The following is a 144,179-nucleotide window of genomic DNA, read 5'->3' as shown; positions in this document are numbered from 1 at the left end:
ATCCAATTCTGGTCACCACAATATAAAAATAGAGGTTGAGACTCTCAAAAGAGTGCAGAAAAGAGAAACAAGAATGATTAGGGGACTGTAGGCTAAAACAAACAAAGAACAGTGAAAGGAATTGGGTATGCTTATTCACTTGTCTAAAATGGTATAGTTCTCCTGCTTGAGCAGGGGGCTGGACTAGAAGACCTCCATGGTCCCTTCCAGTTTCTATTCTATCCTATCCTATCCTATCCTGTCCTGTCCTGTCCTGTCCTGTCCTGTTCGGTTCCATTCCGTTCCGTTGTTCCGTTCCGTTCCATTCCATTCCATTCCATTCCATTGAAAAGAAGGATTAGGAAAGACATAATAGCAATGTTCCAATATTTGAGAGGCTCTTACAAAGATGATGGGTCAAACAATTTTCCAAAGCACCAAAAGGCAAGATAAGTAAGAATGGACAGAGACTAACCAAGGAGAGAAGCAATCTAGAACTAAGGAGAAAATTCCTAATGGTAGCAATCAGTCAATGGAATACCTTGCCTTCAGAAGTTGTGAGTGCTCCATAACTGGAGGTTTCCAAAAAGAGACTGGACAACAATTTGTCTGAAATGACATAGGGTCTCCTGCTTGAGCAGGGGGTTGGATTAGAAGACCTCCAAAGGCCCTTCCATCTCTATTATTCTATATTATATGAAATTTTCTCTATTTTTATGAATAAGTTGAAGTGGTGAATTCACACAATACTCTTGCCTTCTATTTTCAACCCTGTAAAATAAGATCTGGTGAGAGAGAGAAACTGACTGAAAGTCACCCAGCCAACTTTTATGCCTAAGGTCAGACTTAACAAGCTTAGTGCAGCAAAAAAAGTTCCTAAAAAACAGTGCAACTCATTTAACAAACACATTAGTGATGTAAGTCTCAATTTGGTTGTAAATCAAGGACTATATATACTGCAAAATTTGTCCCAGAATTTCTATATTTACATTGCTATTTTTTAGGAAAGGGAGGGAGGGAGGGAGGGAAGGAAGGAAGGAAGGAAGGAAGGAAGGAAGGAAGGAAGGAAGGAAGGAAGGAAGGAAGGAAGGAAGGAAGGAAGGAAGGAAGGACCTATCAATTTGTCTTCTCAGAAATAGAGATGCTGTGAATGAACAAAAGACTTCCCCTAAACACACTCCCATATCTGGCGCTATCTAACAAAATGAAATTCAGTGCTGAAAAAAGTAAAGTTCTACATTTAGGCAAGAAAAAAACAAAATTTCAGGTATAGTTTTGGAGGTACCTTGCCCAATAGTAGTAACTGTGTGAGGATTCTCAGAGTCCTAGCGGACAATCACTTAGATATGAGCCAGCAGTGTGTTACAGCTGTCAAAAAAGCCAACAGAATGTTAGGCTGCATTAACAGAGGGATAGAATCAAGATCACATGAAGTATTAATACCACTTTACAATGCCACACCTGGAATACTGAATCCAGTTTTGGTCACCATGATGTAAAAAAGATGTCGAGACTCTAGAAAGGGTACACAGAAGAGCAACAAAGATGATTAAGGGGCTGGAGGCTAAAACATATGAGAAACGGTTGCTGGAATTGGGTATGTCTAGTTTAACGAAGAGAAGGACGAGGGGTGACATGATAGCAGTGTTCCAATATCTCAGGGGCTGCCCCAAAGAAGAGGGAGCCAAGCTATTCTCCAAAGCACCTGAAAGCAGGACAAGAAGCAATGGATGGAAACTAGTCAAGGAGAGCAGCAACCTAGAGCTAAGGAGAAACTTCCTGACAGTTAGAACAATTAACCAGTGGAACAACCTGCCTCCAGAAGTGGTGAATGCTCCAACACTGGATGTTTTTAAGAAGAGACTGGCCAGCCATTTGTCTGAAATGGTATAGGGTTTCCTGCCTGAGCAGGGGGTTGGACTAGATGACCTCCAAGGTTCCTTCCAACATTATTTATTATTATTATTATTATTATTATTATTATTATTATTATTATTATTATTATTATTATTATTATTATTATTATTATTATTATTATTATTATTATTATCATCATCATTATTATTATTATTGTTGTTGTTGTTGTTGTTGTTGTTGTTGTTGTTGTTGTTGTTATTATTAATGTCCCTGAGCCCCAAAGAACTGGGAATTCTGGAGTATTTCTGAGGTCAAATAGAAAAAAACAACAGTCTGTTTCATGGAGTTATAAGTTTCAGAGATGATATGAGGTTCCTTCCTCCAAGTTACCTCCTACCTCTCTTCCAACATTATGCTCTATGGTTCCACTGGAAAATGTTGATTGTTTCTAGTTGGCTCTCGTCACTCATAATGATGGTGTTTGTTTATCAAACTTCTGTTTGTGAACCTTTATAGAAATCCTAAATAGGATACATAGATTATATTAAAGAATTTTTCAAGAATTAAAGTATCTAGAAGGGTGCTTTTTAAAAGGCTTTCTATGTCTCCTCTACTTGTGGAATGAGATACCTTTTGTGTGATTGTTTTCCAGTCTATGGCAGTGCCTCCGGTTTCCCAAGATTGTCCCCACATGTCTTTTAAAATACCTATGTCTATGTCTATGTCTTTTTCTTTTTCTTTTTTCTTAGCTCACATATGGCTCTGCTCCAGTGATTGATAACATGTTTCATACAGCTTTCTTTCATCAGATGTTTCCAAATGAACATCTCCAGATTATGGGAATCCTCCAATTACTGCTACATTTTAAATGGATCTGGATTGGGGTGATTTGTCTAGCAAATGAGACCGGTGAAAGATTTTTGCGGCAAGTTCTTATCCTGTTTTCGGAAAAAGGAATCTGCTTTGATTACATTGAAGAGCTTGTGCTAGAGGTTTTCTCAAGTGAGCTGGAAGAGAAAATGGATAACTTTCTTAAAATATATGAAATCATTATGACAAGTTTGTCCAACGTTGTGATTATGTATTGTGAAAACGAGAGCATGGTTCTTTTCAGAATGATGTCCTCTGTTTCAGAATATTTGGATACACAAGTTGAGAGAAAAGACAAAATCTGGATTTTTCCAGCCCAGATGGAGTATACTTCAGTTCCATTTCAAAGAGAAAGCAGGATGGACATCATCCATGGGGCTCTTTCTTTTGCAGTTTCATCCAAAGAATTAATAGGATTCAATAGATTTTTTCAGACAAGAAACAGTGTTCTAGAAAATGAAGATAGCTTTTCAAAGATCTTTTGGGAACAAGCCTTTGGATGTTTTTTCTCAAAATCCACTTTAAACCCAGAGTCAGATAAAAAATGCACAGGGGAAGAGAAGCTGGAGAATCTTCCAGACTCTGTTTTTGAACTGAGCATGACTAGCCAAAGCTACAGTATCTATAATGCAGTCTATGTTGTGGCACATGCTCTCCATGCCATGCTTACATCCCACTCCAAACACAGAGCGATGGCTTCTAAAGGAAAACCGAAGCTTCTCAATCATCAAGTATGGCAGGTAATCTCCTGTATTTATTAATTTAGCAGATGATATTGCTTTCCTAACTACATGTGTCCAAGATTATAAAAACCAATTAAATCTGAGGCTGGAAAAAAGAGATAGATCATAATGTCCGCATCTTCTCATATCAAATGGTGGTCCCACAAATTTCAGATATTTTGATTACTGTTCCTATTCATATTTTACATAGACTTTTCATAGCACTGATAACTGGTTCCAGTTCTGTTTTGTAACAATACAACACTTGAGTTATGTGCTGAATAAAGTGGGCTTACTATTACTGTGCCTCCTCCACCATGTTATTATTTAGTTAAATTATATGTGAAGATCCTAAAAAGGAGACATCACCCATGGAACGTTCTCTTTAGTGGTATAACTAACAGATCTCAGACAGAGCCCTGATATTTAAAAATGGTATGAGAAGTATTATTTTCTCTGAAGAAATTTAGACACATTATGCATCCATTTTCTCTCTCAACAAACATAATAGAGACTCTAGAAAGAGTACAGAGAAGAGCAACAAAGATGATTGGGGGACTGGAGGCTAAAACATATAGGGAACGGTTGCTGGAATTGGGTATGTGCAGTTTAATGAAAAGAAGGGTGAGGGGGGACAGGATAGCAGTCTTCCAATATCTCAGGGGCTGCCACAAAGAAGAGGGAGCCAGGCTGTTCTCCAGAGCACCTGAGAGCAGGACAAGAAGCAACGGATGGAAAATAGTCAAGGAGAGAAGCAACCTAGAACTAAGGAGAAATTTCGTGACAGTTAGTACAATTAATCAGTGGAACAACCTGCCTCCAGAAGCGGTGAATTCTCCAACACTGGAAGTTTTTAAGAAGAGACTGGACAGCCATTTGTCTGAAATGGTATAGGGTTTCCTGCTTAGCAGGGGGTTGAACTAGATGACCTCCAAGGTCCCTTCCAACTTCTTCTTCTTCTTCTTCTTCTTCTTCTTCTTCTACTTCTTCTTCTTCTTCTTCTTCTTCTTCTTCTTCTTCTTTTTCTTCTTCTTCTTCTTCTTCTTCATCATCTTATTATTATTATTATTATTATTATTATTATTATTATTATTATTATTATTATTATTATTATTATTATTATTATTATTATTATTATTATTATTATTATTTCTGAACAGCCATTTTTTCTTTAAAGATGGATGCATAACTATAAAAGGAAAGAACAGGACAAAATGTTGCTTCCTTCAGGCAGTAGGAATGAATATTACAATACAGAGACCAGGGGCATAATAGAGAGGTCAGAGATACAAGAGGATGGTGTAAGTGTCAAATAGTTGTACGGCTTATGGTGATAGAAGTGATGATTTAGTGAGATTCAAGGTACTAGTAATGGTGTTTAAAGCCCTACATGGCAGGGGTCCGGAGTACCTTAGGGAACACCTGCTGCCGGCGTCTACTTCCCTCCGCCCTGTGCGTTCCCACAGAGAGGGCCTCCTCAGGGTGCCACCGGTCAGAAAATGTCGACTGGTGGCCCCCAGGGGGAGATCCTTCTCTGTGGGCGCCCCGGAGCTATGGAACCAGATACCGGTTGAGCTCCGGACGGCGCCCGATCTTCGCTCCTTTCGCCGCGATCTAAAAACATACTTGTTCGAGCAAGCCGGCCTGGCCTGAGGGGGGATTGGTGGGGTTTTTATAATTTTTATTGGGGTTTTTAGTATGTATTAATTGTATTTTTTAATTGGACATGTATTTAATTACTTTTTATCTTTTGTAATTTTTGTGTTTTATGCTTGCCCTGTACACCGCCCTGAGTCCTTCGGGAGAAGGGCGGTATAGAAATATTAATAAATTAAATTAAATTAAATACTTTGTGACCAGAATAATATATTCTGGAATTATACACACACACACACGCACACACACACATACACACACTATTTCAGAAGATATTTTTCTGGTCACAAAAGTATGTTAATAATAGCACTAAATCACCAGTATGATATAATATACAAGCCATTTTTGTATACCTATATTAATTACTAATTAATTACTGTTATGTTCTTCTCTTGAGCTTCATCACTACCTCAGAAAAGTCTCATTTAACAACAGTGCTGGAGAAAACATTTTCTTTGACCAGAATGGGAAGATTGCATCTGGCTTTGATATTATCAATTGGGTCACCTACCCAAATCAATCCTTTTCTAAGATCAAAGTTGGAAATGTAAATCCATCAGCTCATTTAGAAAGCCTTCTGTCTCTATCAGTGGATAATATTGTCTGGCCCAACCTTTACAATCAGGTATTTTTATATATATTTCATTTATCAAGGAGTATTTCACTGCTTATTCTTCAGCTGAATTCCAAATAAATGAATCAGATATTTGCCAACAGTTTTAAAACTACTATATAGTGGGAGAAAAGTACATAAAAAGCAATATTTTGATGCATAATCAATAGTCTTTCGTATCTCTGCATTAATTAGCCCTAATCCTTGAGATGTATCAGAAGGATACAAGTTCCATTTACATGAATCACAGAATTATATTTTAAGAGAGATGACAAGCTTTGCACAGTAGCATAGGATGTTTGATAATTTTAATAAAAAAGGAAAGAAAAGATTCCTCAAAGATGGCAATCTCTAGATAATGTTTAAAATCCATATGTATTGCACTTTTATTTATAACCAGACACAGCCTCTTTCTTTGTGCAACGATCCATGCACCTTGGGTTACAGCAAGATCAAAATAGAAGGGAAGCCATTTTGCTGTTACAAATGTCTTCGTTGTCCAGAAGGGAAAATTGCCAACCAGACAGGTGAGAAATGTTGTACAAGAATGTTGATATCTATTCGCTGTGAATAGGTCAAAGCACTACCAGGCTTCAGATAGTGGAGCTTTTACCCCTACGGACTCTGGGGTTAGGAATGGTTGCAACAACAGGGACTTCCAGCTTTGCATGGTAGCAACTGGTCACGGCACCCCCACAGCTAATTTTGCTCTGCCAAGGGACCCTAAACTGAGCCTTGGTGGAGCAGTGGGCTAATGCCTCCTTAAGTAACACCAGCTGCCTGCAATTAGTGCAGGTTCGCATCCCACCAGGCTCAAGGTTGACTCAGCCTTCCGTCCTTCCGAAGTAGGTAAAATGAGGACCCAGATTGTTGGGGGCAATTAAGCTGACTTTGTAATAATGCCGCTGGGGGGGGGGGGCGAAAGCCCTAATAAGCAGGCATATACATAGAATGAAGGCTATTGCTAAGCACATTGGTTTGTGCTTAAATTGTAAGCTGCCCTGAGTCTTCGGAGAAGGGCGGGATATAAATGGGATAAAAATAAATTAAAAAAATAAATAAAAATGGGTCTAAGTTGCCCCGGAGAGGCGACAAAGAAAGAAGGGTGCTCCAGCAATTCTGGAATGGCAGTGGCCATTCCGTTCGACTTGGGGAAAGCCTTCTAACCCGACAGGAGAAAGGCTGGCCGTATTGCATGGCTGGTAATATCTGAGGGAACACCTGCTGCCGGCATCAAATGCCCTTCGCCCAGTGCGCTCCCACAGGGAGGGTCTGCTCAGGGTCCCGCCGGTAAGAGACTGCCGGCGGGTGACACCCAGGGATAGGGCCTTCTCGGTGGGAGCGCCTGCCCTCTGGAACCAGCTGCCGGTGGAGCTGAGAACTGCCCCCGACCTTCGATCATTCCGCCGGAGCCTGAAGACCTGGCTCTTCGAGCTCTCGGGCCCAGACTGAGGAGGAATTTTTAATTTGGGGTTCTTTTTAACTGACTACAGGGTTAATTTAATATTTTTTAATTTGGTTCTTAATTTTTGTATTTTGGATTTTTAATTCCCTGTAAACCGCCCTGAGTCCTCAGGGAATAGGGCGGTATATAAATATAACTAAATAAATAAATAATGGGAAACAGAAGCCTCTAAATCCTCAAGTGTGACAGGTAATTTCCTGTATTTATTAATCTAGCAGATTATATTGCTTCCCTATCTGCATCTGTACACGAATAATATGGAAATCAAATTAAATATGAAGATGGAGAAAAGAATTAGAAGGAAGAGAATGTCCGCATCTTCCAATCCTATATCAAATGATGAGCTTCTTCCAGATTGTTTTTTTTTTCATGACATAAAGTTCCAGATGTTTTGATTCTTCATATTCATATTTTTCATAGACTTCTTATAGTATTGTTAACTGGTTCCAGTTCTCTTTTGTATCAATGAAAATTTTTAGTTTTCTGGTGATCAGAGAGGGCTTACAACTATTGTGTCTCCTTCTTCATGTCATTATTTAATTAAATTGTAAGTGAAGACCCTAAAAAGCAACGCCTCCCATGTCCCCAGTATTTTTTTAAGAATGGTGCAAAATGCATTATTTCCTCTGGAAAAAAATCACACAGTGCATCTATTTTGTCTCTTGACACATAGAATAGAGAATTTTGAAAGGTCACTGGTATCTTAAAGATGGATGCATTAGAGGGAAGAACAGGACAAAATCCTGATGGCTTCAGGCCCTGAATGTCAGCGTTGCGACAACTGAGAAATTAGCCATTTTCATCTTTTGCTTTTATTGTGGGTTTTTTTTCTGTTGTTTGGTATGAGAAAGGAGTGGGAAGAGGGAATATTTGAGCTGGTTTAGCTAGCCATAACAATTGCAACTGTATAATCATCAAGGTCAATTCTAGATAAAGTTTGGGTGGTCTGAAAATTTTGGAGGAGAGTCCATGTTTTAGATTAATTGGTGAATGTGGTTTATGACAGCCTTTCTGGGGTGGGAATTGCAGCTTGTTACTTTGTAGCGGGGGGGGAAGGAACTTTAGTCTTGGGTTCAACTATGTAAGTGCTGATCCTTTGTTTCCTGAATAAAATGTTCTTTGAGGAAGAAATCTTTGCCTTGAAGTTCTTTTAACTGGTTTCATCTATCGCAGACATGTAAAACACAAGGCCCGGGGGCCAGATCCGGCCCGCGAAGTGGTTTCATGTGGCCCGCGAAGCCATCCTGGAAACAGTGAGGGAACGGCCCCCACTGCCTTGGCGCTGGCCCTGAGACCCTCCTTCTGCCAGAGACCCTCAGATCTGTCCCACTCCTGCCCAGGCCCCCATAGGCACCCTTGATGCAAACGATGTAGAGCTGGCCATGCCCACCCAGTAGGCCATATGCACTCTAGCCACGCCCACCCAGTAGGCCACGCCCACCCGGCCCTCTGAGGGCAACTGCAATGCTGATGCGGCCCTCAATGAAATTGAGTTTGACACCCCTGATCTATCGGAACTATGACATTGAGAATGAAAATTATAAGACAGAAAGAAGGATAGGTAGGGGTGAGAATGGAGAGTATAGTGTAAAATGCTAGTAAGGAGGTGAACATGGTTGTGCTGCTGGTGATGTCATGTACCTCTGAGTGATAGACAATAAATAAGATCTGTTAAGGTCTCTTAGCAGAAGTCTCTGTGAGTGAGATGAGTGGTTTCTAAATTATATTTATTTTAAAAATACATAAATAAATGAATAGATAAAAAAGTTAATGCTGTGGACTGCCCAGGGTCAATTGGATTCAAGTAAACATAAAGTGTTTGGTTATGGTAATGTGTATCCAATGCCAGAATTGACAAGTATACAAAAATCCAAAATTATTATCTAATGGGTATAAAAATAAGCTGATCTATTTATCAACCACCATTATAGAGATATTCAATTCAAAGATGATCAAATAAAGGTGGAAAGAGTATACCAAAATCATGGGAAGCTGAAATGCTAAAATCCCCCATGTTCTCTTCTTAGAAGAAATAAAGTTCAGTCCAGGTTATGCCAGCTTATCTGGAGAACAAAACAGAAGCCAACAGATTGGAGGAGGACAATATTCATTCCATTACCAAAACAAGAGACTTAAAAGAATGTCCAAACTGTTCTACAATAGCCTTTATTTCACTACTAACAAAACAGTGCTAAGGATCATTCAGGCCAGAATAGATCAATATATGGAAAACAGAAGTGAGGTGTTCAGGTTCAAGGCTCAATTCAATTTTAAACATGCACATACAATCAAATGATATTTGAAAGTTAAATTTGAAAGTTTGAATGTTAAATTTCAAGATTCTGTTCTCAGTCAAATTAGCATTGGCTTTAGCATTTAGGCTTGTAGAAGCATCATTTACATGTTGCCCCCACCTCATTTTAATGCCCTTGCAAGGATGAAAGTTTGAGTCAACCTTAGCTCATCAGGAGCAAGTTCCAAGCTGTGGGCAGAGTTTGCCTGCAATACTACACTTTAATCACTGCACCACCAGGACTCACAGTTTAATTTTAGGACTTTCCTGGTCCATAGCTTTAAAAAATAATTTAGACTTCAAATTCCTAACTTCCCATGCTGTATGATGATAGTCTGGGAATTCCAAGTACTGAAGTACAATTATTTAGAATGTTGGGGAAAACTGAGCCAACTGTGGAAGTGCTTAACAACTCTGTTTCATCTTTCAGATTTAGATGATTGTTTCCTGTGTCCTGAAGAAAATTATCCTAACAAGGACAGGGCTCTTTGCATTAAAAAACTCATAACATTCTTGTCTTACAAAGAAACCTTGGGAATCACCTTGACCAGTGTTGCTTATTTCTTTTCTGTCATCTCAGTTGTGGTGCTGGGGATCTTCATTAAACACCAAGACACTCCCATTGTCAAAGCCAACAATAGGAGCCTCACCTATACTCTTCTCCTTGCTCTCCTGTTCTCTTTCCTTTGCACACTGCTCTTCATTGGGCAACCTAATCAAGTGAAATGTCTCATGAGACAAACTGCTTTTGGCATCATTTTCTCTGTAGCCCTTTCTTGCATATTGGGCAAAACAACCCTAGTGGTTCTTGCTTTCATGGCCACCAAGCCAGGCTCCAAAATGAGGAAATGGGTAGGGAAAAGAGTAGCCAATACTATTGTGTCATCTTGCTCCCTAGTGCAAGTAATCATTTGTATTGTGTGGCTGGCAATTTCTCCCCCATTCCCAGAATCAGATATGCATTCCATGGCTGAAGAAATTGTCCTGGAATGTAATGAAGGTTCAGCCATCATGTTTTATATTGTTCTAAGCTTTATGGGGTTCTTGGCTGCTATCAGCTTCATGGTGGCCTTCCTAGCCAGGAAGTTACCAGATACCTTTAATGAAGCCAAGTTTATCACCTTCAGCATGTTGGTTTTTTGTAGTGTCTGGGTGTTGTTTGTTCCCACTTATCTGAGCACCAAGGGAAAGTACATGGTAGCTGTGGAGGTCTTCTCCATTTTGGTTTCTGCAGCAGGATTACTGGGTTGCATCTTTTTCCCAAAATGCTACGTTATTGTTCTGAGGCCTGATCTGAACATAAAAGAGCAGCTGATAAACTAATACAAGTTATTTCCCATTTTTGTTATTATTATTTAATAATTGTCTTACTCTAGTTAAGTCTCATTCTGATGAGATGCTTTCAATTTGCTAAACATTATTTCCCCAAAGCAATCAACAGCAACATATGCACTGCACAAGAAAGACAATGTATTCTTTATCTGAGCAGTGGATATATTTTCTTTTTGAGGCATAGGAATAACCTTATATTGAAGCTACCTATAAAAAGGTAAAGGTAAAGGTTCCCCCGCACGTGCATGCTAGTCGTTTCCAACTCTAGAGGCTGGTGCTAATCTCCGTTTCAAAGCCGAAGAGCCAGCACTTGTCTGAGGACGTCTCCGTGGTCATGTGGCCGGCATGACTAGACGCCAAAGGCACATGGAACGCTGTTACCTTCCCACCATAGTGGTCCCTATTTTTCTACTTGCATTTTTACGTGCTTTTGAACTGCTAGGTTGGCAGAAGCTGGGACGAGTAACAGGCGCTCACTCTGTTACGCGGCACTCGGGATTCGACCTGCCAAACTGCCGACCTTTGATCCCAAATATTTAGTGCAGAAAAATGTTACCACTCTAGAAAATAAATAATCGTATGATTTGTAGTCCTAACTGATTAGTTTTCAAAATAAAATTCTAGAGAAAAAATGGATGCTAAATTCCAAAATTTTGTTCCAAAAAATTGGCTACATTGCATTTTTATCTTGCCTAGTTTGTACTGTATATTTTTATGTTTATAATTATTATATAGAATATATATTACATAATATATAATATATATTATATAATATATTATATATTATATATTATATAGAATCAAGATCAAGTGAAGTACTAATACCACTTTACAATGCTTTGGTAAGGCCACACCTGGAATACTGCATCCAGTTTTGGTCACCACGATGTAAAAAAGATGTCGAGACTCTAGAAAGGGTACAGAGAAGAGCAACCAAGATGATTAGGGGGCTGGAGGCTAAAACATATAGGGTACGGTTGCTGGAATTGGGTATGTGTAGTTTAATGAAGAGAAGGGTGAGGGGTGACATGATAGAAGTGTTCCAATATCTCAGGGGCTACCACAAAGAAGAGGGAATCAAGCTATTCTCCAAAGCACCTGAAAGCAGGACAAGAAGCAACGGATGGAAACTAGTCAAGGAGAGAAGCAACCTAGAACTAAGGAGAAACTTCCTGACAGTTAGAACAATTAACCAGTGGAACAACCTGCCTCCATAGGTGGTGAATGCTCCAACACTGGAGGTTTTTAAGAAGAGACTGGACAGCCATGTGCCTGAAATGGTATAGGGTTTCCTGCCTGAGCAGGGGGTTGGACTAGATGACCTCCAAGGTCCCTTCCAACTTTATATTATAATTATAATTATAATTATAATTATAATTATAATTATAATTATAATTATAATTATAATTATAATTATAATTATAATTATAATTATAATTATAATTATAATTATTATTATTATTATTATTATTATTATTATTATTATTATTATTATTATTATTATATAAAGCACATATATGTCAAAATGTTCAATGAATCCAATGACAGACATGATGATTTAAAACTAGAAAAGGATAAAATACGACAATTAATATAATAACCAAATAAATGCAATAACGTGAAAGTGAATATGGGTTTAAAAACAAAAGGAAACAATCAGGGTGTTTCAGCCCAACAACAAGCAGAAGGAAGGATAACAGTCACTTCCTATCGTTCCATCTTTTTTTAAAAAAAATGTAACAAGCGGGATATATTTTTCAATAGCAAGCAGAAGAAAATATGACACTATTTTCCTTCCCGTCTAGATTACATAAACCACACAGAAAAACAAATCCTTGGTCCATGAGTACAAGAGAGGGGAAAGGAAAAGAGTTTGATTCAATTCTCCACCATTTTCTGCAATTCTTTCAAGCCATTTTTAAAATCCATTTGTTCTCTTTTCTCACATCCTGCTTGCGGCTTTTTACTATATGCCTATCTTCTGTAATGCTGCATCCCTTCCTGCTTGAAATAAAAGTAATTCAATTGAAAAAGAATTGTCAATTAATAAGAGTAATAGCAGAGAAATTGTTTTAGGGTAAAATTATAGCTTTCTGTGGGGAACCCTGTGATTCTCTCTCTATGATAAGTTGGCTCTGTGTGAGAAATGAGTTTGCCTTTGAACTGTACCTAGAAAGACATTAAAATGTCATGCAGCACCTGCACAGAGATAATATTATATCTACAATATTATAGTATAATAACATTGTAATAATAATATAATATCTTGCAGTAGACAGCCTTGCCTGTCAGCAGGTGAACAGCTTTGTGCTGCACCAGTTACTATTTCTTATGCATCTTTTTTTTATTAAAGAGTTTTACAAAAAACAAAATTTTACAATATATCCCCAAATCCCTCCCACCCCAAACCCACCCACTTCCCCCCCCCACTTCCCAGAGCTAAATACAGGATTATAGTTACAATAATCATATTCTAAATAAAAATTATGCATAATATACAATTAACCAAATTCATAATGCGCTTTAACTCTCTTTTAACATAACTACAAACAACGTACCAATAACAATATCCCACTAAAATCTACTCATAAGCTAAATGGTACTTTGTAGTCCCATATTTGTTTTGAATATAATTTATCCATCTCCTCCAAACTGAAATATACCTTTCCTGTGAATGATCCTTCAGATAAGCAGAAATCTTAGACATTTCTGCAAGATTCGAAACTTTAAACACCCATTCTTCTACAGTGGGCAAACTATCCTTCTTCCAATATTGTCCCACCAGTAACCTTGCTGCTGGTATCATGTTCAACATCAAGTTAGTTTCTTTAACATCACAATCTACAACAATGCCCAATAAAAACAATTGCGGGGAAAACTTTATCTTTCTCTTAAAAATCTTTTGAATGTTCCACCAAATTTTAATCCAAAAAGCTTTTATATTTCTACAAGTCCACCACATGTGAAAATAGGTAGCTTCTAAACTACCACACCTCCAACATTTAGACTGTAAATTAGGATACATGTTGGACAACTTCTTGGGATCCAGATGCCATCTATTTCCTCCCCAGCAGAGGGGAGGAAATAAAAACCAAACACCCCCCACCCCACCTGTTGTGTTCGGATTGACGACACACACACAGCGAGGCAGTTGTATTTGTATTTGTATTTAATTAAATTTTTATACCGCCCTTCTCCCGAAGGACTCAGGGCGGTGAACAGGGCACATCTTAAAACTACAAAAGTACAAAAGTTAAAAAGGAAATAAATTATTGCCCACAATAAAAACAGTAAAAAATATATATAGATATTAAAACCCTAAGTAATTCCCCATCAGGCCAGGCCAGCTTGTTCAAATAAATGGGTCTTTAACCCGCGCCGGAAGGAGCGGAGATCCGGTACCATCCGGAGCTCAACCGGCAGCTGATTCCACAAAGCCGGAGCGCCCACAGAGAAGGCCCTCCCCCTGGGGGCCACCAGCCGACATTCTCTGACTGGAGGCACCCTGAGGAGGCCCTCTCTGTGGGAACGCACGGGGCGGAGGGGAGTCGATGCCGGCAGCAGGTGGTCCCCGAGGTATTCCGGACCCATGCCATGTAAGGAATTAAAAACCATCACTAAGACCTTGAACCTCACCCGGAAGACAACTGGTAACCAATGCAGCTCGCGGAGCAAAGGTGTAACATGGGTGTACCGGGAAACTCCCAAGACAACTCTCGCGGCCGCATTCTGTACCAGTTGGAGCCTCCGAGTGGTCTTCAAGGGAAGCCCCATGTAGAGAGCATTGCAATAGTCAAGACGAGAGGTCACGAGCTCATGAGTGACCGTACACAGGGCATCCCGGTCTAGATAGGGTCGCAACTGCCGCACCAGGCGAACCTGTGCGAAAGCCCCCCTGGCCACGGCTACTACATGATCTTCTAAGGTAAGCCGTGCATCCAGGAGGACTCCCAAGTTGCGAGCCCTATCTACGGGGGGTAAAGACTCACCCCCCATACAAAGTGATGGAACGTTTTGAATGTCCCGGGATGCCGGAATGTACAGCCACTCAGTCTTGTCAGGGTTGAGTTGAAGTCTGTTCCTCCCCATCCAGACCCGAACCGCCTCCAGGCAACGGGACATCACAGCGAGGGCATCACTGGGGTGGTTTGGGGTCGAAATGAAAAGTTGGGTATCATCAGCATATTGATGATACCCAACTCCAAAACCACGAATGATCTCACCCAGCGGTTTCATGTAGATGTTGAACAGGAGAGGCGAGAGAACCGAACCCTGAGGAACTCCACAAACGAGAGACCTAGGGGCCGATCTCTGCCCCCCTGCCAACACCGACTGCGAACGTCCCAGGAGATAGGAGGAGAACCACCGAAGAACTGTGCCTCCCACTCCCAATCCCCTGAGACGTCGCAGCAGGATACCATGGTCGATGGTATCGAAAGCCACCGAGAGGTCTAATAGGACCAGGACAGAGGAATATCCCCTATCCTGGGCCCTCCAGAGATCATTCACCAGAGCGACCAATGCCGTCTCCGTGCTGTACCCGGGCCTGAAACCCCATTGGTACGAGTCCAGATAATCCGCTTCATCCAGGACCAGAGGGAGCTGATGCGCCACCACACTCTCAACAACCTTCGCAAGAAAGCGAAGGTTGGAGACTGGACGAAAGTTGTTCAAGACAGCTGGGTCCAAGGCAGGCTTCTTGAGGAGAGGTCTCACCACCGCCTCCTTCAAGACGGTGGGGAAATTACCCTCACTCAAAGAAGCAGATATCACCGCCTGGAACCAGCCTCGTGTCCTCTCCCTGGCTGCATAAACCAGCCAGGAAGGGCACGGATCCAATAAACATGTGGTGGAACTCAACCTCCCCATAATCCTGTCCACTTCATCAGGGGTCACAGAATCAAACTCCTCCCAGATAACATTGACAAGACCGCCCGTGTCCTGATCGTCAGACTCTGCCCAGCTGGAGTCCAAACCGGTCCGAATCCGAGCGATTTTATCCGACAGATGTTGACCAAACTCCTCGGCACGACCCTGCAAGGGATCCTCCCTCACCTCCTGATTAAGGAGGGAGCGAGTCACCCTAAACAGGGCGGCTGGGCGATTATCTGCGGAGGCGATGAGGGCAGAGAAGTAATTGCACCTCGCTGCCCTCATCGCTGCGAGATAAGACCTAATATAGGTTCTTAACCACAACTGGTCGGATTTGGATCGGCTGGAACTCCACCAGCTCTCTAGGCCTCATTTCTGACGCTTCATCTCCCGGAGCTCCGCGGAGAACCATGGAGCTCGATGGGATCTGCACCGGGTCAGGGGCCGCAGGGGTACAACTCGGTCCAGTGCCTCAGTGGCTGCCCTTTCCCAGGCTTCCACTAAGGCATCACAAGTTGCAACAGTGTAGTTTATTGGAACACGTGGAGAGAACTGGGGAGCCCGGTCTGGATAGCTAAATATATATGTCCAGCAGCCGCTGGACGCTAGCCAACCCCGTGTCCGGAATCTCCTGCCAAAGAAACAACACCCAACCCAGTGTCGTGGATTTCCCGCCGGTGGAAGACCACTCCCCTGCTAATCTACATATACAACACCCCTTCCCCCCCACATGAGAGTTATTATTTGACATAGTCTTTTAGATAAGTTGGTGGCCTATGGGCCCTGGAAGGGTATCTCCCTGGAGGGCTGTCTGTCCTGTGTTTCGCTTCCCCGTCAGGCCTTGCTGCCAGTTGAGGGACTGTCGCTGGCTGGGGTTCTGCTGTTTGTTGAGTTACTGGTGGGCCTGTTGATTGTGGTGTGGTGGTGGTGGTGCCCTGATGTGGAGGCTCAAACCCACTTGGTTGTGACCCAGAGGCCCCATCTGATGGTGAGAGGGCTCTCCAGTCAAGTCTATTGTCGATGTCAACTGTTAGGTGACCCCTGCCCGTTGCCGCTGGCAAGAATTCAGGGGACCTTTTTCTAAGCTGGTCAATGTGCCTCCTGATTTGACGTTCCCCTTCCCCCTCTATGATGTAGGATAGTGGCCCCACCTTGTCAACGACTACCCCTTGTGTCCACTTTTCCCCTTGCCCATAGTTCCTGGCCCACACTAAGTCTCCAATGTTCAGGGACCTGGTTGTGCTGTCCTGTTCCGTTTCAATGGGCAGCCTCTCTGGGTGGAGTCTGTCCAATTTAGTAGTCAACCTTCTGCCCCACCTCATTTCCGCTGGGCTTTTCCCTGTTGTGGTGCACGGTGTTGTGTGTTGAGCCAAAAAGAACTGGGCTAGTCTCTGGTGCCAGTCTCCCAGAATGATTCGCTTTAGTGCTTCCTTGGTAGTCCTGACGTTCCTCTCGGCCAATCCGTTGGATGAGGGATGGAAGGGGGCCGACGTTGCGTGTCTAATCCAGTTGGCCTTGAGGAAATCCTGAAATTCATTAGATGTGAATTGAGGACCATTGTCAGAGACCAGAACGTCAGGTAACCCATGGGTGGCAAAGAGTCCCCGCAAGACCTGTATTGTCTTGGCAGATGTCATACTTTTTACAGGCACTACCTCCAACCACCGGGAATAACTATCAACCACTATTAAGAAGGTCTGGCCTTGGAAGGGCCCTGCAAAATCTATGTGTATGTGGGAACATGGGTTGTGAGCCACCTCCCACCTGTGTACTGGGTTGTGTGACTGTTCCGGTCTAGACTTCTGGCACTGGTAACACCCTGCTACTATGTCCTCAATTGCCTTGTCTAGCCCCGGCCACCATAAATGGCTTCTGGCTAGAGCTTTCATGCGAACGATCCCTGGGTGCCCCTCGTGTAATTCAGTGATGACTGTGTCCCTCTGCTCCTCTGGTACTACCACCCTGTTTCCCCACAGTAGACACCCGTGATGTGAAGACATTTCATCCTTCCTCCTGTAGTATGGTGTGAATTTGGGGTCTGGGTTTTCATTGGGCCACCCACCCCACTTGGACCCATGCTGCTATCCTGCTGAGTATTTGGTCCTTGCTAGTGGCCTTGGTGATTTCTCGAGCCGTTAATGGGCATTCCGGCAGTTCCTGAAGTGATAGAATTTGGCTCGCTGGAGCCGGGTCTGTACCTGTGTCTACTAGGGGTAATCTGCTCAGTGCGTCAGCGTGACCCATCTCCTTCCCTGGTCTATGCTTGATGGTGAATGTGTATGCAGCTAAAAAGATTGACCACCTGAGCATTCTTGGGGACATGATTTGGGGTGTCTGTTTGTCAGTGGTGAAGAGGCCTAACAGTGGTTTATGATCTGTGAATATTGTGAAGTTCCTGCCATTATGGTAGTCGTGGAACCTCTTTACACCGGCCACTATGGCCAGTGCCTCCCTGTCAATTTGTGCATAATTCCTCTCTGCCTTGGTTAGGGTTCTGGAATAGTATGCAATTGGCCTTTGCTCCCCGTGGTCGTCCATGTGGCTTATCACAGCCCCCACCCTGTATGGTGATGCATCACAAGCTAGGTAAATTGGTTTGCCTTCAATGAAATGTGTAACTGTGGATTTGCTTAACAGTATGTCTTTCAGTGTTTGGAAACTCTGTTTGTGTTTTTCTTGCCACTGCCAAGGTGTCTTTTTGTCTAATAGCCTGTGTAGGGGTTCCGCTAAGGCTGCTTTGTGTGGCAGGAATGTGTGGTAGAAATTTATGAGACCTAAAAATGCTTGGAGTTCTGCTTTATTTTTTGGTTCAGGAGCTAGTTTGATTGCTTTAATTTTTCCCTCAGTAGGATGTATGCCTTGAGCATCAATCCTGTATCCTAAAAATTCAGTGGATTTTACCCCAATAAAACACTTTTCCTTTTTTAATTTAAGTCCTGCATCTCTAAATTTCCCCAGTACCTTTTCCAGTCTGTCAGCTAGGATCCCTTCAGTTTTTCCCGCAATCAGGACATCATCAAAGTAGGGGCATACTCCAGGTATGCCCTTTAAAGTCCTCTCCATCACTTCTTGGAAGATGCCTGGAGCTGCTGCAATTCCAAATTGCAGTCTGTGGACTTGGAACGCCCCCTTGTGGGTAACTATCATTTGAGCCTCAGCAGCTTCCTTGGAAACAGTGAGTTGCAAATACACCTGTGCCAAGTCGAGCTTGGCAAAGATGCCACCGTCCTGGATCGTCGCGAGGACCTGCTTCACTGTCGGGACCGGGTAAGCATGTTTTTTCATTGCTAAGTTCAGTGTGGCTTTGTAATCAGCACAGATCCTCACGTCCCCGTTAGGTTTAAGGGGCGTGACGATCGATGTCTCCCAGGGGCCACCTTTTACTGGTTCCAGCACGCCCTGGCCTACTAACTTTTCTAACTCGGCCTCGATTTTTTGTTTGAGTGCGAAGGGTACCCTTCGGGCCTTAAGCCTGATGGGTTTTATCGCTGGATCCAGGTTAAAGTTAATGGGGGGGGGCCCTTGTATTGTCCTAATGAGCCATCAAATACGTCTGCGAAATTATCGCAGATGGATTTGAGGGTTCGGTGGTGTACGGTGTTAATTCCCCCCACCCAAATGCCTAGGGCCTTGAACCAGTTGAGGCCTACAAGGCTGGTTCTCTGGCCCTCGGTGACCAGGAGTTCTTATAACCAGGAGTTCTTATAACTGACGAGGATGGTGACCTTCCCCTTGATTTTTATGGGCGATCTTTGGAAATTGGCTAATTGGATTCGGGTTTGTTTAAGGGGAATCCTATGCCCGCTCCTGGCTTCGCCTGGGGGTCTCTTTGCCACTATGGCAGGGGGTTACCTTACCTGTGGCCCACGCGTCGATATCGTGCAATTGGCTACGGCAGATTGCTTGAATGTGTCCAGTTTTTCCGCAGTTCCGGCATTTAGCGTTTCAGAACCTGCAGGTTGATCGGGGGTGACTGCCACCGCAGCTACCGCACCTTGCGTCGAGGTCTCTTGGTCGGTTTGAGTTCTCCCTCTGGGATCTTTGTTGTAGTGGTTGTTGTTGCCTTCTGGAACGATCTGTGTCATCAGGGCTGTTGGACCTTGTCGGCATCTTCCCGACCTTCCGGGTGATCTCGTCTATGTCCGATTCCCATGGGTAGTCCTCCTCCCCACCGTCCACATGGCTCTCCTGGTTGATTTCTGCTGTGGCGCCATTGCTATTGTGGGGGGGGGTCGTGTCTCCCTGTCGACTCATAAGTGAGTAGCTCGTCCAAGACCTCCTGCAAGTTTCCTGTGGGCTTCGCGATTATCCTAGTTTGTAGTTGTTCGTCTCGCAGCCCCAAGACCACCCTATCTCGGATTCAGATTTCTAGATTGTCATACTTGCAGCGCAGGGCGGCCTCCCTTACGGCGGCCACGAATTGGGTTATCGACTCACCCGGCTTTTGGTTCCTTTTCTCGAATATTCGCCACCAGTAAAGTTCCGATCGCTTGGGGGTGAAGTGCACTTTCAACTTAGCCAGTAGATCGGCGTACGACATGCTTGCCACCGGTGCTGGTTGACACAGTCCTACCGCAACTCAATAAACCGGTGTGCCGCTGATAGTAAGGAGTGCTGCTGCCTTTTTCCAGTCGTGTGTTATGCCGTTCACGAGCATAAATCCCTCGACCTGGCCGACGTACTCCTCCCAGTCTTCAGGGTAGTTAGGGTCAAATTCTTTCAGAGATCCTACTTGTGCCATGTTCGCCTTTCTGTTGCGGAGATCGGCTGCTGTTCGGCTGACGGCGATTCAAATTTCCCGCGTCGTGCGCTGCTTGCTGCCGCCTGTTCCTTCGCTGTTCCGCCGAAGATCCCACCTTCGTCGCCACTGTTGTGTTCGGATCGATGACAGACACACAGCGAGGCAGTTGCAACAGTGTAGTTTATTGGAACACGTGGAGAGAACTGGGGAGCCCGGACCGGATAGCTAAATATATATGTCCAGCAGCCGCTGGACGCTAGCCAACCCCGTGTCCGGAATCTCCCGCCAAAGAAACAACACCCAACCCAGGGTCGTGGATTTCCCGCCGGTGAAAGACCACTCCCCTGCTAATCTACATATACAACACCACCCCCACTGCCAATCCTCAACAGAAATGCAGGAGGAAGAGCGCCACCATTGTAACTTCGAACAGTCACCAAGCGAACTATTGTAAGTCGAGGACTACCTATACTTCATTTTTTTTCCTTTTTTTTGGTCATCAAGTTTTTGACACCTTGCTAGGTGACTGGTGGTACTCAGATGTTGCCATATCCTAAAAGTGGTACAATGGGTGAAAAGGTTGAAAAGCCCTGTCCTACAGCACTATTAGCTATGTATTTGCAGTAAGGAGGCTGTGTGAACTGAGTGGTAGATATTAGAAACAAGATTCTGTTCTGTCTAGAAAGATGGATAGAAGATAACTTTTTTAAAAAATGCAAAGTTTTGTAAATAACGTCAATGACACATTTATTTAAGACATATTTACATATTTCAGAGATCACCTCTGAAGTGGTCCAAAAGAATGTAGGCTAGTTCTGAAGATATAAATCCACTTTGGACCACTGTAGTGTTAGGGCATAATAGGTTTTCCTTTCAACATTGTAAGTTCTCCATCAATTAAAAAAAATGCTTTATTCCAAAGACTACACCTGATTTTTAAAATTTATTTCTCAGCAATCTTCTCTATCCCCAAGTTGGCACCTTCTTATGGGGTTCTTATGGCCTTAGGCGTGAAGGCCCATTGGGTGACTTTGAATGAGTCATTCTCTTTCTCAGTCCAACTTTCTCACAGTTTTCTGTAGGGAAAATCGGAGGAGGAAGGATCATTAGGTATGTTCATCAGAATTAATGGAGTTGTCTAGCTTGACTTTGCACTAAAGGATGACTCCAAATTTCTCTTTTGAGGTTCGCTAAACTTCTTTGTGTAATTCTTTAGATTTCCATTTGGTGCTTTATATTGATTTATTGTAGGAACCTACACTTGATTTGGTTGGATATTTTCAATCATTAAACTGAAAAAAATCAATAAATTATTTAATTTATCTAATCTCTGCTAAACAGTGCACAGTTCTATGGGGAAACAAGTAAGGAACAACTTTTCTTTTTAGATTTCAAAAAATTAAATTTGAATTCTGCATTGTTTTATGCCATTATTTGAAACATGCACCGTCCAAACAGACTAGAGTTATCAGTTTGATCCCCTGCTAAAAAGGAAAACAGAGTAATTATGCCTGCAATTTTAAAAATCATGTTGTTTCTTTCTTTTGAAGAGAGTCTAAACTTGTTTGGGTCTAAAGTGTAAATTTGAGCACGTGGCCAATATTTTTCATCTCAATGTGACTGCTTATTTTAATTTTCTTAGAAATCCCTGGATATTGGTTATTATCAAAAAGAAAAGTCTGGTATCCTGAATAAAGAGAAAGAAAGAAAGAAAGAAAGAAAGAAAGAAAGAAAGAAAGAAAGAAAGAAAGAAAGAAAGAAAGAAAGAAAGAAAGAAAGAAAGAAAGAAAGAAAGAAAGAAAGAAAGAAAGAAAGAAAGAAAGAAAGAAAGAAAGAAAGAAAGAAAGAAAGAAAGAAAGAAAGAGGGAGGGAGGGAGAGAGAGAGGCAGGTAGAGTGGGAAGGAAGGAAGGACAGAAGGAAGGAAGGAAGGAAGGAAGGAAGGAAGGAAGGAAGGAAGGAAGGAAGAAAGAAAGAAAGAAAGAAAGAAAGAAAGAAAGAAAGAAAGAAAGAAAGAAAGAAAGAAAGAAAGAAAGAAAGAAAGAAAGAGGGAGGGAGGGAGGGAGAGAGAGAGAGAGGCAGGTAGGGTGGGAAGGAAGGAAGGAAGGAAGGAAGGAAGGAAGGAAGGAAGAAAGAAAGAAAGAAAGAAAGAAAGAAAGAAAGAAAGAAAGAAGGAAGGAAAGAAAGAAAGAAAGAAAGAAAGAAACTTTAGTTCTTACTAAATTAAAAGGGGGAATCAACCATAATGTCCTTTTTTCATTTTCTACAATGGAAATTAAGTTCAAGAACAAGAACTGGAATTAACACAATGTTTTCACCTTTTCTGCATACAGTAACTCTCTCATCTGTAATTACCAAAATAAGCATTATTATCTCTGCTTCTTGTCTGGGTGGTATCTATGGCAGTAGTAGCATAAATTTGTACTGAGACTAAAATGTGCTGTTAATTTCGACACATCACTGCAAATATTTTAGATTTGAACCTTAGTTCAGTTTCTAGAATTGGAGAACAATTTGCTATGCCAAATACCCCCACTGTCTGTTCAGAGTTACAGTTATTGATGCTGCTATGATGATCCTACCAAGCAGAAAATGATAACTAGGAATCTGAAAATTCTCTTCTTTTTAAAAAGAAAATCATACAGATGTCTGGGGAGGTATGGCAGAATAATAATGTATATCTTCCTTACACCATACCTGAGGAACTTTGTAGAGGCACAATATAGTTGCCATGTGAAGAGCTATGTCAGGTCCCCCAATGACTGCAGCCAAAGGTTTTGGGATCCCACACTTGTAGTTAGGGATGAATTTTCCCTGAGTGAAAGGCAGCAACATTGAGGCAAAATAAGTCCAGCCTGGATTAAAATGGCTGTCAAAAATGTGAAAGCCCAGTGTTACATTGGGTAGAAGCTGGGAGTTTTCATTAATCTGTTGTACAGTAAACACTAAGGCCAGGATATGCTGGTAATTCTGTAAAACAATTCTGTAAAACCAAAAAAAAAAAAAATCACAGCTAAGAATGCATTAAGAGTTGTTTGTTTCTTACTATGGCTTTTCCAATTTTTCAGTGCACTATGTTTGTGGGATGTGTTTCAGTGGAATGTGTTTAAGATCCTCAAAAATGCAAAGCAAAATTCTATATAGCACATATATATACCCTCCCAGGAACAGGAGTTTATGTTTAATAAAAATCAAATAAAGGCTTCAAATTGGAAGCATTATTTCTTAATTATTATTTTTTTTGCGGGGGGGATACGCTGAGCAGTAGGGCAGTGTATCAGTTTAAGTGCTATTGCTATCTTCATAAATGAAGACATACATCACTCTATATTCATATATATTTAGATGGGATTTTTTTTTACAAAAGGAGATTTGGCCCTTTTTCAACTTTACATGGAAAACAAAGCAGAATATGTTTTCACATAAAATAAATCTAGCATCTGGTTTAAGATGCTTCTTTCCGAAGATATTGTCATTAAAGGAAAACACTAATACTGCATGTAAGTTGAGATGACCAGTAAAGAGAATTTAATAATTCCAATGAATTCTGTATATTTAGTGTTAGACAGTTATTCATAACAAAATTATAAACATTCGCATAAGGAGGAACAACTCCCATTGTTTTGTAAAGAAAAGTAAGAATTCTTGCAATCCTTAGCCCCACTATATACTGATATATGTCAATAAATAAAGTTCCACTGTTGCTGGTTTATTTATACAATTTGTTCTGAGATATCCAAATCTCATGGGATAGGTAAAATGGAATATGAATCTATCTGCACATTGTTTTTCGGGTTAAATGTCCAAGTTCTTCAACATGTAGAAATCAAGAATATCAGAGAAGCAAACAGATATCTTAAAACTTTCTTGTCATGAGCTGATGTCTGTTGTTCAGTTCAGGTCTCATCAGAATGATAAAGCACTTGGGGAAAAAGATGCACACCGATAATCCAGCACTGGAAGAGATCATGGAGAAGATCTCCACGGCCAGCATATATTTTCCCCTTGTGCTTAAATAGGTTGGAATAAAGCACAGCCAAACACTGCAGAAGACCAACATGCTGAAGGTGATGAATTTGGCTTCATTGAAACTGTCAGGCAACTTCCTAGCTAGAAAAGCAGCAGAGAAGCTAACCAGAGCAAGAAAACCCATAAAGCCCAGAACACAGTAGAACATCACCGATTCCTCTTTGCACTCCATGATGACCTCTTCAGACATTGACTGCATATCAGCATCTGGGTATGGTGGAGAGGTAATCAGCCATGCAGCACAAAAACAAATTTGAACAAGGACGCAGGATAGAAGAATGAAGCAGACCATTCTTCCCCCCACCCATTTCCTTAATTGGGAACCAGGTTTGGTGGCCATGAATGCTAGAACCACAACAAAGGTTTTGGCCAATACACAAGAAACTGCCAGAGAAAAGATGAGGCCAAAAGCTGGTTGTCGAAGCAGACACACAATCTTTTCAGGTCTCCCAATGAATAGAAAGACACAAAGGAAGGAGAGGAAGAGGGAAACTAAGAGAGTGTAGGTGAGATTCCGGTTGTTGGCTTTGACGATAGGTGTGTCCTTATGTTTCATGAAGATTATTGTTACCAAAATTGTCATTAAAGCAAAGCAAAGAGAAAGAGCAGTCAGACTGATCCCCAAGGGTTCTTCATAGGACAAAAAGGTGATCCGCTTCGGAAGGCACATATTTTTCTCAGAATTGGGATATTGATCTTTGGGACATGGAGAACAATCATCCTTGTCTGAAAAAGAACACAGTGGAATAGTTACAATTGGTTATAGACAGTGTTGTACGCTCATATACCTAGGGTATAATGAGGCTTAGTCCCATTATATTTGGAAATTTCCTACCCTTCTCCTTTGAAATTTTCCCCTCCGGACACACAGAGCAATCATAGCAGCAAAATGATTCCCCTTCTTTCTTAGCCTTGCTGTATCCTGTCTCACAAGGCTCATTACACAAAGAAAGAGGCAGTTCCTGTCAATGAATGAAAAAGTTAGGGTTAGAAAGCATCACCACCAGATGGATTGACAGCTGGCTGACTGGCCATTCTAAATATTTGTTCCTCAATGGAACTTCATCTACATTGAGGGAAGTGTGTAGTGGGGTGCCCCAGGGCTCTGTTCTGGGCCCAGTGTTCTTCAACATCTTCATCAACTATTTGGATGAGCGGATTGATGTGGAACTCATCAAATTTGCAGATGACACCATCAGTGTGCTGCAGCTGACAAAAAGCCAACACAGTGTTTGGCTGCATTATCAGAGGGATAGAATCAAGATCACGTGAAGTGTTAATACCATTTTACAATGTCTTGGTAAGGCCACAATTGGAATACTGCATCCACTTTTGGTCACCACAATGTAAAAAATATGTTGAGACTCTAGAATAGGGGTGTCAAACTGCCAGCCCATCGGCCAGAGATGTCACCAGCAAACCACGCACACCCCATTGCCGGCAATGGGGAAAAAGCTCCTATATGCTGCGCGACATCACGTGACGTGTCGAGTTTGACATGTCTGCTCTAGAAAGAGTATAGAGAAGAGCAAAAAAAAAGATTAGGGGTCTGGAGGCTATAACACATGAGGAACAGTTGCTGGAATTCGGTATGTCTAGTTCAATGAAGAGAAGGACTAGGTGTTACATGATAGCAATGTTCCTATATTTGACGGGTTGCCACAAAGAAGAGGAAGGAGTCAAGCTATTCTCCAAAGCACCTGAAGGCAGGACAAGAAGCAATGGATGGAAACTAATCAAAGAGAGAACCTAGAACTAAGAAGATATTTCCTGACAGTTAGAAAAATTAATCAGTGGAATAACCTGCTTCCAGAAGTTGTGAATGATCCAGCACTGGAAGTTTTTAGGAAGAGACTGGACAGCCATTTGTCTGAAATGGTATAGTGCTTCCTAACTGAGAAGACAGTTGGACTAGATGACCTCCAAGGACCCTCCCAACTTTATTATTATTATTATTATTATTATTATTATTATTATTATTATTATTATTATTATTATTATTATTATTATTGTTGTTGTTGTTGTTGTTGTTGTTGTTGTTGTTGTTGTTGTTGCTGTTGCTGTTGCTGTTGCTGTTGTTGTTATGTATTTTAAGATACAAGGAGGAAAGGAAGTGCTTGGAGAGATACTGGTAATGTAGACTCAACAGAAAAAAAATAGACTGACAAGTGATGACACCATTTTGAGATGGAATGGGTCTGAAATAAAAATTCATTAAATATTTATCTTGATTAGCATCTGTGGCCTTTCATAACTATCATCCCAATTTTCCAAAGACAATTTCTGTACTGGTTACCTAAAGATGGTTTTCTCAGGTTCTGAACTTGAACTCAAGAGACTGATGAAATGTAATACACTGGATTTCAGTGTTTACTTCTAAACAATGCAAACATTTGTTCATAAGTAACAGGGGCTCAAAATAAAGGGTACAATGCTGTTTACCAACTATTAGAAAAGTAAACAGATAATATTTTCTTTTCCCAGGATATTTCTATTTAGTACAAACTTTATTCAGAGATGATGCTCTGAGACTTTCATTAATAATAACATTTTTATAGTATATAAATGAAGACAGACAAATCTAGATTCAAACAGCTAACCTGATTAAAGCCTACTGGCCACCTGATGGAATCGACAGAAATATTGAAAAACTTGTCTGCCGGAGCTGTGGGATCTACCATTCCTACTTTGACCCTTAAAAAAGACTGGTTTGGGAATGTGATCCAGTTGATAATATCATATCCACCAATGAATTCTCCATTTTTATCAAAGGAGATCATTTCACCAACACTGTTGTTGAATCTGACTCTTTTCAGAAAGGAATGAACCTGAAATACATCAACATGGAAAGAGGGACAAAGAGAGAACAGAACAGAGGGAGGCAAAAATAATTCATTTGTTCAAAATACATATATGGATGCCTCTTTATGGAAAGAATATATAAAACATTTTTTTTAGTTGTAAGCCAAACAAATAACATAACAATCATTCAAAAATAGAAGAGGATGTAATATATCAGATTACTGAAATAAAATTAGCGTAAAATTGCAATATAAAAAAGCAAATAAACTGCACTTTGTACTTTAATAGTAAAAGCAACTTAAACTACCTTACTACATTTCTTACTTCTAATGACTTGTTAAAATGGAAGGTTCTAAAGATATAAAAATATCACACAAGATAAATTGTTGTTGTTGTTAGTTGCGACGTCATGTCCGACTGATCGCAACCCTATTGACAACTTTCCTCCAGGCCTTCCAGTCCTCTACCATCTTCTGGAGTCCATTTAAACTCACGCCTACTGCTTCAGTGACTCCATCCAGCCACCCCATTCTCTGTCGTCCCCTTCTTCTCTTGCCCTCAATCTTTCCCAGCATTAGGCTCTTCTCCAGTGAGTCCTTCCTTCTCATGAGGTGGCCAAAGGATTTGAGTTTTAGCTTCAGGATCTGGCCTTCTAAAGTCAGGGTTGATCTCCTCTAGGACTGACCGGTTTGATCGGCTTGCAGTCCAAGGAACTCGAAGGAGTCTTCTCCAGAACCATAGTTCAAAGGCCTCAATTCTTTGGTACTCAGCCTTTTGTATGGTACAGCTTTCACTGCCATACATTGCAACTGGTACTTAAACTACCTTACTACATTTCTTACTTCTAAAGACCTGTTAAAATGCAAGGTTCTAAAGATATAAAAATATCGCACAAGAGAAATTGCTTCAGATATTTTTCACCTTTAATATAATATATAAACCATACAATTCAGTTTATTGTTTTTTCAATGGAATTGAATTTGAATACTTTTTGTGAGGGGGCGTGTAAATGAAAATTTAAAAAAATGTAGAAAATGTGGTTGTGTGATATGCACAATGATAAAATAATAATTTGTTCAAGTGCCTTTTGATTTTATAACACCATTCAGTCTTTTGCATGGCACATTTTATCTTCGTAATCGATGCTCACTCTTCCATGGCAAAGCAGTCCAAATCTGTCATATTGCAAGGGCTTCTCCTTGCATTGCCCTCTTCAGCTCAGCCCACAGATTTTTAATTAGGTTTAATTAGATTAATTGTAAAGCTTTTAGGCAATATCAATATTCCTAGAGATATTTTCTAGAGTTTGCCAACAGATGTTGCAAATACAGATATTTTGGTTTCTACACTACACTAATTACAGACTTACCTCCCACCACATTTGATTGTCAAACTTTTTCCTTCCTTTTTTCACTATTGCTTTTTCCCTGGATTTGGATAAATACAGAGATTGCAAAGCATGTGCCACAACATGGACTGCATTGTAAATATTGTAACTCTGACCGCTCATGCGTGTTTCAAACACAGATATGGGAAGGGTCTCAAGCCTCTCCTCTCCACTACATTTCTTCTCAGGCCTCTCCATTTTTGAGTTTGCAAAGCAACAATCAAATGCCTGTTCCCAAAAATCTTTGCAAAAATGATCTTGATGGTTGTTGTTTGGACTTAAGTACTGAAGAAATTCCTGGAAATCTTGGACCTCCTTTGAGTGAACTGCAAAGGATAAAGCACCATGTAGGAAATGGATATCCCAAGATTTTTGAAAGGAAATTGAAGTATAATCTGTCTGAGCAGTTATAAGCCAAATCTTTTCCTTCCTTGGTACATCCTCCAGTTCTGAAAACTGGAGGAAATTTCTCAGAAGTGATAAGGAGTAAATTTTACCATATAAGATGATCACATTAGCTGTGCAGTTCATGAGAACGTGGTATATATGTAATCCTGCATCCATGGTATCAGTGAAATCACTGTAAAAAGCTACATTTGGGAACTCTGCTATGAATTCAGTGCAGATGCCATGCTCAGTAAATGTTGGGAGGATCTTCTCAATAAATTCCTCTCCTTTTTCATCTTTTACTACAAGAATTCCAATCCAGAGCCATCTAAAATGTAGCAATAACCGCAGAAGGCCATTACGTTGCTGGGATTCATCTGGAAACATTTGTTGGAAGACAATTGATTGAGTCTTTCCATCCATGACTTGAGCTGAGCCATAGGTCAACTAATGAAAGATAAACATATGCAATTCCAAAGGTCTACGTGAGCCTCTGAAAATGTAAATTTCCATTTGAATCTTTGACTACCGTTGAGTTTATAGTATGAAATACTAGTTATTTTTATTTTGAAATATCAGTCAAGATCTCACTTTTAAGGTATCACTAAATATCTTTCCCTGGAAGTAATCTCATTGTGAATATTTTAGATTTGAACCTGAGTTCAGTTTCTAGAATTGGAGAACAATTTGCTATGCCAAATACCCCCACTGTCTGTTCAGATTTACAGTTATTGATGTTGCTATGGTGATTCTACCAAGCAGAAAATAATAACTAGGAATCTGAAAGTTTTTTAAAAGAAAATCATACAGATGTCTGGGGAGGTATAGCAGAATAATAATGTATATCTTCCTTACATCATACCTGAGGAACTTTGTAGAGGCACAATATAGTTGCCATGTGAAGAGCAATGTCAGGTCCCCCAATGACTGCAGCCAAAATCTTTGGGATCCCACACTTGTAGTTAGGGATGAATTTTCCCTGAGTAAAAGGCAGCAACATTGAGGCAAAATAAGTCCAGCCTGGATTAAAATGGCTGTTAAAAATGTGAAAGCCCAGTGTTACATTGGGTAGAAGCTGGGAGTTTTCATTAATCTGTTGTACAGTAAACACTAAGGCCAGGATATGCTGGTAATTCTGGAAAAAAATCCTGTGAAACCAAAAAAATCACAGCTAAGATTGCATTGTTTCTTATTATGGCTTTTCCAATTTTTTAGTATAATATGTTTGTGGGATGTGTTTCAGTATAGTATTTTTATTATGCATCTAGGATCCTCCAAAATGCAAAGCAAAATTCTGTATAGCACATATATACCCTCCCAGGAACTGGAGATTATATTTAATACTGGCTTGAAATTGGAAGCATTATTTCTTTTTGGGGGTGGGTGGGAATATGTTGGTTTTATAAACTGCTCAGAGAGCAGTAGGGCAGTGTATTAATTTAAGTGCCATTGCTGTCTTCATAAATGAAGACATACATCACTCTATATTCATATATAGTTAGATGGGTTTGTGTTGTTGTTTTTTTTACAAATGGAGATTTGGCCCTTTTTCAACTTCACATGGAAAATAAAGAAGAAAATATTTTCACATAAAATAAATCTAGCATCCTGTTTAAGATGCTTCTTTCCGAAGATATTGTCATTAAAAGAAAACACTTCAAGCATCATGTCATTTAACAGCAATGTCCAGAATCTGACAATGAAAAGATGTTGTACTTACATAAGTCCATCATGAAATCCCTGAGAAGGATTTTGACTGAAATCAATGGGTTTAGAAAATGTCAAAAATACAGAAATAATGCCAGCAATGTTAACATCTCCATGCTGATGGTATGTGTGTTGAATAGGAAGAGGTTCATGAAAGCCACACTGAAGGCTAAGATCCTTGCACACCACTTGAGGCATTACTATTAACAGTAACTCCATGAATACCAGCATCTACCACGAGTGTGTGTTTGTTTGTTTTTTGTGGAAATGCCTCTGTCTGCAACAAGATCTTTGTAGCAGATCAGCTTGATCTGTATTCTTAAGATGTTTGTCAAAGAGAAATAGAGAGTGTAACATACGATCAGATCAATTCACAAAGTTTTGGGACTTCCATCCATGGGAAGGAATATCATGGGAACAACAAATAACATCCTTCATGGTCAGTTCCTTCTTTTTCCAAAGAGACCCATAGGATTTGGAAGAGACAAACAAGCTACTTTCACTATGATAGTGACACTGTCACCTATGTAAACAACATCAAAGCATCTGAAAGCCTGCTGAGGCAAAAAGGAATGAGCCAAAAGATCAAAATAAAATCTTGGGATCTATAAACCAAAATAAAGATGTAAATATCAGCATAGATATAGGAATTGATTATAGCTACTGTAGATCTATTCTGTTCTGTTCTGTTCTGTTCTGTTCCGTTCCATTCCATTCCTCCAGTACACAATATTACCTCCCACTCTCTACTCCATTCATTCCAGTAAGAATGATGCATTCTTCCAGAAATAGGTTTATTGCACTTCTTGGTTGTCATGTGGTTGAATTCAGACTGTTTCAGATTGGCATATTATGTTGTATGATGCTAATTCATGAAAACTGCATTGGGAACAGACAACCACAAGATATAGTTGAGTGGGAATGGGTTTAATAGCCACAGAACAGGAAAAAAATCAGCTTTGCTAAAGATGCAAACCATATTTTTAATTTAAAAATTGGATAATATAGGAATTGGAATACTTTTTGTTTAACTCTCTTAGAAACTGGAATACAGTGAATTAGTTCTATGCTAATCAACCATTTTACCTATGTTGTAATCTCTTCATATAACATTCTAACTCAGACATGTCAAACACAAAGCCCGGGGACTGGATCTGGCCCACAAAGTGGTTTCATGTGGCCCGTGAAGCCATCCTGGAAACAGTGAGGGAATGGCCCCCACCCACTGCCTTGGCCCTGGCCCAGAGACCCTCCTTCTGCCAGAGACCCTCAGATCTGTCCCACTCCTGCCCAGGCCCCCATAGGCACCCTTGATGCGAGTGATGTAGAGCTGGCCACGCCCACCCAGTAGGCCACGCCCACCCTGGCCATACCCACCCGGCCCCCTGAGGGCAACCGCAATGCTGATGCGGCCCTCAATGAAATTGAGTTTGACACCCCTGTTCTAACTAAAGGAAGTCCTTAACATACAGTATGACTTTAATTCAATTCAGAATTATTATCATAAGCAATGCCAATCATTCAGTGGGACAATTATGACCTTTTTTAAATGTACACATTTAGTGAAAGTCTTGTTTATTAAACAAATCCATTGTTTATTGAAATTTTCCACCAAAATAGATTAAACTAGAGTACATTAGACTAGACTAAAATAATAAAATGAAATAATAAAGTCAAATGACTGCAGGGTGCTGCAAACAGCCACAAGTGCAGGTCAATTGCCAAGCACTCAAAATATACTTGAGCCATCTGAATAGGAGGGGCTGAACAGTAGGGACTATCAAAGTTCACCCATCAGAACTTTGAATCCAGGTTGTGGCCGTGGCAATGTCCCTGTTTACTTTCTCCTGCCACTTAGCAATTCATTGTAACTCAAGAATGACCTATAGTTGCAGGAGACAGTGGTAATAAAGGGGAAAAAACTTTTTGCCAAAATTGTTTGATTAAATGCCATTTCTGGGTCTATGAAGACAACACACGGAGCACCTTCAGGAGGGTTTATATATTTTGCAAATAGTGCTGCAGAGTGATGCACTGATCCACCATACAAAAACCTGGCTTTAACCAGGATTGCTCCATTTGATAATTATGCATAGTCAGCTGCTATGACCATTGTAGCTGAATTGGTCTTGTCCTTTTTGGCATTATGATAATATTTGCCATTTTGGGGGATTTACACTGAGCAAATTAATAATTGGACATATTTCTCATTCTCTAACTAACCAATACAATCATCTTCACTTTGCAAAAGCTAGATTGTATTCCACTGCCCATGGAAAGTTTCAGGTTCATCAGACAGCTCTGGACCCCTGAACTCATAGAATATAGGATAACGGAGTTGGAAAGGATCTTCCAGTCCAATCCCTAACTTTTGCAGGAGATCCTATGCCATTTCAGATAAACGATTGCCCACTCTCTTTTTGAAAGCCTTTACTGGTACAGCACCCACAATTTCTGAAGGCAATCTATTCCATTGGTTGATTGTTCTCAAAATTAGGTAATTTCTCCTTAGTTCGCAGTTACTTCTCTCCTTTCAAAGTTTGCATCCATTGTTTCTTGTCTTGTCTTTTGGTACTTTGGAAAATAGTTTGACCCCCCTCATCTTTGTAGGAGCTCCTCAAATATTGGAACACTGCTATCATATCTCCCCTAGTCCTTCTTTTCATTAGACTAGACATACCCAATGCCGCTGTGCCCCTAGAAAGGACTCATCACAGTCTTCCCTAGCAGCACAATTATCAAATGAATTCTTGTCAAAGCAATACAAGTTAGTAGCAAACACTATGGTCTCTGTCTATTTAAATCTCATTTCTATCAGTGAAAAACTTGATATTTTCTATAGAACACTACACCCTACCTCTTCTGCTATAGCCACAAAAAAGAGACGTTCCAAAGACGCTGCAAATGTGAGCCAATGGGCAACCAGAGAAACCAGCATGATTTCATAACCTGGCATTTAGAATCATGTTGTGCCTTTCAGTCAACGGGTGCAACAAGCTCTGTACTCTATGATCATGGAACATGCTATTCTATACAGTGAAGATACTCGATACAGAGATCACTCAATTTCCTAGAAAAGACCATTGTGTAAATGGGATACTAGCATGTATGGGACTTCTGGTGGTATTCATTCATGTAAGGTTTGATTGTTTGAGAGGCAATTCATGGGACCTCCCTGTTTAACCAAAGGCTCATTTGTATTTAATCTCAATTTCTTTTACACATTCTATTCTGCATGTAAGTTAAGATGACCAGTAAAGAGAATTTAATAATTCAAATAAAATCTATATATTTTAATGTTAAACTGTTATTCATAACAAAATTATAAGCATTCGTATAAGGAGGAACAATTCCCATTATTTGTAAAGAGAAGTAAGAATTCTTGCAATCCTTGTTGTTGTTAGTTGCGAAGTCGTGTCCGACCCATCGCGACCCTATGGACAATGTTCCTCCAGGCCTTCCTGTCCTCTACCATCTTCTGGAGTCCAGTTAAGCTCACGCCTACTGCTTCAGTGACTCCATCCAGCCACCTCATTCTCTGTCGTCCCCTTCTTCTATTGCCCTCAATCTTTCCCAGCATTAGGCTCTTCTCCAGTGAGTCCTTCCTCCTCATTAGGTGGCCAAAGTATTGCAATCCTTAGCCCCACTATATAATGATATAAGCCAATAAATAAGGTTTTGCTATTGTTGGTTTATTTATACAATTTGTTCTGAGATATCCAAATCTCATGGGACAGGTAACATAGAATACCAATCTATCTACACATTGCTTTTGGAGTTAAATCTCCAAGTTCTTCAATGTGTACAAATCAAGAATATCAGGGAAGCAAACAGATTTCTTAAAACTTTCTTTTCATGAGCTGATGTCTATTGTTCAGTTCAGGTCTCATCAGAATGATAAAGCACTTGGGGAAAAAGATGCACACCGATAATCCAGCACTGGAAGAGATCATGGAGAAGATCTCCACTGCCAGCATATATTTTCCCCTTGTGCTTAAATAGGTTGGAATAAAGCACAGCCAAACACTGCAGAAGACCAACATGCTGAAGGTGATGAATTTGGCTTCATTGAAACTGTCAGGCAACTTCCTAGCTAGAAAAGCAGCAGAGAAGCTAACCAGAGCAAGAAAACCCATAAAGCCCAGAACACAGTAGAACATAACCGATTCCTCTTTGCACTCCATGATGACCTCTTCAGACAATGACTGCATATCAGCATCTGGGTATGGTGGAGAGGTTATCAGCCATGCAGCACAAAAACAAATTTGAACAATGACACAGGATAGAAGAATGAAACAGACCATTCTTCCCCCCACCCATTTCCTTAATTTGGAACCAGGTTTGGTGGCCATGAATGCTAGAACCACAACAAAGGTTTTGGCCAATACACAAGAAACTGCCAGAGAAAAGATGAGGCCAAAAGCTGGTTGTCGAAGCAGACACACAATCTTTTCAGGTCTCCCAATGAATAGAAAGACACAAAGGAAGGAGAGGAAGAGGGAAACTAAGAGAGTGTAGGTGAGATTCCGGTTGTTGGCTTTGACGATAGGAGTGTCCTTATGTTTCATGAAGATTATTATTACCAAAATTGTCATTAAAGCAAAGCAAAGAGAAAGAGCAGTCAGACTGATCCCCAAGGGTTCTTCATAGGACAAAAAGGTGATCCGCTTTGGAAGGCACATATTTTTCTCAGAATTGGGATATTGATCTTTGGGACATGGAGAACAATCATCCTTGTCTGAAAAAGAACACAGTGGAATAGTTACAATTGATTATAGACAGTGCTGTACGCTCATATACCTAGGGTATAATGAGGCTTAGTCCCATTATATTTGGAAATTTCCTACCCTTCTCCTTTGAAATTTTCCCCTCTGGACACACATAGCAATCATAGCAGCAAAATGACTCCCCTTCTTTCTTGGCCTTGCTGTATCCTGTCTCACAAGGATCATTACACAAAGACAGAGGCAGTTCCTGTCAATGAATGAAAAAGTTAGGGTTAGAAAGCATCACCACCAGATGGATTGACAGCTGGCTGACTGGCCATTCTAAATATTTGTTCCTCAATGGAACTGCATCTACATGGAGGGAAGTGTGTAGTGGGGTGCCCCAGGGCTCTGTTCTGGGCCCAGCTTTCTTCAACATCTTCATCAACTATTTGGATGAGCGGATTGATGTGGAACTCATCAAATTTGCAGATGACACCATCAGTCTGCTGCACCTGACAAAAAAGCCAACACAGTGTTAGGCTACATTATCAGAGGGATAGAATCAAGATCACATGAAGTGTTACCATTTTACAATGTCTTGGTAAGGCCACACTTGGAATACTGCATCCAGTTTTGGTCACCACAATGTAAAAAAGATGTTGAGACTCTAGAATAGGGGTGTCAAACTGCCGGCCCATCGGCCGGAGATGTCACCAGCAAACCACGCACACCCCATTGCCGGCAATGGGGAAAAAGCTCCTATATGCTGCGCGACATCACGTGACGTGTCGAGTTTGACATGTCTGCTCTTGAAAGAGTATAGAGAAGAGCAAAAAAAAAGATTAGGGGTCTGGAGGCTATAACACATGAGGAACTGTTGCTGGAATTCGGTATGTCTAGTTCAATGAAGAGAAGGACTAGGTGTGACATGATAGCAATGTTCCTATATCTGACGGGTTGCCACAAAGAAGAGGAAGGAGTCAAGCTATTCTCCAAAGCACCTGAAGGCAGGACAAGAAGCAATGGATGGAAACTAATCAAAGAGAGAACCTAGAACTAAGAAGATATTTCCTGACAGTTAGAAAAATTAATCAGTGGAATAACCTGCTTCCAGAAGTTGTGAATGATCCAGCACTGGAAGTTTTTAGGAAGAGACTGGACAGCCATTTGTCTGAAATGGTATAGTGCTTCCTACTTGAGAAAACGGTTGGACTAGATGACCTCCAAGGACCCTCCCAATTTTATTATTATTATTATTATTATTATTATTATTATTATTATTATTATTATTATTATTATTATTATTATTATTATTATTATTGTTGTTGTTGTTGTTGTTGTTTTTGCTGTTGCTGTTGCTGTTGCTGTTGTTATTATGTATTTTAAGATACAAGGAGGAAAGGAAGTGCTTGGAGAGATACTGGTAATGTAGACTCAACAGAAAAAAAATAGACTGACAAGTGATGACACCATTTTGAGATGGAATGGGTCTGGAATAATAATTCATTAAATATTTATCTTGATTAGCATCTGTGGCCTTTCATAACTATCATCCCAATTTTCCAAAGACAATTTCTGTACTGGTTAGTTAAAGATTTCAGTGTTTACTTCTAAACAATGCAAACATTTGTTCATAAGTAACAGGGGCTCAAAATAAAGGGTACAATGCTGTTTACCAACTATTAGAAAAGTAAACAGATAATATTTTCTTTTCCCAGGATATTTCTACGTAGTACAAACTTTATTCAGAGAAGATGCTCTGAGACGTTCATTAATAATAACATTTTTATAGTATATAAATGAAGACAGACAAACCTAGATTCAAACAGCTAACCTGATTAAAGCCTACAGGCCACGTGATGGAATCGACAGAAATATTGAAAAACTTGTCTGCCGGAGCTGTGGGATCTACCATTCCTACTTTGACCCTTAAAAAAGACTGGTTTGGGAATGTGATCCAGTTGAAAATATCATATCCACCAATGAATTCTCCATTTTTATCAAAGGAGATCATTTCACCAACACTGTTGTTGAATCTGACACTTTTCAGAAAGGAATGAACCTGAAATACATCAACATGGAGAGAGGGACAAAGAGAGAACAGAACAGAGGGAGGCAAAAAATAATTCATTTGTTCAAAACTTATATATGGATGCCTCCATACAGAAAGAATATATAAAACTTTTTTTTTAGTTGTAAGCCAATACTAAACAAATAAGATAACAATCATTCAAAAAATAGCAGTAGAGGTAATATATCACATTACTGAAATAAAATTAACATAAAATATAAAAAAGTAAATAACCTGCACTTTGTAGTTTAACAGTAAAAGCTACTTAAACTACCTTACTACATTTCTTACTTCTAATTACTTGTTAAAATGGAAGGTTCTAAAGATATAAAAATATCACACGAGATAAATTGCTTCCAATTTCTTTCACCTTTAATATTATATATAAACCATACAGTTTAGTTTATTGTTTTTCCCTTGAATTGAATCTGAACACTTTTTTGAGGGGGAGTGTAAATCAAAATTAAAAAAAACATGTATAAAATGTGGTTGTGTAATATGCACACTATTAAACTAATATTTTGTTCAAGTGCCTTTTGATTTTATAACACCATTCAGTCTTGTGCATGGCCCATTTTATATTCCTAATCTATGCTCACTCTTCCATGCCAAAGCAGTCCAAATCTGTCATATTGCAAGGGCATCTCCTTGCACTGCCCTCTTGAGTTCAGCCCAAAGATTTTTAATTAGATTTAATTAGATTAATTCTAAAGCTTTTAGGAAATATCAATATTCCTAGAGATATTTTCTAGAGTTTGCCAACAGATGTTGCAAATACAGATATTGTGGTTTCTACACTACACTAAATACAGACTTACCTCCCACCACATTTGATTGTCAAACTTTTTCCTTCCTTTTTTCACTATTGCTTTTTCCCTGGATTTGGATAAATACAGAGATTGCAAAGCATGTGCCACAACATGGACTGCATTGTAAATATTGTAACTCGGACCGCTCATGCGTGTTTCAAACACAGATATGGGAAGGGTTTCAAGCCTCTCCTCTCCACTACATTTCTTCTCAGGCCTCTCCATTTTTGAGTTTGCAAAGAAACAATCAAATGCCTGTTCCCAAAAATCTTTACAAAAATGATCTTGATGGTTGTTGTTTGGACTTAAGTACTGAAGAAATTCCTGGAAATCTTGGACCTCCTTTGAGTGAACTGCAAAGGATAAAGCACCATGTAGGAAATGGATATCCCAAGATTTTTGAAAGGAAATTGAAGTATAATCTGTCTGAGCAGTTATAAGCCAAATCTTTTCCTTCCTTGGTACATCCTCCACTTCTGAAAACTGGAGGAAAGTTCTCAGAACTGATAAGGAGTTAATTCTACCATATAAGATGATCACATTAGCTGTGCTGTTCATGAGAACATGATATATATGTAATCCTTCATCCATGGTATCAGTTAAATCACTGTAAAAAGCTACATTTGGGAACTCTGCTATGAATTCAGTGCAGATGCCATGCTCAGTAAATGTTGGGAGCATCTTCTCAATAAATTTCTCTCCCATTTCATTTTTTACTACAAGAATTCCAATCCAGATCCATCTAAAATGTAGCAATAACCGCAGAAGGCCATTACGTTGCTGGGATTCATCTGGAAACATTTGTTGGAAGACAATTGATTGAGTCTTTCCATCCATGAATTGAGCTGAGCCATAGGTTAACTAATGAAAGATAAACATATGCAATTCCAAAGGCCTACGTGAGCCTCTGAAAATGTAAATTTTCATTTGAATCTTTGACTACCGTTGAGTTTATATAATGAAATACTATTCAGTTTTATTTTGAAATATCAGTCAAGATCTCACTTTTAAGGTATCACTAAATATCTTTCCCTGGAAGTAATCTCATTGTGAATATTTTAGATTTGAACCTGAGTTCAGTTTCTAGAATTGGAGAGCAATTTGCTAAGCCAAATACCCACACTGTCTGTTCAGAGTTAGAGTTATTGATGCCGCTATGGTGATCCTACCAAGCAGATAATAATAACTAGGAATCTGAAAGTTCTCTTCTTTTTACAAAGAAAATCATACAGATGTCTGGGGAGGTATGGCAGAATAATAATGTACATCTTCCTTACATCATACCTGAGGAACTTTGTAGAGGCACAATATAGTTGCCATTTGAAGAGCAATGTCAGGTCCCCCAATGACTGCAGCCAAAATTTTTGGGATCCCACACTTGTAGTTAGGGATGAATTTTCCCTGAGTGAAAGGCAGCAACATTGAGGCAAAATAAGTCCAGCCTGGACTAAAATGACTGTTAAAAATGTGAAAGCCCAGTGTTACATTGGGTAGAAGCTGGGAATTTTCATTAATGTGTTGTACAGTAAACACTAAGGCCAGGATATGCTGGTAATTCTGGAAAAAAATCCTGTAAAACCAACAAAATCACAGCTAAGATTGCATTGTTTCTTATTATGGCTTTTCCAATTTTTCAGTACAATATGTTTGTGGGATGTGTTTCAGTATAGTATTTTTATTATGCACCTAAGATTCTCAAAAATGCAAAGTAAAATACTATATAGCACATATATACCCTCCCAGGAACTGGAGTTTATGTTTAATACAAATCAAATACTGGCTTGAAAGTGGAAGCATTATTTTTTAATGCACGAGAAAGGCCTAGTATCCCACCTCAGTTTTTAAATATGGATGAAATTGCTAAATATCAAATGAGAAATGTTATCATGGGAAATATATGCCCCCCCCCAAAAAAAAAATATCTTAGTGGTAGATTCTGAACCATGGTTGTACAGTGGTTGAAATGCAGTTCTGTAAGTTAATTCTGCCAACTTCCAGGACATTTTTCCTGACCAGCTCAAGGTTGACTTATCCTTCCAAGGTCAGTAAAATGAGGACCTATTTTTTTTGGGGGGGGGGGGAAATATGCTGATGTTATCAACTGCTCAGAGAGTTCTGTAAAGCACTGTAGGGCAGTGTATCAGTTTAAGTGATACTGCTATCTTCATAAATGAAGACATACATCACTCTCTATTTTTATATATTTAGATGGGATATTTTTTTTTGCAAATGGAGATTTGGCCCTTTTTCAAATTTACATGGAAAATAAAGAAGAATATAATATATTTTCACATAAAATAAATCTAGCATCCTGTTTAAGATGGTTCTTTCTGAAGATGTAGTCATTAAAGGAAAACACTTCAAGCGTCATGTCATTTAACAGCAATGTCCAGAATCTGACAATGAAATGATTTTGTACTTACACAAGTCCGTCATGAAATCCCTGAGAAGGATTTTGACTGAAATCAATGGGTTTAGAAAATGTAAAAAATACAGAAATAATGCCAGCAATGTTAACATCTCCATGCTGATGGTATGTGTGTTGAATAGGAAGAGGCTCATGAAAGCCACACTGAAGGCTAAGATCCTTGCACACCACTTGAGGCATTATTATCAACAGTAACTCCATGAATAGCAGCATCTACCATGAGTGTCTTCTTTTTGTGTGCAAATGCCTCTGTCTGCAACAAGATCTTTGAATCAGATCAGCTTGACCTGTATTGTTAAGATGTTTGTCAAAGAGAAATAGAGAGTGTAACATACTATCAGATCAATTCACAAAGTTTTGGGACTTCCATCCATGGGAAGGAATATCATGGGAACAACAAATAACATCCTTCACGGTCAGTTCCTCCTTTTTCCGAAGAGACCCATAGGATTTGGAAGAGACAAACAAGCTACTTTCACTATGATAGTGACACTGTCACCTATGTAAACAAGGTCAAACCATCTGAAAGCCTGCTCAGGCAAAAAGAAATGAGCCACAAGATGAAAATAAAATCTTGGGATCTATAAACCAAAATAAAGATGTAAATATCAGCATAGATATAGGAATTGATTATAGCTACTGTTGATTTATTCTGTTCTGTTCTGTTCTGTTCCGTTCTGTTCCGTTCCATTCCTCCAGTACACAATATTTGCCCCCACTCTCTACTCCATTCATTCCAGTAAGATTGATGCATTCTTCAAGAAATAGGTTTATTGTACTTCTTGGTTGTTATGTGGTTGAATTCAGACTGTTTCAGATTGGCATATTATGTTGTATGATGCTAATTCATGAAAACTGCATTGGGAACAGACAACCACATGATATAGCTGAGTGGGAATGGGTTTAATAGCCACAGAACAGGAAAAAAAATCAGCTTTGCTATAGACACAAACCATATTTTTAATACAGGAATTGGAATACTGTTTGTTTAACTCTCTTACAAAGTGGAATACAGTGAATTAGTTCTCCACTAATCAACCATTTTACCTAAGTTGTAATCTCTTCATATAACATTCTAACTAAAGGAAGTCCTTAACATACAGCATGACTTTAATTCAAGTCAGAATTATTATCATAAGTAATGCCAATCATTCAGTGAGACATTTATGACCTTTTTGTAAAGTACACATTTAGTGAAAGTCTTGGTTATTAAACAAATCTATTGTTTATTGAATTGGTCTTGTCCTTTTTGTCATTATAATAATATTTGCCATTTTGGGGGATTTACACTGAGCTTTCAAAATTAGTGAATAAGAAAGTAAAACCGTAATCTACCAATCAGGATTTTGTTTCAGCACTGTGGGAGGATCCTCTTTACTCAAGGATCACCCCTGCCTCACGTACTTTCTCTTTTCTTTTTCTTCTCTTTTCTGCAAGTTCGTGTTGTTGTAGTAACATTTTTTTTGTAATTCTGCTTTTCTATTTTATTTCTACTCCTAACTGATTTTGCTGCCTAAAATCCCTGATTATTCCTCTTTCATGTCCTCCTAATGTGACTAGATGGACAAAGGAAAAAAGAAGCATGCTCCGTTAATTTCAGATTAACAAAATCTTCCAGTTTCTAAACAATGAATGAGTGAATATGAATTCTAATTCCACTTTGGAACTACAAATTAATAATTGGACATATTTCTCATTCTCTAACTAACTATTAGAATTGTCTTCACTTTGCAAAAGCTAGATCGGATTCCACTGCCCACTCACAGTTTCATGTTCATCAGATACCACTGGAACCCTGAACTCATAGAACACAGAACATAGAATAACACTGTTGGAAGGGACCTTGCAGGTCTTCCAGTCCAATCTCCTACTTGAGTAGGAGACCCTATACCATTTTAGATAAATGATTGTCCAGTCTCTTTTTGAAAGCTTCTAGTGATATAGCACCCACCATTTCTGAAAGCAATCTATTACCATTGGTTGATAGCTCTGACTGTTTGGAAATTTCTTCTTAATTCTAGGTTGCTTCTCTCCTTGGTTAATTTGCATCCATTGTTTCTTGTCTTGCCTTTTGGTGCTTTGGAAAATAGTTTGACCCCCTCCTCTTTGTAGGAGCCTCTGAAATATTGGAACATTGCTATCATAACTCCCCCAGTCCTTCGTTTCATTAGACTAGACATTCCAATTCCTGTGTACCCCTAGAAAAGACTCATCACAGTCTTCCCTAGCAGCACACGTACAGAAGGAAGTGTTGTCAAACACAGGTTAGTGGCAAACACTGTAGTCTCTCTCTATTTAAATCTCATTTCTATCAGTGAAACACTTGATATTTTCTATAGAGGAAAACACACTATCTCTGCCTCTATAGCCAAAAAAAGAGAATCTGAACCAGTGCTCACCCAGAGAAACCAGATTTGCCAGATTTTTTTGTCAGAGATTTCAATTGTTTTTCCTATTGAGGAGAAGACATGTGGCCAACTGGAAGATCTTTTGAATTTATCCCACTTTTCACAGATTACCACCACATAGGATTGTACCAGAGGATCCCAGGGTTTGATTATTTCAGAAACAATTCATAATATCCGTCATCATCAGGCTGGTGGCTTCTGCTTCCTTCTTCTGGGAGAAGCATGTGGCTGTTTGTTCCTCTTTTTTAAACTGCCAGAGGGGGTGTGTTCTGTGGGTGGAGGTGTGCTCTGATTGGGTGGGGGATTAAGTGTGTTCTGATTGGGTGGGAGTGTGTTTTGAATGGTGGGTGTGTTCTGATTGGGTGGGGGTGTGTTTTGAGTGGATGGGCTGGTCTCAGCTGCCAGCCTTAGACCTGAACTGGTGAGTTGTGCTGCTTTTGTTCGGCTTGGTGTTTGTGGTGGTGCCATGTTTTTATAGTGGGTGTCAGTTTGCTTATTGTGTGGTTTGGAGGGGTTTAAAGTGGCTGATGTTGCAGCTGTAGTTAGGTTTCTGTTTTGTGGTTGTGCCTCGTTATCATTGTGGGTTCGGATTTGCTTTTTGAATGGTTGTGTGGTGGTGATGTCATGTGATGTTATCATGAGTTTGGGTCTGGTATCATTCTTGGTGGTTGGGACTCGTCTGTCAATCAAGGCGGGTTTCCAAATGGCTGGTAGGCGAGAGGTATCATCTCGTTTGTTCATGCTGTGGGGGCGTTTTTCTATCTCAATGGCTTCTCTGATTATTCTGTTGTTAAAATGTTCAATTTTGGCGATAGTTTTGTTTTTTTTTAAAATCAATTTCATGTCCCGTGGCTTCAAAGTGTTGGACCAGGGATGAAGTTTGTTCTCCCTTTCTGAGTGAGTTTTTGTGCTCTTCAATGCGTGCACTTATTCTTCTGTTGGTCTGTCCGATGTATGTGGTGGGGCAGGTGGTGCATGGGATTTCGTATACTCCTTGGTTTTCTAACCCAATTATGTCCTTGGGGTTTCTTAGGATGGTGGATATTTTTCTGTCTGTGTAGAATGCTGTTTTGATGTTGTGTTTTTGGAGGACCTTGTTGATTCTGTCTGTGGTCCCTTTTAAGTATGGGAGGAGGGCTTTGCCATTTTCTTGTTCTCTGTCTTGGGTTTTTGTGGGTGTCTCTCTTCGGATTAAGTTGGTAATCGTGTTTCTTTGGAATCCATTGGCTGTTAGTTCTGTAACTATTAATCCTAATTTGCAGCTGTTTTTAAAATTCCTTGTGTCTGAAGTGGCATTTCATTTCCATCTGTTCTAGAAGTATAAGATGAGAGCAGACTAAGAGGAAGAAGACCTGCTCTTAACACTAGGCAGGGTTCAAGGGTGCAGATGGGGTTAGAGAGTTAAGTGTCAAGAACCGAGACTACCACCAAACTGCATAGCTCTGGGTGACCTTCTCTAGCATTCTCTGGAGACCATCTGCCACAATGGTGGACAGCATAAGCTAATCCCTGGGTACTGAAGCATCTTCATCCAGCATCCCTTTCTAGACTTGTCCTGACAGGAAGGATGACAACCATTATTGTAGATAGTCTCCAGGGTTGTATCTGCTCCTCTGTACATGGAGCCCCTGAAGAGGTGCAGAGGACAAATTATCACTCACAGTAATTATTACAGTCCCAGGCTTTGAGACGTCTACAGCTACTTTTCCAGTGAATGCCTTTAATAGTCTCAAGCAACATCAGAATGCAGGATCTTGCATCACAAAATGATAAAAAAGCCTCTACTGGTGCTGAATGGTTTGCACAAGATTTAGGACACAGGCAGGGACTGTCCCGCTAAATGTACCTTTCTCTCTTTTCCAGATGAAGCTTGCTTTGTTTCTATTTGAATAAGGAAAGCTACTGGATATTCCAGTTTCTGAGAGTGCTTTGAAATCATCTAACTCTTGTTTGGAAACAGGTGATTCATTCAGCTCCATGAACTATGGACCTCTTGCTTCTCCTTGCAATGCTACTGGTGTCCCTGCCAGTCTCTGGGAAGCTTAGAATGAAGTGCCCACTAAATTTGGTGCACCTGGATAGAGAAAGACCATGGAGCTACTACAGGCCAGGAGACCATCTCATTGGTATAGTCACCAGTGCGGTAACACTAAACCAGAAAATATTATTTTTCAACCTGCTTCCTTATAGTCAGTCTCACTTGTAAGTTATTCAGTCTGATGAAATTGTATTTCTTTTATCTGCAGTTCTAACACACTCATTCTTTTCTCTTATTTGCTTACTCCTATACTTCAGGGTGTGGTTGATCAGACTTCCATAGGTTTTCTCTTTTGTCTTATTTAGTGGAAGAGACAAAATGCAAAGATTTGGCAGAAAAAATACCAGAAAGAAGTCCACGTTATTTCCCTCTCTTTATCCAATCTAGAATTCATGACTTGTTTAAAGTAGTGATTGTTGTAGTTAACCCTGACCAGCTCATTTCCATATTATTATAACTGCCAGTAGAATTTCAATGCCTGATCCTTATAGGAATAGAGGATGACTTGTTTTTGGAACAGCTTTTCTGGGTCACTAATGAAATACCCTCTTCCTTTTATGATGGTTGTACTTTAAAAAATGAATTATCTTGCAGACTGGGTACTGTGCTGATGAAAATTACTGCTGCTATAAATAATAGACTATTTGTGACTCTTATCTGTTTCCCAACATTTACAAATATTAACTGTTGATGGGCAACTATTATTTGCCTCCGGTTTTTGATCAGTATTGGCTTCAGACTCAACAGTTGTGTATTGACAAAGAGGTTGAACTGAAAAAAAAAGTATTTTATTACTCTGTTGATGATGCTTGTATTAACAAGAGCATTTTATTTTTACAGTAGTCAACCTTATACTTCCAAAGGAATAGAACAGTTTATTTTCACCATTCAAGAGATCAACAAGAATATCCAGATCCTGTGCAATCTCACACTTGGCTACAATATCCATGACAACTATTTGAACACACTTGGCACTTCAGAAGCCTTGCTGGACATGCTCTCTGTTGGAAAAGCTAATGTTCCCAACTACAGCTGTGGAAGGAAAGAGAAACTTTTGGCTCTTCTTGATGCAGCTGACAGGGACTTCTCCATCCTGATGTCAACATTAGTAGGCCCCTACAAAGTCCCACAGGTTTGTATGTGTGCTTTTCTATACAGTAAAGACAAGATGTTCCAAAAAGCAGGAGCAATGGCAGAGAACATTCTTCTCCTGGGCCCAGCCAACCAGAATTCCCTGACTAATGGGTTCTGCAGCATGGCTCCTCTGCTGGCACAGATGGGGCTGTTCAATTCCTTTGGGGGGAGATGGTTCCTCAAACTTTTGAGTTTGAGTAATCAACCACACAGTGTGTAGTCCTGAGTGGAATCACATCTACATGGAAGGAAGAATGCAGTGATTTTGTCTTATGCCCAGTATTCTTCCACATCTTCACAAATGATCTAGATGAGGGGAAAGAAGGGGAACCCATCAAATTTGCCAATGATTTGTTGCTCAGTGCTGAAATGAGAGCTTCTTGTTGCTTTCTGACATTTCATTACCCAATCTAGGTAAGTTAATCAGTGTTAGTAAGGAGTGGGGTATGCTCACAATTTTAGATTCCAATGACTTGTCCTGTAAGTGCTGGTGGATATGGTCTTGGAGGTTTTTTAATTGGGCTGTTTACTGTTAGCTTGTTTGGCAGTTTCTTGATTGGCTATTGTTCACTTCTTGATTGTTGGTCAGATGTTAATCAATATCAATTAACCAACATCATGTTAATTAACATCAATTAACATCATTCCTTATTGGTGCAAAAAGAAAGCTATGGAAACTACAGAAATGTGTCTGCTAAGAAAAGACAAAATTTCTTGGCTTATACAGCTGACAAATTGGCTTATACAGCTGACAAATTGTATGAGGAACTATGAAGAAGAGTAAAAAGATGGCTGTACAAAGAATCTGAAATATAGAAGCAGAGAAAGATGCAACAATCTTCAAAAACTAAATATAATATGGCTCTTGTTGGAACCATATACTTCAGTTAACATCTTCACATGTGAGTCTAACTGCATTAAATTGTAGGGTGATGGAGAAATATGATTTGCATTTTGATTGTTATTCTTTACTTAATTTTTTTCTCATCTTCCACTTTTATATAAAGTCTTCTTAAATTTTGTGTTTAATATTTTAAACAATGGCTAATCGGCAAACTGTTCTAAGAAGTTTATTAAAACAAAGTTTAATTTATGAAAAACTCATATTTTGCACTTGATCTGACCCTAAATATAACACAGCGTTCTTCATTGCTTTTCCAGATCAGTCACAGAATTGTTTCAGAGACTCTGAGTGATAAAAGTAAATTCCCTTTTTTCCACCGGATGCTCCCCAAAGAAGGGTTTCAGTATTCAGCAATTGTCCAACTGCTTCTCCATTTCAGATGGACCTTGATTGGTCTCCTTGCTCCAGACACAGAGGAGGGAGAGAATTTCCTGAGGATTTTTCCTCCTTTGCTTGTCAGGAATGGAATTTGTGTTGTTATATCACAACAGTTCTCAATGCCTAGATATCCAGCACCCTTCCAGGATTCCAGCTCTCAGTGGAAACAAGTCAATGTCTTTGTTCACTTCACAGAACATATTATCATTTCAAGCACATTTCATATTTTTCATTTAACACTTGACACTTTGTCAGGACCCATTGGAGAGAAAATCTGGATCACCACAACTTTGGGAAACTATATAATAACCCATCTTGGATATCACAAATACATCCATAGTATTTGGAGCTTTGAATTTATGCAAAAAACAAGTCCAAAATATGGTGCTTTCGAACCCTTTTCCATTATAGACCCCCAGTATGAAGAGAAGAATTTTCTGTGTTCTTTTTCAAAGCAGTTTTTTTCTGTCAAAGGCCGGAAAAGATGCACCCAAAAAACTCCAGTGGAGACAGAAGAGGACTTGAACGGGTTGTTTGTTGTAAACAGTGACTCTGTTTACATTATCTTTATGACTCTGGCCCACGTCATGAAGGCTGCATATTCATCCAGATCCTGGAGGAGAAGGAAGGAGGCCCAAGAGATACTGGAGGCTCCAAGGCTGCAGCCATGGCAGGTATGGGGTCCCAACAAGGATCCAACAAACTAAATTCCTCTGGAGAAGGAATCCATTAGAGAAAGAGGGGAATCATATCAAATCTCCTTGTGGTACAAAAGGCCAACAGATTTTGCCAATCTAGTTGCTTGAGGGATAATTTACCAAGGAGCTGCTATCAGATATATCTTGATATTAAACACTTCTAATTTTAAAAGGATAATTGAACTTTTAACAATATTCCTGTTTGTAGGCTTGGTGATTAGCTATTGAACAGGGGTGTCAAACTTGCAACATCACATGATGTGATGCATCATGACTTTTTTTCCATTGCCGGCAATGGGGTGGATGTGGTTTCGCTATGATGCATCTGGCCTGTGGGCCGGCAGTTTGACACCCCTGCTATAGAATTTTAGTTTTATACATTTGGAGGAGACCCTGAGAACAACTGATGGCAACTTTCAGCTATTTACTCCTGCAGAAATAGAGCTTCGTCCTTGGAACAGAGGACCATTTCATGTACAATGAGTAAAACTTAGCTCAGAGCTTTATACAAAATGCTCCTTTGTTGTTTACTACATGTCAACCTATCTGACTTCTGACACAAGATCACACTTTCACACTTGGTTGATTAAATTTCCCCTTTTTGGTATAGGACAAGGGTAGGCAACCTTGGCTCTTTTATGACTTGTGGACTTCAACTCCCAGAATTCCTGAGCCAGCCATGCTGGCTCAGGAATTCTGGGAGTTGAAGTCCACGAGTCATAAAAGAGCCAAGGTTGCCTACCCCTGGTATAGGATTACATTTGTTGTATTTAGTACAAGATAGGGGGGGAAAACTTTCTAATCTTATTATTCTGAGGAATTTCTTGCTGCATGTAATCAGTTTTACAAGGAAGGTGGCAAAGAGAGGCACATAGACAGGTAGGTGGGTAATCTAATCAGCTCTAACTTTTGGTGCCTTGTGTCTGCATAACTTGATCACTTCCTGGCTGACTTGGTGTTGAAAAATTATTTGAACCCTTTTCTTATGAATACATTATTGCTTTTCCTCCTCCTCTAGGATTTAAAAGGGACTTTCCCTGTTTGAAGGATTCCTTTATTTTATATTCTTTATCATTTTATATTCTTAAGCTATTATCAAGCTATCATAGCCTAAACCTCCTCTCTACAAAAATCCCAGTTAAATATTCTCTGACTGGTAGTTGCTCAGTCTCTGCATTAAGACAACCAGTGAAGGGGAGGCTGAACCTCTCTGGTTCACTTGCTAAGCAGTAAAACTGCTCCTCTTCTTAAGATAATTTTCTTTTATTTCAGCCAGAATATCATCACTGAGTTAATTTTACCATGCTTCACACTCTGATATAAGTTCTGTGTAACATCTTTCAGTTTTGGGAAGAGTGCCATATCCTTCCCTTCTCCAGTTAAGACACTCTGATAGAAAAGATGCTCCCAGACTCCTGAATTTCAGCTCCTGTAGATCCACATGGATCTTTTCCTTCTGGTCTTTTTCTAAGGGCTAAAATCAGCACCTTTGACTTCTTCCTTGACTTCCTTGCCCTTCCCTAAAGCCGATCCAGGTTTTCTGAAATGTCTTCTCCAAGCATGGCGCTTGCAAGGAGAGCTGATTCTTGAGTTCGGGTCTCCCCAAACTAAATGTTCAAATTCTGAGATTCTCATGGATGCATTTGCTTTGTACCTCTATCAGGAAATCACTTTTTGTACCGTATTTTCCGGCGTATAAGACAACTGGGCGTATAAGACGACCCCCCAACTTTTGAGATGATTTTCATGGGTTAAAAAGTCATCTTATATGCCAGAAAATACGGTAGGTACAAACTTGATATTTTTAGAAAAAGATCAAATTAGCTTTATCTAAGAATTGGTACAAATCTTAGACAAATAATACTTTAGCAACTCTACTGTTAATGACAATACAGAAAAATAGATGACCAAAGACAAATTGTTATTTATAACTACCTAGTTTCATGATAAAGATTAAAAAGATTAAAAAATATTTGAGTTTTTATCCAGTTAATTATCATACTATCCAGCTATTAGTTAACTTGGTTTCTAATCATCACATAACTAAATCATTTGCTAGTACAGGTGGTCATTGACTTATGACCACAACTGAGCCCAAAATTTCTGTTGCTAAGTGAGACAATTGTTAAGAGAATTTTGCCCCATTTTATGACCTCTAATGCCACAGTTGCCAAGCGAATCACTGCAGTTGTTAAGATAGTAACAGGGTTGTTAAGTGAGTCTACAGTAGCTTCCCCATTGACTTTGCTTGTCAGAAGATCACAAAAGGGGATCTCAGAAGCCTGGGACACTACAACCGTCATACATATGAACCAGTTGCCCAGCATCCAAATTTTAATCATGTGACCATGGGGATGCTGTAAGTGTGAAACTCTGTCATAAGTCACTTTTTTCAGTGATGTTGTAATTTTGAATGGTCACTAAATGAACTGTTGTAAGTGGAGGACTACCTGTGTTTTGCTGAAATCAGGTTACATCACCAACATTCCCATCAGCTATTAAGGAACTGTAATGATATATGAGAATAACTTTGAGGAAAAGGAGAAGATTACCTGCCCAGGGAGTGATCAGATAAAATGGGGGATCCTGCAGCTACCTAACAGCCAGCAAAAGAAACTCAGAAAGGTTTCTCCCCTAAATTTTCAGGCTGAAAAAGTGAATTGGTGGGAGATTTGTACCTTGAGACTTGCAGGATTCTCTTAGTAGCACTCCAGTAAAGTAGAATTAGCTCCTGTGGTCATATTTTCTGTTTGGTCTACCTGGGAGAAGATTAACTTGGGAACTTTCATCTTTAAAAAATCCATGCTTTTAGGTAATCAACCTTTATTTTCGAGGGGTTTATGAAGAATCCCTTTTTTGCTGTTGTTCAATTTATTTGATACCTGCTGTAGAATGTTCCCTATAATTGATCAAATGTGTCTACTATGTTTTCTCAATACATATTTCTTCAATATAGGATTGATGAATCTTGCTGAATCTTTCTTGTTCACTTATGAACTTAGTGGTAACACTTATTGTCCTAATTAAGCATGTTTGCACATTTTTTTAAAAAAAGAAAAACTGTAGAAGAAAGAGTCATGCATGAAATTACCAGGTGGGATAACAAACCAAGATTTCTGCTTTTGAAATTCCTGAATGTCTCTATTGTAGTTCCATCCCTTTCTGGAGAAGAATGAGTTCTACAATCTTTCCTGCTGGAATCTTTACCCGGACCATAATGGAGAAGTAACTGCAGATGTGGACATTGAGTGCTTGGTGATTTCGCCCGAGGGGGATTTGATCAAAAGGAAAGTGGGGAGTATTGAAAGACAGAGAGTTATTATTAACCAGATTGCTCTTTCATGGCTAAATCTGCTGAACAAGGTGGGTAAAATATTGCTGTGTTTTCTCTTTTTTCTAAAGATTATGACCCATTTCAAGTGGGTAAACTCTAGTCACCATGGTGGATGATCCTCACTGAGAGTTGATTGTACAGAAGAGAAAACTTAATTTTTTGTTAGATTGCTTGTGGGGACTTCAATACTATTCACAAAACTGTCTTTCAGATGCCATGATAAGGAATATTCTTTTAAACTGATTCGGTCATGTCCAATATTGGATGTTGCATGATTATCCTTTAGGATGGAGACCATGGATCAAGTTGTTGAGAAATATTCAAATGCTGGCATTTGTGCTGCTAATAGACTCAGGTTCTTTTAACCAGTGTCTGCATTAAGGTTTGGACTGAATTAGATGATATATAGTCATGACTGGTTAGAGGTCCTGTTGGTCCATGTGAGAAATAAACCTCACCTTGTTCAAATTGGGGATTGTCTCCCTTGAAAGGTCACTGATGTTCTATAATTTTTATAAGCAACCCAAACATGGCCAGAGTAATCCATGTTTCTCTTTCACCCTATTGGGATGAACCATATGCCTTCTGCTCCCCAGAACAATGTCCAAAGATTTAGGTTCACATGAAATCATAAAGGCTATTTTCGATGTGAGATAATTCCCTGCCTTGAAAACTGAAGAACTAAAACAAGAGTTTGATCCAAAGAAAAGCCCTTCCTTGTTTTGGAAATTACAAGGGAGAATTTGAAAGGAAATACTACTTAGTTTTGGGCTTTGGCTTGTAAGAGGGCACTTCATCTGAAAAACCTGGAATGCATTTTTTTATCTTTATTATTAGCCCTCTGATCAAAAAGGAGAATCCAAATTTAACTAATAAGAAATGTAGGTTTGTCTTCATATGCAAGTTGGTGTCCCCTATTTTTTTTCAGTAAAAAAAAAACAGATACAGAGATGGACACAAGTCTTCTACTCTTGTCCCACTTGCTGAATATGAGATGGTGGCAGAGTTACCCTTTTTGAGGGACAGGTTCTCATGACCTCTCCTGCATCTCAACTCACCCCAGTTCTAGAAACTAGGCATTCAGTTTTAGCCTTAGTTGAGAGCCATATGAATTGAATAAAGAAACACACAAATACAGAAAGCCCTGATTTTTAAGGATTTTGTTTCCTTTCTATCAGAATTGGGGGACAGCAGTTTTGCAATGTTTTATATACTCCAGAAGAATCCTATCCAAAATCCTACTGGTCTGAAGATTATTTCTTCATTACAGTTTTATTTTAATAAATCTAATATAATAAAAATTTACCTTTTACAATAATTTATTTTCCAAAATTTAATGTAAGATCATCATACTGTACTTTAAAATCATAGTTATGTGACAAATGGACAAATGCATGTCAATGAGGCTAGGAGGAGGGACCAAACTGGTTGTCACTTAAGGCTTAAATCTTTTCAATTCCACCCCTCCAGACTTTCTTAAGTAGAAAAAAATCATTTATTTCAATGTTAGATGCCAAAAGCAAAGGAGAGTGAGTAAATGAACAATCCGCCAATATTTATCTCTCCTGACTCTGTTTGGAATGAGTCAATGAGTTCATATTTATCTAAGTGATGCCCAGGAACTATTTGCCTAATGTTAATGTCTGAATCCATTTTCATGCATGCTTAGTCCCAATCTATTTTCTTTTGAATTCCTTGTTCGTTTGTTTTTTGCTTAGTCTCTGCCTCAGTCCCAATGTGTGGAAAGTTGTCATCCTGGATTCGTCAAGCGGAAGCGAGAAGGAGAGTCAATTTGCTGCTACGACTGCATTCCTTGTCCGGAGGGGACCATCTCCACTCAGGAAGGTGGGCGACATCAGGGAAAAGGGCAGGCCTTGTGGAAGTGGATTCAGCTGAAACACGGTCACGAAAGTACAAGTGAAAAGACAGATTGAAGCTCAACTGATTTTTGTTGTTTCTGCCAGCAGTTTGGCAGTTTGATTCTCACCATCTCATGGTTGACTCAGCCTTCCATCCTTCTGAGGTTGGTAAAATGAGGACCCAGATTGTTGGGGGAAACAGGCTGACTCTGGAAACCAGTTAGAGAGGGCTGTAAAGTACTGTGAAGTGTTTTATAAGTCTAAGCGCTATTGCTCTCACTATTATCTTCAAATTGCACAATTTCTTATCTAGAGGGGGGAATAGCAAAAAAAAAAAAACCTTGACCAAGGGCCTAGGAAGAGATAGGAGGGTGTTGCAGATTGGACAAGCTTGTCTACTGCCAGGGAAAAAAAAAATCTCTTCTGCTTTTTAGTTTGGATTTCAGATTATTTGCTGAACATTTTTTCTAACTACCGTAATTAGATTTCAAAAGATAGGCATCCAGAGTCAAGTATATTAAGAAATTCCATCTGGCAGGATCAAGGAAATGTGCCTAGAAAGATTAATTGATTCATTATCTACCTCTAATAATGTAGGTTCTGCAAATTACACAAGAAATCAGGACTTCTTCCAATTTAATAAACTCTAAAATATAGCTTCTTTTTTTTTTTAGAAAACAGCTTCTTCTTTCTTTCTAGAGAGATTTTAAGCAATGCTTCTCGAAAAATGCTGCTGGTAACAATTGTTGTCCCAAGAAGGTATTTATTGAAAGGTAAAAGTACAGAATATTTTTTAAAAAAATATTTTTTTTTGCTTACTCAGATACAGAAAAATGCACCAAGTGTCCAGATGAAAAATACCCAAATGAGGACAGAATCCACTGTATCCCCAAAGTTATATCCTTCCTTTCTTATGAAGAACATCTGGGAATCATCCTGGTCTCTTTTGCCCTATTCTTGTTCTTAGCCACAGGTCTTGTTTTAATCATATTCATTAAATATCGTGACACACCCATTGTCAAAGCCAACAATCGGGATCTCTCCTACATCTTCTTGGTCTCCCTACTGCTTTGCTTCTTGTCTCCTTTTCTCTTCATTGGTCAACCAAGCAAAGCCACCTGCCTTCTCCGACAAACAATTTTCAGCATCATCTTCTCCATTGCCATTTCTTCTCTCTTGGCAAAAACCATCACAGTGGTGCTGGCTTTCCTGGCCACAAAACCAGGAAACACAGTGAAGAGATGGTTGGGGAAGAGCTTGGCCAACTCCATCATCCTTTCATGTTCTGCTGTCCAAATTCTCATCTGCTCCATTTGGCTTGGAGTGTCTCCCCCATTCCCTGACTCTGACTTTCACTCCCAGCCTGGAGAGATTATCCTGCAATGCAATGAAGGCTCTATTTTTATGTTCTACCTCACCCTCAGCTACATGGGCTTCCTGGCTGCCATCTGCTTCACAGTGGCTTTCCTGGCCAGGAATCTCCCTGGTGCCTTCAATGAAGCCAAGCTGATCACATTCAGCATGCTGGTCTTCTGCAATGTCTGGGTCTCCTTCCTGCCCACCTACCTGAGCACCAAAGGGAAATACATGGTGGCTGTTCAGGTCTTCTCCATCTTGGCCTCCACTGCTGGTCTCCTGGGTTGTGTCTTCATTCCCAAGTGTTACATTATTATTCTGAGGCCAGACCTGAACACAAAGGAGCATCTTACATACAGACATAATGTATAAATGTGAGTTTGAGGAATTTCCACTCTCAACATATTCCAACAGTCCAAGCATATAAATTGTTTCAAGATGTCCCTCATACATGAGGTTGGCCGATGGTTTTGAGCTGAAATAATCAAAGAGCAGTTGGAAGATTGTGTTCCCCATCCTTATCCAGTATAATTGCAAGATGCTCTCTTTTAAGCAGTTGAATTAGCATGTTTATCTTGTGCCCTTAGTGTATCTGAAGCCCTAAATGCCACAGCCAAATATCTGGAACATGTGCAATAGGAATGTTGTTGATATGCCAGAAATATTTTTGGATAATTTTGGTTGTCTTAATATTGTTGGTTGTCTCAAAGTTCCATTATTTTAATTTTATCATATATTATCAGCAATTGGGGTTTTTTCATGATTGTACTCAAAATCTCAGCATCATCAGGAAAAGGAGAATGAAGAGATACATTCCAAACAAATTAGGAGTATATTAAACTGGATTATCCGACTGGTCAAATTGTGTAGAAATAAAATAAGAGGGGAGTTGAAATACAGGCATATAAGAATTTTACCAAATAATTCCTATTTGAGTGTCCCATAAATGTGGTATAGGGCAGGGAGGAGGGATTGGGCATAAATACTGTACTCATTACTAAATTGCACTAATTCATCCATTTTATCCTTCTGATGGTGGACACTCCAGATTTATTTGGGTCATGAATAACAGAATAACAGAGTTGGAAGTGACCTTGGAGGTCTTCTAGTCCAGACATGTCAAACACAAGGCTCGGGGGCTGGATCCGGCCCACAAAGTGTTTTCATGTGGCCCGTGAAGCCATCCTTGAAAGAGCCTTGGTGGAGCAGTGGGCTAATGCCTCCTTAAGTAACACCAGCTGCCTGCAATTAGTGCAGGTTCGCGTCCCACCAGGCTCAAGGTTGACTCAGCCTTCCATCCTCCCGAGGTAGGTAAAATGAGGACCCAGATTGTTGGGGGCAATTAAGCTGACTTTGTAATAATAATTTAATTTGGGGTTCTTTTTAATTGAGTACAGGGTCAATTTAATATTTTTTAATTTGGTTCTTAATTTTTGTATTTTGGATTTTTAATTCCCTGTAAACCGCCCTGAGTCCTCAGGGAATAGGGCGGTATATAAATATAACTAAATAAATAAATAAATAAATAATGCCGCTTGGGGTGTGTGTGAAAGCCCTAATAAGCAGGCATATACATAGAATGAAGGCTACTGCTAAGCTTGTAAGCCGCCCTGAGTCTTTGGAGAAGGGCGGGATATAAATGGAATTAAAATAAAATAAAAAAAATCCTGGAAACAGTGAGGGAATGGCCCCCACTGCCTTGGCCCTGGCCCAGAGACCCTCCTTCAGCCAGAGACCCTCAGATCTGTCCCACTCCTGCCCAGGCCCCCATAGGCACCCTTGATGCGAACGATGTAGCCATGCCCACCCAGTAGGCCACGCCCACCCTGGTCATACCCACCCAGCGCCCTGATGGCAACTGCAATGCTGATGCGGCCCACAATGAAATTGAGTTTGACACCTCTGTTCTAGTCCAACCCCCTGTTCAGGCAGGAGACCCTATACCATTTCAGAAAAATGGTTGTCCAGTCTCTTTTTAGAAATCTCCAGTGTTGGAGCACCCACAACTTCTGGAAGCAGGTTGTTCCACTGATTAATTGTTCTAACTGTCAGGAAGTTTCTCCTTAGTTCTAGGTTTCTTCTCTCTTTGGTCAGTTTCCATCCATTGCTTCTTGTCCTTCCTTCAGGTGCTTTGGAAAACAGCTTGACTCCCTCTTCTTTGTTTCAGCCCCTGAGATATTGGAACACTTCTATCATGTCACCTCTCATCCTTCTCTTCATTAAACTTGTTGTTGTTGTTGTTAGCTGCGAAGTCGTGTCCGACCCATCGCGACCCTATGGACAACATTCCTCCAGGCCTTCCTGTCCTCTACCATCTTCTGGAGTCCATTTAAGCTCACGCCTACTGCTTCAGTGACTCCATCCAGCCACCTCATTCTCTGTCGTCCCCTTCTTCTATTGCCCTCGATCTTCCCCAGCATTAGGCTCTTCTCCAGGGAGTCCTTCCTTCTCATTAGGTGGCCAAAGTACTTGAGTTTTAGCTTCAGGATCTGGCCTTCTAACGAGCAGTCAGGATTGATCTCCTCTAGGACTGACCGGTTTGATCGCCTTGCAGTCCAAGGAACTCGCAGGAGTCTTCTCCAGCACCACAGTTCAAAGGCCTCAATTCTTTGGCGCTCAGCCTTTCTTATGGTCCAACTTTCACTGCCATACATTGCAACTGGGAAGACCATAGCCTTGACTATACGCACTTTTGTTGACAGGGTGATGTCTCTGCTTTTTAGTGTGCTGTCTAGATTTGCCATGGCTTTCCTCCCCAGGAGCAAGCGTCTTTTAATTTCTTGGCTACAGTCCCCATCTGCAGTGATCTTGGAGCCCAGGAAAATAAAATCTGTCACTACCTCCATTTCTTCCCCATCTATTTGCCAGGAATTGAGAGGGCCAGATGCCATGATCTTGGTTTTCTTAATGTTAAGTTTCAACCCAAGTTTTGCACTCTCCTTCTTCACCTGCAACAAGAGGCTCTTTAGTTCTTCTTCACTTTCTGCCATTAGAGTGGTATCATCTGCGTATCTTAGGTTGTTGATATTTCTTCCGGCAATCTTAATTCCAACTTTTGATTCATCTAGCCCTGCCTTTCTCATGATGTGCTCTGCATATAAGTTAAATAGGCAGGGCGACAGTATACAGCCTTGCCGGACTCCTTTCCCAATTTTGAACCAATCAGTGGTTCCGTGTCCAGTTCTCACTGTTGCTTCTTGACCCGCATATAGGTTTCTCAAGAGACAAATAAGATGGTCTGGTACTCCCATCTCTTTAAGAACTTGCCACAGTTTGTTATGATCCACACAATCAAAGGCTTTAGCATAGTCAATGAAGCAGAAGTAGATGTTTTTCTGGAACTCCCTAGCTTTCTCCATGATCCAGCGTATGTTGGCAATTTGATCTCTAGTTCCTCTGCCTCTTCGAAATCCTGCCTGCACTTCTGGTAGTTCTCGATCCACATACTGCTGAAGTCTAGCTTGTAGGATTTTAAGCATGACTTTACTGGCATGAGAAATGAGTGCAATGGTGCGATAGTTTGAACATTCTTTGGCACTGCCTTTCTTTGGAATTGGAATGTAAACTGATCTTTTCCAATCCTGTGGCCATTGTTGAGTTTTCCAAATTTGCTGGCAAATTGAGTGTAGCACTTTTACTGCATCGTCTTTTAAGATTTTGAATAGCTCAGCTGGAATACTGTCACCTCCACTAGCTTTGTTGTTGCTCAGCTTTTCTAAGGCCCACTTCACTTCACATTCTAGGATGTCTGGCTCGAGGTCAGTGACCACCTCATTGTGATTATCAGGGACGTTAAGCTCATTCTTGTATAGTTCTTCTGTGTAATTTTGCCACCTCTTCTTAATCTCTTCTGCCTCTGTTAGGTCCCTGCCATTTTGGTCCTTTATCATGCCCATTTTTGCATTAAACGTTCCCTTCATTTCTCCAATTTTCTTGAAAAGATCTCTGGTCCTCCCTATTCTATTGTTTTCTTCTATTTCTTTGCACTGTTCATTTAAGAAGGCATTCTTATCTCTTCTAGCTATTCTCTGGAATTCTGCATTCAATTGGGTGTATCTTTCTTTTTCTCCCTTGCCTTTTGCTTCCCTCCTTTCCTCAGCTATTTGCAAAGCTTCCTCAGACAGCCATTTTGCTTTCTTGCATTTCTTTTTCTTTGGGATGGTTTTGGTTGCTACCTGTTGTACAATGTCACGAACCTCTGTCCATAGTTCTTCAGGCACTCTGTCTATCAGATCTAATTCCTTAAATCTATTTGTCACCTCTACTGTATATTCAACAGGGATATGATTTAATTCATACCTGACTGGCCTAGTGCTTTTCCCTACTTTCTTCAGTTTAAGCCTAAACTTTGCAAGGAGAAGCTCATGGTCTGAGCCACAGTCAGCTCCTGGTCTTGTTTTTACTGACTGTATAGAGCTTCTCCATCTTTGGCTGCAGAGCATATAGTCAATCTGATTTCTGTGTTGACCATCTGGTGATGTCCATGTGTAGAGCCGTCTCTTGGGTTGTTGGAAAAGAGTGTTTGCTATGACCATCGTATTCTCTTGACAGAATTCTATCAGCCTGTGCCCTGCTTCATTTTGCACTCCAAGGCCAAACTTGCCTGTTATTCCGGTTATCTTTTGGCTTCCTACTTTAGCATTCCAATCCCCCATGATGATAAGAACATCATTTTTTGGTGTTAGTTCTATAAGGTGCTGTAGTGCTTCATAGAACTGGTCAATTTCATCCTCTTCAGCACTGGTGGTTGGGGCATAGACTTGGACTACTGTGATATTGAATGGTTTGCCTTGGATTCGAACTGAGATCATTCTGCCATTTTGAGGATTGTATCCCAGTATTGCTTTTCCTACTCTTTTATTGACTATGAAGGCTACTCCATTTCTTCTGAAGGATTCTTGCCCACAGTAGTATACCTGATGGTCATCTGAATTAAATTCACCCATTCCTGTCCATTTTAGTTCGCTGATACCTAAGATGTCGATGTTCAGTCTTGTCATCTCTTGTTTGACCACGTCCAGTTTTCCTTGATTCATGGATCTTACATTCCAGGTTCCTATGGAGAAAAAATCTTTACAGCATCGGACTTTCCTTTCACCACCAGACACATCCACAGCTGAGCGTCCTTTCGGCTTTGGCCCAGTCGCTTCATTCTTTCTGGCGCTACTAGTACTAGCCCTCTGCTCTTCCCCAGTAGCATATTGAACGCCTTCCGACCTGAGGGGCTCATCTTCCAGCGTCATATCGTTTTGCCTTTTGGTACTGTCCATAGGGTTTTCATGGCAAAGATACTGGAGTGGTTTGCCATTTCCTTCTCCAGTGGATCACGTTTTGTCAGAACTCTCTGCTATGACCTGTCCGTCTTGGGTGGCCCTGCACGGCATAGCTCATAGCTTCATTGAATTACGCAAGCCCCTTCGCCACGACAAGGCAGTAATCCATGAAGGGGCTTCATTAAACTAGACATACCCAATTCAACCAAACATTCTTTATATGTTTTAGCCACCAGTCCCCTAATCATCTTTGTTGTTCTTCTCTGCACTCTTTCCAGAGTCTCAACATCTTTTTACATCATGGTGACCAAAACTGGATGCAGTATTCCAAGCATGGTCTTACTTCACACAAAGTGACTCTTGGTGACATATAATTAAAGCAATAATTAAAAATTAAAACAATGAGAAATAAATGCTGAGAAAGCAAGAGAGAGGAATGCATCAAGATGCTGCTTACTATGCAACTATCACACAGGGCCCTGTTTCCTGGGGATCCCCAAGGATATTGACAGAATCACATTTTAACAGATTTCTAGAAGGCCTGACAGTTTGGAGATATTCTCACTTACAGGGTAGTTAATGATTTTTTTTTTCCCTGGAGGGGGCTGTACAACCTGGTCTGAAGTAGACAGTTATACACTTCCTTCTAAAAAGGCTCTCCATGGATCCAACTATGTTAGACAACTTTTACCTTGTGTCCAGTATTTTTAGAGCAATTTATTGAGAGCATGGTTTGGGGTCAATCATTAGTAACTGAGTTTAAATACTCTTGGGAGAAACATATGTCCATCATGTCAGAAATTTAAAAATTAAAATAAACAAACTAACTAACTAACTCAAAGTAAGGTCAGTGCAAGATAACAATCTGGTAGATTACCTCAGGGAAGGGAGGTTGTGGCACCAGATATTTCTTATTTTAATTTTATTTTCTTGTTCTTGTTTTTATACTTGTATATACTGGGGATTTTTTTTCTGGAGTGTAAGTATATACAATTTACTGAGGCTTTCCCATCTCTCAATATCACATTTCATCCAAAGGTTTTCTTGAAATTTGAAAGACCATAAAAGAAATATTTCTTTCTTTTGTCAGATACTGAAAAGTGCACTACGTGTCCAGATGATCAATACCCAACCAAGAACTGAGTCCAATGTATCCCAATAAAGATAACCTTCCTGTCCACAGACAAACATCTCACCATCAACTTCATCTCCTTTGCCCTACTCTTGTTCCTAAATACAGGGTTCATTATAATCATATTCCTTCAATACTTAGAAACCCCCATTGTCAGAGCCAACAACCATGACCTCTCCTTTATCCTCCTGGTCACCCTCCTGCTTTGTTTTTTGTCTACCTTTCTCTTCATTGGCCAACAAAGGAAAGCTTTCTCTGACAAACAGTTTTCAGCATTGTCTTCTCAATAGCTATGTCTTCTGTGTTGGCCAAAACTATCATGGTGGTGCTGGCCTTCCTGGACTTAAAACCAGGGAAAAGGATGAAAAAATGATTGGGGAAGAGCTTGGCCAATTCCATCATCCTGTCTTGTTCTGGTGTCCAAATTTTCATCTGTGTCATGTGGCTGAGTTTTTCTCCTCCATTCCCTCACTCTGATCTATACTCTGAGCCTGGGGAGATCATCCTTCAGTGCAATGAAGGCTCTGTTGCCATGTTTTATGTTGTCCTTTGCTAAATGGATTTCCTAGCTGCCATTTGTTTCATAGTAGCTTTCCTGGCCAGGAACCTACCTGGGGCTTTCAATGAAGCCAAGCTGATCACTTTCAGCATGCTGGTTTTCTGCAGCATCTGGGTCTCCTTCCTGCCCACCTACCTGAGCACAAAAAGAAAGTCTGTGGTGGCCGTGCAGGTCTTCTCTAACTTGGCCTCTGATGCTGGGCTCTTGGGTTGCATCTTTTCCCCCAAGTGCTTCGTTATCATACTTAGACCAGATCTAAACACAAAGGAACATCTAATGATAAAAGTAGGGACCTGATAATGAAATTGTTTCTTACGTTCATAACATTTGACTGTTGATTGCAATTGTTGTTGGTATATTCTTCATTTGCTTTTGTTTGACAATTAAAATTATTTAAAAACAAAGGAAATAAAAATTGTGATATTAATCAAATTAAAATTCAAGATAATCATCAAATAAAATAAATTAACGTTTGTATTTTTAGACTTTTGGTGGCCCTCCTTTTCCTCAGCAGACAGGTAAGCCAATATTTGGCTTAAGTAACCCTTTAAGAGAGGAGACTTATGAACCATGTCCTGGGTTTTAGACTGCTTTCAGGTTGGTAGGTATCTTGAATTAAGAGGGTCTCAACCTCATCTCCTTCATGGTACTTTCAGAATTGGTATTTCAATTCCTGCAAGGTCTGGTTCTATTGGAAGGAGTTGTTGTTGTTGTTGTTATTAGCTGCGAAGTCATGTCTGACCCATCGCGACCCTATGGACAACGTTCCTCCAGGCCTTCCTGTCCTCTACCATCTTCTGGAGTTCATTTAAGCTCATACCTCCTGATTCAGTGACTCCATCCAGCCACCTCATTCTCTGTCGTCCCCTTCTTCTATTGCCCTCCATCTTTCCCAGCATTAGGCTCTTCTCCAGTGAGTCCTTCCTTCTCATTAGGTGGCCAAAGTATTTGAGTTTTAGCTTCAGGATCTGGCCTTCTAAAGAGCCTTGGTGGAGCAGTGGGCTGATGCCTCCTTAAGTAACACCAGCTGCCTGCAATTAGTGCAGGTTCGCATCCCACCAGGCTCAAGGTTGACTCAGCCTTCCATCCTTCCGAGGTAGGTAAAATGAGGACCCAGATTGTTGGGGGCAATAAGCTGACTTTGTAATAATGCCGCTTGGGGTGTGTGTGAAAGCCTTAATAAGCAGGCATATACATAGAATGAAGGCTACTGCTAAGCTTGTAAGCCGCCCTGAGTCTTCGGAGAAGGGCGGGATATAAATGGGATTAAAATAAAAAATAAATAAAAATAAAGTCAGGGTTGATCTCCTCTAGGACTGACCGGAGTAGGGTTAATGTAGGAGTAGGGTTAATGTAGATGTTGCGTTGTTGCAACTTTAACAGCTCTACTTGGGTTTGGTGCTCCTTTTTTATTTCTCCAGATGTGCTCTTTCTCAACAGCCTCCATTCATTTAAGCTCCAGATCAACTTTCACTCTTTTTGTGGTTTCCTCTCTCTCAGCCTCCTGTTCCAGCTTTCTCTGGGCTGAGGTGCTGAACAGACTTTCTGCCTTCTGGTGAGGAATCTTCTTTAGCAGACACCTTTATAGCCTTTGACTTTCTGAGAGGGGGGTTGGCATAGAAGTATCTTTGTCACTTCTCAATTGTGTGACTGCCCTAGCACTACCTAGCCTATTCATTGTTGCCAGTTTTAAGGGGGGAAAAAGACCTTTGGTTGGTATGTGACCTCTGATGATTATCATAGGATTTTTTTTTAAAAAAAGAAGACCCTCTTGATTCTTTAGTTACCCACTAGTGTTCAATGTCACACTTCTATTACCATATAATAATTGAAAAGAAGTCATCAGTGTCGAATTTTCCACTCCTCTGAACTACTTCAGTTCTGAAGAGACCCACCTATGTAGGAGTAGCTACTGACCAATTTGGTCTCCTTGCTTCCTCCCTTCCTCTACTTGACTCCCTCTACTTTGTGGTAGCCTCTAAGATATTGGAACACAGCTATCATGTCACCCCTCATCCTTCATTTCATTAGACTAGACATTCCCAATTCCAATAACCTGTCAGAACCCATTCCTATTTCATTCCTATCTATCCCCTCTATTCCAAAAGCAAATATCACATTTCCCAGGGTACTGCCATACTCCCAAGGGGGAGGGGGGATGTTCCCATGGGTTTATTGCCTCTGCTTCCTCTATCTACTACAATGTAAACTTTTGCTTTTGTTTATTGCTTTGCTTCCTCTATCTGCTACAATGTAACATCTTGCTGCCCTGCACTATATCTCTCTCCTAACATATATCCCTAAACTGTCAGTTAGAACAAGGGAAAGAATAAAGAATGCAACCTCCCTGCCTGGTTTGTTTTCTATGATCCCAGAGGAATGTGTGAAGAGCTGTCAACCATTGCTATGTGATGTTTTCTTTTGTCTTGATTGTAAGTTGCCTAGAGTCATCTCTAGTCAAGAAGGATTTAGTTTTAACAAACAAACAAACATTAAATGACCAAAATCTGTTAATCAGACCTACTAAATGACATATTTGAAAAATAATAGATTTGCAAAAGTCATTTATTCCTATTTTATTTTGACATCAAATGTTCTCTGGTATTCAGATCTGGCCTAAACATAATAATATAGCACTTGGGGATGAAAATACAGCCCAGCAATCCAACACTGGAGGCCAAGATGGAGAAGACCTGAACAGCCACCATGTACTTCCCCTTGGTGCTCAGGTAGGCTGGAACAAAGGACACCCAGACACTGCAGAATACCAGCATGCTGAAAGAGATCAGCTTGGCTTCATTGAAGGCCCCAGGGAGATTCCTGGCCAGGAAAGCCACCATGAAGCAGATAGCCGACAGGAAGCCCATGTACCCAAGGGCAACATAAAACATGGCAACAGAGCCTTCATTGCATTGTAGGATGATCTCTTTAGGTTGGGAATGCATGTCTGAGTCAGGGAATGGGGGGAAAGTTCCCAACCAGATGGTGCAAATGACAAATTGGAGACCAGAACAAGAAATGACAATGGAGTTGGCCAAGCTCTTCCCCAGCCATCTCTGCACTTTATTCCCTGGTTTGGTGGCCAAGAAGGCTAACACCACCATGATCGTTTTGGCCAAGATTGAAGAAGTGGCAACTGAGAAGACAATACTGAAAGCTGTTTGTCGGAGGAGGCAGGTCACCCTCTTTGGCCGGCCAATGAACAGGAAGGAGGTCAAGATGGAAAGCAGGAGGGAGACCAGGAGGATGTAGGAAAGGTCCCGGTTGTTGGCTTTGACAATTGGTGTTTCCATGAATTTAATGAAGATCCCCAATCCAAAGCCTGTGGTTAAAGAGAGGAATGAGGCAATGGAAGTCAGGATGATCCCCAGATTTTCCTTATAAGAAAGGTAGCTTTGAATCTTGGGAATACAGTGAACTCGATTGGTGTTTGCATGTTGATCTTCAGGACATTTGGTACATTTGTCTGCATCTGAAAAAGAGCAAGAATGCATTCTCCCTTTAACATGTCCTTTAATAAAATGCATTGTTTAAGTAAAATAGGTTTTGGTTTGACTACATATAAAGATGTGTAAAGATGAAGTCAATGTGTTTCTTCGTTTCCCTCCATCTAGAAAGTCTTAATATTACTTTACTTTTTTGATGTCACCGTTTCCTCATTGAACTTGTTGAGAGAGTAGAAAGGAAGAAGAAAGGATTCACGGAAGGAAGGCAGTTCCATCATTTTATCTTTTCACAACTGAAAATTGGAGCCTTTTGTCAGTGCGTTAAGGCACCAATGAGAACCAGTCTACAATGGAATGAAGTACACATGAAGGATCAGCTGAATTGGATAAACACTACTTTTGCCACGGAGAAATAAATGTTAGGTGAAGTTCCCTTTAATGATGAGAGAGGACATCAAAATGCATTCCTCTGTTTTGTAGGCATAAAGAGGAACATCTTCCCTATGGTCAAAAAGGAAGTTTGGCTAAGTCCCAACTCATGATTCCTCTCCCCTTCCCTCTCCTCAACACAAATCTCCCCTCCCCTCCCCTCCTCTCCTTTCCTTTCCCCTTCCCCTGTGGTCCAGGACTCAGACAATGACTTTAAAGAAGAGCCTTCAGCCGAATTTGTGGAATGTCAGCCTCAAGAAATACAAATAGGAGTAACCTCAGGCTGACCAAAAAGAGGGACTACTTGTACAGATAGACTGGACAAAGGATGCTTATATCCAATGCTGTGGATATAATTTACTTGCACTTCAGTAAGGCATTTAATAAAGAAGACTACAACCTACTCCTTGATAAGATAGAAAAATGTGGTTTAGACAGCATCACCATCAGATGGATTTGTAGCTGGCTGACTGGCCATACTCAACATGCTGTTTTCAATGTACCTGAAGCTACATGGAGGAAAGTGTTTAGTGGGGTGCCCCAGAACTCTGTTCTAGGCCCAGTGCACTTCAACATCTTCATCGATGATTTGAAAGAGGGGATAGATGAACTCATCAAATTTGTAGATGACACCAAACTGGCAGAACGCTCCAGAAGACAGGCTTAGGATACAGGAGGATCTGGACAGACTTGAACACTAGGTGCTATCTAACAAAATCAAATTCAGTGGTGAAAAAAGTAGGGTTCTACATTTAGGCAAGAAAAACCAAATGTACAGGTATAGTATAGGTGGTACCTAGCTCAATAGTAGTAACTGTAAGAGGGATCTAAGAGTCCAAGTGGACAATCACTTAGCAATCTCTGAATCTGAAGATGCAAATATTATTTACATCTAAGACCAGCTTTCTTTGCAGATAACACAAGGGCAAGAATTAACCTGGGACTCTAGAAACAGCACAGAGAAAAGCAACAAAGATGATCAGGGGACTGGAGGCTAAAACATATAAGGAGTGGTTGCTGGAATTTGGTATGTCTAGTTCAATGAAGAGAAGGATGAGGAGGGACATGATAGCAGTGTTCCAATACCTCAGAGCCTGCCACAAAGAAGAGAGAGTCAAGCTATTCTCCAAAGCACCTGAAGACAGGACAAGAAGCAACAAATGGAAACTAATCAAGGAGAGAAACAACCGAGAACTAAGGAGAAACTTCCTGACAGTTAGAACAATTAACCAGTGGAACAACCTGCCTGCAGAATCGGTGAATGCTCCAACGCTTGATGTTTTAAAGAAGAGACTGGCCAGCCATTTGTCTGAAATGGTATAGGGTTTCCTGCCTGAGCAGGGGCTTTGAGTAGATGATCTTCAATGTCCCTTCCAACTCTATTATTATTACTATATAAGGCTGCCCAGCTCCTCCTACCCACAGAAAGTAGAGTGAAGATTGCATCCAAAACTGCCTGGTGGTTGCAACCTGAAATTGGCTGCCCCAAATATCCATCAGACATGGACACTTGCAAGAATCTAATCAATCCTCTTATAAAGAGCCAATCAAAGTTTGATCATTGTGTTCTAAAATCTGGAAAATCCCACAATAACATCAAGAGATGTCATATCCCACTATACACAACCCAGTCTCATCCTGTATCCATTTATCTTTATGCCTGTTGACTTGATCTATATAATATATTAAACTCCAACATCATTACTTATAATTCACCATGACATAAAAGTGTAACTTGGTCAAGACTCAAAGAGGTGGGAGCCACTCTGATCAAGCCTTCCAAAATGCACATTCATGTAAAATCTCAAGATTTATGGTCCTCCCCAAAGCCTGCCCCTATCTCCTGCTGCCACCCACCTTCCATGGTGGAGATGGTTCCTTCTGCACAAGGATGACAATTGTAGCAGCAGATGGGCTTCTCTTCCTGAGCCAACTTCATGAATCCAGCAGGGCAGCTTTCCACACACCTGGAAAGGGACAGGGGCTAGGCAGAAAGAGGGAAATAAATTTTTATTTATTTATTTATTTATTTATTTATTTGTTTGTTTGTTTGTTTGTTTATTTATTTATTTATTTATTTTTATATACCACCCTATTCCCAAAGGACTCAGGGTAGTTTACAGGGCAAAGTTAAAAGACAAAATAAGAGTTAAAATAAAATTAAAATAAGATTAAATAACAATTAGTAGCCAAAACCAAGATCATGGCATCTGGCCCTCTCAATTCCTGGCAAATAGATGGGGAAGAAATGGAGGTAGTGACAGATTTTATTTTCCTGGGCTCCAAGATCACTGCAGATGGGGACTGTAGCCAAGAAATTAAAAGACGCTTGCTCCTTGGGAGGAAAGCCATGGCAAATCTAGACAGCACACTAAAAAGCAGAGACATCACCCTGTCAACAAAAGTGCGTATAGTCAAGGCTATTGTCTTCCCAGTTGCAATGTATGGCAGTGAAAGCTGGACCATAAGAAAGGCTGAGCACCAAAGAATTGAGGCCTTTGAACTATGGTGTTGGAGAAGACTCCTGCGAGTCCCTTGGACTGCAAGGCAATCAAACCGGTCAGTCCTAGAGGAGATCAGCCCTGACTGCTCTTTAGAAGGCCAGATCCTGAAGCTAAAACTCAAATACTTTGGCCACCTAATGAGAAGGAAGGACTCACTGGAGAAGAGCCTGATGCTGGGGAAGGTTGAGGGCAAGAGAAGAAGGGGACGACAGAGAATGAAGTGGCTGGATGGAGCCACTGAAGCAGTAAGTGTGAGCTTAAATGGACTCCAGCAGAGGGTAGAGGACAGGAAGGCTTGGAGGAATGTTGTCCATAGGGTCGCGATGGGTCGGACACGACTTCGCAACTAACAACAACAACAACAAGCCAAAAGTTTAAAAATTTAAAAGTTTTAAAATTAAAACCCCTCAGTCCAGCCCAGATAAATCAAATAACCAAGTTTTTAGGTTCCGGCAAAATGAAAGAAGGTCAGGAGTGGTTCGGAGTTCCACAGGCAGATTCTTCCACAGGGCAGGCATGTCCACAGAGAATGCCCTTCCCCTGGGTATCACCCACTGGCACTCACTTACCGGCGGTACCCTAAGGAGGCCCTCCCTGTGGGAGCGCACAGGACAATGTGAAATTGATGCTGGTAGCAGGTGCTCCCTAAGATAATCCGGACCCATGACATTTAGGGCTTTATAGGTCATCACCAACACCTTGAATCTCACCCGGAGGGCAACTGGAAGCCAATGTAGCTTCCGGAGGAGAGGTGTTACATGGGAGTATCAGGAATCTCCCATCACAACTCGCGTGGCCGAATTCTGCCCCCTCCCAGATCACCAAGCCACTGTCCAGATAGAAAAACTAGGTCGAGAGTGTGACCCCCCCATGAGTCGGACCCTGAATTATTTGGGTTAGGTCCATGGCCGTCATGGAAGCCTTGAATTCCCGACCCAACTCTGACGACCCCCCAAAGGGAAGGGAGGTTAAAGCCACCCAGAACTATAAGTCTGGGAAACTCAACCACCAACCCTGAAAAGGCATCGAGAAATAGTATCCATAACATGTTAAAGGAAGTAAATATATAACTAAAGAAAAAAAAAATAAAGTGTTTTTCCCACCTTCAGCATTTCCAACTTTGCAATAGCATTCTGGTTCATCATCAGCTTGAAATCCAAGGATCCCACTCTTAGTAGCCTCCCAACTGTCACTTGACTAACAGACATATTGGAGAAAACCACCGTATTTGCAACGTCCAGGTCTGCTACCAGCTCCCCATTCTCATCCAAATATACTCCATTGATGGAATTATTATAAAACTGAGATGTTCGAAGGAAAGAATGAAGCTGGAATGGAGGAGAAAATGGGCAATATTACTTAGATACAGGAAGGTCTCTGGCAAGACTCCTCCATTTGAGCTGTCATAAAGGATCTGCAGTGAGGAATATAGAATAAAAAATTGCCTGGAAAAAAAGATGGTCAAGGATATGCTTTATCTCTTTCGTTCACAATTGTCACTGCATAGTCTGGAAAACCAAAGGGAAGTATAGCAAAGGATACATCCAGCGTGAATTAATGTGGGCCAAAGTTAAACCATAAAGGAAATGGATGTTGTCTGCACAACAATAATGAAGATATTCTGCCAGTGAGGTCAAATTAATATCAGATGTCCCACACAAAAACAATTCTGTAAAGAACGGTGTACAGGTCAATGGGAAGATAGGAAGAGCTTAATATACACAACACACCTTTGTAGACTGTGTGGTACATGGTAATGGTTCTGCTTGTAAAAAAAAGAAATCAAAGAAGAAAAAGGTGGAGGAAAAATACTTTTACCAAGAAGCTTTTAAGAAGAAATTGTAAAAGAAATGAACAGCGTGAATGCGGAAAGAGAGCAATGGATAATTGGAATTTAATTTAATTTTTATATTCAGAAAACAGTAAAACCTTTGTCAGAATACGTACTGTGGTGTTCACAATTGTAACATTGATTCCCAACTGTTATAAAGAGCTGTGTGATAGAAAATAAGTACCTGCCATGCCTTCAGCACTGCAGTTTTCAAGTTTTTACCACCTTTAAATCTCCCCCTGGGTCTGGATAAATAAGCTGCATTTAAGGCCCTTGCCACTGCCCAGATTGTGTTGTAAATGAAATAGTTATCTCCAGTCAGGATTGGATCCATCTCCTCTTCCTTGAGAACTTCCAGTTCTTCTCTTTGCCTGCACCGTCTCCAGACTTTCACTGAAAAGGCATCCTTGGATTCGGAACACAGGAAGGAGATCTCCAGAAAGTGCTTCATAAAAGAATAAAACTTCAAATGTCGACCATAGTTTCCAATTTGATTAGGAAAAGAAAATACACTATGGATGTATTGAACAGGAAAGTTTTGCTTTGTCAAATAAATAGAGAAGTCCCACCGGACTGTCGTGATCAGGACTTTTTCTCTAGGAGGTTCAATAAGCCTTTCAAAGATCTGATCCAAAAGTGTAATACCTGGATTGAATGAAGTCATGTCTGCACCATAAATAAAGACCTTCACCTTTCTCCAATTGTGGTATAAATGCCAGTCTACATTCACTTTCCAAGAGCCTGGAGAAAAAGTTTGTGATAAAACTGGGCAAATGCCATTTTTGATCAGCATGGAAGTCAACGTCCCCAAGAATCTTTGTCCATTCTCAGTGTCTGGAGCAAGGAGACCTACCAAGGTCCACCTGAAATGGAGGATCAGCTTCACCATCCCTGGGTACTGGGCTCCTTCAGCAGGGAGCATTGGATAAAAGAAAGGAATTTCATCCCTCAGAACCTGGGAATCAAAACTGTGATTGATCTGAAAAGGAAAAAAAAAACTTTATTTTTTTGGAGACCACAAAAAGAAAATCTAGCCCTAATGGAGTAATTGTTCTACTCCTTGCAATGAAGAACCTTTTGTAGGGAATCTCTGGTCATTCTGCTCTTACATTTTTTATGTTCTCATTTCAGAGAAGCATTTGGCTCCTGCAAACAGCCAGCAGAGGTGCACCGTCTGCATTTTGAGTGTGCCAGGGAGGGGATTGTCTGCTCAGATCCTTTTCTACCATTTGATAGAACCTTCACCCTTACTTCATGCAATTTCCATAACAGAGCTTTGCTTTTTATTTACAAAAGAGGATGTCTGGCTGTAAGTTGCATCTCTAAAACTGGTCTTCACAATAAAGACCCACCTGTGGGATTTTATCAGTTCCTAACATGGTTGAAATCAGGGTGGAGGTGTCAGTATCAGCCCCTTCGAGAACAGCCACTGTGTTTCTCTGCCTTCCACAGCTATAGTTGGGAACATTGGCCTCCTCCCCCTCGGAAAGCAGGTCCAGCAAAGCCTCTGAGGTCATTTGTGTGCTGAAATAATTGTCATAGATGTTGTATCCCAGGGTGACATTCAACAAAGTATTGAGATTCTTGTTGATTGCTTGGATTGCAAAAAGGAAGGACAGCAATTTCCAGTACTCTGGTGATGTTTTCCTGAAAGTATGAATATATAAGGACATAATCAATGGAAGCGACATGATATTTAACTGTTCTTTCAACAATTGTTGTTGTTGTTTTTAAAATCCACCTAAGCCTGAGAGGTTTGAAGGCATTTTCAAATGTCCCAAAAATCTCTCACCTATCTGAATGGAACTTTGAGATTCTTTCAATTTTTCTTTTATTTTTGGATACTGAATGCATATTAGGCATGAAGTAATCTAGTTATTATTAACTTTCTCTAATATTTTTTTTAAAATTTATACTTGTTAATTTTTTACACAAAATGAAATAATGCAAGGAAAAAAGGAAAGAGAAAAACAGAGAAAGAAAGAAAATGTGCAAGAAAGTAAAAATAAAGAAAAATCTGACTTCCATCCTTCTTTTCAAGAGATAATTTTTCATTTCTGTAAATTCTACATTTTTTACAATCTAGTCGTCCATTGTGAGAATTCCATGCTTTTTCCCCCTTTATTGTGCATACAAAAAAATGTTGCCTTTATAATCAGTGGTGGGAATCACCCAATTCACACCAGTTCAGCAGAACCGGTAAGAGCCTTGGTGGAGCAGTGGGCTGCCTGCAACTAGTGCAGGTTCGCATCCCACCAGGCTCAAGGTTGACTCAGCCTTCCATCCTTCCGAGGTAGGTAAAATGAGGACCCAGATTGTTGGGGGCAATTAAGCTGACTTTGTAATAATGCCGCTTTGGGTGTGTGTGAAAGCCCTAATAAGCAGGCATATACATAGAATGAAGGCTACTGCTAAGCTTGTAAGCCGCCCTGAGTCTTCGGAGAAGAGCGGGATATAAATGGAATAAAAATAAAAATAAAAAATAAAAATAAAAAAATAATAATTTTTTGTTGCCCAAGCCCAGAATGGACTTCCGGAAGCGGCATCCACACAGAGAACTGGATTTTCTCATATTTGAATCCCACCACTGATTACAATATATAAAATCCATCCACTACGAGGGTTATCTAAGTCATTTCTCAGAAGTCCCAATAAAAAAGAAATCGAGTTTCTTCACAATTTTTAGCCTTTCAAATTCTTTGCATTATTGTGTCAATTTGCACCTAAAATATCTGAGTTTTCTCAAAAGTCTGTCCTGCATGATAAAATGTTTTCCTATGTTTTTCACAATTCCTGCGTTGGTCTGAAATATGCTTACATATTCTTAATAATTTCTCTGATGTCCTATACCAAGAATACAATATTTTATTTAAAAAAATCTCTTAACCTATCACAGAGTGTAAACCAAATAGCAGATACCCAAATTCTATCTTTAATATCCAAATTTAATAGTGCATTCAGTCATTGAAATTTAATCTGTTCCTCTTATTTTTCAAGTGCTTATATATGATTATATGAACCAAATGTCCACAATAGAGACTTAGCTGTCATTTAACTCGTTGTATGATTAGGATATTGGCATTCACTCAAATGAGATTCAGACATTTAAGAAAAGTCAGTTCTGAACTGACGTCCATTCCTTTAATTGGTGGTAAAGAATAAAATTTTTGAGCTTATTTTTACTTCAGATAAAAAGTCAACATTTCTGCATTTTTCTACCCTTGCTGATGACCTCATTGGGTATGAGAGTGGTAGAAGAGAAGAACCATCCTCTTCTCCATCCACAGTCCAACTCTGCTGAGAGAATGTCAAGAAAAGCAGATGCTACTTCAAAGTCAATAAAAACAGAAGATCTCTACTGAATATTTATTTGAGAATTTCAGATCAGGTTCATTAGCTGAAAAGGATGAATAAAGGATGAAATGAGACAGAAAGAGAAAAAAAACTAGCAGATCAAAGAGATCTCTCATTGTAAGAGAGGCAGTTGAAATTTTAGAATTCAGGGTGGAATGGAGAGGCTCTAATTGTGTGCAGGAACTTTGACATACTGAAAAAATTGAGTCAAATGAGATTTGTTGAAGCTTATCGATAGAAACGTCTTCCTTGTTGCAGACACAATGCCACCAATGAGAAACTCTCCTGGCTTGTAATAGTTCTGTGGGTGCTGCTCGTCCCTCTTCAAAGTCAGGATGCATTTGGCTCTGAGACTTGCCAGAACTTCCTGGGGCAGCAGAAGCAGCAGAAGCAGCAACATGACTTTAGTTCCTGATGGAGTCTCCAGCCTTGCTTTGAAAACACAGTGACATGAAGAGGTGGAAGAAACCAAAGCCCTCTTCCAAGACAGAAGATCTGAAGGTTTCCTAATCCAGACAGAGTCCAGCCAAGCCTTCACATCTCAGCCCCTAACTATCTTTAAAGCCTTCAAGGTTCTCTCTTTCTCCAGGGCCACTTATGCACCCAAGATTTTCCAGTGCAAACAGATTAGCCAACAAAGGCTTTGATATGATATCAAAGTTGAAGTGTGTTTTGGCTGTGTTTGTGTGATATCTGAAAGCAATGAAAAATGTCTTTTGAGATTTAGCACCAAGAGAATAAATAAATCACTATGATTTGAATAATGGCCACAAGGAGAGATATCATCTCTCTAAACTCTGAGTGAGTCAACAAGGAGGTGCCCAAAGGGGGGAGTCACAAATGGGGTCAAATTTTGAAAATGCAATAAAGATTGAGACGGTAGAACTTTCTCCCAAACATCCATTAGAAAAATCTCTTGATATATTCAAGTCTCAAGAGAGAATTTTAGCATGAGTCTGAAATGTCAATCCTCAGTGTGGATAGAGTTGATTCTGGTTTTCCTTTAATAAGAGATATGTGGCGATTTTTGTTCATGTGATATTTTTCTCTCTTACAATGTTCCAAAGCAGAACAAAGTCCCAGAAAATCAATTTTATTCATTATAGTCATCAAAATTTGTCATAATTACTGTCAGGACATTTCAATTTTGGGGGGGAAAAGTAGATATTTTTCTTCATGGGAGAAAACCTATTATTTATTTATAAAGTGCAACTAAACAATAGAAGAAACCGGAAGATGATTGTGGTCAGGGACCAGTGAATAATAACAATAACAACAACAACAACAACAACAACAACAACAACAACAACAACAATAATAATAATAATAATAATAATAATAATAATAATAATAATAATAATAATAATAATAATAATAATAAGTTGGAAGGGACCTTGAAGGTTATCTAATACAACCCCCTGCTCAGGCAGGAAACCCTATACCATTTCAGACAAATGGCTGGCCAGTCTCTTCTTAAAAACTTCCAGTGTTGGAGCATTCACCACTTCAGGAGGCAGGTTGTTCCACTGGTTAATTGTTCTAACTGTCAGGAAGTTTCTCCTTAGTTCTAGGTTGCTTCTCTCCTTGACTAGTTTCCATCTGTTGCTACTTGTCCTACTTTCAGGTGCTTTGGAGAATAGCTTGACTCCCTCTTCTTTGTGGCAGCCCCTGAGATATTGGAACACTGCTATCATGTCACCCCTCACCCTTCTCTTCATTAAACTACACATACCCAATTCCAACAACCGTTCCCTATATGCTTTAGCCTCCAGTCCCCAAATCATCTCTGTTACTCTTCTCTGTACTCTTTCCAGAGTCTTGACATCTTTTTTACATCGTGGTGACCAAAACTGGATGCAATATTCCAGGTGTGGCCTTACCAAGGCATTTTAAAGTGGTATCAGTACTTCACGTGATCTTGATTCTATCCCTCTATTAATGCAGCCTAGCACTGTGTTGGCTTTTTTGGCAGCTGCAGCACACTGTTGGCTCATATTTAAGTGATTGTCCACTAGGACTCCGAGATCTCTCTTACAGTTAATACTATTGAGCAAGGTACCACCTATACTATACCTGTGCATTTGATTTTTCCTGCCTAAATGTAGAAACTTACTTTTTTCACCATTGAATTTCATTTTGTTAAATAGTGCCCAGTGTTCGGGTCTGACAAGATCCTCTTGTATCTTAAGCCTATCTTCTGGAGTATTGGCTATTCCTGCCAGCTTGGTGTCGTCTGCAAATTTGATGAGTTCCCCATCTATCCCCTCATCCAAATCATTGATGAAGATGTTGAAGAGCACCGGACCCAGAACAGAGCCCTGGGGCACCCCACTACACACTTCCTTCCATGTAGATGCAGTTCCATTGAGGACCACACACTGAGTACGGCCTGTCAGCCAGCTATGGATCCATCTGGAGGTGGTGCTATGTAATCCACATTTTTCTATCTTATCAAGTAGTAGGTTGTGATCTACTTTATCAAATGCCTTACTGAAGTCCAAGTAAATTATATCTACAGCATTCCTCTGGTCCACTAGTTTTGTCACTTGGTCAAAGAATGTAATAAGATTTGTATGGCATGATCTGTTTTTGACAAACCCATGTTGACTTTTAGTGATGACTTTGTTTGCATCAAGGTGTTCGCTGATTTGTTGTTTGATTATCTTTTCCAGAATCTTCCCAGATATTGAGGTCAGGCTGATAGGTCTGTAGTTTCCTGGATCTATTTTTTCCCCTTTTTTGAAGATGGGAACTACATCAGCTCTCTTCCAGTCCTCTGGTAGTTCCCCAGTGCTCCAGGATCTTTGAAAAATATAGTTCAGTGGTTCTGAGATCACATCTGCCAGTTCCTTGAGAACCTTGGGGTGTAATCCATCTGGTCCTGGTGATTTGAACTCGTCTAGGCTGGACAGGTGCTCACTTACCATTTTCTTGCCTAGCTGAGCTTGCATTTCTATTCTGTTTTTTATGGCACTGGTTTGGGTAGGTTGGACTGTTTTTTCCCTTTGTGTAAAGACAGATGCAAAAAACAAATTAAATAGTTCTGCTTTCTCCCTATTGCTTGTCACCTTCTTGCCACTTTCCCCCACTAATGGACCAATCATTTCCTTAACTTTTTTCTTGTTTTTATATGTTGCAAGAAGCATTTTTTGTTATTTTTGACTTTGGTCACAAGCCTTAGTTCATTTTGAGCCTTAGCTTTCCTCACTTCATCTTTGCAGGCACGGGCTATTTGCTGATATTCTGACTTAGTTATGTGCCCCTGTTTCCACTTCTTATACTTGTTCTTTTTATCTTTCAATTTATCAGAGAGTTCTTTATGCAGCCATGCAGGTTTGTTTTGAGAGCTGTTATTTTTCTTCTTTGTTGGTATTGTACTAGACTGGGCCTTTATTATCTCACTTTTCAAAATTTCCCAAGCTTCTTGAGTTGTTTTCCCCTTTAGGATTCTCATCCATGGAATTCTTCCCATGGTCTCTCTAAGTTTACTGTATTGAAATTAGCTCTTTTAAAGTCCAACACTCTAGTTTGGCTGTGTTCTATTGCTTGTGCTTCCATAATGTTGAATTCCAATATTGCGTGATCACTTCCACCCAAGGTTCCTGTGGCTTCGACACTTTCTATCTTTTCATCTCTGTTAATGAGAATTAAATCCAATATGGCTACTCTCCTGGTTCCATTCTCTACTTTTGGGGAAAGAAAGTTGTCTGCTAGGTTTGTCAGGAAGAGAGAGAGAAAAAATGAGAGAGAGAGAGAGAGAGAGAGAGAGAGAGAGAGAGAGAGAGAGAGAGAGAGAGAGAGAGAATGCAGGAAAATATGAATAGGTAAAATTAGGATAGCATCACATTTTGATGCTATCCTACAGTCCTTGCTTAGGTGTGCATGAAGAATCAGTCAGGAAATGGAGTGGGTTAAGTTATTAATTTTGGGGCATCCAATATGGCCCAGGGCAGGGCTAGCAGAGGGAGATCCTTGGCACCCCCTCTTTGAAACCAGATCATCTAGTTGGACCCAGGAACCAGCCTTTCTCTTTGGCATCCCTTGATTGTGTAAGAACCTCCCTGGAGATCCTGAAAGACCCAAATACCTCAAGATTAGGCAAGATCTATTGTTTCTGTGATGTCAGTAAAGGAAATATTTATAGCTCAGGGTTGAAATGAGGGGTCTTTGGTGCTCTCTTAGGTTGTTTGTATTCTTTCAAACATTTCAGTACCTGAGGAAGGTAACATCACCAGTACTAGTAACATCACTTAGCAATGATGATGGTACCTAGTTTGGTAGCCTGTTGTTGATGTGTCCTTAGTGATTGATTGATTGATTAATCAAATTAATATAGACAGACATGTCACCAAAAGTGATTCTGGGCAGTGTTCAATGATCCAATTAAAAAAATAAATAAAGACAGCTGAAGGGAGCTTTGGAAGGTAGCTCAGACTGAGCTTGACCTATATGCTGTCAAAATGGTTCTGGCCAATGAAGGGTGTGAAAACAGGATCGTGAAGACAATTCCATCAGGAGTTTTCTGCTTTTTTAAAGTCAGTTTCCTGGGCCTGGTTTTTCCCACTTAGCAATGCATCATCAATGGTCATAATCATAATAGAAAAGTTGGAAGGGACCTTGGAGGTCATCTAGTCCAACCCCTGCTCAGTCAGGAAACCCTATATCATTTCAGTCCAATGGCTCTTCTTAAAAACTTCCAGTGTTGGAGCATTCACAGCTTCTGGAGGCAGGTTGTTCCACTGGTTAGTTGTTCTAACTGTCAGGAAGTTTCTACTTAGTTCTAGGTTGCTTCTCTCCTTGACTAGTTTCCATCCATTGCTTCTTGTCCTGCTCTCAGGTGCTCTGGAGAACAGTCTGGCTCCCTCTTCTTTGTGGCAGCCCCTGAGATATTGGAACACTGCTATCATGTCATCCCTAGTGCTTCTCTTCATTAAACTAAATTCCAGCAACCGTTCCTTATATGTTTTATCCTTCAGGCCTCTAATCATCTTTGTTGCTCTTCTCTGTACTATTTCCAGAGTCTCAACTTTTTTTTTTTACATCGTGGGGACCAAAACTGGATGCAGTATTCCAAGGGTGGCCTTACTGAGGCATTCTAAAGTGGTATTAATACTTCACGTGATCTCGATTCTATCCTTCTGTTAATACGTCCTCGGACAAGCGCTGGCTCTTCGGCTTTGAAACGGAGATGAGCACCGGCCCCTAGAGTCGGAAACGACTAGCACGCATGTGCGGGGGAACCTTTACCTTTACCTAGTACTGTGTTGGCTTCTTTGACAACACCTGGCTCATATTTGATTGTCCACTAGGACTCCAAGATCCCTCTCACAGTTACTACTTTTGAACAAGGTATCCCTTATACTATACATGTACGTTTGATTTTTCTTGCCTAAATGTAGAACCTTACTTTGTTCACCATTGAATTTCATTTTGTAGGATAGCGCCCAGTGTTCAATTCTGACAAGATCCTCCTGTATCTTAAGCCTGTCTTCTGGCATGTTGGCTATTCCTGCCAGCTTGGTGTCATTTGGATGGCTTCTTGAAACTCCCATTTCTTTCCCAGGTTCTCCCTCTCCCCCCATTTCTAGGGCAAGTTGAGTAGTGACAGGAGGGAGATGACATGTATGCTCAAATAAAGGACAACCCCATAGACAAATGGACATGTAGACTAAAAGCAAGGTAGAACTGCAAAAAACAGCAATAGCTTTGTGAAATCTTACTTCCATATTTCTGGAAATCAACTCTATAAAATATTGTGCTATGCTGCTGTTCGGGATCTCAGCTCCCTTAACAGCTGGGACCATTGTTAGAGATTAAACTTGATTTGGGTGACAATATTATATAATGGAGTAAAAGCACCTTTAAGGAGTTAAACGGCCTAAGGGTGTGGCTGTAATTATTCCACATAAAAGAGAGTTAGATGTTACACGTAGTTGCTCTTGTATATGTGTTTGATGTTAGTGTTTGGATACCTCTTGTTCTCTTGTTTGCTAACTTGATATTTATTCTCTCAAGAATCAACTGCTTGCTACAGTGTATATTGTTTTTGATATTGGTAAGCAGCTTTTGTATTTTGATACTATGTTTTTTATGGACTGACTTTTATGTGCATGATACTGGATTGATACTTGGACTATTTCTTACTGTGTTTCTTTTTGTTGTCTGAGTAAAAATAAGTTATAAAACTCGTGTTAGTGCATTACTGTTTGCCTAAAAGTCCCAGTACAACTTCCACTGTGTATTAATAATACTCTGTTAAACAAACCATTTTTTCAACAACATATTCTAACAATGGTTATGGGCCCAGATCCAGTGTGGTGCTGAGGACAGGCACAGTATTGTATTTATATTTCCTAACTGAGTTTTCAAATTCAGACAATGGCACAAGGACTATTCAATCCATTCTGCATTACCCGGCTTAATGGGTCAAACTACGTATCCTGGTCTACACAATGTAGTTTGCTATTACAAAATCAAGGTCTTTGGAAAATAGTCCATAATCCTCCTGATGTAACTGCCTGGGATCCAACTAATGAAGAAGATAACAAGAAGATTGTAGACTTCAATAAAGACAATGATAAGGCTTTATCTATCATTGGGCTAACATTAGGAGACCAACAGCTAGTCCATGTGCGTGGAGAAGAATCTGCTGCTAAATGTTGGGCTAAGTTGAAAAAGATTTTTGTTCGGGACAGTGTTGGTGCTCATATAAATCTTACCAGAAAGCTATTTAGAGCTAGACTGGAAAAGAATGGCGATATGTTAGCTCACCTTAACTTTATAAAAGCAACTTTGTTGGAACTGCAAGAAAAAGAACTTATTTTCTCAGAGCTTCACCAGGTTTACATCATTTTATCATCATTGGATGAGAGCTACGATGCCTTTGTATCGTCCTTGGAGGTTTTGTCCAAAGAAGACCTAACTGTTTCTTCAATAACTGGAAGGTTGTTGGAAGAATCACGATGTCGTATGGAGAGAAAACAGTTGAGAGAGCCATTGCAACAAGAAATAAAGAAGACTGAATCTGCTTATATTTTAAGGAAATGCTTTAATTGTGGGTTAAAGGGACATATTGCTAAGTTTTGTCAGAATAGTAATTGTCAGAGAAAGGAAAGCCATAGAAAGAATAAAAAGCTGATTAATGTAGCTGTAGCTAATAGAACTACTAATAACCACAATTGGTGGGTGGTAGATAGTGGAGCTACACACTGTATTTCAAAAATAAAAAGGGATTTTGAAAATATAAGGTCTAGTAAAAAATATATTTCTATGGCTAATGGCTGGAGAGTCAAGGTCTCTGGAGAGGGTAAGGTTTACTGTTCATTTTTAAAACAAAATTTGGAAATGCTATATGTTCCCAGATGTGATTATAATCTATTATCAGTTAAGGCATTATTGGAAGCAGGTTTTAAAGTTACTTTCCAAGGGGAGGAATGTCTTATTCAAAAGAATGAAGTGAACTTAATAGCTAATATGAAAGACGGTTTGTTTGTAATTAGCAATGATCCTATAATAATGGCTACTACTTGTACAAATCAAAAACCACATGATGAATGTATTCATTTATTACATAGAAGATTGGGTCATGTGAATTTTAATACACTAAAAAGAACTGTAGCTTTGTCTAATGGGTTTAAGTTAAAGGCTTGTAAGAAATATCTACAGTGTAACGTATGTGGTAGAGAAAAGAGCAGGGCAGCACCAGCTAATAGGTTAGATGGATTTAAAACCACAACTCCATTAGAACTGGTATTTATGGATTTGATAGGTCCTATGAAACCCAGTTTAGGGGGTGCTTGCTACATATTAAATATTCTAGACCATTATAGCAGATATGGGTTCTGTTATCTCCTTACGTCAAAAACTGAAACTATACAAACAATATCTAATTGGCTCAAGTTTGTACAAAGGAAAACTCAGTTAAATGTAAAAACCATAATAACAGACAATGGAACTGAGTTTGTTAATAAACAGTTCAATGAGCTGTTAGTTTCAGAGGGAATAGAGCATAGACGTACAGCTCCTTATAGACCTCAGCATAATGCATTTGTTGAACGGAGGGGCCAAACATTGCAAGCTATGATTAGATCTATGATTGAAGATTCTGGTTTACCTGATAGCTTATGGGGAGAAGCAGCAAAATGTGCTAATCATATTTTAAACAATGTGGTTAGTTCAGCTACAGGTAAAATTCCTTATACCTTATGGTATAAGAGAAAACCAAATCTTAGTTATATTCACACATTTGGGACACCTGCTTGGGTACATATTCCAAGTTCAATAAGAAATAAAGGAGAACATAGAGCTAAACAATTATTTTTTGTTGGCTATGAGTTAAACCATAAGTCTTATCGGTTCTGGGAGAAAGGTACTAAAAACATTTATTGTAGTTCTAGCGCTGTTTTTCAAGAACAGTCAGGCTGGGAAAGGGTAGAAGATATTGTATATATTCCTCAACAAGATTTAACTAACTCCTCAAATGAAAGTGATAAAGAAGAGGAGAAACCTGCTAGAGAGATTAAACAAGAACCACTGATAGTGGAGACAGGAGAGGAAGAAGATAATAATGTAAATGTACCTATAAGTCCAATAATTCTCAGAAGGTCTAACAGGGAAAGACGACAGCCTGATCGTTTCGAGGCAGGTTTAATTTGTCAAATAGACATTGAACCTTCTAATGTTGAAGAAATAAAAATGTATCCTGAGAATGAAAGAAAGAATTGGAAAGTAGCTATGGATAAAGAAATAAAGTCTTTGCAAGATCTTAATGTTTATCAAGAGGTTAAAATACCTAAAACAGAAAAGTTAATTGGATGTAAATGGGTTTTTAAACTGAAAGAAAGTGTTACAGGAGAGGTAATACATAAAGCAAGATTAGTTGCTCAAGGATTTGCACAGAATAATAGTGATTATGATGTTGTATTTTCCCCAACGTTAAGAGCTTCCACTCTTAGGGCTGCTTTAGTTTGGGCAGCAAATAAGAATTATAGTATAAAACATGTAGATATTGAAACTGCTTATTTGCATGCAACATTAAACCATGATATATATATGAAAGTTCCATCAGGAATAGAAAGTAAGGTAGGGTACTGTTGGAAACTGAATAAGAGTTTGTATGGTTTAAAACAGTCAGGTTATGAGTGGAATAGATGTTTAGTAAAAGAGTTAAATAGTTTGGGATTTAAAGCTAGTATTGCAGATCCTTGTTTATTTATAAAACAGCAAAATAGTGAATTATCATTGTTATTATTATTCACTGATGATATTGCTATTATAGCAAAAGATGAAACAGAAACTGAAAGAATAATTTCAGGGTTAAAAAGAAAATTTAGAGTAAAAGATCTAGGAGCTATTAGTCATTATCTAGGGCTGGATATTGTCAGGACTAGTAAAGGATTTAAACTGTCTCAAGCTAAGAAAATTAATGGTTTGCTGAAACGTTATAATATGGAAAACTGTAAACCAGTAAAAACACCTATGGTTCAAGGTTTTGAGAGTTCAGCAGATAACAGCAATGTCTTTGATAAAAAGATATATCAATCATTAATAGGCAGCTTGATGTATTTATGTAATTGGTCAAGACCTGACATAGCATTTACAGTTAATCATTTAGCTAGATATTGTGAGAATCCTACAACCAGATGTTGGCAAGGTGCGAAAAGAGTTTTAAGATATTTGAAGCACACCATACATTATTCTCTATACCTAGAGCCAACAAAGGAATTGGAACTAAAAGCATTTGCAGATGCTAGTTTTGCATCTGATACTGTAACCAGGAAATCCACTTCAGGATTGGTTGTATTATTGGGAAACGCTTTAGTAGGATGGAGGTCTAACAGACAGAAGCATATAAGCTTATCAACAACTGAATCCGAATTTTCTTGTTTATCTTTATTATGTACTGAGCTATTGGTATGGAAACAATTATTGTTTGATATGGGTTTAAATTGTAATGAACCAATAAAAGTGTATGAAGACAATCAAGCAGCTATAAAATTAGCAACTAATGCTGCAGTGAAAACTAGATCAAAACATATGGATCTACGGTATCTAAATGTCAGACAATGTGTTAAAGATAATTTGATTAAACTGGAATATTGTGCAACTGAAGATAATATTGCTGACCAGTTTACTAAAGCTCAGGGTGCTATAAAGCATAAATCTGTTTGTGATATGTGTAATTTGAGATTGTAAAAATATATGTATAATATGCCACCCAAAAGGGGAGATTGTTAGAGATTAAACTTGATTTGGGTGACAATATTATATAATGGAGTAAAAGCACCTTTAAGGAGTTAAACGGCCTAAGGGTGTGGCTGTAATTATTCCACATAAAAGAGAGTTAGATGTTACACGTAGTTGCTCTTGTATATGTGTTTGATGTTAGTGTTTGGATACCTCTTGTTCTCTTGTTTGCTAACTTGATATTTATTCTCTCAAGAATCAACTGCTTGCTACAGTGTATATTGTTTTTGATATTGGTAAGCAGCTTTTGTATTTTGATACTATGTTTTTTATGGACTGACTTTTATGTGCATGATACTGGATTGATACTTGGACTATTTCTTACTGTGTTTCTTTTTGTTGTCTGAGTAAAAATAAGTTATAAAACTCATGTTAGTGCATTACTGTTTGCCTAAAAGTCCCAGTACAACTTCCACTGTGTATTAATAATACTCTGTTAAACAAACCATTTTTTCAACAACATATTCTAACAACCATTTTGCTGAAAAACTTCATTAAATGTTTCGTGAAAGTCCATCACTGATCTCTGGCTCTGATTGGCTTTTATCCAAGGCTGAACCATTTTGGGACAAGAAAATAATAATAATAATAATAATAATAATAATAATAATAATAATAATAATAATAATGATGATGATGATGATGATGATGATGATGATGATGATGATGATGATGATGATGATGGAAGGAACCTTAGAGGTCATCTAGTCCAACTCCCTGCTCAGGCAGGAAACCCTATACCATTTCATACAAATGGCTGACCAGTCTCTTCTTTAAAACTTGCAGTGTTGGAGCATTCACAGCTTCTGGAGGCAAGTTGTTCCACTGGTTAATTGTTCTAACTGTCAGGAAGTTTCTCCTTAGTTCTAGGTTGCTTCTCTCTTTGGTTAGTTTCCATCTGCTGCTTCTTATCCTGCCTTCAGGTGCTTTGTAGAATAGCTTGACTCCCTCTTCTTTGTGTCAGCCTCTGAGATATTGGAACACTGCTATCATGTCACCCCTCATCCTTCTGTTCATTAGACTAGAAATTCCCAATTTCAAAAACCGGTCCTCATATGTTTTAGCCTCCAGTCCCCTGATCATCTTTGTTGCTCTTCTCTGTGCTGTTTCTAGAGTCCCAGGTTAATTCTTGCCTTTGTGTTATCTGCAAGGGAAACTGCTCTTAGATATAAATAATAATCGCATTTTCAGATTCAGAAGTTGCTATGTGGATCTTATGATGAAGCTTCCCATATGTCACTGTGATCTGCAAGGCCATATTCCTTATGTCTCCATTTGCCTACCAAACAGTCCCATTCATCTGGAAACTGATTTTATCCACAGTATTGTGACTAAAAATGAGACTTGCTATATTGCTATTGATTTCTTTAGGAATACAGAGGAAAATAAATACAGGTAGCTTTAGAAATAAGAGGAATATTTCCTCCCTATGAGCATCTTGCTCCTTTCCTTTCCATATTGGTCAATTTTAAACCAATGATAATGCTACTATTTATTATTTTAATCTTTTGTTTTCTTTTGTCTTTATTTAAGTTGCCGAGAGTCAACTCTAGCCAAGAAGGACAGCACTTAGATTTAAAAAACAAATGAACATTAAATGACCAAAATCTGTTAATCAGACCTACTAAATGACATATTTGAAAAATAATAGATTTGCAAAAGTCATTTATTCCTATTTTATTTTGACATCAAATGTTCTCTGGTATTCAGATCTGGCCTAAAAATAATAATATAGCACTTGGGGATGAAAATACAGCCCAGCAATCCAACACTGGAGGCCAAGATAGAGAAGACCTGAACAGCCACCATGTGCTTCCCCTTGGTGCTCAGGTAGGCTGGAACAAATGACACCCAAACACTGCAGAAAACCAGCATGCTGAAAGAGATCAGCTTGGCTTCATTGAAGGCCCCAGGGAGATTCCTGGCCAGAAAAGCCACCATGAAGCAGATAGCAGACAGGAAGCCCATGTAACCGAGAGCAGCGTAAAACATGGCAACGGAGCCTTCATTGCATTGTAGGATGATCTCTCTAGGTTGGGAATGCATGTCTGAGTCAGGGAATGGCGGGAAAGTTCCCAACCAGATGGTGCAAATGACAAATTGGAGACCAGAACAGGAAAGGACAATGGAGTTGGCCAAGCTCTTCCCCAGCCATCTCTGCACTTTATTCCCTGGTTTGGTGGCCAAGAAGGATAACACCACCATGATCGTTTTGGCCAAGATTGAAGAAATGGCAACTGAGAAGAAAATGCTGAAGGCAGTTTGTCGGAGGAGGCAGGTCACCCTCTTTGGCCGGCCAATGAACAGGAAGGAGGTCAAGATGGAAAGCAGAAGGGAGACCAGAAGGATGTAGGAAAGGTCCCGGTTGTTGGCTTTGACAATTGGTGTTTCCATGAATTTAATGAAGATCCCCAATCCAAAGCCTGTGGTTAAAGAGAGGAATGAGGCAATGGAAGTCAGGATGATCCCCAGATTTTCCTTATAAGAAAGGTAGCTTTGAATCTTGGGAATACAGTGAACTCGATTGGTGTTTGGATGTTGATCTTCAGGACATTTGGTACATTTGTCTGCATCTGAAAAAGAGCAAGAATGCAGTCTCCCTTTAACATACCATTTACTGTAATAAAATGTATTGTTTAAGTAAAATAGGTTTTGGTTTGACTACATATAAAGATTTGTAAAGATGAAGTCAAAGTGTTTCTTCATTTCCCTACATCTAGAAAGTCTTAATATTACTTTTCTTTTTTGATGTCACCATTTTCTCATGGAACTTGTGAAGAGAGTAGAAAGGAAGAAGAAAGGATTCACGAAAGGAAGGCAGTTCCATCATTTTATCTTTTCACAACTGAAAATCGGAGCCTTTTGTCAGTGCGTTAAGGCCCCAGTGAGATCCAGCCTACAATGGAATGAAGTACGCGTGAAGGATCATCTGATTTGGATAAACACTACTTTTGCCACAAAGAAAGAAATGTTAGGTGAAGTTCCCCTTGAAGATGAGTTACAGTAAATATGGAGTGAGGACATCAAAATGCATTCCTTTGTTTTGTATAAGCATAAAGAGGAACATCTTCCCTATGGTCAAGGAGGAAGTTTGGCTAAGTCCCAACTCATGATTCCTCTCCCCTTCCCTCTCCTCCCTCACCACAACTCCTCCCCTCCCCTCCCCTCCTCTCCTTTCATCTCCCCTTTCCTTGTGGGCCAGGACTCAGACTTTAACCAAGAGCCTGCAGCAGAACTTGTGGAATGTCAGCCTCAAGAAATATAAAGAGGAGTCACCTAAGGCTGAGCACAAAGAGGGACCGTCTATACAGATAGACTAGGCAAAGGATTACTAGTAGTTCCCATCTTCAAAAAAGAGGGGGAAAGGTGACCCAAGGAAATTACAGTAGTATTAGCCTGACCTCAATACCTGGGAGGATTCTGGAAAAGATTATCAAACAACGAATCAGCAAACACCTAGAGGCGAACAAAGTCATTAATAAAAACCCACATGGGTTTGTTAAAAACAGATCATGCCATACAAATCTTATTACATTCTTTGACCAAGTGAAAAAACTAGTGGAGCAGAGGAATGCTGTAGATATAATTTACTTGGACTTCAGTAAGGCATTTGATAAAGTAGATCACAACCTACTACTTGATAAGATAGAAAAATGTGGGTTAGTTAGCATTACCACCAGATGGATTCGTGGCTGGCTGACAGGCCGTACTCAGCGTGTGGTCCTCAATGGAACTGCATCAACATGGAGGAAAGTCTGTAGTGGGCTGCCCCAGGGCTCTGATTTAGGCCCAGTGCTCTCAAATATCTTCATAAACATTTTGGACGCGGGGATAGAAGGGGAAAACATCAAATTTGAAGATGAGATGAAGCTGGCAGGAATAGCCAACCCTCTAGAAGACAGGCTTAAGATACTGTTGTGATTCAGGGTCAGCCTGTGGGTTCGGCAGTTGGGTCGGACAATTCAGAGGAGGAGAAGGGGGGTGTTGGAGAGCTTGCTGACAGTGTTGGAGAGCTTGCTGATGAGAGCCCTCAGGCAGGCCCCTCCCACCTGGTTACGACGCAGACCCAGCTGTGTGAGCCTGACAGCGTGGATGAAGATGACCCACAGCTGGCCCTGTTCAAGGACGCCCGACGCAGGAGGCAGTCAAGCAGGAGTAAACAGAGGAAGGCAATGGGGCACCTCGGAAGGTGGCAGAGAGAAGCCAAGCCCTGAACTGTTTAAAAGGGGAATGCGTGGGAGGGCTGGTTTGCTGAAGGCAACTGTTTGAATAGCTCCTTTTTCATGGTTCGTGTCTTGTTTTTGCTCTGTTTGCTTTTGTGTCCATCAATTTGGCAGGCTTAGTTCCAGCCTCTTGCCTTCTTGTAAAAGGGGTTGTCCCTGCCTTATCTGCAGGGCCGGTAGTAGGCTGGTACAGAACAGATACAGGAGGATCTTAATAGACTCGAACATTGCGGGCTATCTAACAAAGTGAAAGTCAATGGTGAAAAAAGTAAGGTGCTACATTTAGGCAAGAAAAACTAAATGTATAGTTATAGCATAGGTGGTACCTTGCTCAATAGTAGTAACTGTGAGAGAGATCTCAGAGTCCTAGTGGACAATCACTTAAATATGACCCAGCAGTGTGCTGCAGCTGCCAAAAAAGCCAACACAGTGCTAGGCTGCATTAACAGAGGGGTAGAATCAAGATCACTTGAAGTATTAATACCACTTTACAATGCCTTGGTAAGGCCACACTTGGAATACTGCATCCAGTTTTCATCACCACAATGTAAAAAAGATGCTGAGACTCTAGATGTCAAGACTCTAGAAAGAGTACAGAGAAGAGCAACAAAGATGAATGGGGGACAGAAGGCTAAAACATATAGGGAACGGTTGCTGGAATTGGGTATGTGTAGTTTAATGAACAGAAGGACTAGAGATGACATGGTAGCAGTTTTCCAATATCTCAGGAGCTGCCACAAAGAAGTGGGAGCCAAGCTATTCTCCAAAGCACCTGAATGCAAGACAAGAAGCAACAGATGGAAACTAATTATGGAGAGAAGCAATCTAAAAACTAAGGAGAAACTTCCTGACAGTTAGAAAAATAAACCAGTGGAACAACCTGCTCCAGAAGCAGTGAATACTCCAACACTGAAAGTTTTTAAGAAGAGAGTGGACAGCCATTTGTCTGAAATGGTATAGGGTTTCCTGCCTTAGCAGGGGGTTGGAATAAATGACCTCCAAGCTCCCTTCCAACTTCATTATTATTATTATTATTATTATTATTATTATTATTATTATTATTATTATTATTATCATCATCATCATCATCATCATCATCATCATCATCATCATCATCATACTATAAGGCTGCCCAGATCTTCCTGCCCACAGAAAGTAGAGTAAAGATTGCAGCCAAGGCAACCTGGTGGTTGCAACCTGAAACTCGCTCCCCAAAATATCCAGCAGACATGGACACTTGCAAGAATCTAATCAATTCTCTTATAAAGTTCCAATCAAAGTTTGATCATTATATTCTGATATCTGCAAACTCTCACAACGACATAAATAGTAACTTGAAACATGGAAGATGTGTTGTAAAAGAGCAAGAGATGTCATCTCCCACAATTACTTAACCCAGTCTCATCCATTTATTTTAATTTGTTATTAACTTTTGTATTGTTATATTGTTTTAATCGCCTTGTGAACTGCCCTGGGTCCTACGGGAGAAGGGCGGTATATAAGTAATAATAATAATAATAATAATAATAATAATAATAATAATAATAATAATAATAATAATAATAATAATAATAATAATAATAATAATAATAATAATAATAATAATAAATCCTGTATCCATTATCTTTATCCCTGTTTACCTGATCTATATAATATATTAAACTCCAACATCATTTCTTGTAATTCACCATGACATAAATGTCTAACTTGAACAAGAGGTGGGAGCCACTCTGGTCAAGCCTTCCAAAATGCACATTCATGTAAAATCTCAGGATTTATGGTCCTCCCCAAAGTCTGCTCCTTTCTCCTGCTGCCACCCACCTTCCATGGTGGAGATGGTTCCTTCTGCACAAGGATGACAGTTGTAGCAGCAGATGGGCTTCTCTTCCTGAGCCACCTTCATGAACCCAGCAGGGCAGCTTTCCACACACCTGGAAAGGGACGGGGGCTGGGTAGAAAGAGGGAAAGAAACAACATCCATAACCTAGCTCCCTTGCAGAAGATTAATAAAAGTTAACCAGAATAGTTAAGGATATTTTTTTCTCATAGAAACCTAAACATCTAACCAAAATAAAAGTAAAAATATTTCCATTCTGAGAGAACCAAGATGACATCCCAAGTTTGTCCCTGCCCCAACTCTGCAAATATATAACTAAAGAAAAAAAAAAATAAAGTGTTTTTCCCACCTTCAGGATTTCCACCTTTGCAATAGCATTCTGGTTCATCATCAGCTTGAAATCCAAGGATCCCACTCTTAATAGCCTCCCAACTGTCACTTGACTAACAGACATATTGGAGAAAACCACCGTATTCGCAATGTCCAGGTCTGCTACCAGCTCCCCATTCTCATCCAAATATACCCCATTGATGGAATTATTATAAAACTGAGATGTTCGAAGGAAGGAATGAAGCTGGAATGGAAGAGAAAATGGGCAATATTACTTAGATACAGGAAGGTCTCTGGCAAGACTCCTCCATTTGAGCTGTCATGGAGGATCTGCAGTGAGGAATATAGAATAAATATCTTCTTATAAGGACCACGAATGGCCTGGAAAAAAGGATGGTCAAGGATATCCTTTATCTCTTTCATTCATAATTGTCACTGCAGAGTCTGGAAAACCAAAGGGAAGTATAGCAAAGGATACATCCAGCTTGAATTAATGTGGTCCAAAGTTAAACCATAAAGGAAATCGATGTTGTCCGCACAACAATACTGAAGAAATTTTGCCAGCAAAGTAAAATTGAAATCAGTTGTACAGACAGAAACAAAACTGTAAAAAACTGGTGTATAGGTCAATGGGAAGATAGGAAGAGTGTAATATACACAACATATTTTTGTGGACTGTATGGTAATGGTTCTGCTTGTAAAAAAAGAAATCAAAGAAGAAAGTGGTGGTGGAAAAATATTTTTACCAAGAAACTTTTAAGAAGAAATTGGAAAAGAAATGAACAGCGTGAATGCAGAAAGGAGAACAATGGATAATTGGAATTTAATTTAATATTTATATTCAGAAAACAGTAAAACATTTGTCAGAATAGTTACGTACTCTGGTGCTCGCAATTGTAACACTGATTCCAAACTGTTATAGAGAGCTATGTAATGGAAGGTAAGTACCTGCCATGCCTTCAGCACTGCAGTTTTCAGGTTTTTACCACCTTTAAATCTCCTCCTGGGTCTGGATAAATAAGCTGCATTTAAGGCCCTTGCCACAGCACAGATTGTGTTGTAAATGAAATAGTTGTCCCAACTCAGGATTGGATCCATCTCCTCTTTCTTGAGAGCTTCCAGTTCTTCTCTTTGCCTGCACCGTCTCCAGACTTTCACTGAAAAGGCATCCTTGGATTCGGAACACAGGAAGGAGATCTCTACAAAGTGCTTCATAAAAGAATAAAACTTCAAATGCCGACCATAGTTTCCAATTTGATTAGGAAAAGAAAATACACTATGGATGTTTTGAACAGAAAAGTTTCCCTTTGTCAAATAAATATAGAAGTCCCACCGGACTGTCGTGATCAGTACTTTTTCTCTAGGAGGTTCAATAAGCCTTTCAAATATCTGAACCAAAAGTCTAATACCTAGAACGAATGAAGTCGTCTCTGCACCATAAATAAAGACTTTCACCTTTCTCCAACTGCGGTATAAGTGCCAGTCTACATTCGCTTTCCAAGAACCTGGAGAAAAGGTTTGTGATAAAACTGGGCAAATGCCATTGCTGATCAGCATGGAAGTCAACGTTCTCATGAACCTTTCTCCATTCTCACTGTCTGTAGCAAAGAGACCCACCAAGGTCCACCTGAAATGGAGGACCAGCTTCACCATCCCTGGGTACAGGGCTCCTTCAGCAGGGAGCATTGGGTAGAAGAAAGGAGTTTCACCCCTCAGAACGTGGGACTCAAAACTATGGTTGATCTGGAAAGGGGAAAAAAACCTTTTATTTTTTTGGAGACCACAAAAACAAAATCTAGCCCAAATGGAGGAATTGTTCCACTCCTTGCAATGAAGAACCTTTTATAGGGAATCTCTGGCCATTTTGCTCTTACATTGTTTATGTTCTCACTTCAGAGAAGAATTTGGCTGCTGCAAACAGCCAGCAGAGATGCACTGTCTGCATTGTGAGTCTGCCCGGGAGGGGATTGTCTGCTCAGATCCTTTTCTTCCATTTGATAGAACGTTCACCCTTACTTCATGCAATTTCCATAATAGAGCTTTGCTTTTTATTTACAAAAGATGATGTCTGGCTGTAAGTTGCAACTCTAGAAATGGTCTTCACAATAAAGACACACCTGTGGGATTTTGTAGGTTCCCAACATGGTCAAAATCTGGATGGAGATGTCGGTATCAGCCCCTTCAAGAACAGCCACTGTGTTTCTCTGCCTTCCACAGCTGTAGTTGGGAACATTGGCCTCCCCCTCCGAAAGCAGGTCCAGCAAAGCCTCTGAGGTCATTTGTGTGCTGAAATAATTCTCATAGATGTTGTAACCCAGGGTGACATTGAACAAAGTGCTGAGATTCTTGTTGATTGCTTGGATTGCAAAAAGGAAGGAAAGCATTTTCCAGTACTCTGATGGATTTGTCCTGAAAGTATGAACGTATCAGGACTTAATCAATTTAACTGTTCTTGCAACCATTGTTGTTGTTTTTTAATCCACCTAAGACTGAGATGTTTGAAGACATTTTCAAATTTCTCAAATATATCTCACCTATCTGAATGGAACTTTGGGATTCTTTCAATTTTTCTTTTATTTTTGGATACTGAATGCATATTAGGCATGAAGTAATCTAGTTATTAACTTTCTCTAATACTTTTTTTTAAAAAAAATATACTTATTAATTTTTTAGAGAAAATGAAATATTGCAAGGAGAAAAGGAAAGAGAAAAATAGAGAAAGAAACAAAATGTGCAAGAAAGTAAAAATAAAGAAAAATCTGACTTCCATCCTTCTTTTCAAGAGATATTTTTTCATTTCTGTAAATTCTACATTTTTTACAATCTAGTCTTCCACTGTGAGAATTCCATGCTTTTTTTCCCTTTATTGTGCATACAAAAAAATTGTTGCCTTTATAATCAGAGGTGGGAATCACCCAATTCCCACCAGTTCAGCAGAACCGGTAACTAATTTTTTGTTGCCCAGGCCCAGAATGGACTTCCGGAAGCAGCATCCACACAGAGAAATAGATGTTCACATATTTGAATCCCACCACTGTTTACAATATATAAAATCTATGAGGGTTATCTTATCCATTTCTCAGAAGTCCCTATAAAAAAGAATTCGAGTTTCTTCACACTTTTTAGCCTTTCAAATTCTTTGCATTATTGTGTCAATTTGTATCTAAAATATCTGAGTTTTCTTAAAAGTCTGTCCTCCATGATAAAATGTTTTCCTATGTTTTTCACAATTCCTACGTTTGTCTGAAATATACTTGCATATTTTTTTTTAATAATTTCTATGATGTCCTATACCAAGAATACAATATTTTATTTAAAAAAATCCCTTAATCTATCACAGAGTTTAAACCAAATAGCAGTTACCCAAATTCTATCTATATTTACTGTAATATCCAAATTTAATAGTGCATTCAGTCATTGAAATTTAATCTGTTCATCTTATGTTTCAAATGCTTATATATATTTATATGAACCACATGTCCACAATAGAGACTTAGCTGACATTTAACTCATTGTATGATTGGGATAGGGACGCGGTGGCTTAGTGGGTTAGGACGCTGAGCTTGTCGATCAGAAGGTCGGCAGTTTGGCGAATCCCAAGTGCCGCAAAGCAGAATGAGTGCCTGTTACTTCTCCCAGCTTCTGCCAACCTAGCAGTTTGAAAGCACGTAAAAATGCAAGTAGAAAAATAGGGACCACAACGGTGGGAAGGTAAAAGCGTTCCGTGTGCCTTTGGCATCTAGTCATGCTGGACACATGACCACAGAGACATCCTCAGACAAGCGCTGGCTCTTCGGCTTTGAAACAGAGATGAGCACTGGCCCCTAGAGTTGGAAACGACTAGCACTCATCTGTGGGGGAAACTTTAACTTTACCTTTACTTTTATGATTAGGATATTGGCATTCACTCAAATTAGATTCAGACATTTAAGAAAAGTCAGTTCTGAATAAAATTGTTGAGCTTATTTTTACTTCAGATAAAAGGTCAACATTTCTGCATTTTTCTACCCTTGCTGATGACCTCATTGGGCATGACAGTGGTAGAAGAGAAGAACCATCCTCTTGTCCATCCACAGTCCAACTCTGCTGAGACAAGAAAAGCAGATGCTACTTCAAAGTCAAGAAAAATAGAAGATCTTTACTGAATATTTATTTCAGAATTTCAGATCAGGTTCATTAGCTGAAAAGGATAAATAAAGGATGAAATAAGACAGAAAGAAAAAAAACGAGCAGATCAAAGAGATCTCTCATTGCAAGAGAGGCAGTTGAAATTTTAGAATTCAGGGTGGAATGGAGAGGCTCTAATTGTGTGCAGGAACTTAGACATACTGAAAAAATTGAGTCAAAGGAGATTTGTTGAAGCTTATCAGCAGAAACCTCTTCCTTGTTGCAGAGACAATGCCACCAATGAGAAACTCTCCTGGCTTGTAATAGTTCTGTGGGTGCTGCTCGTCCCTCTTCAAAGTCAGGATGCATTTGGCTCTGAGACTTGCCAGAACTTCCTGGGGCAGCAGAAGCAGCAGAAGCAGCAACATGACTTTAGTTCCTGATGGAGTCTCCAGCCTTGCTTTGAAAACACAGTGACATGAAGAGGTGGAAGAAACCAAAGCCCTTTTCCAAGACAGAAGATCTGAAGGTTTCCTAATCCAGACAGAGTCCAGCCAAGCCTTCACATTTGCAGCCCCTGCCTATCTTAAAAGCTTTCAAGTTTCTCTCTTTCTCCAGGGCCACTTATCCACCCAAAATTTTCCAGTGCAAACAGATTAGCCAACAAAGTCTTTGATATGATATCAAAGTGGAAGCGTGTTACGGCTGTGTTTGTGTGATATCTGAAAGCCATCAAAATGTCTTTTGAGATTTAGCACCAAGAGAATAAATAAATCACTATGATTTGAATAATGGCCACAAGGAGAGACATCATCTCTCTAAACTCTGAGTGAGTCAACATGGAGGTGCCCAATGGGAGGAGTCACAAATGGGGTCAAACTCTGAAAATGCAACGAACAGTGAGATTGGAGAACTTTTTCCCAAACATCCCTTTAAACAATCTCTTGATATATTCCATTCTCAAGAGAGAATTTTAGCATGAGTCTAAGATGGCGGCACCTGGAATGGCTGCGGCTGCATTGGTTCTTGAAGGCAAATAGTTTTGGGAGGGATAGTAAGGGCTATAGGCCACATGATCAGTAAGATTTTAATGTGTTTGAGCAACATGGTGGAACTAAGGTAATATACGACATACAACCGACAATCTTTGCTGGCATGGTGAGTTTCTAGTTGTTTTGGAACTGTTGGTGAGACCGTTAAAAGTCGTTGGTGCTGTTTGAATTTGTTCGACCAGCAGCAAGATCTGACTGCTGGCCCAGTGATGGATTGTATTGCAAATCAGGGCTGTTTCCAGAGGAGGCAGAGGAGGAGAGGACCTGGAGCTTATGGAGAGCTTATGAAGAGAGAAAGGCTTTTGGAGGAGTTGGTGGCAGCGGCAGCAGCGTGCTCCAGGGGCGAAAAGAAGCAAGGCCTCTTTAAGGAAAAGGTGGAAGAGTCGGGATCAGAAAAAGGAAAGAAGGCGAGGTTGTCAGAATACAAGCGAATTTGAGGGCTAATCCACATGGAGCCCCATTTCCATCTGTCCTGTGTGCCATCGTTCACTCCCTAGAGACTAAAATGGACAATGTGAAATTTGAGCGGGCCCCGAACAAAGAGTATATATCGGAGGTGGTGACCCTTTGAGAGCTGTATGCAACGAAATTTCATTTTGATGTATGCCGATTGGTGTACATTCAAAGTGACAATAAAGTTATCATCAAATGTCAATCCTCAGTGTGGATAGAATTGATTCTGGTTTTCCTTTGTTAACAGATGGATGGCTGTTTTTGTTCATATGACATTCTTCTCTCTTACAATGCTCCAAAACAGAACAAAGTACCTGAAAATCATTTTTATTCATAACAATCATCAAAAATTGTCCTAACTACTACCAGGACATTTTAATTTTTGGAAAAAAAAGTAGGTTTTTTTTCCCCTCATGGGAGAAATCCCATTATTTATTTGTAAAGATGCAACTAAATAATAGAAGAAACCAAAAGATGATTGTGGTCAGGGAACAGTCTATAAAGAGAGAGGGAAAATGATGAGATTACATATAAAGAAATTTTAAGGATAGAAAGGAATGTATGGCAATTAAAGCCATATAATATTTTAAAAGAAGAAAAGATTGTGCAAACTTGGTTTCAGTATGGGCAGTTACAAGCAAGATGGAAAGAAGATCAGAAAATTGGTATTTCGATAATTGATGGAAATTTGGTAACACAAATTAGAGATCAAGGTCAAGCACATATAAGAAGGATATATAATGCATTGATAGAAATTGACTCAGAAACGGAACTTGTCAAAGATTGTATGATAAAATGGGCCCAGAACTTTCAGGAGGTTATAACAATGGATACTTGGGAAAAGATTTGGGTTAGAAACGTAAAATTTACACAGGCCCAAAATTTAAGAGAGAATTTTTATAAAATGTTTTATAGGTGGCACTTAGACCCTAAAAAACTAGCAAGTATGTATCCGAACTGCCAGCCCAAATGTTGGAGGTGTGGTTGTGAGGATGCAACGTATTTTCACATATGGTGGACTCGTAAAAAAGTCAAAGCTTTTTGGATTAACATTTGTTGGAACATGCAAAAGATATTTAAGAAAAAGATAAGGTTTTCTCCGCAGTTGTTTTTGTTGGGTATTATTACAGATTTTACTGTTATAGATACTAAATTGATGTTGAATTTAATTATGGCAGCAAGACTTTTAGTAGCGCAATATTGGAAGAAGGAGGAACTGCCTACTATAGAAGAGTGGACTTTGAAAGTTTCTAACTTGGCGGAAATGGCAAAGATTTCGGAATATTTGAAAGACCAATCGCAACAGAGATACATTGTGGAATGGAGAAGATGGATTGAATATATTCAGAATAAATATGGGACTAAAAAGTTTCATTTAGCATTTGAATAAGTAGTGGTATACGTTGTATTATTAGTTATTTGTTATTTGTTAGTAATATAGTTATGTTTACGGAGAGTTAAAGTGCGATAGAACTTAATGTTTTATTTTTGTTCTTAGCATATTTTAGCTTAAGTTTTTAAGTTTATACCCTGTATTCAGCTCTGGGAAGTCGGGGAGTGGGGAGGGGAGGGGAGGGGAGGGGAGGGTTGGGGGAGGGTAGGAGGAAGAAGGGAGTTCTTTTTTATTTAAAAAATGGACCGTATTTTCCGGTGTATAAGACGACCCGCCGTATAAGACGACCCCCGACTGTTAAGAAGATTTTCAAGGTTTTTCGTCTTATACGCCGGAAAATACTTACATGCCCTGCCCTCCCTGTCCGTCGCAGAGGAGGCGAAGGCCCGACTGGCCCCGCCGGCCCTCCCGCTGCTCCCGTGCTTCTGCCGGCCCCCGAGGCACAGCGTTTCCTGGGCGGCAGGCAGCGCCGGGGGGCAGCCGCCACCCCGCCACGGCCGGCGCCCCTCCTGATTCCCCCCCCAGGCCTTGAAGTTAAACTTCTCCCATTGGGCGCAGGGCGGGGCAGCTCCGCCCGCAGCCTCTTTTTTAGAACTCATGCCGCTTCCCTCTCACCGTCAGCCGAGGCGCGCTCGGCCTGGGCTCCCGGTCCCTCTTCCCGGCCGGCTTCCCGCCCTGCCCCTCATGGAGCTGGACTGGGCGTGCAGCCTCTTGGTGTGGCTTCTTTTCCTGGGCAGCCTGGCGGTGCGGCTCCTGCGCTCGGACCTGTTGCTGAGCCGGCGGCTGCTGCTGCGCATGGGGCTGCTGGCCGTCCTGCAGGCGCTGGGCCAGGCCGTCCTGCCACTGCCCCTCAGCGCCGCGCTCACGGCGGCTGCCTGCTGGCTCGTCTCGGCCAGCACCGCCCGGCGGAAGCGCATCCCCGCAGGGGGGAGAGCGGTGCTGGTGACAGGTGAGTCTGGCGGTCGCGAGGCCCTCCCCTCGGGCCAAGAGCCGACAGGCAGCACCGCCTTCGCGTGGGGAGAGCTGCCCGACGCTCCCACCCAGCCGTGTCCCGGAGCCGCGCCGGAGATAGCTCGGTTGCGTGGGGTGGCCCGGCCTGGGCGGGGTCCTGGAGAGCCAAGGGCCCCGTGCCCGCTCCATCCTCCCCACGTCAGGACCGAGCCTGGTCTCCGCACTCGCCGGAACCAAGAGGAGGATGCTGGCGGCGGGCGGGCGCTCCCTCCCCGATCCGCCGGGGAGCGTCTCCCAAAGCGCAGCTTCTGGCAGCCGGGAGTCCGTCGGCCTGGTCGCTGGTGAGCTGGCCCTCGGCTAGGGCCGGGGCCTAGGAACCGGTAGCCGGGTGCGGGTGGGGGGAAGGAAAGCCGGGCGCGGGCTTCTGCGGCTGGTTGCGAGGCCGGATGCGGGCGTCTGCCGGGAGAGATAGCGGGTAGCAGGGCGCGCTCTGCTTATGCTCAGATGCCGCTTGGGTGAGGGGGAGGGGCTTCCTGCCACTCCCGGGGTCTGGCGTTTGCAAGGGGGAGGGGAAGGGGCTTAGAGGCTCTTGGGGGTGGGAAGGGAGAGTCACGATGGAGGGGGGACTGGACTAAGGAGGCTTGAAGTTGCTTTGCAAGAACAGGGACGCTCGACTGATTTAGGTGTTTTTTTCCGGCATATAAGACGACCCGGCGTATAAGATGACCCCCCCAACTTTTGAGAAGATTTTCATGGGTTAAAAAGTCGTCTTATACGCCGGAAAATACGGTACTGTAAAACTTTTCAATAAAAAAAGAGAGGGAAAATGCAGCAAAATATGAATAGGCAAAATTAGGATAGCATCACATTTTTAGATATAAAACCTATAGAACCTGTTGAACAGATCTAGGCAAGTAAACCTATCTATAATCTATGTATAAAACTTGTCTAATTTGTTTGATACTCTACAGTCCTTGCTTCAATGTGTGTGAATAATCAGTCAGGAAATGGAGTGAGATAAGCCATTATTTTTTGGCATCCAATATGCCCCAGAGCCAGGCTAGCACAAAGAGATTCTTCGCACTCGCTCTATGAAACTGTATCATCTAGTTGGACCCAGGAACCAGCCCTTCTCTGTGCCATCTCCTGCCTTATGGAAGAGCCTCCCTGGAGATCCTGATGGACCCAAATACCTCAAGATTAGGCAAGGTCTATTGCTCTTGTTGATGTCAGTAAAGGAAATATTTGTAGCTCAGGGTTGAAATGAGGGCTCTTTGATACTCTCTGAGGTTGTTCATTTTCTTGCAGATGTTTCAGCACCTGAAAAGGTAACATCATCAGTGCTAGTAACATCACTTAGCACTGATGATGTTATCTAGTTTGGGTAATGAAATGTCTTCATTAAAACAACCAAGCTCAGAGAGCAGCAAAGTCGCTTGTTGTTGATATGTCCTTAGTGATTGATTAATCAAATTTATATAGCCAGACATGTCACAAAAAGTGATTCTGAGTAGTGTACAACAATCCAATTTAAAAAAAAAAAACCATCTGAAGGGAGCTTTGGAAGGTAGCTCAGGCTGAGCTTGACCTATATGCTGTCAAAATGGTTCTGATCAATGGAGGGTGTGAAAGGACAACAATGAGAGGATCATGAAGACAATTCCATCAGCAGTTTTCTGCCATTTTTGAGTCAGTTTCCTCGGCCTGGAATTTCCCACTCAGCAATGGAAGACTCAGAAACTTATTTTACCATGTTCAAAAGAGTTGCTACCTCTTGTAAATGGCCTGAGAGTGAATGGGTTGCCCCATATATAATAGGAAAGGCCTTGGGAGCTTATAGTAGTTCTTCCAGCAAAAGAAGTAGTAGGTTACTCTTATTTGAAAGAGATTAATCCTATGTAAATATGATGTCTCTCCCTATAGGCAGAGGTTTAGAAGCCACACTTATGACAAACACAAAGGGATTTGTGAATGTGGGCAAGGTTGGAAAATCTAGGCAGGAAATGGTTGAGGCCAGAGGAAATAAGCAAAGAAAAAGTGGTAGAGGAGGTAATTTTCGAACAGTTTCTACAGATACTCTCTATTAAACTGAGGTTTTGGGTGCAAAAACACAACCCAAATTCAAGTCAGTTGAATTGGCTGAGAACTTCATGGCATTAAAAAAGTCAGTGAATGTAGGAAGGGAAGATGCAGAAGGAAAGTGGAGAATAAGGAGAACTTATTCCCCTATGGCAACATCACTTTCTTTTCCTTTTATGTTGACCCATATACATTCTTTTATGTTGACCCATATACATTCTTTGATCATGTGCATTTCTTTTTTTTATTGAAAAGTTTTACAATACATTTTTTAAAAAGACAAAAACCCCTTCCGACCCCCTCCCCTCTCCCCAACCCTCCCCAACACCTCCCTCCCCTCCCCCTCCCCCTTCCCCGTGCATTTCTTTAGATATGCAATATTCTCTTACATATATTGCAACTCCCCCTCCTCTTTTTGTAGTTCTGTTTCTTTTGAAAAATTTGTATACATCCATCAGTCCATTGCAGTCATGGGTTTTGTCCCACAAGGTTTCTGTAATGCCAACTCGTGTTCACACCCTTGTGTACTATTGCTTCTAGTTGACCCATTTTCTTCCCTAAGCTTTGACCATTAGTATATAAACATTTAAGATTTTTATGTCTCTCCATGGGTATGTTTTTGGGATCTCCTGATTGTTGTTTGATTATTTTTTCATCAATCCCTACCTGTTTGTTTGATTTGTATTCTTGGGACTTATGATTGGTTTTGTGTTCTAGAGATTCTGATGATTGGTCACCCTCCTCTCTCAATTTTAGTTTAAAGCCCTTCTAATGAGTCTTCGTTTGAGTACATTTTCCCTTTTTTCATGAGGTGCAGCCCATCTATTGCCAAGAGTCCTTCACATAGGAAATGCAGTCCATCAGCCTCTATTTCATTTTTATCATCATACCAAAAATCTAACTGAGAGTAGTAGGGGAAAAGATGCAGGTTGAGTTTTTTAAATGCAAAATACAAAATAAAATTGTTTTGTCATGAAGAATCCTAAATTATCATCTTAAAATACAAAGAAATGGTATCTCCAAGATTCTTATTTTACTTTTAATATAAGCTGCTCCTTGTGTTGAAATTCTTTAGTCTCACATTTCTACATTTCTTCTAGTTGTAAGCTGCTCCTTTGTATTCAGGTCTGGCCTCAGGATAATAATATAACACTTGGGGATGAAGATGCAGCCCAACAGCCCTGCACTGGATGCCAAGATGGAGAAGACCTGCACAGCCACCATGTATTTCCCCTTGGTGCTCAAATAGGTGGGTACAAAAGAGACCCAGACACTGCAGAAAACCAGCATGCTGAAAGTGATCAGCTTGGCTTCGTTGAATGTCCCAGGGAGATTCCTGGCAAAGAAAGCCACAATGAAGCAGATGCCAGCCAGGAAACCCATGTAGCCCAAGGCTACATAAAACATGGTAACAGACCCTTCATTACATTGCAGGATGATTTCTCCAGGCAGGGAATGCAGGTCAGAGTCAAGGAAGGGGGGAGAAATTCCTAACCAGATGGAGCAAATGAGAGTTTGAATCCCAGAACAAAAAAGAACAAGGGAGTTGGCCAGAGTCTTCCCCAGCCACCTCTTCATGGTGCTGCTGGGGTTTGTGGCCAGGAAGGCCAACACTACTGTGATTGTCTTGGCCAAGACTGAGGAGACAGCAGTTGAGAAAACAATGCTGAAAACGGTTTGACGAAGAAGACAAGTGGCTTTCGTTGGCTCGCCAATGAAGAGGAAGGAGGTCAGGAAGGAGAACAACAAGGAGATGAGAAGGATATATGAGAGGTTTTGGTTGTTGGCCTTGACTAGTGGAGTTTCTAAGTGTTTTATAAAGATTGTTAAGACAAGTACTGTGGCTAAAGACAAGAAGAAGGCAAAGGAAGTCAGGATAATCCCCAAAAGTCCTCTGTACAATAAACAGGTTATGATCTTGGGGATGCACTGATCTTGTTTCCCATTTGGATGCTGATCCTCTGGACATTTGATACACACTTTTGCATCTGCAAATAAGAGAGATGAGATAAATTTATCCACTTCCTGGAATGTTGACCTTTTCTTCTGTCTACCTCATCCACCATTATCATCTCTTCCCTAAATGTTTCATGTAAAATTGGTTAATTCCATAGATTTTGTTTTTTATATTTTCTGAGCAATCAATTTGATTCAGAGCTACCTTTTCCTGAGAATCTTATCTACTTTAAAATATCCTTTTTCTTGAAATAATATTAGCATCGAATGTGCAAAGTTATATCCTTTTTCATATAAAAGTCCTCATTTTTCTTCAGCAATACTACAGAGGAAAAAGAGAGAATGACTGAAGAACTGTCTTTCTCCCAGATGATTTCTCACAATTCACTTTATGAAACTAGTTCTGGATTTTAAGGCAAAGAGGCCAAAAATAAAAGACACTCAATTGAGAAATCAAACTCTCCCACAGAACACTATGAGAGACTACAGTGACCACTCCCACTGGGGAGACCTCTCCTTCAGAGCCACTTGCCTTCCTGAGTGGAGATGGTCCCTTCTGCACAAGGAACACAGTCATAGCAGCAAAGGAGTTCTCCTTCCCGAGGCACCTTGATGAATCCTGGATGGCAATTCTCCACACACTTGGATTCAGGGAGAGACTAAGGGAAAATAGAAGGAACATCAAGGAAAACGTGGAGGAAATTTGTTGGGTGTATCCTTGTTACTGCTGACGGCCACCTGGGGGCTCTGTTTAAGTTGACCCAGTTTTTGCTGGACAGAGAAAGGTTATAGTACCATCTGCAGGTCCCCTGGCAGGAATTATACAATGGAAATGTGGTTCTCAAATCAAAGGACTCTGAAACATTTGTAAGTCAAGAGCAAGAACACTTGTAAATGGCTTGGGCCAACACCTCCCTAATTCACTGGAGGCAAAGAAGCAGAATCAGTCTTGAAAGATAATATTATTAGAGTCATACTTCAGGAGACCAGTTTTGACCTTCCTGTGGAGTTTTAAAGAACTGGGGGAAAAAGATATGCTTCACCTGGTTGAGCCATTTGGGGGACACCATTGCATCCTGGTCAACAGAAAATATGACTTCCCCAGATCCTTGTCTTGCTAGGCTCCCAAATTTTGACCGAACAACTGATTTATTGGGAAACTGGACTGAATTCATGATATCAAGATCAGCAGCCAGCTCTCCACTCTGGTCCAGATATAGTGTATCCAATGAGTTATTGTAAATCTTGAAAAGGTTTTGTAGGAAATAATGAAGCTAAAATAACAAAGATGAGGGAAGAACAGAGAAAATAGGACATGAATTCTGATAATAAAATTCTTAATAATTCCAAACTTCCAGATCAGCATGTTGAAAGAAAAATCATCAGACCAGTTTCAAGCCGGGAATAAATAAATGGAGAATAAGATGCTGGAAATAAAAATGGAGGCTGCTTAGAAGGAAGGTTCCAGTTTATTGATGAGCAGAACCTGCAACAGCATGCAGTTCTAGGATGGCTGATCAAATGGAGTTGAGAGTGGGTGGATCTTTACAGGGTTCTGTTTGAGATGCTCCAGGAAGTGGTTCACTTTTAGTGAGCATTGTGTTTTTTGCTATTCTAATGATAGTAGGTTAATCCTATTATGTCCTAAAAATCATGTCCTGCCCTTGGAGCCTTTGTTTTTCTAATCCCCTCAGGTCCAGCCTTCCTGTCCCCAGTCTTCCTGAATGGATTACCAAATCTGCATTTCTAAAATCTGGCCTCCTCAGTTTCTGCTTGTGGCAGGGAAACTGGGGCTTCTGCCTCTCCCATTACTCCTTCAGGGAAAATATTCTATCCTTCCTTTTTAATGTTCCCCTAAATATTTTATTCTTTGGGAGGTGATACTGACTGACTGCAGGTACTTACAATAGTGTTTCTTATTAGCAGGGATTTCTGTATGGGTGCAATTAACCCAATCAATGCCTTTATTCAGGTTACTTAAAATTGTTATCTGAATTCCTAAATTGACTAGAACAGTCCTGAGAAGAGATGGAGGTCAGCACTTGTTGGACCATCAACCCTTCCAGGAAATGCCTCACTTGCTTCTTTAACACTTGGTTTCTCCTTCAGAAGGTGGAGGAAGGAACCAGTAAAGAGGTATAATGTTTAAACTGATTGTTTAAAAAATCCATGTCAAAGCTGCTAACATCGAATGTTCTTGCTTGACAAGAGATGAAGAAGCAGCTATTTCATATGTTAAACTTGTGTATTGCTTTAAGAGATAGGGTTAAGGCTGGGAGGAGGGAGGAGGAGTGACCTCAAGGCCATATGAAATTAAAGACTATAAGAACTTGGCAGGTTGTCTAACGGAAGGGAAACTGATTCTTTAAATTAATTGGAGAATATGATTAATGACAAAATTAGAAAGGTGGAGAATTGTGTTTTAATATATTGTGCAAGGGGCGGAGATTTCAGATTCCAGCTTCCTTCCAGCAAGCATTTGCCGGTGTATTAGGCTAATAAAGGACTTTTAAGGTAAACAATGCCTCAGAGTCACTTGAAAAGCCCATACATCGGAAACTTGACAATCCATAGGAAAGTTGAAAAATTGGAGTCATGGGGGAAAATGACTTTGTACTTTGGAGTTCATTATTCTAGGCACTAACAGAGAACATAGTAAACACTTATCTTGGGAGCTCAAACAGCAAATACCAATAAACTCCATGGCATCTTCAAGAGATGCATATAAGGAAAAGAAACATTTTATACATAAAGGAGAAGGCTGCCGCAATAAAGTGAAAGACCTCAGAATGTTTATCAATTCATTGAATTCATTCTAAACCTAAAAGATTTCAGGTTAATCAATCAAATTAAAAACCAAAATTCAATAAAGCTAAATTAAGGGGAAAAAGAGCTCAGATTGAATGGTTTGATGGTGTTAAAAAGTGTAACATTAAAAATAGTATATTACAAGAAAATCACAAAAGACCCCAATAATGCAAAAAGGAGAGGAGAACAGAAGAAGCTAACTCTCTATATTATTGTTTTTTAATGAAGAACTAAAAAATAAAAATAGAGGAAAATTAATAGTAGCCAGAGAGATAGCCAGAAAGGAGAAAATGCATTCAGTTAGTCCAGGAATAGAGTCAGAAAAGCTGAATCTCTGAATAAAATAATGAACTTCTACTTTTTAAAAAAGAGAAAAGAATGGAACCATAAAATTATGCAAAGGGAATACCTGCCATGGTTTCAACTCCTGAGTAGTCAACTGATCTTTATTATCCTTCACTTTCCTTTTGGATCTGGATGAATGTGCAGCATTTAAGGCTCTGGCCACACTCCAGATAGAGCGATGAATGATGTAGCTGTCGAGAGACAGGATTTCTTCAATTTCCTCTTGGGGCATTTCTTCTACATCCTTATTTTCTTGGCATCTTGTCCAGCCTTTCACAGCCAAGCCATGCTTGGAATACGAACAATGAAACACTTTGTTGATAAAGTCTATGGTAGAATAATAAATAGATCTAAAATCATTATCTTTGGCATTTCTGCCATTCTGTATTGAGAAGGAAATATACCCATAGATGAACGGAATAGTCTGTGAATTATACTGTAAATCAAAACTAATATCCCACATAGCTGAAGTGAGCCAGACCTTTCCAATTGTGGCTTTTGTACAGAATTCAAATATCTTCTGCATAATCATTATTCCCATTATGAAGGTATCGATCGCTGCAAAATAAACAAAGACATTGACTTGTGTCCATTTGCAGAACTGAAAAGGATCAATACGCACTTCATTGACAGCCACAGGAATGCTTTGGGATAAAACAACACAAATGCCATTCCTGATAAGCAGAGGAGTCAAACTTCTTATGAACCTTTCTCCACCATCAGAGTCAGGAGCAACTAGATTGACCATCGTCCACCTGAAATGCTGGAGAAGTTTGATAATTGTGGGGTACTGACCTCCTTCCTTGGGGACCACTCGGTAAAAAAAAGGAAAGAGAGATTTATCACTCTGAGCCTGTGAAAGAAAAGTATAACTGATCTGGAAAAAAAAGAAGTGTGGGTTATATGCTAAGACAAATCCAATTCAAAATAATAGCAGCAGAAATCTATGGTAAAAATGTAGATGAAACAATTTAAAAGAACTTCAAGGCAAAGATTTCTTCCTTAAAGAACATTTTATTAGGAAACAATGTATCAGCACTTACATAGGTGAACCCAAGACTACAATCCCCTCCCTCGGGCTAAAAAGTAACAAGTTGCAATTCCCACCCCAAATTGCTGTCATAAACCACATTCACCAATTATTTAAAAATGCGGGCTCTGCTCCCAGCTTTTCAGCCCGCCAAAACTCTTATCAGGACTGACCTTGATTCTCACACAGAAGTATTGCTATGACTAGCTGAGAAACTTAACATCCCTCCTTCCCCTCCTTCATCTAAAATCTCTAAACTAAAACTGTGGCAACGAAGACAAAATGAAAATGGCTTCAGTTCAATTTGTTACAGTGTTGACAGTTTAATAATAATAACAACAACAACAACAACAACAACAACAACAATAACAATAACAATAACAATAAGTTGGGAGGGACCTTGGAGGTAATCTAGTCCAACCCCATGCTCAGGCAGGAAACCTTATACCATTTCAGGCAAATGGCTGTCCAGTCTCTTCTTAAAAACCTCCAGTGTTGGAGCATTCACCACTTCTGGAGGCAGGTTGTTCCACTGGTTAGTTGTTCTAACTGTCAGGAAGTTTCTCCTTAGTTCTAGGTTGCTTCTCTCCTTGACTAGTTTCCACCCGTTGCTTCTTGTCCTGCTTTCAGGTGCTTTGGAGAATAGCTTGACTCCCTCTTTTTTGTGGTAGCCCCTGAGATATTGGAACACTGCTATACCCCTCACCCTTCTCTTCGTTAAACTACACATACCCAATTCCAGCAACCGTTCCCTATATGTTTTAGCCTCCAGCCCCCTAATCATCTTTGTTGCTCTTCTCTGTACCCTTTCTAGAGTCTCGACATCTTTTTTACATCATGGTGACCAAAACTGGATGCAACATTCCAGGTGTGGCCTTACCAAAGCATTGTAAAGTGGTATTAGTACTTGATCTTGATTCTATCCCTCTGTTAATGCAGCCTAGCACTGTGTTGGCTTTTTTGGCAGCTGCAGCACACTGCTGGCTCATATTGAGGTGATTGTCTACTAGGACTCCGAGATCCCTCTCACAGTTACTACTATTGAGCAAGGTACCACCTTTACTATACCTGTGCATTTGATTTTTCCTGCCTAAATGTAGAACCTTACTTTTTTCACCATTGAATTTTCACCATTTTGTTAGATAGTGCCCAGTGTTCGAGTCTGTCCAGATCCTTCTGTATTTTAAGCCTATCTTCTGGAGTATTGGCTATTCCTGCCAGCTTGGTGTCGTCTGCAAATTTGATGAGTTCCCCATCTATCCCCTCATCCAAATCGTTAATGAAGATATTGAAGAGCACTGGGCCCAGAACAGAGCCCTGGGGCACCCCACTACACACTTCCTTCCATGTAGATGCAGTTCCATTGAGGACCACATGCTGAGTACGGCCTGTCAGCAAGCTACAAATCCATCTGGTGGTGATGCTATCTAAGCCACATTTTTCTATCTTATCAAGTAGTAGGTTGTGATCTACTTTATCAAATGCCTTACTGAAGTCCAAGTAAATTATATCTACAGCATTCCTCTGGTTCACTAGTTTTGACACTTGGTTAAAGAATGTAATAAGATTTGTCTTATACAATAATGGAAGGCATCTCAATATTTTTTGGTAGATTATTTTCAGGAGGCAATTTGTGTAATTAGTCTGTTCAAAGGTTGAATGATTTAGATCTGGCTGTTTTAATCCTTTGTTCTCTGTGTGAATCCAGAGCCAACCCATTTGCAATAAGCTTAATATTTCCATGAGCAAAAGCTGACTTTAAGATTCATGGAGGATTCACCCACACACTGAGAGACACATACAAACCTGTGGAATTTTATAAATGCCCAGCATATTTGGTATCTGGATGGAGATATCAGCACTGGACCCATCCAAAACTACTAAGGGTCTATTATGACTTCCACATCTGTAGTTTGGAATATTTGCCTCCCCAGCAGATAGCAAATCTAGCAAGGCATCCGAAGTCATTATTGGGTTGAAATGGTTGTCATGGAGGTTGTAGCCCAGGGAGATATTGGGTAAGACCCGGAGATCCTGGTTGATCTTCCGGAAGGTAAACAGGAAGGAGACAATTTTCCAGCGAAACAGGGGTGCTTTCCTGCAAATATATACATTTTACACCATAATTAATGGTTAATGATTTTTTTTCTGCAGTAGCCCCTGCTCTATGGAACATCCTCTTTTTGGAGATCATAATGCCCCCAACCCTGCTAGCCTTTCATAAGGCCCTAAAGACCTGAGTATGTTCCCGTGACTGGGAGGGGGGGCTGAATGTGTTGAGGGCCCCACATCCTGGCTGTGTTGCTAGCTGGTCAAGTATCTTGCTCCTATATATATTGAATCTGGATACTTCTATTGTTTTTGTTGTTTTAAGATTAATTTTTGTATTTTATTTGTAACATATGAATGAATGAATGTGATATCATGTTTAATAATAATATAATAATATCTCTTTAATTACATAGTTTTTTTTGTGTCTGTCTACATCTTGCACACAGTGGTGGGATTCAGCCATTTCGCACCACTTCGGCAGAACCGGAAGCTCATTTTTTGTTGCCCACGCCCAGAATGGACATCCGGAAGCAGCATCCATACAGAGAACCAGTTGTTCACATATCTGAATCCCATCACTGCTTGCATATGTCACCAGCCAACATGCCAAACTTCATGTCTATACGTCTGCATGTAAATAATCGGCCCCAGGGTTTAACATCATCACAATAATCATTTGCCCCAAAATCTGTGTGAAAGCATATTCTGAGTAAAAACTATGAAGTTACAAAGAATAGTGGAAACAACAATGAAATAAAATACATTTTACGTAGCAAAGAAAATGTATTATAAAGTGTGGGGGGAACCATTGTAATAAAGTTCTTTCAAATCAGAAAAGGTGCAGTGCAACTGTTGGGACATTCAACCCTAGAATATCTTTGAATTATCCTTTAGAGACACCAAGAAACTAGTTATGTTCTCTGATGGAGAGGGGAAGTCGAGCGAGGGGCATCCAGTGATGATAGTCCTGGAGGATGTGATGCCAAGAGTGTGGAAGACAATGATTTTACTTTGGGTAAGGGGGATCCAGCAGGTCCACAGGACTCCTTGCCTGCTTCTTGGATCCTGAAGTTCACCCACCAATCCCAAGCAGAGACAGGCTTTTAAGACTTAACAGCTGAGGACTGAGCTCTGTGCAGAGTTGCCAAAAGGCAGCCCAGCAAAAGAGCTGACTCTAGTGTGAAACATACTTCAAAGGTGCATTAAGGTGGAGTCCCAGCCGGTTCATTTTTGGCCTTCTCTCATGGCCAAAACATTGAGAACAACTTCTCAAGCCTCAGCATTGCTGTATGAGCTTGCTGTTCCTAACCTGGATTTCACCTAGACAAATCTCCTGTCTTCACCCCATCTCCCCTTGCCAGTGGTCGGCTTCAAATATGTGAATAACCGGCGGTTCTCTGTGTGGATGCCACTTTCAGAAATCCATTCTGGGCCTGGGCAACAAAGAAATTAGCTACTGATTCTGCCGAACTAGTGTGAACTGCCTGAATCCCACCACTGTCCCTTGCATTTTTTTGCCTGTTACCTGGATTTCTGGTTTCAACCCAAATCCAGTCTGTTGACTACAGCCATATTTATCACTAAACTGTGGCAGGCGTTGTGCTTACTTTTTTCTGGGTAAGTTTGGCACAGAAAATCACAGATGACTTCTCAGTCACTTCTTTTCCAGAAAGGGTGATGGATGACATCTAATGGTTCAATGTCATATTTACAGCGTAAGGTGAAAAAACAGGTGCTAATCTAGACTTTGATGAGCTGCTGCTAGGAAGGGAGTTCACCATCTTCTGAGCTGTGAAATAGCTCCTGTGTTTCCAAAGCTGTCCCAGTGGTTGCATCTCCTTCTCCCTTGAAATGCCCACCTCCTTACTCGTAGTCCTGCAGCTATCCCAAGTCTCCATCACCTTCTCGCTTTCAAATCTCTTCTGCAGAATTTAGGGCCCACTTTGACAATACTTAACATTTAATGTATGCAATGGGGGTAGAGAGAGAGACCTGCTCTGCTATCTCAGTTAAGATTTCTCTGTTCACATAAGATAAAAGAAAATGGGTGTCTGTTCTTCACTTGAGTAAAGGTAGCAAGGACTCCATTGCTTTTAAAAAAGAGACCTCAAAATGCTGGAGGCTGTTTAGGGTTGATTCCTTTTGCATTGGTGCACCCCAAACTCTTATCCCCCAAGAGTGACCTGAAAATGTACACAAAACTTGTGGCTTCCAATGCTTTTATTCTACGATTCTCTGATTTTAAGGGAGCAATGGATGAAGGATGACAATGAAACAATGCAGTAAAACTTGGACTTTTCTGGAAGCCTGGAAATTAGCAAAGACCAGCAGAAAAACAGTTTCTTTGTAGATGACCTACCCAGCAACCTTTATAGAGGGGGTACTGCTGAAATCGCAAGGACGGAAAACTGCATTTGTTACACCGATGACCCCAGCCAGAAGAAGGTCACCCGGCTTGTTATAATTCAATGGATCGACCTCATTCCTATTCAAATTCAGAGGGCAATTCCAAGTGACCCTTCCATTGGCTGTGTGAGGAAGCATCATGAGAAGGAGAAGCAGAAGGACCATTTGTCTGCCTGAATCCATCCCCAGCCTTGCAGATATTTCCCTTTTTTCAAACCATGTCAGAAGCAAAAACCAACACCCTGTTTTCAAGGGTTGTAGAGTTTCCCCATATTCCTAAGTCAAATCATGTCCAAAGGGGAGGGGGACAATTCATTGGCACAGAACGTGCTTGCTCTCCCACACACATCATGGTTCTTTAGGCATATAGTATTTCTCATCTAGTATGGAGCTCTTTTTTTAAGGCTGATGTTTACATCCATGACTCGCTTTGGGGGCTGTTCCTTGAAGTCTGCCATAAGGGAATGAGCAAACAACTATGATTTTGATAATGTGAAGGAGGAGAAGCATCACTCTAAACTCTACACATCTTTATGGTGCTTAGGAGGTTTTCCCTATGGCTTCAGACTTTAAAACGTTTTAATGACTGAGACAAAAGAGTTGGAATGAGTTGGAGGGGATCTCTAAGTAATCTAGCCTAACTTCCAGCCCTGTCCCACCAGCAGGCATTGCTTAATTGTTGGATCCCAGAGCATGCCAAGTCAATCAAACCATGTGGAACAGGATAAAAATACAGGCCTTCCTTCAGATGACCAGGCCCTATGCCAGAGAGGTTTTCATAGGTGAAACTTAAATTACAACCAGAAGCCAAAGACAACCAGTGTAGTTCACAAAGCAGAGGTAATAATGACGATGATGATGATGATGATGATGATGATGATGATGATGATGATGAAGATGATGTTGGAAGAGACCTTGGAGGTCTTCTAGTCCAACCCCCTGCTCAGGCAGGAAACCCCATACCATTTCAGACAAATGGTTATGCAGTCTCTTCTTAAAAACTTCCAGTGTTGGAGCATTCACCACTTCTGGAGGCAGGTTGTTCCACTGGTTCTGTTGTGATTCAGGGTCAGCCTGTGGGTTCGGCAGTTGGGTCGGACGACTCAGAGGAGTAGGGGGGTGTTGAAGAGCTTGCTGAGGGGGTTGGAGAGCTTGCTGAGAGGTTTGGAGAGCTTGCTGATGAGAGCCCTCAGCCAGGCCCCTCCCACCTGGTCACGACGGAGACCCAGCTGTGTGAGCCTGACAGTGTGGATGAAGATGACCCACAGCTGGCCCTGTTCAAGGACGCCCGACGCAGGAGGCAGTCAAGCAGGAGTAAACAGAGGAAGGCAATGGGGCACCTCGGAAGGAGGCAGAGAGAAGCCATGCCCTGATCTGTATAAAAGGGGAATGCGTGGGAGGGCTGGTTTGCTGAACGCAACCGTTTGAATAGCTCCTGTTTCATGGTTCGTGTCTTGTTTTGCTCTGTTTTATGTTAATAAATTTGGCAGGCTTAGTTCCAGCCTCTTGCCGTTTGTAAAGGGGTTGTCCCTGCCTTTTCTGCAGGGCCGGTAGCAGGCTGGTACAGAACAGTTTGCCTTCAGCCTCCCACCCCTTACTATTATTATGGAGCAGCTATGTGCTGAGAATGCCCAGCTTGCCCAGCAACTCACTTTGCTGGCAGCTCAGGTGGCTCAACTGCAAGCTCAGGTCCATGCTGCACCCCTACCATCACCCCCACCCAGGAGAAAATGCCAAGTTGCGATGCCGGATAAATTTACTGGCAATCTAGAACTGTTTCCTGCTTTCCTGGGACAATGCCAGCTCTTTATCAGCGTGAGAGCAGCTGATTTCCCCACTGACTGGGATAAGGTGGGGTTTGTGTTAAGCCTTCTTTCGTGTGATGCAGCTTGTTGGGGCATGCCTCTGCTGGCTCAACCTAGTCCATTGTTGGACAACTTTGTGGGGTTTTGTGATCATATGCGTCTGATGTATGAGGACCCTATTAAGACGCAGACTGCTACTCGACGCCTGAAAGCTCTGAGGCAGGGTCAACGCCCCCTACAGGGCTATATCAGCGATTTTCGGCTGCTTAGCCAGGATTCCGCCTGGAATGAGGCTGCGCTTGTGGATGCCTTCCAGGATGGATTGTTGGAGGAGATGTTGGATGAGCTGGCCCATGTGGATATTCCCTCAGACCTGAATGCGCTGATCCATCTCTGCCTGCGGATCGATGCTTGGTTGCAGCAGCAAAGGAGTCGCCGTGCCACCCCACAGACCCCTGCAGCCCCTGTTGTGCATGAGCCCCCATTTCAAAGGGAGGAGCCAATGGAGCTGGGTCCCGCCAGGTCTCGTCTATCGGTGACTGAAATGAACAGACGACGATCGGGGGGGTTGTGTTTTTACTGCGGGGACCCTGGGCATTTGGCTGCTTTTTGCCCAAAGAAGCGACAGCGGGCATCAGTGACCGAGTCTGCCCTGAGAAAGTCCCCTACTTTTCTGTCAGGAAACGCCCCGAGCCCGAACTAGACGGTGTGATAGATCGGGCGTCCCACAACAACACTGAGCGACATCTTTCCAATGCTGCCTGTGGACCTCCACGGCATCTGATATTGGAGGCACGTCTGATCCTTCCTGGCAAGCCAGAGGGGATTCCAGTCCATGCCTTAATTGACTCTGGGGCCACTACAAATTTTATGGACTCAGCATTTGTGGCCAAATGGGCTGTTCCCCAGTGCCCAGTGGATCCACCCATGTTAGTGGAGACTATTGATGGTCGAGTGCTCCTGTCTGGGCCAATTAAGGCTGCCACGCAACCATTATCTATGGCCATCAGTTCCCATGTGGAGGCCATCCAGTTCTATATCACCTCAGATCTGCATTTCCCCGTGGTCTTTGGACTGGCATAGCTCCGGGCACATGACCCACAGATCTATTGGTCACAGAACTTGGTCACCTTCCCAAGCTTGCAGTGCGTGGACCACTCCCACCATATCTGTGCCGGCCAGGTGGAGGGTTCCCCAGGAGTTTCCTTGCCTCCCAAACTGTCCAACTTTGCTGATGTGTTCAGCGAGACAGAGGCGGATCAATTACCCCCACACAGGCCCTATGACTGCCCCATTGATTTAGTCCCTGATGCGCTTCTCCCAGTGGGGCGTTTGTACTCCATGTCGGAACCCGAGTTGGCTGCATTGCGGGACTTTCTGGAGAAGAATTTGGCTCGCAGTTTCATCCGGCCCTCGTCCTTGCCAGTGTCTGCACCTGTGCTCTTCGTCAAAAAGAAGTCCGGCGAATTGCGGCTTTGCTGCAATTATAGGAAACTCAATGCCATCACGGTGCGCAATCATTACCCGCTGCCCCTCATCCCCGAACTCTTGGACCGACTCCGGGAGGCTAAGATCTTCACGAAACTGGACCTGCGTGGAGCTTACAACCTTGTCAGGGTTCGGCCGGGTGATGAGTGGAAGACGGCGTTTGGTACACTCTATGGACATTTTGAGTACATGGTGATGCCGTTTGGCCTGACCAATGCCCCTGCTGTGTTTCAGCATTTCATGAACGACATTTTCCGGGATTTGTTGGATCAGTTTGTCGTGATCTACTTGGACGACATCCTGATCTACTCCCCGTTGCGTGAGCTGCACCATCAGCATCTCCATCAGGTCCTGCAGCGACTCCGAGAACATTGGCTGTTTGCCAAGTTGGAGAAGTGCCAGTTCTACTGGGTGACCATCGATTTCCTGGGTCACCGCATTTCTCCTGAGGGCATCGCCATGGAGTCGCGTAAGGTTGAGTCTTTGCAGAGTTGGCAACCCCCGCGTCACGTGAAGGATGTTCAGTGACTTTTTGGGTTCACCAACTATTACCAAACTTTCATCCCTGGGTTTGCTGCCTTGACAGCCCCCCTCACCCGGCTCCTGCAGAAGAAGACTCGGTTCCAGTGGAACGCTCCAGAACAACGGGCTTTCCAGACTTTGAAGGAAGCCTTTATGAAGGAGCCCATCTTGAAGCATCCTGACCCGCAACGGCCGTTCGTCGTGGAGGCGGACACCTCCGACATTGCCATTGGGGCGGTGTTACTCCAGGCAACGACGCCCAGCGGTACCCTCTTCCCTTGCCGGTACCATTCACGAAAACTGAACCCTTCGGAGCGCAATTATACAATCTGGGAGGAGGAGCTGCTGGCCATCAAAGTGGCGTTCGAGGCCTGAAGGCATCATCTGGAGGGAGCACAGCATCAAATCAAGGTCCGGACGGACCATAAGAATTTGGAAAGCCTGCAGACCGCTCAGAATTTGAACCAACGCCAGATCCGGTGGTCTCTTTTCTTTGCGAGGTTTGACTTCCGAGTTTGGTACATACCTACTGGGCACAATCAAAGAGCGGATGCTCTGTCCAGGAAGCCCGAATATTCCCGAGTGGAAGACAAGCTTCTGCCCAGGACAGTGATCCCCGTCAAGTCTTTTGCTGCGGTGTGGGAGCTGGTTGATATACGGGCTCGGATCCGGGAGGCACAGCAGCAGGAGGTGTGTGTGGTTCAGCGGAAGGAGGAGGTGGGGCCAGATTCTCCTTGGACGGTCACGGATGGACTCTTGTATTATCGTGACCGGCTCTACGTTCCAGGATGGCCACTCAGGGGACTCATCCTCAGCCAGTGTCATGATAACCCGGTGGCGGGGCATTTTGGCCTGTTCAAGACCCTGAACCTGGTCTCCCGTACCTTCTGGTGGCCCCGAGTCCGACAAGACGTCCACTCCTATGTCACCTCCTGCATCCCATGCAGGCAGATCAAGTCAGTGACAGGGGCCCCGCCTGGATTACTGCAGCCCTTGCCGACACCCAAAAGACCCTGGGGGGCTGTGTCTATGGACTTCTTGATGGATTTACCCCCATCCTCTGGTTTTACAACAGTGTATGTGGTGGTGGACATGCTGACCAAGATGGTGCACTTTATCCCCTGTTGCGGCTTACCGTCAGGCCGCGCCACTAGTCGTATCTTCATTCAGCAGGTGTTTCGGCTGCACGGCCTCCCTGATAGAGTTGTCTCTGATAGGGGGTGGCAGTTTACAGCCCGCTTCTGGCAGGAGTTGATGCATGCGTTGGATATCAAGATTTGCCTCTCGTCCACGCATCATCCTCAAACTGATGGGGAAACCGAGAAGGTCATCGGTATCCTGGAACAATATCTGCGCTGCTACGTTAATCTGCAGCAAAACAATTGGGTGGACTATCTGGCCATAGCTGAGTTTGCATTTAACAATTCGCAGCACACTTCCACACAGATGACACCGTTCTTGGCCAATGTGGGATATCACCCCCGGTTTTTCCCCCTTTCTCCCGTGGACTCACTGGAGCCGGCAGCAAATGACTTCATGGCAGAGTTACAGGCAATCCATCGATTGGTGCGACGTCAGTTAGAGAAGGCCAAGGCCGATTACAAAAGGTTTGCTGATCGGTCAAGGCGGGATACGCCTCCACTATCGGTGGGAGATCGGGTCTGGTTGTCCACCAGGAACCTACCATCAACACGGCCAGTGAGAAAGTTAGATCACCGATATTTAGGACCATTCCCAATCGAGGCTGTCATCAATCCGGTCGCCTATCGCTTAACTCTGCCACATTCCCTGCACGTGCACCCAGTTTTTCATCGGTCTCTGTTGTTTCCCGAGCAACCAGCCTGTCCACTCCGCCGAGTGGAACCTCCCCCATCAGGACCTCATGATGGAGACAGCACCCCCGAGTACGAGGTCGCCAGCATCAGGGACTCCCGTTGGCTGAAAGGTCGTTTCCAGTACATGATTGAATGGAAAGGCTACGGACCAGAGGAGTTCACCTGGGAAGACGTGACCGCCATTCATGCCCCTGCTTTGGTGACCGCTTTTCATGAACAATTTCCATCCCGACCGCATCCGGATCGGCAGACCCGGGGGAAGGGCCCTGCGGTGCAGGATAGTGTTGTGATTCAGGGTCAGCCTGTGGGTTCGGCAGTTGGGTCGGACGACTCAGAGGAGGAGGGGGGTGTTGAAGAGCTTGCTGAGAGGTTTGGAGAGCTTGCTGATGAGAGCCCTCAGCCAGGCCCCTCCCACCTGGTCACCACAGAGACCCAGCTGTGTGAGCCTGTCAGCGTGGATGAAGATGACCCACAGCTGGCCTTGTTCAAGGACGCCCGACGCAGGAGGCAGTCAATCAGGAGTAAATAGAGGAAGGCAATGGGGCACCTCAGAAGGAGGCAGAGAGAAGCCACGCCCTGAACTGTATAAAAGGGGAATGCGTGGGAGGGCTGGTTTGCTGAAGGCAACCGCTTGAATTTAATTTAATTTAATTTATTAATATTTCTATACCGCCCTTCTCCCGAAGGACTCAGGGCGGTGTACAGGGCAAGAATAAAACACAGAAATTACAAAAGATAAAAAGTAATTAAATACATGCCCAATTAAAAAATACAGTTAATACATACTAAAAACCCCAATAAAAATAATAAAAACCCCACCAATCCCACCTCAGGCCAGGCCGGCTTGCTCGAACAAGTATGTTTTCAGATCGCGGCGAAAGGAGCGAAGATCGGGCGCCGTTCGGAGCTCAACCGGTAACTGGTTCCATAGCTCCGGGGCGCCCACAGAGAAGGATCTCCCCCTGGGGGCCACCAGTCGACATTCTCTGACCAGTGGCACCCTGAGGAGGCCCTCTCTGTGGGAACGCACAGGGCGGAGGGAAGTAGACGCCGGCAGCAGGTGTTCCCTAAGGTACTCCGGACCCCTGCCATGTAGGGCTTTAAACACCATTACTAGTACATTGAATCTCACCCGGAAGACAACTGGTAACCAATGCAGCTCACGGAGCAGAGGTGTGACATGGGAGTATCGGGAGACTCCCAACACAACTCTCGCGGCTGCATTCTGTACCAGTTGGAGCCTCCGGGTGGTCCTCAAGGGAAGCCCCATGTAGAGAGCGTTGCAGTAGTCTAGACGAGAGGTCACGAGCGCGTGAGTGACCGTGCATAAATCATCCCGTCTTAGATAGGGCCGCAACTGGCGCACCAGGCGAATAGCTCCTGTTTCATGGTTCGTGTCTTGTTTTGCTCTGTTTTATGTTAATAAATTTGGCAGGCTTAGTTCCAGCCTCTTGCCGTTTGTAAAGGGGTTGTCCCTGCCTTTTCTGCAGGGCCGGTAGCAGGCTGGTACAGAACAGGTTCATTGTTCTAACTGTCAGGAAGTTTCTCCTTAGTTCTAGGTTGCTTCTCTCTTTGGTTAGTTTCCATCCATTGCTTCTTGTCCTGCCTTCAGGTGCTTTGGAGAATAGCTTGACTCTTTCTTCTTTGTGGCACCCCCTGACATATTGGAACACTGCTATCATGTCCCCTCTTGTCCTTCTCTTCACTAAAGTAGACCAAGGGGTGGCAACCCGTGGTTCTGGAGCTGCATGCGGCTCTTTCAGCCTTCTGCTATGGCTTTCCAGTCCTCGTCCGCCATTTGCAGTCCCACAAAAAAAAGTGGGAGTTCAATCAATGAATTCCTACTTCTCATAAAAAAAAGAAAATAAAAAGATTTCATGAAGTTGGAATTGATTGATTGAACTTCTTTTGTTTTTGGGACTGCCCACAAACTTCTTTTCTCCTTGGGACTTTACATGGCAGTACAGGAAAGAAGGTTCATGGGTCAGAGGGGGCATGCGGGGTGGTGGTGGTTCTGCCAAGCATCATATGGAGCTGGCTGGGGAAACAGGCTAGGTGGGGCTTTGCACGCAGGATGGAGGTGCCAAGGTGGCCATGACAGACGGTTAAGTAAAGCCAGCAGTGTTGGCAGGTGTGGCCAGGCTGCGGGGGGCACAGGAGTTGGGGCCGGCCACACAGAGCAGAGCATCTCAGAAAGATGGATGAGGCTTCTTGGCCTGAGAGGAGCTCCGTGGAAAGTTCCAGCGGAGCCTTTCAGGCTCTCCAGGAGCGTGGCAGGAGCTCTTCTTGCCTTCCTATCTCAGCTGTCCTGAGGAGCCTCTGTGCCTGGGCTTGAATCCTAAAATTGTGGAGGGGGAGCTCAGGAGAATGTGAGCTGGCAGCAGCAGAACCTGTGCCTCTTTATCCCCCTGCCAGGCCCTGGCGAGGGATTGCAGTGGCAGTGGTGGCTTTTGCTAGGCACGAGGGGAACGGATTCTGCCAGGTGTGAGAATGCAGGCAAGAGAGACAGAAATTTGGAGGAGTGGTGGCAGCAGCGGGGAACTTGTGTGTGCAGGGTTTTTGCTCTGTGGGCTGATAGTGGAAAGTGGTCAAGGGTCCCCCATGGGAGCAGAAGCCTCCCACCTATAACTAATCTGCATCTATATTATTTGTTTGTTTTACATGAGAATGTGTAGAATAAGAGATGCTAGAACACAGAATAATTCGTGTGTGAAGAGTTGGGCAGATAGTCTTAATAATTATTACAAAACTTTTATTCATTAAACATGAAACTCAGTTAACTGAACACTCAAATTGACTGGCACTAATGGTTGACACGGGTTGCTGCCAGCGTCCCAGGTATCAACCAGGTATCTCCTTAAAATGTAAGATGTTCCAAGTAGCACAGTTTTTTGTAGCTTTGCTGGAGTTATTGAAGGAAGCTGCAATTTCTTGTACTTTGCAAAGTTTTTGGACATAGTTCCCAGTGCCCCGATGACAATGGGTATCACTGTTAAATGTTTCATCCATAATCGTGCAGTTTTGATGGCTATTATTATTATTATTATTATTATTATTATTATTATTATTATTATTATTATTATTATTATTATTATTATTATTATTATTATTATTATTATTATTGATTTGTAAAAGTTGCCGAGATTTTCCTGAGAACTTTATTGTGTTGTGTAGTACTCGGACTTCCCAACTTTTTTTTTTTACTTTGTGGAGTAAAACAAAATGGTACAGCAGAGAACAAGGGAGGATAGGATCCTTTGATTTGTTTCCATCCAATCTGTGGTCCTTGTCATCTTTTGTCTTGTTTCCCCTTGTGTTAATTGGTTTTGTTGTAATTGTCATGCTTTGATTGTTGTGTAGTGTACCCAGAATCATTTGAAGTCAGGCAGCATGCCAGTTTGATTAATAAATGAACAGATACAATATGGAAGATTACTTTGTAGCTCCTCTTAATATCCATTTGTTGTTGTTAGCTGCGAAGTCGTGTCCAACCCATCGCAACCCCATGGACAATGTTCCTCCAGGCCTTCCTGTCCTCTACCATCTTCTGGAGTCCATTTAAGCTCACGCCTCCTGCTTCAGTGACTCCATCCAGCCACCTCATTCTCTGTCGTCCCCTTCTTCTATTGCCCTCAACCTTTCCCAGCATTAGGCTCTTCTCCAGTGAGCCCTTCCTTCTCATTAGGTGGCCAAAGTATTTGAGTTTTAGCTTTAGGATCTGGCCTTCTAAAGAGCAGTCAGGGTTGATCTCCTCTAGGACTGACCGGTTTGATCGCCTTGCAGTCCCAGGGACTCGCAGGAGTCTTCTCCAGCACCAGAGTTCAAAGGCCTCAATTCTTTGGTGCTCAGCCTTTCTTATGGTCCAGCTTTCACTGCCATCTTAATATCCATAGTTGCTGCCATAGAATCGTTGCCAATTTCTGAACTCTTACATGTGTATCATTTAAATGAACTGAAAAAAATAAACTATGGCATGTATGCAGGTCTTTTTCCCCCCTTTCTATTACATATGTTTGAGGGTTGAGCCCTAACGTGTAAAGTTCTAGGAAGCAAACTGAGCTGCTGATCTTAAATTCCAGTGAGCGTGAACTTTCACTGAGTTGTGTTCAAATTAGACACCAACTCCTAATTAGTCTTTTCAGAGCCCTGGGAAAAGCATGTAAATCAAGTTGTTGTGGTCCTTTTACTTTCCTTGTTTCTGTCAGACAGTTATTGATTTGATTTTTTGATTTGATTTATAATTATATTGGCTCTTTGATCTATCTGGCCTGGACTGAGGGGTTTTAAGTTTTAAACTTTGTTTTAATTTGTTGGGCTAGTAATTAATTTAATTTATTTTAATTCTATTTCTATTTTAACTTTTATATTGTTTTTTTAAACTTTGCCCTGTAAACTGCCCTGAGTCCTTCGGGAATAGGGCGGTATATAAAACTAAATAAATAAATAAATAAATAAATAAATAAATAAATAAATCAATATTGAGACAGGCGAGTGGCAGCCCCCCATAATAATAATAATAATAATAATAATAATAATAATAATAATAATAATAATAATAATAATAATAATAATAATAATAATAATAATAATAATAATAATTTTATTTGTATACCGCCCTTCTCCCGAAGGACTCAGGGCGGTGAACAGGGCAATATACTAAAATACAAAGATACAAAAATTAAAAAAGATTAAACATAGTGCCCAATACAAAACAACAGTAAATACAGTACATTAAAAGCAATAATAAAACCCAAACCCATCAGGCCAGGCCGGCTTGTTCGAACAAGTAGGTCTTTAGGTCGCCCCTGAAGGCGCGAAGGTCGGGCGCCATCTGGAGCTCAACCGGTAAGCGGTTCCACAAGTCTGGCGCGCCCACAGAGAAGGCCCTCCCCCTGGGGGCCACCAGTCGACATTCTTTGACCGGTGGCACCCTGTGGAGGCCCTCTCTGTGGGAGCGCACAGGGCGGAGGGAAGTTGATGCCGGCCGCAGGTGCTCCCTGAGGTATTCCGGACCCATGCCATGAAGGGCTTTGTAAGTCAATACCAGCACCTTGAATCTCACCCGGAAGACAACTGGAAGACAAAAGGATTGGAATTTTCCCAGTAAGAGGTTTGCTGGGAGGGGGAGGGAGGGAGAGAGAAGGAGAGTTCATTGATTTCATAAATGCGACACACTAAAGTTTTTTTTTATACATAGCACAAAGGTAAAAAAACAATATATGCCGTGTGAACTTCATTTTAGATGTCAAAAGGGTTTTGTGGCTCCCCGTGTTTTCTTTTCTGTGGGAAACGGGTCCAAGTGGCTCTTTGAGTGTTTAACATATTCATCCCACCTAAGGAAAAAGACTCCTTCCCCCTCTTTTGGAGGAGTCTCCTCTCTTCTGCAACTGTCTTATGTTAATATAACTATGACATTTCCTATCTTGTCCTTCGCTAACTACATGACAATATTAATTATTAATTAATTTATTTTATTGTTTGATTATTATGTTGTGGAATTTAATTTTATTAGTTTTACACACTTCATAGGTTTGTTTCCTTTGGTTTTAAATAATTTTAATGGTCAAAGTGATGCAAAAAGGAAACATACAAGCCCAACAATAACTGAAATGGAAAAAAATGCCATGAACCTAAGAAACAATTTTAATATTACTTCCCAACTTTTATCATTAGATGCTCCTTAGTGTTCAGATCTGGCCTCACGATAATAATGTAGCACTTGGGGAAGAAGATGCAGCCCAGCAGACCAGCACTGGAGGCCAAGATGGAGAAGACCTGAACAGCCACCATGTATTTCCCTTTGGTGCTCAGGTAGGTGGGCAGGAAGGAGACCCAGACACTGCAGAAGACCAGCATGCTGAAGGTGATCAGTTTGGCTTCATTGAAAGCTCCAGGCAGGTTCCTGGCCAGGAAAGCTACAGTAAAGCAAATAGCTGCTAGGAAACACATATACCCGAGGACAATATAAAACATGGTGGCAGAGCCTTCATTACATTGAACAATGATCTCTCCAGGCTGGGAGTGCAAGTCAGAGTCAGGGAATGGAGGAGAAACTCCCAGCCAGATGGAACAGATGATAATTTGGACAACAGAACAAGAAAGGATGATGGAGTTGGCCAAGCTCTTCCCCAACCATCTTCTCACTCTGTTCCCTGGTTTTGTGGCGAGGAACGCCAGTACCACCATGATCGTTTTGGCCAACACAGAAGACACAGCTACTGAGAAGACAATGCTGAACACTGTTTGTCGGAGAAGGCAGGTGGCTTTCCTTGGTTGACCAATGAAGAGAAGAGAAGACAAGAAACAAAGCAGGCAGGAGACTAGGAGGATATAGGAAAGGTGCCGGTTGTTGGCTTTGACAATGGGAGTTTCTAAATATTGAAGGAATATGATTAAAACAGAGGCTGTGCTTAGGAATAAGAATAGGGCAAAGGAGACCAGGATGATGCCCAGATAATCTTCATAGGACAGGAAAGTTATTCTTTTGGGGATACACTGGACTCGGTTCTCAGTTGGATATTGATCATCTGGGCACTTGGTGCATTTTTCAGTATCTAAAAAAACAACAACAGAAAATACTCTTTTTTATATAATCTCTCCTTCCACGTTTCAGGAAAGATCTTTGGATGACAGCTGACACTGAGAGACAGGAAAGTCATAGTAAATGGGAAATAGAAACCTGTATACATATATAGAATATTTATTTGGCAATCCATCCTAAAGTAAACTTTGGTCATCTACAGTCTAGAACAGACATGTCAAACACAAGGCCCGGGGGCCGGATCCGGCCCGCGAAGTGGTTTCATGTGGCCTGCGAAGCCATCCTGGAAACATTGAGACCCTCCTCCTGCCAGAGACCCCCAGATCTGTCCCACTCCTGCCCAGGCCCCCATAGGCACCCTTGATGTGAACGATGTAGAGCTGGCCACGCCCACCCAGTAGGGCATACGCACTCTAGCCACGCCCACCCAGTAGGCCACACCCACCCAGTAGGCCACGCCCACCCGGCCCCCTGAGGGCAACCACAATGCTGATGCGGCCCTCAGTGAAATTGAGTTTGACACCCCTGGTCTAGAACAAACCCTCAATTTATATAACTATAAAAACAAGAAGCACAAAAAAAGTGAAGCCCAAAAGAGAAATAACCAGTGTCAAAGTAACCTACACTGATGCAACCCACCCATTCTCATTCTAACATCATATCCCAATTCCTAGGAGAAGAATCAGGTCTCCATAATTTTAGAAGTGGGGGGCTGTTGGAATTCAAGAGGGACAGTGTTCAATAGGGCAGGAGTTTCAACAGAAAGGGCAGGTTCCAAGGACTCTACAAGGTGGAAATGTTTTAGGGAATATATCTGAAACATATCTATTATAACTGCTCCGTTGAGAAAAGCAGATAGCTGAAGAGAGAGGAAGTCCCACAGATACCCTGGTCCTATGCAAAGTAGGACTTTAAAGGTGAATTTAATTTCATTTGAAAGAAACTGGGAGCTTGTGCAACTTCCAAACTGAGCCTTGGTGGAGCAGTGGGCTAATGCCTCCTTAAGTAACACCAGCTGCCTGCAATTAGTGCAGGTTCGAGTCCCACCAGGCTCAAGGTTGACTCAGCCTTCCATCCTTCCGAGGTAGGTAAAATGAGGACCCAGATTGTTGGGGGCAATAAGCTGACTTTGTAAAAATGCCGCTTGGGGGGCACAAAGCCCTAATAAGCAGGCATATACATAGAATGAAGGCTATTGCTAAGCATATTGGTTTGTGCTTTAGATTGTAAGCCGCCCTGAATCTTTGGAGAAGGGCGGGATATAAATGGGATTTAAAAAAAGAGAGAGATTGACTGAAGTAACCTTGCCTAACCCACCACGTCCTTCTATCTCTTCCTATGTCATCCTTCAAGATTTTTTCTTCTATTTTCAAATTATGGAAGAAGTTGGACATGTTGAAAAAAAATGGTCAAGCATAGATGTGTCATTAATATTAGCCCTGGTGGCTCACTAGTTAAGGTGCAGTATTGCAGGCAAACTCTGCCCACAGCCTGGAGTTCAATATTGAGCTCACGTTTGACTCCTTAACAGCCTGGAGTTCTATCCTTCTGAGATTGGTAAAATGAGGACCCAGGTTGTTGGGGGCAATATGCAAAACATGTTTTACATTGTAAACCTTCGAGAGAGTGCTGTAAAGTGCTGTGAGACAGTATATAAGCCTAAATGCTATTGTTAATTGCTACGAGGGCAACTTGGAAATAAACCTCTGTTTGATTATCAATGACAGACGGTCTCAGATATGGAACTTTTATTATACACATTAGAAAACTACAACATTACATTACTTTTTGACATAAATCTCCATTCAAGTTGAGGCACTTGTCATAATATCTTGCAAGGTTTGAAATTCCTTAGTAGTAGTTGCTCGGTGCCAAATCTGGGTTACTGGGGGTGTCTGTGTGATTAAAAACATCCCAACAGAACTGCTTCAAAAGTTCTTGGGTGTGTCCAGTGGTGTGCGGGATAGCATTATCATGAACCAATACCATAGCAGAAGTCAGCATGCCCCGATGCTTGTTATATTTATGTTTATATTTATTAAATTTTTATACCGCCCTTCTCCCGAAGGACTCAGGGCGGTGTACAGGGCAATAAATATTAAAATACAAAATACAAAAGTTAAAAACATTAAATAATTATGCCCGATATAATACATTAGTTAAAATCTATGTTAAAACCCCAAACCCCAAACCCATCAGACCAGGCCGGCTTGTTCAAATAAATAAGTTTTTAGATCATGTCGGAAGGAGCGCAGGTCGGGGGCCATCCGGAGCTCAACCGGTAAGCGGTTCCACAGGTCTGGCATGCCCACAGAGAACGCCCTCCCCCTGGGGGCCACCAGTCGACATTCTCTGACTGGTGGCACCCTGAGGAGGCCCTCTCTGTGGGAGCGCACTGGACGGAGGGAAGTTGACGCCGGCAGCAGGTGTTGCCGTAGGTAATCTGGACCCATGCCATGTAGGGCTTTGTAGGTCATTACCAGCACCTTGAATCTCACCCGGAGGGCAACTGGAAGCCAATGCAGCTCACGGAGCAGAGGTGTAACATGGGAGTATCGGGAGACCCCCAACACAACTCGCGCGGCTGCATTCTGCACCAGTTGAAGCCTCCGAGTGGTCCTCAAGGGCAGCCCCATCTAGAGAGCATTGCAGTAGTCTAAACGAGAGGTCACGAGCACATGAGTGACTGTACGCAAGGCATCCCGGTCCAGATAGGGCCGCAACTGGCGCACCAGGCGAACCTGGGCGAAGGCCCCCCTAGTCACAGCTTATGGATGGCTCGTCTTGAGTTTTCGTAATGTTTCACAGTAGATGTCTGAATTGACAGTTGAACCATGCACCATGAACTTCACTAGCAGTACTCCTTTGGCATTTTCACATTTGGTAGGATTTTCTATGGCACCACTTCTGGTGTGGTGTTGGTTCATGATAATGCTCACCCGCACACCACTAGCTGCACCCAAGAACTTTTGAAGCAGTTCCATTGGGGTGTTTCTGATCACACAAACCACCATAGCCCAGATCTGGTGCCGAGCGACTACTAGTAAGGAATTTCAAACCTTGTAAGATGTTATGACAAGTGCCTCAATTAGAATGGTGATTATGTCAAAATGTAATGTAATGTTGTAGCTTTCTAATGTGTATAGTAAAAGTTCCATATCTGCGAGTGTATGTCATTGATAACCAAATGGAGGTTTATTTCTGAATTGTTCTCGTATTATACACATTGATCAAAATGATCTGGATGAAGCCAGTACCTTTTCCACTGGTATTACCCACCTTCCTGAGTGGAGATAGTCCCTTCTGGACAAGGAATACAGTCATAGCAGCAAACAGGTTCTCCTTTCTGAGCTCTCTTAACAAATCCAGGATGACAATTCTCTGCACATCTGGACTGAGGTAGAGACTAAGCAAAAAAAGACATGGAATGACCCCCCCCCAAAAAAAAGTTAGGACTCACTATATTTTGAAAAGGGAGGTTTTTTGTTTTTTTTAATTTTATTTCCATTTATATCCCGACCTTCTCCGAAGACTCAGGGCGGCTTACAAGCTTAGCAGTAGCCTTCATTCTATGTATATGCCTGCTTATTAGGGCTTTCACACACCCCCAAGCGGCATTATTACAAAGTCAGCTTATTGCCCCCAACAATCTGGGTCCTCATTTTACCTACCTCGGAAGGATGGAAGGCTGAGTCAACCTTGAGCCTGGTGGGACGCGAATCTGCACTAATTGCAGGCAGCTGGTGTTACTTAAGGAGGCATTAGCCCACTGCTCCACCAAGGCTCTTGTTGATGGGAACATTAGCCAAGTAGTCTCTGGGCTTCATTTAGGTATATAAAAAATTTCTAATTAGTTTAAAATATTCACAAGAGATACAATTACAGAAGCTTCTTCATTTACTTCCTTCCTTTTGTTTCTGGCAGATCACATTGCAATCATGGACATCTCCACTTTATCAAGTCCAGAGTGATGTAATTGAGACAAGATTTAAGCATTAGGTAACAACCAGTGGGTTCCTCCTCTTGGCTATATTAACATTCATTCCTCCATTCTTCATGTATCTATCATCTGAAAATATTATGATCTATTCACATTAATTTTTAGAATAAGACGTATTCTAAAAGCTTTATTAAATGTTTACTCTATTCTATTTATTAAAATAGAATAAAAATATAGTGAAGAAAGTAACTTCTGACCAGTAGGCTGTGGACAGGAATCTTCTGGGCTCCATAAAATATTGCAAAGCTGCTTTCCATAGAAAGAAGTTTGAAACAGCCTCCGGGTTAGACACCAAAGGAAAATTTCTTACGAATTAGGACTGTCAACTTTAGAGGAGGTGCCATCTGTTTATTTATGTGTTAAATGCATAGGGCTGCCATACTGGTGAAATAAGACTAAGACTGACCATATAATTTCTAGAACTGTACTGAGATTGGATGGAGATGAGGACATGTGAATGTACCAATGTATCAAAAAGGGTAAGGCATATTTTACTGCAGCACATGGGACGTGAGAATGAACGCTGTGAGGGTGAAGGTTCATTCTCCAAGCCTGTGGGTTGGTTTCCGAATGTTTTGTTACCAGGTTAGGTAACATTTTCAGTGGCTTTTAGGGGATGTCTGTATCAATGCTCTTCTATTTATAAGGGCTTCAGGTGTGGGTGTGTCAAGTGAGGGTCTTGTGATGAGTCATCAGAGAGAGGCTTGTGATGGGTCTTGTGATGTGGAGGTTACTACAGCTCAGGGTCACTAAAGAGTGTGAATTATCAGTGGGTCAGGGATGGGTTACAGCATCAGTGAGAGGCTGGTGATGGGTCTTGTGACAGGGAAATTACCTCAGGTCAGGGTCATTGGAAGGTGAACTGCTGGGAGGGGGACCGGAGCTTGTGTGGATTGGTTAAGGTTTTATCCTCTCTCCAGTTAGCTGCATGATTGATTGGGATTCTAAGGGGTTCATAGGCTGGTTGCAGATCAATGTGTCTGTGGATGGAATTGCTTCTGAAGTGCCAGGCTTCGATGAACTCACGAGCATGGCTGGTGGTAGTGTGGCCAATGATTTTAGTGTTGCTCCAATTGAATTGGTGCTGTTTGGTGTTGATGTGGGTAGCGATTAAGGATTTGCAAACCAACCCACAAGCTTGGAGAATGAACCTTCACCCTCATCCTACACCCGAGCTACAGATATTCGCCACTATTGCAATGAACCCTGTGTCAGAAAGGGATTTCTAAGGCCCAGCTCGGTGTTCAAAGCAAAGTCCTTTCTATTGAAGAATTACAATTAGCTGTCACCAACTGGCATGGGAAAACAAAATAACATTAATGATTAGTTAAATTTGGAGCCTTATTTTTTTCCCCCAGAGAGACTTAATGTAGCTAACAACAAGATCAATAATGACATTCAAGGGTTTTCAAGTACCTTCTTTCAAGCCAAAGACCAAATCCTTTCAAACTGTCACTCATTATTTCTGATATAAGGAAGGAAGTCTTCTTTCAGTGCTTCAGTTTTTGGGACAGGGCATTATCCTACATGTAGACATTATCCTACAACAGACTAGTCATTCTGATGTCATGTGAACTGAAAAACACAGACCTCCCCCTAGGAGAAGATGACCTATTGCACTATCCCTATTGAGTAAAAGTTACAGTAGCTATGGCTAACTCTAACCAGGTCTGGGCTGCTTTAAAACTTTACAGAATATGGACTTTCCCTTTCAGGGGTGACTGTCCCCAACAAAATTTATTTGGACCCAGAGGATATCTGCCCAGTCTTGATTAAATTTCATCGGATTCAGTCCAAATCTTAACTTGTCAACAGAATTGCTTTCTTGTTTGCTATATGAGGACAAGTCACAAGCAAAGTTGAGGCTATCAGCGTCACAATCCCCAGTTGAGGGGCCTCACCAGTTTTATGGAGAAAGGGCCATGATCTATGTCTTAAAATATAGTCACCCAGCATGATGGACAAGGCTGAATCACTTTAAAACAATGTTCCATATTATAGCATACAACGGATGCCATTTTGAGCAGTAGTGAAGCCTCCTCTCAGAACTGTCATTCAGTTTCACTGTGTACTGCTTGCTGCTGGTAGCCTGCCATAGAAATGGGGAGCTCTGGGGTGGGACAGGAGAGAAGGTTACCAGGGGTTACCATGAGGAAATGAAACCAAGCTCACACTGTCCTGTGAGAAAAGTCAGCTGTTCCAAGGTCAGCAAAAAAATAAAAATAAATATGCACCCAGCTGAGAACCCTGACTGCTCTTTAGAAGGCCAGATCCTGAAGCTAAAACTCAAATACTTTGGCCACCTAATGAGAAGGAAGGACTCACTGGAGAAGAGCCTAATGCTGGGAAAGATTGAGGGCACTAGAAGAAGGGGACGACAGAGAATGAGGTGGCTGGATGGAGTCACTGAAGCAGTAGGTGTGAGCTTAAATGGACTCCAGAAGATGGTAGAGGACAGGAAGGCCTGGAGGAACGTTGTCCATAGGGTCGCGATGGGTCGGACACGACTTCGCAACTAACAACAACAACAACAGCTGAGAAGACAGGAATTGTTTCCCAAAACAATTTGTTAATGCCTGATTGGACACTCCTTGATAAACAGGGGAGTGGAAGGGAACAGGGATGAGTTAACCATTTAAATTGGGCACGGAAACCTCAGATCCAGCTTTAATTCTTTTGTAATCCCTTGGCTTTAGTAAAGTATACCTTTGGATAATCATAGGCCTGAGAGTCTTTCTTTTCTAACTGACCAAGATGGGACAGCTGACACCTCCCAAACTGTAAGGATTCTACTCACCACAGTCAACTCTCAGTGAAGGTCATCCACCATGGTGACCAGAGTTAACCCACTTGAAATGGGTCCTAAGTCTTCTGTAAACAGAGAAAAGACATCCACATTTTCCCCACCTTGTTGAGCAACTTTAGCTGTGAAAGAGCATCTTGGTTGATAATAAGACTCTCTCTTTCAAAACTCCCCAGTTGCTGTACGATGGGATCCACGTTGGGGAGAAACACCCAGCTCTTGATTTTTGGGTCTGCTGTAATATCTCCATTTTTGTCCAAGTAGAGATCCTTCCAGGAAAAATTGCAAAACTCATTCTTCTCCAGAAAGGGATGAAACTGGAATGGAAATAATCAGGAATTTTTAAAACAGAAAACTTAGTTTCTTATCGCATGAGGTATTTTCAAATTTGCACTTTTCTTCTAAAGTTTTCTAACTTGAAAATAGCCTGAGTTGGGAGAACAAGGCTTTCCACTATCTTCAAAAGTGAAAAATAAAAGTTCAGCAAAATTTTTCAATCATATTGACAAAATGTAATTGGCAGAAATTTTTCCAGTTTAGGGAACATTCTAGAGCTAACCAGAAACAAACTGAACAAAATAAGAGATTATTCATAATATCATTGAAAACAGCAGGGAGATTGCTGAAAAAAGAAGAAATTTGCCTGGCTAATCTTCATCAGGAGGGAAAACACAACCTGAGAAGCTAATTGTGCTTTATTGTAAGACTACATTAAGAGAAGGTTGTAAGTCTGAAAATACAAATATCCAATTATTCTTTTGTACAGCCTGAAAAGTTAGTGAAGATCCTTTCTGAGTTTCTTAGTAACTGTGAGAGGGATCTTGGGGTCCTAGTGGACAATCACTTAAATATGAGCCAGCAATGTCCTTCAACTGCCAAAAAAGCTAACACAGTGCTATGTTGAATCAAGATCATGTGAAGGGTTAATACCACTTTACAATGCCTTGGTAAGGCCACACCTGGAATACTGCATCCAGTTTTGCTCACCACGATGTAAAAAAGATGTCAAGACTCTAGAAAGAGTACAGAGAAGAGCAACAAAGATGATTAGGGGGCTGGAGGCTAAAACATATAGGGAACGGTTGTTGGAATTGGGTATGTGTAGTTTAATGAAGAGAAGGGTGAGGGGTGACATGATAGCAGTGTTCCAATATCTCAGGGGCTGCCACAAAGAAGAGGGAGTCAAGCTATTCTCCAAAGCACCTGAAAGCAGGACAAGGAGCAACGGATGGAAACTAGTCAAGGAGAGAAGCAACCTAGAACTAAGGAGAAATTTCCTGACAGTTAGAACAATTAACCAGTGGAACAACCTGCCTCCAGAGGTGGTGAATGCTCCAACACTGGAGGTTTTTAAGAAGAGACTGGACAGCCATTTGCCTGAAATGGTATAAGGTTTCCTGCCTGAGCAGGGGGTTGGACTAGATGACCTCCAAGGTCCCTTCCAATTTAATTATTATTATTATTATTATTATTATTATTATTATTATTATTATTATTATTATTATTATTATTATTGTTGTTGTTGTTGTTGTTGTTGTTGTTGTTGTTATTATTATTATTATTATTATTATTATTATTATTATTATTATTATTATTATTATTATTATTATTATTATTATTATCCCATTTTCTCTATAGTTGACTGCAAGAACAAATCCCTTTGTTATTGGGAAATAAATGGACCTACCTTCTTTCCACAACAGAATGCCTCATGTTTTATTTCCCCTTGTTCTTTAGGCTTGGAGAAAGGGACCCAGAAAAAAAAATCTTTTAACAAACCTAAGGGAGCAGAAAATCAGATGTCTGGGAGCACCTTTTCTAACTAACACAGTCTCTTGGCTGGAAAAGGGAGGATACAACACACTTCTAATAACTGAAAACAAATAAAGAAAAAGCTTAAACTCTCTCTGTTCACTGTTATTCTAGAGTTTCAGAGATGGAAAAAAATGAACTTAGTTACAAGAGAAGAAATTCTGGTTAAATGAAAGGAGAAAAAAAAAACATCCTAAAAAGAGGAGCAGTTTTAGAGCTGAACCAATAAAGCAGAAAAGTCCCCCCTTCAGTGATGGTCTTCATGCAAAGATTGAGCAGTCCTCAGCCAGAAAGGCTGCAGAGAGAAGGGATTGGAATAGATGGTCTCAGCATCTGTTTCAAATTTATGAATACAAAATTCTACAGTAGTAATCACAAGCCCATGCACGCAGGATTTCTTTTTTTAAAAAAAATGCATATGTTGTGATCCCATACCTTCCATGGCTGCAACCTCTCTGTGCCCTCCTTTCTTCTCTTCGTTGATCTGGAGTAGTACGCAGTATTCAAGGCATGGACCAGAGTCTTAACGAGAGCATAAATATGGTGTATATTTTGGATCCAGATACTCTTACTTTTCTTGTGGGTCTCCAGTGGCCTATTCTGGGTGCACCTTCTCCGGACTTTGACAGAAAAGGTGTGCTTTGAAAAAGAACAGTTAAAGGTCTTATATTTAAACTGGTGTTCCACAAAGAGATCGGGTTTAAAGTCATAATCTTGTTTAAACGTTTTTTTCCCCTGGAACTTAAAGGTTGAAACACTATGGACATATCTGAAAAGTCTGTTCCTTTCTACCTTTAAGTCTCCAAAGGCTGAGATAATCCAGACTTTCCCTTCAATGAATCCTGAGAAACCTTCAAGTATTAAAAGGACAGGAATTATTTTGTCCAAAAGGGAAATGTAATCCATAAAGTGAATAAAAACATTGACCTGTCTCCACTTAGAGATGCTGTCCTTGAGGTGTGCTGTATGTCCAGTCATTGAGAATTGTTGTGATATAACAACACAAATTCCATTCCTTAAAAGCATAGGAGTCAAAATTCTCATGAAATGCTCTCCTCCCTCTGTGTCTGGAGCAAACAGACCAACCAAGGTCCAACTGAAATGGAGGAGCAGTTGGACAATTCTTGGGTAATGGAATCCTAATTTGGTGAACATCCGGTAAAAAAAGGGAAATTTACTTTTATCACTGAGATCTGCTGAAGACATTCTTCCACTTATCTGTAAACACAATGAAGAATCCTGGGTTATATTTGGACTGAGATCAAGTTGAAAATATTAATTTGAATAAATAAATCTTGATTCTAGAGCACATGCTAGAATATTGTTAAATAGTCGTTAGGTCATATCAAGATACAGAATGTACTACAGAAAATATTAACAAGACCACACAGAAAGAAAGAATAAAATACTGAAATTAAGTAAAAAAAAAAGAGAAAAGAATGCAAATCACGTCTCTATACCAGACATATAATTTATTACAATCAGACCCACATACAGTATGTACAATTCAAATGAATTATTTGCTTGAAATAAAAGACTGTATTATAGGTAATTTTTGAATTCTGACCAAACAGGAAATACGTTGTTTAATTGCCTGTGAGTCAAACCTGCACTCCAAAACACTGCTGTCTCTTCCTTATACAATTGACATTCAAATAACAGATATCTTGTCCTGCCTTCTGGTGCTTTAAAAAAATAGGTTGACTCCCTTTTCTTTGTGGAAGCCCCACAAATAATAACATGTGTTATTATTTGTGGAGCTTCCACAAAGAAAAGGGAGTCAACCTATTTTTTGTAAAGCACCAGAAGGCAGGACAAGAAACAATGGATGGAAACAAATCAAGGAGGGAAGCAACCTTGAGCTAAGGAGAAATTTCCTAACAGGGAGAACAATTAATGGGTGGAATTGGTGGCCTTCAGAAGTTGTGGGTGCTCCATAACTGGAGGTTTTTAAGAAGAGACTGGATAGCCACTTATCTGAAATGGTACAGAGTCTTTTGCTTGAGCAGGGGGGTGGACTAGAAGACCTCCAAGGTCCCTTCTAACTTTGCTATTCTGTTATTCTGTTGTTCTATTATTCTATCACTGGAGCCACAAATATTTTTCATTTAATGGGACTTAGTTAAGTCTTTCATATTTAATCATTACCTTCAGCTACTGAAATCTTGCTCAAATAAATAATGACCTAAGATATTTCAGCATTTCTACAGTTAAATTCTTGGCAATTTGGAAGGTATGTTTGTAACAACTCATCCACTTCAATGTGCCAAATATAATGATTATAGCTGTATGTTTCTCTGCTGGTTACTTAACGTAAGTGGTCACTATGAATTCATACTGTATGTGTTTTATCATCCATAGTTAAGATAATCCATTAGGATATTTTTTTCATGAATCTAACATTTGTTTTCCATTAATAATATCATTATTTTGTCTAAGATAATGTGCAAAATATGAGGTCTACATCACTGCTGTATCTTCCTTTTGTATGGAAGATCTTTTGATTGGAAACAGAGCCTCTCTTCATTTTCACAACTGTGCAACAGAAGCCTCTTAAGCAATGGGGGTGGTGTTATGAGGGAATATAGGTGTTTTGATACTTGACAACTTCTCACTGTGGATTCCAATCATTAGCCATGGCACTTACAGTAACCATAATGAAAAGTAGCTCTGGAATACTACAGAGAAGATATGGTAGATCTTACCACCACTGCATTCACTTTAACAGACAAATACACAAACCAACCTGTGGCACTTTGTAGGGTTGCACTAATGTTGACATCTGGATGGAGACATCACTGTCAGCTCCATCAAGAAGAGCCAAAATGTTGTCTTTCCTTCCACAGTTGTAGTTGGGAACATTGGCTTCTCCAGTAGACAGTATGTTCAGCAAGGCATCTGAAGTGCCAAGGGGGCTGAAATAATCATCATGGATGTTGTAGCCAAGTGTGAGATTGTGCAGGACCTGAGATTTCCTGTTGACCTCTTGAATGGCGAAAATGAAGATAATGATTTTTGATGGATCGAAAGATGAACTACTGTAAAATAATGTTCATTTTATCATCATCATCATCACCATCAGAATCAACCACAAATTCATTTCTTGAATTCATTCCTACTTGCCTCTACAGCCTTTTAACTCTTAAGTCAATACTGATCCAAAACCAGAGGCAAATGATAGTCACCCTTTACCATTGAATTTTCATGAGTGTTGGGAAGCTTAGATAGAGATAGTCCCCCACCATGTTTAAGAATCAGAAATATACCATTATTTGTAGCAGTATTAAATTTTCATCTTCTCAGTAATCAGGATTCAAAATCATTCAATCATTAAAGTCAAACCATCATAAAAGAAAGAGGATGTTTCTTAAATGACCCAGAAAGTCATTCTAAAAACAAGTCATTCCTACAAGTATCAGACAATGAATATCAATGTTATAAAAAATAATGAAATGACCAGGGCAGGGGAAAGCACAACCATTTCAATAACTAAACAAAAGTCAGTGTTTGAGTGATAAAGTTGAGATCGGATGAGGAGAGGAAAATAAGGTGGACCTCTTTCAGGCTTTTCTTTTTTTGCCCATGTTTGGATTTGAGTCTCCTCCACAAAATAAGACAAAAAAGAGAAGCCATGGAAATCAAAATGATACAAGAAATTAGAAATACTCCTGCAAGATAGGTGTAAGTGGGGGAAAAAAGAGAAGAGGGAATGGAGGGAAAGGAACTCCATCATTCTGAATAACGTACGAGTGAGACTGACGAGAAGGAGCCATGTTGAAAGGCAGCTTTGTATGCAATATCCTTGTTGCACTGATGATCAGACTAATAAGATGGTCTCCTGGCCTGTAATAGCTCCATGTTTCTTTTCCATCCTGATTTTCCAAATTCACCGGGCACTTCATTCTAACCTTCCCACAGACTGTCCTGGATACCAACAGCATCAGAAGTAGAAGAAGAAAGTCCATAACTCATGGGGCTAAATCAATTCCTTTCCTATTCCTAAAAAGAATAAGAAGAAGAGTTAGAAGAATTCAAAGCACCCCTACAAGATGGAAATGACAGTAACTTTCCTGATTCAAACAGAGACAAACTGAACTTCACTTGGAAAGGAGAGAGTGTACGTTCAAGGACACAGCACCTGCCTGTCCCAAAACCTGTGCCACACAGAGTGTGACCTGAGACATTTATCCTTTTCTGATGCAAGATCTTTTCCAAGTTGCTCTAATCTGATGTTTACATCAAAGGCAGTCACTGGAGAAAGAGCAGAAGAGGTCTCAGACACAGGGGTGGTATAATTACTGTAAGAAGCAACATCTCCTCTGGATATCTTGAACTTCTAGCAATCTTGCATGTGCAGAGGGGTAGCTGGAGAAAAAAACATGTTAATGAAAAATCACAGATACACCCTAGAGACACTGTTTTGTAGTGGTTACTGTTCTTCCTGTCAGGACATGTCCAGAGAGTGTTGAGGGAAGAATGTAGTTCAAAATCTAGGGAACTGACTTTTGCTGTTCTTCAACATTGTATCTTGTCTCTAGAGACTAGTGGGAAGGTCACCAGGAGCTATGGTCATTGTAGCTACTCTATGTTGTCAGTGCTGCCTCTCTTGTATTCCCAAGGAAGCAGTCAGTACCCTTGAACCCTGTGTCATGTTAAGAGTTGAGCCTGTTTATGATTTTCTTTTATATTAGTTCTCCATATATCAGTCTTAAATTGCAGATGGCTTCAAAATTGCTTACTCTTGGTTGAAAATGTGCCCATACTACATTGTGGTTTTATTGATCAGGATTCTGATAAATAACAAAAATGACAACGACAACGACAATGACAATGACAACGACAACGACAACGACAACAACAACAACAACAACAATAACAATAATAATAATAATAATAATAATAATAATAATAATAATAATAAATCAGAACTAAAAGCAATGGATAGGAAGACCAGAAAAATAATTTTTATTTATTTATTTTATTTTAATTCCATTTATATCCCGCCCTTCTCCGAAGACTCAGGGCGGCTTACAAGCTTAGCAGTAGCAGTAGCATTATTACAAAGTCAGCTTAATTGCCCCCAACAATCTGGGTCCTCATTTTACCTACCTTGGAAGGATGGAAGGCTGAGTCAACCTTGAGCCTGGTGGGATGCGAACCTGCACTAATTGCAGGCAATCATGCCCTTCATCCATGCAGTGACATTGACACACTCTATCTACCAAGGCAAATAGATGGACATGGAATGCTGCAAGTACATCAGATGGTTGAAGAAGAAAAAATGGCTTTGGAAGAATATCTGAAGGACAATTTATTTTATTTATTTATTTTATTTAATTTTTATACCGCCCTTCTCCCGAAGGACTCAGGGCGGTGAACAGGGCATATAAATAGAAATACAAAAGTTAAAAAACGATTAAATAATTGCCCAATTAAAACAGTCAGAATATAAAACCCATTTAAAACCCTAACATTCCCCCATCAGGCCAGGCCAGCTTGTTCGAATAGATGGGTCTTTAACCCGCGCCGGAAGGAGCGAAGATCCGGTGCCATCCGGAGCTCAACCGGCAGTTGGTTCCATAAAGCCGGGGCACCCACAGAGAAGGCCCTCCCCCTGGGGGCCACCAGCCGGCATTCTCTGACCGGAGGCACCCTGAGGAGGCCCTCTCTGTGGGAACACACAGGGCGGAGGGGATTCGACGCCGGCAGCAGGTGGTCCCCGAGGTATTCCGGACCCATGCCATGTAAGGACTTAAAAACCATCACCAAGACCTTGAACCTCACCCGGAAGACAACTGGTAGCCAATGCAGCTCGCGGAGCAAAGGTGTAACATGGGAGTACCTGGAAACTCCCAAGACAACTCTCGTGGCCGCATTCTGTACCAGTTGGAGCCTCCGAGTGGTCTTCAAGGGAAGCCCCATGTAAAGAGCATTGCAGTAGTCCAGACGAGAGGTCACGAGCGCATGAGTGACCGTACACAGGGAATCCCGGTCCAGATAGGGCCGCAACTGACGCACCAGGAGAACCTGAGCGAAGGCCCCCCTAGTCACGGCTACTATGTGGTCTTCTAGAGTAAGCCGTGAATCTAGGAGGACTCCCAAGTTGCGAGCCCTGTCCACGGGGGGTAAAAGCTCACCCCCCATAGAAAGAGATGGAACATTTTGAATGTCCCGGGATGCCAGAATGTACAGCCACTCAGTCTTGTCAGGGTTGAGCTGAAGTCTGTTCCTCCCCATCCAGACCCGAACCGCCTCCAGGCAACGGGACATCACAGCGAGGGCATCACTGGGGTGGTTTGGGGTCGAAATAAAAAGTTGGGTATCATCGGCGTACTGATGATACCCAACTCCAAAACCACGAATGATCTCACCCAGCGGTTTCATGTAGATGTTGAACAGGAGAGGCGAGAGGACCGATCCCTGAGGAACTCCACAAACGAGAGCCCTTGGGGTCGACCTCTGCCCCCCTGCCAACACCGACTGCGAGCGTCCCAGGAGATAGGAGGAGAACCACTGAAGAACTGTGCTTCCCACTCCCAATCCCCTGAGACGCCGCAGCAAGATACCATGGTCGATGGTATCGAAAGCCGCCGAGAGGTCTAATAGGACTAGGACAGAGGAATGTCCTCTGTCCAGAGCCCTCCAGAGATCATTCACCAGAGCGACCAATGCCGTCTCCGTGCTGTACCCGGGCCTGAAGCCCGATTGGGACGGGTCTAGATAATCCACTTCATCCAGAACCAGAGGGAGCTGATGCGCCACCACACTCTCAACAACCTTCGCAAGAAAGCGAAGGTTGGAGACAGGACGAAAGTTTTTTAACACAGCTGGGTCCAAGGCAGGCTTCTTGAGGAGAGGTCTCACCACCGCCTCCTTCAAGACGGTGGGGAAATTACCCTCACTCAAAGAAGCAGATATAACTGCCTGGAACCAGGCTCGTGTCCTCTCCCTAGCTGCATAAGCCAGCCAAGGGTCCAATAAACATGTGGTGGAGCTCAGCCTCCCCATAATCCTGTCCACTTCCTCAGGGGTCACAGAATCAAACTCCTCCCAGATAACATTGACAAGACCGCCTGTGTCCTGATCGTCGGACTCTGCCCAGTTGGAGTCCAAACCGGTCCGAATCTGAGCGATTTTATCCGACAGATGTTGACCAAACTCCTCGGCATGCCCCTGCAAGGGATCCTCCCTCACCTCCTGATTAAGGAGGGAGCGAGTCACCCTAAACAGGGCGGCCGGGCGATTATCTGCGGACGCGATGAGGGCAGAGAAGTAATTATACCTCACCGCCCTCATCGCTGCGAGATAAGACCTAATATAGGTTCTTAGTCACAATCGGTCGGATTCGGATCGGCTGGACCTCCAACAGCTCTCTAGGCCCCGTTTCCGACGCTTCATCTCCCGGAGCTCCGCGGAGAACCATGGAGCTCGTTGGGATCTGCACCGGGTCAGGGGCCGCAAGGGTACAACTCGGTCAAGTGCCTCAGTGGCTGCCCTTTCCCAGGCTTCCACTAGGGCATCCGCCGAGTTGTGAGCAACGGAGGCAGGTGGGGACCCCAGCGCTGCCTGGAACCCATCAGGGTCCATTTGGCGCCTGGGGCGGTACCATCTATTTGGTTCCGTGTCCCCACGGCGGGGGGGTGGCAAGACGGAAGACCAGCCGTAGGAGGTAATGATCGGTCCATGACAGGGGCATAATAAATGGAGAGCCCCCACCAAGATCATCAAACCACCGTCCAGATAAGAAAACCAGGTCAAGGGTGTGGCCTCCCTCATGAGTTGGTTCAGAAATTACCTGTGTCAGGTCCATGGCCGTCATGGAAGCCATGAACTCCCGAGCTAACTCAGATGACCCTCCCAGGGATGGTAGATTGAAGTCACCCAAAACTATAAGTTTGGGGAACTCAATCACCAAACCAGAGAGGACATCAAGTAGCTCAGGCAGGGCTGCCGCTGTGCGACTAGGCGAAACGTACACCAGCAGCAAGCCCAACTGCGCCCCCGGACCAAACCTCAAAAAGAGAGACTCACACGCGACTATCTGAGGAACGGTGGTCTCCTGCGGACATAAGGTCTCCCTAATAGCTACCGCCACTCCCCCGCCCCTACCTTGAGCCCGAGGCCGGTGTAGCACTCGGAAACCTGGTGGGCAGAGATCAATCAAAGGGATCCCACCCTCTGGACCCAACCAGGTCTCCGTGATGCAAGCCAGGTCCGCATGCTCACCCTCAACCAAATCCCGCACAAGGGGAGCTTTATTAATCATGGACCTGGCATTAAGATATACCAGCCGGAGCTCAGGAGGCTGCGCATCCTTACTCCCGGAACCTCGGGGAAGAAACAGAGGGTCGGAGCGCCTCACCGCTTGTAAATAGCGGAGACGGCCCTCCCGGTGACGATACGGCCCTCTGTCCATGCGCCTGCTGCCATTCCCCAATGTCGTGGGAATCGGTAGTCCCACGACCCGCTCCCGAGCCCCGGATGTAACCGCACCCCACTCTCTCCCTACGCGATCAGATCCCAGCCTGGCCTGGACCACGGTTGTATGACCACCCCCCATGGTCAAACAGCCACCACCCACTCCCACCCCTCTCCCTAACCCCATAAAAAATTTCACTAAAAAATTAACCAGGGGCCTCCTATTAAATTTATATTGAAGGCCCCTGCCCTTGCCTGGCCATCTCTCAGGGTCCCAATAATTGGGCCCTTCATCGAGACTGGGAGTGGCAAAAAAGGCGGGATGCACCCAGGAGAGGGCGAACAAGTCCGTGCTGGAATATCGATACATGAGGTCCGAAAAAGTCCAGGGAAGGCAGTCCCATGATTGAAAAGTCCAATAGGAGGATCGAAGGGTAGGGAGTGAACATTTGGACCATCAACCAACTTACTGCCACTCGGTTGGGTACTCCCAATGATGAAGATTCACTGAAATTAGTATATCAGAAAGGCTTACTGACTCCTGGAGAGACCAAACTGGCCTACAAGAAAGACCAAATGAAAAACAGTATAAAGACATGGGAAGACAAAGCACTACATGGCCAGTACATTAAAAAAATAGCTGGGAAAGCAGATAATAACAAGACCTGGCAATGGCTAAGAGCAAGAAAGTTGAAGAAAGACACCGAGGGATTAATTCTGGCTGCACAAGACCAAGCCTCAAGGACAAATGCATACAAAGTCAAAATTGAGAAGGCAGCAACAGACAGTAAGTGCCGCCTATGCAAAGAAGTTGAAGAAACAGTGGATCACCTGTAGTCAGATCGCACAGACTGACTACAAGCAGCGGCATGACAAAGTAGCAACAATGGTGCACTGGAAGTTCTGCAAGAAATATCACTTGCCTGTAAGCAAGAACTGGTGGGATCATAAAATACAGAAAGTCATAGAAAATGATAAAGTTAAACTGCTCTGGGACTTCAGAATTCAGACAGACAAGCACCTGCAACATAATACCCCAGACTTAACAATTGTCAATAAGAAAGACAAAAAAAGTCAGGATATTGGATGTGGCAGTGCCTGGAGACAGTACAATAGACAAGAAAGAACTGAAGAAAATAACAAAATACAAAGACCTACAAATAGAAATAGAAAGACTGTGACAAAGGCAAGCAAGGGTAGTACCAATAGTAATAGGCGCCTTGGGTGCAATCCCAAAACAACTGGAGCACCACTTGAAAACCATTGGCATTGACAAATTCGCCATTAGTTAATTGCAAAAGGCAGCCTTACTAGGAACTGTTTCCATCCTACGACGATATCTGCTTACCCCAGGTCTTTGGTAAGGACTCGATAGGTGGAAAAAAATGCCAAATGCAGTCTGAACATCTGGCTGACTGTGTGAATAATAATAATAATAATAATAATAATAATAATAATAATAATAATAATAATAATAATAATAATAATAATAATAATAATAATAATAATAATTTTTATTTGACTCTGGCATCTCCTGGTACAGCAATATCAATCAAATAATCTGTCGCCATTTGGAACACAACATGCTAAATATCACAGTCATAGAGAACCGAAGCGTACAGTTGATTGATATCGCTGTACCAGGAGATGCCAGAGTCGAAGAAAAAGAACTGGAAAAAATTACAAAATACTGCGACCTGGCCATCGAAACTGCACAATTATGGATGAAACATGTAACAGTGATACCCATTGTTATGGGGGCACTGGGAACTATGTCCAAAATCTTTGCAAAATACATCAAGAAACTGCAGCTTCCTGCAATTACTCCAGCAAAGCTACAAAAAACTGTGCTAGTTGGAACATCTTACAAGGATATACTTGGTTGATACCTAGGATGCTGGCAGCAACCCGTGTCAACCATTAGGGCCAGTCAATTTGAATGTTCGGTTGACTGAGTTTCATGTTTTATGAATAAAAGTATAATGATAATAATAATAAGTTGGAAGGGAACTTGGAGGTCATCTAGGCAGGAAACCCTATACCATTTCAGACAAATGGCTGTTCAATCTCTTCTTTAAAACTTCCAATATTGGAACATTCACAGCTTCTGGAGGCAGATTGTTCCACTGATTAATTGTTCTAACTGTCAGGAAGTTTCTCCTTAGTTCTAGCATGCTTCTCTCTTTGGTTAGTTTCCATCCATGGTTTCTTCTCTTGCCTTCAGGTGCTTTGGAGAATAGTTTGTCTCCCTCTTCTTTGTGACAACCCTTGAGATATTAGAACACTGCTATCATGTCACCCCTCATATTTCTGTTCATTAAACTAAACATATCCAATTCCAGCAACTGTTCCTTGTATGTTTTAGCCTCCAGTCCCCTTATGATCTTTGTTGCTCCTCTCTGTACTCTTTCTAGAATCTCAACATCTTTTTTACATCGTGTTGACCAAAACTGGATGCAGTATTCCAAGTGTGACCTTAGCAAAGTGATATTAACACTTCACATGATCTTGATTATGTGTCTCTGTTAATACATCCTAGCACTGTGATGGCTTTTTTGGCAGCTGAAGCATATTGTCTACTAGAACTCTGAGATCCCTCTCACAGTTACTACTATTGAGCAAGGTACCACCTATACTATACCCATGCATTTGGTTTTTCTTGCCTAAATGTAAAACCTTGCTTTTTTCACCATTGAATTTCATTTTCTTAGACAGCGCTCAGTGTTCAAGTCTGTCAAGATCCTTCTGTATCTTAAGCCTGTCTTCAGGAGTGTTGGCTATTCCTGCCAGCTTGGTGTCATCTAGAAATTTGATGAGTTCCCCATCTATGCCCTCATCCAAATAATTGATGAAGATGTTGAAGAGCACTGGGTCCAGAACAAAGCACTGGGGCACCCCACTACACACTTTTCTCCATGTAGATGCAGTTCCATTGAGGACCACACACTGAGTATGGCCAGTCAGCCAGCTATGAATCCATCTGGTGGTGATGCTGTCTAACCCACCTTTTTCTATCTTATCAAGTAATAGGTTGTGGTCAACTTTATCAAATGTCATCCTGAAGTCCAGGTAAATTATATCCATGGCATTCCTCTGGTCCACTAATTTTGTTACTTGATCAAAGAATGCAATAAGATTTGTCTGGCATGATTTGTTTTTGACAAACCCATTTTGGCTTTTGGTAATGACTTTGTCTGCCTCTACGAGTTCACTGATTCATTGCTTGATTCTTTTTTCCAGAATCTTCCCAGGTATTGAGGTCAGGCTGATAGGTCTGTAGTTTCCTGGATCCATTTTTTCCCTTTTTTGAAGATGGGAACTATATCAGCTCTTTTTCCAGTCCTCCGGTAGTTCCCCAGTGCTCCAGGATCTTTGAAAGATATAGTTTAGTGGTTCTGAGATCACATTTGCCAGTTTCTTAAGAACCTTGGGGTGTAATCCATCTGTTCCTGGTGATTTGAACTCATTTAGGCTGGACAGGTGCTCACTTATCATTTTCTTGCCTAACTTAACTTGTGTTTCTAATCTGTTTTTTATGGTACTGTTTTTGATAGGAAGGGATGCGGTGGCTCAGTGGGTTAGGACGCTGAGCTTGTCGATCAGAAGGTCGGCAGTTTGGCGGGTCAAATCCCGAGTGCCGCGTAACAGAGTGAGCGCCTGTTACTCGTCCCAGCTTCTGCCAACCTAGCAGTTTGAAAGCACATAAAAAATGCAAGTAGAAAAATAGGGACCACTACGGTGGGAAGGTAACAGCGTTCCGTGTGCCTTTGGCGTCTAGTCATGCCAGCCACATGACCACGGAGACATCTTCGGACAAGCGCTGGCTCTTCGGCTTTGAAACGGAGATGAGCACCGGCCCCTAGAGTCAGAAACGACTAGCACGCATGTGCGGGGGAACCTTTACCTTTACCTTACCTTTTGATAGGTTGGACTGTTTTTTCCCTTTGTGTAAAGACAGATCCAAAAATAAGTTAAGTAGTTCTGCTTTCTCTCTGTTGCTTGTCACTTTCTTGCCATTTTCTCCCACTAATGAACCAATCATTTTCTTAATTTTTGTCTTGTTTTTTACATGTTGAAAGAAGCTTTTTTGTTATTTTCTTACTTTATTGAAAGCCTTAGTTCATTTTGAATCTTAGCTTTCTTCATTTCATCTTTGCAGGCTTGGGCTATTTGCTGATATTCTGCCTTATTTATGTGCCCCTCTTTCCAATTCTTATACTTGTCCTTTTTATCTTTCAGTTTATCAGAGAGTTTTTTATGCAGCCATGCTGCTTTCTTTTGAGAGCTGTTGTTTTTCTTCTTTGTTGGTATTGTGTTAGACTGG

At 41.3% G+C, this 144,179-nt stretch overlaps 2 protein-coding genes across 2 annotated transcripts; one reads left to right on the top strand and one right to left on the bottom strand.

Annotated features, from left to right (window-relative positions):
* Nucleotides 1-8,774: 8,774 nt before the first annotated feature.
* Nucleotides 8,775-10,778, top strand: LOC308663028 (vomeronasal type-2 receptor 26-like; the record flags this gene model as incomplete). The annotated part of the gene is made up of 2 exons (XM_081319171.1): nucleotides 8,775-8,799; nucleotides 10,036-10,778. The coding sequence occupies 2 exons, from the start codon at nucleotides 8,775-8,777 to the stop codon at nucleotides 10,776-10,778; spliced, it is 768 nt and encodes a 255-aa protein (XP_081175297.1).
* A 35,799-nt stretch (nucleotides 10,779-46,577) lies between these two features.
* On the bottom strand, nucleotides 46,578-90,192 carry LOC308663027 (vomeronasal type-2 receptor 26-like; the record flags this gene model as incomplete). Its single annotated transcript, XM_081319170.1, has 6 exons — nucleotides 89,654-90,192; nucleotides 85,297-86,182; nucleotides 71,363-71,657; nucleotides 70,864-70,989; nucleotides 69,283-69,507; nucleotides 46,578-46,613 (listed from the first exon to the last, which is right to left on the bottom strand). Exons 1-6 carry the CDS (start codon nucleotides 89,811-89,813, stop codon nucleotides 46,578-46,580), a joined length of 1,728 nt encoding a protein of 575 aa, XP_081175296.1. The 5' UTR covers nucleotides 89,814-90,192.
* Between the last annotated feature and the right edge of the window lie 53,987 nt (nucleotides 90,193-144,179).

This window comes from Vipera berus, assembly GCF_964194415.1.
Source record: "Vipera berus genome assembly, chromosome: 2".
Lineage (NCBI taxonomy): Eukaryota > Metazoa > Chordata > Lepidosauria > Squamata > Viperidae > Vipera > Vipera berus.
The sequence above is the reverse complement of the archived record's forward strand: the minus strand, read 5'-3'. Positions and strand labels throughout refer to the sequence as shown.